At 40.5% G+C, this 125555-nt stretch overlaps 1 protein-coding gene across 2 annotated transcripts; it reads left to right on the forward strand.

Moving 5' to 3' along the window:
* The first annotated feature begins 27322 nt into the window (after positions 1 to 27322).
* Positions 27323 to 111863, forward strand: phf14 (PHD finger protein 14). 2 transcript variants are annotated; one of them, XM_061093211.1, is made up of 18 exons: positions 27323 to 27394; positions 28861 to 28971; positions 32100 to 32851; positions 33893 to 34025; positions 40340 to 40499; positions 41442 to 41553; positions 43336 to 43473; positions 44440 to 44586; positions 45274 to 45544; positions 46958 to 47064; positions 50462 to 50557; positions 60503 to 60609; positions 61122 to 61253; positions 64709 to 64859; positions 72007 to 72060; positions 72592 to 72713; positions 90333 to 90450; positions 110579 to 111863. In XM_061093211.1, coding segments are annotated over exons 1-18 (2790 nt in total). In that variant the 5' UTR covers positions 27323 to 27393; the 3' UTR covers positions 110657 to 111863. The 2 variants fall into 2 exon arrangements, with proteins under 2 accessions (XP_060949194.1, XP_060949195.1); XM_061093212.1 differs by lacking the exons at positions 90333 to 90450; positions 110579 to 111863 and adding an exon at positions 74690 to 76927.
* Positions 111864 to 125555: the final 13692 nt, after the last annotated feature.

Consider the following 125555-nt stretch of genomic DNA (forward strand, 5'->3'; position numbering starts at 1 on the left):
GGTCAGAAACGTCTACTACTGATGGGCATGGCGTCGACAGCTGAGTGATCCAATCTATGGTCCTCCTCTCAGAATCTACAGGTTCTAGTTCAGTCATTACACCCTGACTAACTACATCAGATGCAGGTAAGTCTTTGTTATTGTCAGCTTCAAGACTGTCACTGGTAATAATGGACACACCGTCACTCTCAAGCTGGGTCTCTCCGGCTCCTTCCACACTAACAGCTCCTGACACTGACGACCCCATAACAGACTCAGACAAGACAGGTTCAGAGGTTTCACTTGTGTCCCGCACGGGCAGGAAATTGACCGGCATCAGTAAGTTCCTATGGATAACCTTCTCTTGACCCTTGATTGTGTCACGGATCCTGTATGTGTGTGTTCCTTCATTCATGTCCACCACAGTATAAATGGTTGAGTCCCATCTATCAGCAAGCTTCTTTTTACCCCTGTCTCTCTTGTTGGCCATGAGCACTCTGTCACCAATGTTAATGTTGGAACCTTTCACTTTCCTGTTGTATAACTGTGCATGTCTGTACTGCTCTCTTCCAGCATGGTCTTGGGCGATCTCCATCGCTTCCTTCAGATCATTAGCGAGACATGTAACGTACTTTTCATAGCTTGTCACAGCAGAGTCATGGAGGACAGTACGAAAGAGAACGTCAACAGGCAGGCGGGGGACACGTCCAAACATGAGGTAAAAAGGTGCATAACCCGTTGTTTCGTGGGCAGTGCAGTTGTACATGAATGTCAGAGTCTGTAAGCGCCTTGGCCAGTCACTTTTCTCTTCAGGGGACAACGCACGGATCATGCCACCCAAGGTACGGTTGAAACGTTCCACACTCCCGTTCCCCATAGGATGGTAGGGGGTAGTGTGTGATTTTCTGATGCCTGAGACTCTGAGAAGCCCACTAATCAGGTGACTTTCGAAATTAGCACCCTGGTCACTGTGGATCCTCTCAGGAAAACCAAAGACACAGAAGTAACGATCCCAGAGAACTCTTGCAACCTGTTTTGCGGTCTGATCCCTACATGGAAATGCCTGAGCCAAAGGCCTCCGATGCCTTTCAACATAAAACAAGACACAGGAGAGGGCCTCATCCTCCAACTGTTTATCACGAAGTTCTTTCTCGGTGTAAGCAGGTAAGGCATCCAGCCCAGGCAGAATCAACTGAGGTAGGTGCTGCAACACTTCAGCTGCACGGGCCCTCGAACCTGTGTCCCACTCAATGTGTGACTGCAGCACGGCAGACACATCCTCCATCCCAATAGACTGAACTTGCATATGAACTGGAGTGCACGTGGACTGAATGTCATTGCTATCCAACTGGGATTTATGAAGACCACTGGAAGATTCAAAGGCTCTTTGAACCGAAGCACAAGACACATTTGAGACCTTGTTAAGGAGACCGTTGTAAGGCTCAGCAAGCAGTCTGTGACCAACACTCTCTCTGACAAATGGAACACGGCTCAGAGCATCAGCTACGATGTTCTGCCGACCCGGGACGTACTTAATATCAAACTCATAACTAGCCAGTTTTGCTACCCAGCGTTGCTCACAACAGTCTAGTTTAGGCTTAGTTAGGATGTGAGTCAGCGGGTTGTTGTCGGTCCAAACTGTGAATCTGTGGCCTTTTAGCCAGTGACTGAATTTGTCGCAAACTGATCATTTCAAAGCGAGAAACTCTAACCACTGGGCTGGATAGTTCTTTTGAGACTGAGACAACGACTTGCTGGCAAAAGCAATGGGTCTGGCACGCGTATCACCTTCCTGGATTTGGGACAACACAGCTCCCACGCCATCCAAGGATGCATCAGTCGACAGCATGAAGGGCCGGGTGAAGTCAGGGTGAGCCAAAGCGACACTTCCAACCAGCAAGTCCTTCAGGTTTTCAAAAGCTCGGTCCTGCTCTCTAGTCCAGTCAGTTTCATGCAGCTTTCTACTTGTTAACTTGATCTTGAGCTGTTTGCCTTTCCTTTTTCCACCTTTCAGCAGATCAAAAAGTGGCTTGGCGATGGCAGAGAATCTGGGCACAAAGTGTTGGTAATAATTCACCATCCCTAAAAAGGACCTAATTCTCTTCTGAGATGGTGTCTTGCCATCCGGCTCCATCAGGTCTTTGCTCGTCATGCTTGTGATGCTGTCAACTTTAGACGGGTCTGTTGAAACGCCATTCTCGTCTATTATGTGACAAAGAAATTTAACGGATCTCCTGAGGAAGAAGCATTTCTTGGGGGCCAACTTCAGGTTATGACCACTTAATCTACTGAACACCATCTCCAAGCGTTGCAAGGCAGTTTTCTCGTCGGGTGCAAACACCAGCAGATCATCCAAGTAGCACAGCAGACTCAGATAATTTTGGGTCACCGAAGATGCTGGTCATCATGCGCATGAAGCTCCCTGGGCTGTTACAGAGACCTTGTGGCAGACGGTTGTATTCGAACAGGCCCATGGGTGTGGTGAAGGCAGAATACTTCCTATCATCCTCGTGAAGGGGCATGTTGTAAAAGCCGGTGGTCAGATCCATCGTGCTGAACAGGCAGTTGCCTCCAAGCGCTGCCAAACAGTCCCCTTGATGAGGAAGAGGATGGGCGTGCTTCAGGGTTCTCCTATTCAACCACCGAAAGTCTGTACAGATGCGGAGATCTCCGTTCTTCTTCCACACAAGCACCAGAGGCGATGCATATTCACTGGATGACTTTCTGATGATTTCTTTCTCCTCCATCTCACTCAACACTTGGCGAAGTTTCTGATATTGACCAGGGGGCACTCTCCTGTATGGAAGTCTAAATGGTCTGTTGTCTGACAGGTGTATACGGTGAACAAAACCTTTTGCCTCACCACAGTCTAGGTGGTGTCGTGAAAATATATCCTCATACTGCAAGACAAGATCGGTGATTTTTCTCTTGCAATCCGCTGACACCTCACATGACGCAATGTCAACACTACTGAGTCTAACTGACATGAGCCGGTCTTGAACGGAATCTGCTTCAGCAGCAAGTGGCACAGACGACTGAGTGTAACTGGGGAGAGCGACCTCAGGATTATTAGCAACATCCATATCCTCAAGTGCTACACAGGAGAAGATGTCAGCCAGTTTTGCATTGCGCCTCAGCACTATAGGCTTGCTTGTTGTGTTGACTAGCTTGAGTGGGACCCATCTGTCCCCCCAGAGTGTTGTTACAAGTCTCGCAACCATAATGCCTCTAGGAATCGAGCACTGCCAGGTGAAACAACAGTGTCTTTCTGCAATTTTCCCCAGATGAGATATTCTCGACCAGGCTCGAGACAGGTGGCTGAGTTACACCTCACCGTTCCAACTTTGTCAGGAACTGCCTCTCCTTTCCAAGGATTCACACCAGAGAGCATAGACAGGAAATTTACCGTTTCTGAGTCAACGGTTGGGCAGGGACCAGACACTGTCTCCCAATATAATTCACGCTGCTTAGACTGATGCATTATGTGTTTTATGACATTAGTCCCTATGATCAACTCATCATGCTGTCCCGGAACCACTAGTGTGGGAACCAACATCTTACAGCCATACACTTCCATCTCCACATCAAAAGCATATTTGGGTTTAACACGAAGCCCGCCACAACCAACAAGAACCACATTCACATCCACACACGTCTGATCTGTAATTGACCCAGCATTTCTCAGTTTCATCTCAGCCTTTTCATTAATACTGCAGGCCATAGAACCACTGTCCAACATACCACCTATCACTAGTCCATTCACCACTGCAGGTGTGTAGAAAAGACTGTCGCTATTTCCAATTCTGTGGATATTTTGATAAACAACTGTAGAGTTATTGCATAAGTTTTTCACAGACATGTAAACTGTCTCAGCATCAGACATATCTTCAGTTTGGAAGTTTTTGGTGAAACCTGTACTGCCTCCCTCCAAATACAGGTCAGTTAGTTTCCCTCAGCCTGAGGATGGGAGGAGCTCTTGGCAGGACAATCTGGCCGGGTGTGGCCAGGGGCGCAACAGCCAAAACACAGTCTCTCGGCCATGCAGTGCGAAGTGGTGGTGTGGCTAGAGTCGTTACACACTCTGCAAAACGCCTCCCTGGAACGTCTGTCGCGAGGGTTATTTTGAAACCTTCCTCCTCGAGTCGGGCGGTTAAAACTACGCTGCTGCATTTTCTCTATCATCTCCTGAAACATGTCCGCTACGCGAATGAGGAGCCTCTCTTCTGACTGTTGGAGGTTTTGTGCCACAGCTGGCACAGGGGCATAATTCTGAGCTGGACGGGATTCACCTTGAATTGTTGCAGACGCTGGAGAGGAGCAAAGAGTGTGATGCTGCTCGGACGCTGCTGGTGTGGATCGCTCAGCTGCTACAGAGGCAGTGTGGCTTTTTAGCTGACTACAAGCTCTCAACTCCCTCTGATAGTCATCTCTCCTCAGCTGTACATCACGTGAGTTCCACTCGTGGACTGGTTTACACTTCAGGATGCAGGTGAGCTCTGGGTCAGGACAATGTTTGACGAACATCAGGGCCACTTCATCAGCCATGTCCTCCGTATGCTTCCCTTGCCTGCGCAGGCCCTCATTGGCTTGATCTGCTGCCTTGTTCAGTCTTATCCAGTAATCGACTGGGTTCTCTTTGTGCTTTGGCAGAGTGGCGTAAAAGTCTGCCAGGGGAAGGCATGAGGAAGCATCACTAAAATACTGGCGAAGAATGTCATACACCAGCTCTGGTTTCTGTCGTACATCAAGAGCTGGGTTACTGCGTAGGGCGATTTTCACAACATCCCTGGCCTTGCCCATTAAATGGCTTATAATTTCCTCTGCCTGGTCATGTATGGGAACATCTTGCTTTCTAAGGTAAGTCTTAGTCATGTCAATCCAGTCCTGGACTGAGTTTTTGTCAGTGCTGTCACCTCTGAAAATCTGTGGTTCTCTGTCAGGCTTAACACGTACAGTCACATGTGAAACATCACGTCTAGTAGTGTCACTAGGTGTGTTCTCAGTCATAGAAGCAGTATGATTACCACTGTTTAAGTTTACAACACCAGCCGACATCAGCTTTGCTACAATAGATTCACCAATCTGAGCTCCTAACTGTCCTACCATGTCTGTGAGATGGTGGATGGCTTCAACATCACTGCCAGGAGTGGAAGTATGTGGACCCCCCCCCCATAGGCACACTAGTGGGAGTATAACTCGGGCTCTGACCTAAACCAGTGTCTGCAAGACCACCCGGCGTTGCTTTTGAGCTTCCCCAATCCCTAATGTTATTGATAGCACTGATCAATGCACCTCTACCTTTTGGTAGAATAGGACTAGAAAATCATCCATTGTTAATCAAACAACAACTTTAGACCATGAAATGTACTTGCGTTGTGTATTAAAAAAAAACAGATATTTAAAAATGAAAACAGTTGCCAACTCACTGGAGAGAAATAAAAAAAAAATTTAAATGCTATATATACATATATTTACATTACTATTCCCCAATCAATAGTCCTTTATAGGTCTGACCGCACTATAATCTTGAGACGTGGATCAGGATGGCAGCACAGCATCCACGGCGACGAGCATCAAGCTGGTCTGATGATCCGGGTCACGGCACCAGTGTAACCGACTTGAAACACGCAACTCAGGACTTGGTATTTGTTGCTTTATTCACCTGCAGAGATGGAGTAAATGTCACTGTGAGTCCTTCAGCTCCATATAACAGTCCTCTGTGATGAAAAAGTTGAACTGACAGGAAGTGACACACTCGGGGAGCACAAAAAGTGGTACACAGTGACATCACTTCCGCAGGAAGGGTTAACAAAATAAAATAACATAATAAAATTCACACAACTACAAATTATAAACAAAAATAAATACAGTCCATTCTTATCTCTGTTACACCAGAAAAGTAGGTGGCGCAAAGTTTTTTTGGCGAAGACGAGCTTAGAGAAGCCTCCCTCATGACGTCTTTGTATGTAGAGGTCGTCGATTGTTTATTTAGCTCCTCCCGGCTTTCCTCACACAAAGTGAACGATGGCAACTAACAGACAAGGCTGTTGATGGACCTGGAGCTGCTTGACTTGGAAGAGGACTTGCTTGTAACGTATTTTATGAGACGAGAACAACAACAGAAGAGGAGACGGAGGCGGAGGTGGTCTGTACTTCTACTACATCAATCGAGGCCAAGTACAGGAGAATATGCATCTCTTGTTTGACCTCTGAGTGATGTTGACGAAGAAATGCACTCGTATTTCCGTATGTCAGCAGGCAGATTTGACTACCTTCCTCGTCGTGTGGAACCACACATACGGCATCAGGGCACACACAGCATGCCGGTTGATTCTGTCCAGAGACTCGCTGTGGCGCTACGACTTTTAGCCTCTGGTGGAAAGCAACAGGCTGTAGCGGCGAGCTACAAACTGGCATCCTCCACGGTGCCCGGCATTGTGTCCGAGGTGTGCAAGGCGTTGTGGACAGCTCTACAGCCAGACTACCTACCCTGTCACTCAACCAGCCAGTGGAAAGCGATAGCAGCGGACTTTTGGCGGCTCTGGAACTTCCCAAACTGGTAGCCTCGACAGGAAGCATGTCAGCATCAAGGCACCACCTCATGCCGGGAGTGACTTCCTTAATTATAAAGGTGCTCACTCCATTGACCTAATGGCAACAAGCGTTGCCAGGTACCGCTTCACGATGGTGGACATCGGAGGGTATGGACGGGAGAGTCCAACGGGCGGTATGTATTTGATTTATATTGAAGTGATTTTCTATTAGTTTAAACATGTCTCTTGCCCCTGCGATTTCACGAACCTCTGCTGTTGCTACATACTGTTGTTGTCCATACTACAATCGTAGTTGTGTTTGGGTTTTAAAGTGGCGGTATTGTGATATAGGGAATGAAACAGGAAGAGTGAGGTCCGTAAATGTGATTTACTGGAAATGATGTCGTTCGGAAATGATGTCGTTAGCGGACCAATCACCGCAAAGGCAGGGGTTAATTTGTGCCGGATCATGCCGGAACAGGATCCGGCACCTCTTGGTTTTGGCCTGCCCGTGTTCCGGGACTTATTTGTGCTGATCCGGTACCTCTCGTATACAAAAAAATATGAATACAGAGCTGACAACTCTCACGCTTTCGGCGTGTGACACACATCCAATTTGTCACGCCAAAAAAAAACGTGATTTCTTACAAGTGGCCAATACGTCGATCGCGAATGCTGTGTGGGCCGGCGCCGCCACGCCCCCCCCCCCCTGACAAGAGGTCCGCCGCGGACGAGGTTCGCTACATCGTCCAGGGCGGGGGGTGGCGGCGGCGGCGGCTAAAGACACACCGCAGCTGATGTGACGTTTTGTAATAAATCTCTCATTTGATTTTTGTGTTTGCAACTTGTGCAACAAGTTAATTGAGGAGCTGAAGGTGCTTTACGCACAGTACTGGCCCGAGGACGCAGGTGCGCTGTATAGTGAGACTGAGGTTGAGTCGCTGTCCCAGCGCTTTAACATTACCAACCCGCGCGCAGTCATACGGGCCTACAGAAAACACAGAGACTCGGAGGAAAAGACATCCCCGATGAACTGATGGAGTTACTTGTTGCTGTCAACAGCATTCCTATTGCGAGTGCTGAATGTGAGCGCGGATTTTCGCAAATTAACTTAATTTGCACTCCCAACCGTACCTCTCTGCTCACATCCACCATATCATCTTTACTCTTCCTAAATCTTGTTGGACCCCCCCTGGCTAAATTCAAGCCAGTCCCGTACGTGAGGTCGTGGGTGGCCAAAGGACACAGAACTGCCACAGACACACGCAGTAAAACCTCCGGGAGGAGGAGGAGAATCCGGACATGGTCGTGATGTGGGGTGTTTTGGACTAAATATGATGAGCATACTGTCTATTAATAGGCCGCCGTGCCAATCTTTAAATAATAATAATGGAAGATTTATGTGATTTATTGTAAGCTTTGAACTTTTATTTTTTATGTTGTACAAGTTAGATCTATGTTGAGAAATGAATTGCTGACTGTAAGTCCCACCTGTGTTGATGTGGGCATTTGCCTGTGCTGTATAGCCTAAAATAATTGTAAATTATTTTCATAAAATGTATTCCATGGATATTTATTGAAATTAAGGCTTGTAGGTCCCACAGCATTGTCAGTGGGCATTTGCATGTTTTTTTCAGCACCGTTTTCTGTATGCGTTCCGGGACCTGTGCCCGTCTCGTCACCCCTGCGCTGTTATATGTACTTTGCGATCCGGCACCTTGTGATTTACAAATTAAGCACTGCGCAAAGGAGTATCCCTAGGCTCTCCGACATGCCGAAGGATAGTTCAGAGGTATACGTAGAGCTCTCCGAGGTGCTTGGAGAGGGCGTTCCCCGTTGGCGAAGGCGTAGCATATATCGGCCTTTACACTCTCTTACAGGATTAGCAAACAATCAGCTGAAGGCAACTTTCAGCCTCAGTCACTCTCACTAAATCCTTCTTTTTGCCACATTTTCAACATGTTGTGTTGAAGCGTGTGGTGTTCCTGCCAACTGATGGGCCTTGAGCAGGCGGTGTTTAGCAGGATCATTCTCCAGTGTGCTTTATTAGAGATATTCTCACAACTAAAAGCCCATGAACACTTCAGAGTAAACCATTTCTTTTTCTTTTTCTCAGACAGACGTGATAATTTTACTCTGCAGTCATCTAGAGGTCATTTCCTATTGCTTCTGTGTAGAAGTAGTTTAACACGTACAGTCTGGAATTCACTACCGAGACTATCTGTTCCCACAAGAAAAAGCTCAGAACATTTACACAATGTGAATATTAAAAGCTATTGTCTTTATTTCTATTGGGGACTAATAGTGTTTATTTTCTTGAGATATCACATTATTAGAAATTATTATTCGATGTTGAGGAACCTCTCTGACGATCAGCCAGGATAAGAAAAAAGATGAGATAAAGAGTCATAATTATGATGCAAAAAGTAATATTTATTCAATACAAGATCATAACCATCACATGACATTCATTAACTCATCTATTAAGAGATAGTAAGTCACAATTGTCACATAAAAAGTCATAATTATAATATAGTTAGTCATTCATAAGACAGTCATATTTTGCCTCAAAAAAAGATATTAAGTAATATCTGTAAAATAAAAGGTCATAATTATGACATAAAAAGTCATACATATGATAAAGTAAGTCATATTGATGAGATAATAACCATAAGATAGTATAACAAATATTTGGTCGTAATGATGACATAATGACATGTGTTTCATCCAATGTCAGGAGGACATGTTTATCTACTACTTCATGGTATTATCTTTTCTTGTTTTTTTTGTATTTATGATTTTCTTAGTTTGTCTTATTATCTTGGTTCCGAGGTTGCGTGGAGGATGGAGGTTATTCTAACTGTTTGGTACTTGATCACGTCCCTGACAAGGACCCTTAGAGTGATTAATTAAGCAACTATAGGAAGAGTCTTCATGGTTTCAATCTCCCTTCATTCACTGTTGTCCTGGGAACAATCAAAGCTTGAGAAATGTTTTACCTTTGGTCTGATCATTGCCTCACCACAGTTTTATCGCAGTCATCTATACAGACTTCTTTTGACTTTGTAGCCTGGTTTTTGTCCTGCAGGTTAATTGTGGGACCTTGTATATTGGTCTGCTTTTCTAAATTATTCTCAATTCACTTCGGTACAGTTAGCCTTTGGTTCATAGGTTAACAGCCAAGGGTATGAATATGAGATTTCAGTATTTATCATTAATAAAAATAAAAATCACTTAATTATATTTCATATCATCTTGAGTGCTGAATGGGAGGGAAACATTTTATCCAATTAAAAACCCAAGGCTTTACAAAACACAATTCCTGCATGTTAAATATTCATATGCTTAAAACAGTCCATTTAAATTTGAAAAGATTTCCATAATTGAATGTTCGGTAGATCATTCTGAGCAGATGGAGCATGTCCGCACAATGTGACTTTTTACAAAACCTGTCAAACATAAATCTCAGTTTGAAACTTTAGATGAATCGTAAATATCTAGGAGTGAACGTATTTGAAGGAGGATATAATTAACTGATTCATATCTGAATGGTCTGCTGGCTCAAGCTCAATATTTATCATTATTTTTATCCAACTCTTTCCAATAAACTACTTTCTAACATGTTGTATTTCTCTTATAAATAGTCTTGTCCTTAAAATGAACTATATGAGTAACATAGTGGTAGTTTCAGTGGTTGCAATAAGGATCAGTTCATAAAATATCTTTGACCAGCAACTCAAAAAAACAATTGTTCCAAATTAGTCCTCACTACATGTTCGTCTAAAAGCAGTTTCCAAGACAAGTCTCTCATAGTCACAGTAGTTTCATGTATTGTAGCAATATTTGCCAGGAACCATGTGGGTCCACCCCATGTGGGCCCCCTCACACAACCAAAGCAGTGGTACTCTGCAGCCGCTGTGCGACGTGAAAAACCAAAACCAGCCCCTGCCAAGACGGTGAATTACAAGAGCTAATCCCACAGACGGAGGCTGCGGATCTTACAACAGGGAACAAAAGCTCTATTTCCTTTCTGACGGAGGCACAGACACAGCAGAGGTTTAGCAGCGTCCTCAGGGTGCTGCCCAGGAGGGTTTAAGACAGGACAGAGGTAAAGACACAATGTTTTTAAGAGAGATGATAAGAAAAAGCTGTGGACTAAAGGAAAGTAAAAGAAATCAAGACAGGTTTATTTGTTGTAACCCTTTAAGGCGCCAAATTATGATACCATGAATCCTCCTGAATTATTAGTCACAAAACTAAAAGCACAGATACTGATTATGGTCAGTATAGAGAATATATATTTAGTCGAGCTTGGACCAGAGACGGGAGTCAGAAGAAAGCCGGCTTTTCTGTTAAAAGTGTTTTTTTCCCCACAAGTCAGCTGGTTCCTCAATCCACATAATCTGTTTGTAACAATTGGTAAATATATCAGACTTATAGTTATGGAATATTGTTCTAAATTATTTTTTGAAGGAATGCCAGAACTTTTTGCACTATTTGCATTATCTTTTAGGTATCATGGCCTACTAGAGGCGAGGTTATTTCAGAATGCTCTTTTAAATTTCAAATTAAAAGTCAATATGCCTTTATATGTGTGTGTGTTTGTTTTTTGTGGCAAGATAATACATACAAAAATGTATTAAAGCTAAACTAAAGCGGCTCCAACATGTTTCTGCGTTACCTGCTACTGCAGCTTTTAAAAGGTTCTATTCTCACATGAATATAAATCTACATCTCAGCTTCACAAACAGAATCCATAACCGAAATGTAGTTTTTTCTGAATTATATTATTATGATCATACTATTATTATTATTATTATTATTATTATTATTATTATTATTATTATTATTATTATTATTATTATTATTATCGTGGTAATTAGTGAACTTTAGTTATTGGTATAGCCATATTATTCACTTTTACTTTGCAGAGTGGAGCAGACATACAGTGTATTGACCTGGTTGTCCTTTCCCATTCCAATGCTCCAGTCCAGCTCATTTCAATGCTTGTCTTCACAAAGGTCTCAGAATCGCATAACAGAAAAGCACTGTGTTGCTAAGTAGATATCCGAAAACATTCACTGTAACCCAACATAACATCTTTCTATTAAATCATGTGTTGCAATGTGCAGCGTTGCCAGAAGTTAATTTACCATGCACCGCTCTACCTGTTTTGATATCGATGTAAATGGCTGCGTTTGAGGGCTTGAGGAAACATGATTTCACCATACAATCTGTGAGCGCAACAGATGGATTTTCCCCTCCAGGAGCTGAATGAAGAAAAAGAACATTCAATATGTAATTACCTTCCATAGACATCGTCACGGTCTTGTCAGGAATTCAATGTGCACCCATGACACTTAATGCAAAAGAAATAAATGTTTGTGTGGCGGATGGCAAGAACCACCTCAGCTGTTCATCATGAGAAGCAGGTCCAACCTCCATCTGATACTGGGAGACGTCTCACCATTCCAATGACTGTCGAAAGCATGCACACCCGCACACAAACACTCTCTTCCTCTCTCCCTCCCTCCCTCCTTCCCTCTCGCTCCCTCTCCCCTCCCAGCTACAGATATGTGGTATTTGTAATGGTTGTGTAAGACTCGGCCGCAATATATTTTTTATTCTTATTAACTGCAAGGGTGCAATTTATTTTCCTCTCAGGCGATGAAGGTGGTTAGTAGCGAGAGTAACTCTGGTCGGAGCTGATAAGCTCCTGCTCAGACGCAGGCCTGCTGGAGGGACCAGATTTACCAGGAAGACAATGTCCACCAGGTCAGACGCACACATGCACAAAACCACAGGCACGTGTGCACACTCATTTGTATAAACTATACTTGAGAGGACATCAGATCCATTTCTATAACAAACTCCAACCATTACGTTCAAGAAAAAAATCCCTGTGGTTTTCAAACTGGATCTGGTATGAAAAAAACAATGACATTGATTTACTAAAACCTATTGTCAACTAACATGAGGGTCAGTTGCATCTTTATAGCAGCACCAACCTAAACCTGGTGTCAGAAGTGGACTTTCCATTTGGCAGTTTAGTATCTATGTGTAAAACGAGCTGTCTGGTGAGTTTTGCAAGTTTTTTCATTTGCTAACGTTATAATGCAGAAGCAGCAGTGAATAGCCATGGCGGTGATCATACCCGACCAGCTTGGATGACGGTGAGCAGCAATCTAAGTGCAAAATGGGAAATCTTCTGCGATTATGTCCTCACAACACGGCTGGTGGACACACCAGGGAAGGTCCAGGCAGCGACTCTGAGCAGTGACGTGGGAGCAGAGAGTTGACACGTCGACAAATACTTCTTGCACCCGAGAGATGAAGAGCGGTCATACTAGACTCATTTGAACAACTTCAAACCACCTAAATGTAGGATATATGAGCGCTTCATTTTTGGCTGCTTCAAACCGAAGGAAGGTTACACGAATTTTGGGACTAGACTGGAGACAAAACAATTACATCTGATTATGGAGCCTCAAGAGATGTAGGGATATCACCAGCAGAACCGTGTCAAGGTCACCAAGGTTCTGAGAAAAATTTGGTCATTAGCTTCAACCAAGAGACCATAGCTGTTTTTGTTATTGAAGAGAACTCAGAACAGATCATAATAATTGCAGGAGATTTACATCAACAATCGTTGATTTGCATACAACTGGAAAAGGTTACACAGTCATCTCAGTTTTTTCATCAGTTCATAGTTAGACAACTTGTCTTGTCTGTAGTTACCAAAAGCCTAATGCTTAATGTGGTTGTGAAAAGAAAGCCAAGGAAAGACATTTGAAGGATAATTGGTAAAATGTATACATAGGTCTTTTGTCATCTACCACCTTACACCACTTAAAGAGGAGTTTTTTTCAGTACATTTGTTTTGCCATTCACCCATTCACACACGCATTCATACATTGCACCTATGTGCAGCCACAGCTTTTCAGGGGCAATTTTGGGGTTCGGTAGGACCCTACAGCATGTGCAAAGGGGCGACTGGGATCAAACAAACGATCGTCTACCCGCTGAGCAACAGCCACCGCTCATCTCGGTTGAGTCAACCATATGCAATGCAAATGGCACTTAGTGTCCATGGCAGAACACCACAGAGGAAGCTGCACCACTGCGTGTCTGTCCGAGCCCAGACCCCAACACAATAGAGAGGCTGTGAATCTAGCTCAGAGAATTGTTCAAAGGAAGAATAGAAGAATTGTCCTGAAGGAATTGTTCTTCCATTAAAAACCCTTGTGTTGTGTTCGGGTCTGTGGGACCCGTTTTCAATGTTTGCTAAAAGAAACATGATGCAAATCATAATTTTTTTCAACCTCAGACTCATTGGCCTTGGCTCATTTTCTGTGATGAATATATAAAAGAACATATTTTCGATGGCTGCACACTGTACACCTCCCCTTCACATGTATATTACATATGGGGTTCAGGTCCATTGGACCCAGGGGTAAGAAAGTTTGTAAATTGTACATTTTAGGCACCTATGCTCCCACATTCCTTGACATTTTACCCTCTGTCTTGCGGGAAACATTCTAGAGTTTCTCTCACACTATCTCAGCTACAAATTGGGGGCGGGATACAACAAACACATAGCTTTGAACATTAAGATTAAGATACATTTTTATTTGTCCCACACACATGCACAAACATGCAATTGAGGGAAATTTGTCCTCTGCTTTTATCCCATCTGGTGCAAGACACACAGAGCAGTGGGCAGCCATGTACGGCGCCCGGGGAGCAGATGTTGGGGGAGTAAGGTGCCTTGCTCAGGGGCACTAGACAGGGTAGGGAGAATAGTCTTTTGATTTTTTGGACAGATCCAGGTTCGTTTTTTGTTGTTATTCCATCCAGGTAAGTTTTTGTTGAAACTCCGTGGAGTAGAACCGTGGAGTCGAACCAGCATCGAACCAGAGACCTTTTTCTGCCAGTAGTCTAAGTTTCTGCCACTAGTCCACCGCCTCTCCACATGTGGCTCCTTATCACAATCAATAAAGTTGGCGAAAAGATTCTCTGCTCAGAGGGCCATTTTTTAAGGGAGAGAAAAGCTTTGGAAGACAATCAAGAGGAAGAGCTTTCAGAATATGAAGATCATAGTTCTGTCAATTCAGATTGTGACAGTGAGTTTGAAGAAGAGGATGAGATTGACCATCAGCCAGCGCCGAGAAAAGTCGTCATCAGCCAGCAAGTGAAGAAATATGGATGTCAAAAAATTATCAAATTGAATGGTGTTTTTGCCCAAGGAATGAGCCACCCCGCATGGCTACCAATGTAAGGATGCGGCCAGGGCCAACACGGACAGAGGTCACTCTTCGAACTTTTCATCCCAAATTCCATCCAAAAAATCATTCTGGATTCCACTAATTTGGAGGGACAGCGTGTTTTTGGAGAGAGGTGGAATGAGATGGACCGAACCCATTTATTTGCATACTTTGGGGTTCTTATCCTTGCTGGATTTTTTCAAATCCAAAAGGGAATCCACAGAATCCCTGTGGGATGCAGAAAATGGCAGAGAATTTTTACGAGCAACAATGTCGCTGGAAAACTTCCAGATTATTTCCAGGATTATCTGCTTTGATAACAGAGACGACAGACCAGCTTGGCGGCAGAAAGACAAGCTAGCTGCCATCAGGACAGTATGGGACAAGTGGGTGCCCCACCTCAACCTATTTTACAACCCTGGGCCTAATGTCACTGTTGATCAGCAGCTGATGCCATTTAGGGGCCGCTGCCCCTTCAGGCAGTACATACCGGCTAAACCCGCAAAATACCTGTGATGCTGCTTCATGGTATGCATGCATGTAATCTTCTGACCAGAAGGTCGGTGGTTCAATCCCAGTCTTTTCAATTTGCATGGCGAAGTGTCCTTTGGCAAGATACTGAACCCCATATTGCCCGTCATGGAAAATGTGCTGCCCATAGATGCACTGTATGGATGTGTGTGTGAAAGGCAACAATCTGTACTGCAAAGCACATTGAGTGTTCATCGAGACTAGAAAGGGGATATATTATACAATCCATTTTTACTAAATCATGTTTGGCGTCCAAGCATCTGAGCCAAACACCCTCAATAATCAAATATAACATTATAAGCAGCGACTGGATTGTTCAGGTATTTACAAACTATCCTTTCACTTTCAACATCAATTGTCACTCACCTCCGTTGCGGTTTTGTTTGCGTTTTTTCAGATGGGTTCTGGCTCTTTCTTTTCTGTTTTTCATTAATGCAGTTGTGTGAGACATCTCAAGTCCAATGGTTCACTTACTTGTTAACTAGCACTGGTGTGTTCAGTAAAGACACAAAACGACTATACTTGTTTGTGTATCAATGTTAATGGAGAAAACTAAGTAATTCCAAAGAGTTCAAATGCTTTATTTGCAATTATGAGTATATTTTTACTGCTGTGGATCGTGCTATGAAGGTAACTCTTTAGAGCCATTACTCACAGTTAGGTCATTCTATCACCTAATTTACTTCTTATTACTGTATAAGTAAAACAACACACGCTTGCACACTAACATAAAGCTTATGTATATCACTTTGACATCATGATGACGGATGTAATTAACGTTCCTGACGAGGTAGAAAGTGATGATGATTACCTTACATGGTTTATGAGCACCACCAGACTTAAACCCTCCCAAAGTCATGATTATTCAATTGTGCTGACTGTTTGTTTATACAAAGAGGCAAGAAACCGCAGCGTAATTATACGGGAGAAAAACTACAGTTTGCAGTGCACAGTCAGGAGCACAGAGACGTCCATAAAGTGAAAGAAGCACTGCGCTGTCGGGATATGACAGCCAATCCATCAGAGAAATGGAGGCTGTGTCTAAAGTGCCAAGGAGACTGTGTCTGGAAGTTTTATAAATAGTTGCACCTTTTAAAGGAAATTGGAAGTTGTCAGACACATGCCATCTCCATTTTTCTCGGGAATATCTCCAGTCGAGGCAGTCTTTGAACATGACTGAAACATCGTAACATGCAAAGTGGCAGAGCTGAAAGCCTATCTTGAAACGATTGGATCACCCGCTGCACTGAGAGGAGTATATTCACGACCCGGTAACACAGTGTCAAGATGCCAGGGATAATGAATAGACTTTCCATGACATCTATTAACCTTGCTTATACTTGTTCTGTATATGTGTTAATGTGGGTGGGTCCTAAAGTTTGTTGTGAACATTTACACTGATGAGGACAACTGAGAAAACTCCTCTTAAGGGACTCATCCTTGATGTACAAAGGGGGGCAGTTAAGAGTAGGGACATTAGGACATTTTTTAATTAAATTTTATGATAGAGTCGAAATAGGGAATTGAGCAAAGAGCTGGAGTAAATGTGTTTGAGTAAACTGAGCAATCGAACAGTGTATACGTTTTTGAGACGTTGAGAAACTGAGAAGCAACGAAAATCTGGAGCCCATTTGGGGCCTGTAGTACGAAGCAGGACTTGTAGTTATCGAGGGGACAGGTCCAACAAAGGCTCACCATCTTCATCAAGAGGAGAATCCAAGTTAAATCTAAAGGGTTTTCCATTATTGTCAGAACTTTACCTAAACACCAACAAGTCTGCTATTATTATTATTATTATTATTATTATTATTATTATTATTATTATTATTATTATTATTATTATTATTATTATTATTATTATTATTATTATTATTATTATTATTATTATTATCCCTCAAAAGGTCTACAATGACTAATTCAATTCATACATTAATTTGATTTGGATTATATCACCTTATATAGAAAGTTGTTACCCTTTTAACATCATAAAATAAGATATTTATCTTTTAAGCCTTGTTCATGTGTTTCTCTTTAAAACAATAAAATCTAGAAAAATATAACAAAACATTTAGAACATAGGACAAGATGTTGAATATCCCTCATAACTTAAGTCAACATATTTTATAGCCCTTTTATACACAACATAAATAGTATTGGCCGTAGTGCCACTTGTTATAACCCTCACAGTAGTACAACAGCTGCCAATCCAAGCACCATCATGCGGCATCAATGTAAAAACATCATCACTTTTTCTCAACCTCTTAGGTCAAGGACAGATGTGAAGGAGAATTTCTGAGCGGTTAGAGAATCAGAATAATGAGAGAATTCAACACATTCCAACTTTTTTTATTAGACATGGAAGATAATGTCTAAAACAGATTTTTTGACAGTTTTTAATAGACTACATTCAACCATGAATGAGGTAGAAATAACAAATTGATGTTGCTAATTAAAACAAAGCTAACAGGATTGAAATGATTGAATATTAAGACATAAAAGGTCAGAAAGTGCATGTGTCGGGCATGTGTCTTTCTACTCAAACTTACACACAGTTGAAGGAGAAGAGTCAGATTTATATGATGAAATATTATGACTGTGTTCCTCCTCTTTGACAAGGAAGTTTGTCCAGTTAGAGAGTATGCTGAATCTGATGTGAACCTTAATTGAAGCCTCCTGGAAAGTAACCAATCATATATAGACAATTCCTGAGATCTGACGACCACAGTATTAAAAAGTAGAACATCTTATTCTGTGTAAATCAGATTGCCTTATCAGACTGAATTTGTACCTGTGCTGAAGCTTTAGTGTTGTTCCTCAGTTGTGAGTTGCTTTTGATGAACGTGTCTGACAAATTAGTACATTTAAATGTTAGTTTTGGTGAGAGCAGAAAATGACACTTACATATAATTTGTTTGGCGTGCCTCAGAAGTAATAGGTAACGTACCAGTGAATATATTATTGCATTAAGACATCATCAGGCACTGCTAGTGGAGTAGTGATACAATTCACTGTCTAGAATGAAATGTTAAAGCGCTTTCACGAAAGATACAGTATATGCAAAACATGGTGTCACATGATTTACATCATATGAATGGATAAATATTCCAATTTAAATGCGAACTCTTGGGCTGGAGGGGGCTGTACATCAACACAGACATTTGGTACATTTTACCACAGGGTGCATAAATAATGTCCAATGCAATTACTCCTCTTCAAATGAGGTTTTAAACCTTACCTGTCATGGTGCGTCCTTATAGTAATGTTTTTATTTCCCAAACCCTGTGTTATTCTTGCTCTCAGTGTAATTGCTTCTGTCCTCTGGTTCATCAAGCTGACTGATATCTGTGGTAGGACACTTTCTCAAGATCTTTGCTCTCTGCATCAGGCCTGCACAGTTTTCTCTACTGCTCCCCTTAAATCCAACTTCACTCACGGCAAAACTATCCGCTTCTGCCGCATTTCCTTTTATCCGTAGGGGCCATATATGGTTGAGCTTAATTGTCAGTATGTGTACACTATCTCTCTGCACCTTATTTGTTCATTCAAATAATAATATATCATTTAATCATAATTTATATATCTTTCAAGAGACCCAAGGTACTTTACATGTTACGCTAGGGACCAAAAGAATAAAGAAAAAGAAAAGAAAAGAATCCATTCAAAACAGTAGAGAAATAAACAGCACTAATAGCAGGGAGGAGCGACAAAGGCCTTGGTGAACAGGTGGAGTTTGAGGAGTATGTTAAAGACATCCAGGAGATGCAGCATTGCAGATTTCAGCGCGGCGAGAGTTCCAGAGGGTGGGGGCTGCGACACAGAGGGCTCAGTCTCATAAGGTTCATTGTTTCAAATGAAATAGAGAATGATTTATATCCACGTATTGCAGATTAAAATATTATCACTGTCAAGCCTGGCATTCAAGAACAATTTGACAAGCCCGGCATCACTAGATCCTGTATTTTATTTTATTTTATACTCTTTTATGATGTTTACCGTCATTTTTACTTGATTAGCCATATCTGGTTTCTTCATAGGATTGCTAGCTATGTATATTTGGGTCTTGTCCAATAACATAAAGTCAAAGCCCAGCAGTGCAGGCAGGGGGTATATGTTCCGGTTAGTAGGGTGGAAGTAGGGAAGTCGGGATGAACCGATTTTACGATAACTACGGTTTCATAACGTCTCGGTTTCATAACCATAAGAATTGTAAAAATGACGATATCCAACTATGGTGTCCTGCCTCTATGCTGTGTGTGAGCAGTGCGCTTGTTTGTGTGTGCGAGCCATTTGGCTGAAACCTTCATTTAGAAGAGGGAATTGCAGTAATTTTATTTCTACCATCACTGGACCAAAAACGCTGAGGAGTTCACAGCAAGAGGAGAAATCCTTGTTTACTTTTGGTTTCTGAGCAGAAGGAGCGGCTGACACTATACATTAACGATAATAGTGAAAACTGTGAAACCGTTTCTGCCAATTATCGTCAAAAAAAAAATCATATCCAGACATTCCTGGGTGGAAGTAATGGTCAAATACTATTTTCTGAATATAATGGTTCCAACCTTTTATAAATAATATTGATGTTGTATTTTAATCTTATTAATGTTATTTTATGTTTATATTTTGTTTTGTTCACCTGTTTCTAAATGTGCCTTAAACATGTTATAACCACAAAGGTACACATTCTCTATTTCTATTCTATTGACCTTGTTTTTTCTGTTTTTGGAATACTTGTGAGAACTAGTAGTAGTAGTATATTGGTAAGGACATCATCATTATATCAATATCATAATTTTGAAGTACAGGTGCTTGTGATGAATGAGCAAACATGGTCTGATGTTCTGCTAACGAAGGTCATGTGATATCATCGAAAGCTTTACGTCATCTTGAGGTGAGATATTCCTCCACCCTCAGTCTGGATGCATGATCATTTCCATTTGGACCTGAAAGAAATATAGTACACATTCACACCTCCTTTGAGTGAGTTCAATGCCAAAGGTTGAAGGAGAACAATATAAAACTTTGTACAAACAGAAAGCAAAGCAAGTTTTAGCATTCTGCCTTTTGTGTGACTTTGACTAAAAATACCCAATGTATCAACTGTACAAAAGTTAGATGAGATTGTGTGGAGTGTGTGTGTTTGTGTGCAGCCCAGCCTCTGACTGAACTCTGGTACTTTATGAAGCCTCAGTGCTCAAGTTGAAAATGTTCAACTTGCATCTCTTTCCTCAGCACCCAGGCAGACTCAGCATCTTTCCATTCCACTTTGTCTTCGTTGATGATGCCTCCAAAATCCGCCTCACATTCTCAACGTTTGGTATTAACCCCCGACCTTGAACTGAGTGTTCACTTGCTGTTGTTGAGGAGACTGTTTGGATTTCACTCTCGGGTTTTGTTCCATGAATTTCTGTGGGAAAGGAATAAAATGAAACCTTTACCACTCCAACACTCAAATGTTATTTGAATTTTCATGCCATGAGACCAATAAAGTGGGAAAAAGTAAAAAAAACGTTTGCTCAGCTCGACCCCTGTTCACAATCTGCATCATCATGAGGCCCAGTCATTGCCATAAACACACTGTGTGGAATTAAATGTCCCATCTCAACCCCCTCTCTCTCTTTTCTCTTCCCTCTTTCGCACCATCATCTCCTCTCTCCATCATATTTCTCTGCTCATTTCAACCGGTCGAGGCTGGTTTTGCGAGAGATTTTTGCCAATTCATAAGGTTTCTCTATTATCTTGTATGGTCTCGTTCTTACTATAAAGTGCCTTGAGATAATGTATGTTGTGATGTGGTGCTATACTAATAACATTGACTTGAATTTAACCTAATGTTAAGAAGCTAGCTTTCACTGCACTAACTACTACTCAGGAATTTAATAAACTCCTATTTTCATGGAAAAACGTGACCGTACAGGGAATGTAATTCTATTAAATTCCCACCTGGACTCACAAACAATAATACATTGGTTCCACTTTCAGACCAAGTGCTTGTCATATCCCTATAAAAACGATCGCACTTCATCACAGGCTCGATGTTGATCAGAGCAACAGCGGGAGAGAAAACGATGAAAACACTGATAGTGACGAAGACATTGATGGTTACCACGATATCCCAAAAGTGTTTTGATGCAAGCTGATTGAAGAAAAAACCTTCCCCTCTCCAGCACAATACAGGGCCATTTGTCATCAAACAACGACAGGTGTAATCATCCTTTTTGTTTGCCTGGCCCATCAGTCTTCCCCTTACCATGGATCAGGATCAATCTAGGCTCATTTATTTTAATCGTTTCTTATTTGCTAAATTGGCAAAGTCAAAGGAGGACAACAGAAACAAAGCACATTTTCAACATGAGCCCAAGTATAAGTTTATGTGACTGCATCATTTAAGGAACTTTCCCATTTCTTCCGTTTGGGGGATTATATCATTGATTATATCATATATATATGTGAAAAGACACATCTCAACCAAAAAATGTCCCCCGACATTTTAGATATATAGCAGCATAACTAAGAGCAGGTCTAAGACAAGCCTGGACCGGCTCTAACTATAAGTTTCATCATAAAGGAAGGTTTTAAGGCTACTCTTAAACATAAGTCCAGCACACCACTGTCACCAATACTTAGATTCTCTGTTGCTTCTTAGTTTTGTATCCATGCAAACACACACACACACACACACACTCACACACACACACACACACACACACACACACACACACACACACACACACACACACACACACACACACACACACACACACACACACACAGTATACAGTGTTGTGAAAAAGTATTTGCCCCCCTACCTGGTTTGTTATGTTTTTGCATATTTGTCACACTTAAATGTTTCAGATCATTAAACAATTTTTTATATTAGACAAAGATATCCCGAGTAAATATAAAATGCGATTTTTAAATGATGATTTCATTTATTAAGGGGAAGCTATCCAAACCTACCTGGCTCTATGTGAAAAAGTAATTGCCCCCCCATGTTAAACCATGAATGAATTGTGATTAACAACATTTATTGGAAAGCTGAATTAAATTTCACTAGCGACACCCAGGCCTGATTACTGCCAGACCTGTTGAATAAAGAAATCACTAAAATAGAACCTGTCTGACAAAGTGAAGCAGGCTAAACGATCTCAATAAGCAACACATAATGCCGCGATCTAAAGAAATTCAAAAACAGATGAGAAAGTAATTGACATGTATGAGTCTGGAAAGGGTTACAAAGTCATTTCTAAGGCTTTGGGACTTCAGTGAACCATGGTGAGAGCCATTATCCACATATGGAGAAGACTTGGAACAGTGGTGAACCATCCCAGGAGTGGCCTTCCTACCTAAATAACTCCAAGAGCACATCGACGATTCATCCAGGAGGTCATAAAAGACCCCAGAACAACATCTAAGGAACTGCAGGCCTCACTTGCCTCAGATACGGTCAGTGGGACCATGGGAGAGTTCCAAGGCTAAAGCTACTGTTGACCAACACAGCATTTCATAAAAACAACATCATAACAACTGTCAAACATGTTGGTGGTAGTGTGATGGTCTGGGGCTGCTGTGCAGCTTCAGGACCTGGACGACTTGCCATAATTGATGGAACAAGGAATTCTGCTCTCTACCAGAAAATCCTGAAGGGGAATGTCTGGTCATCAGTTTGTGACCTCAAGCTCAAGCGCACTTGTGTTATGCAGCAGGACAATGATCCGAAACACACCACCTCTGAATGACTAAAAAAGAACAAAATTAAGGTTTTGGAGTGGCCTAGTCAAAGTCCGGACTTATATCCGATTGAGATAATGTGGCATGACCTTAAACAAGCCGTTTATACTAAAAAACCCTACAATGTGGCTGAATTAAAACTATTCTGCAAAGAAGAGTGGGCCAAATTCCTCCACAGCGATGTGAAAGACTCATTGCCAGTTATCGCAAATGCTTGATTGCAGTTGTTGCCGCCAAGGGTGGAACAACCAGTTTTTAGGTTTAGGGGGCAATTACTTTTTCACAAAGGACCAGGTAGGTTTGGATAGCTTTTTTCCCTTAATAAATTAAATCATCATTTAAAAACTGCATTTTGTATTTACTTGTGTTATCTTTGTCTAATATTAAAATTAGTTTAATGATCTGAATCATTTAAGTGTGACAAAAAAATAAAAAATCGTGAGGGGGGAAATACTTATTCACAGCACTATATATACAGTGTGTGTGTGTGTGTGTGTGTGTGTGTGTGTGTGTGTGTGTGTGTGTGTGTGTGTGTGTGTGTGTGTGTGTGTGTGTGTGTGTGTGTGTGTGTGTGTGTGTGTTTGTGTGTGTGTGTGTGTGAGAGTGTGTGTGTGTGTTTGCATGGATACAAAACTAAGTTGTTTGCTGGACTCATGTTTAAGAGTAGCCTTAAAACCTTCCTTTATGAAGAAGCTAATAGTTAGAGCCGGTCCAGGCTTGTCTTAGACCTGCTCTTAGTTATGCTGCTATATATCTAGAATGTCGGGGGACATTTTTTGGTTGAGATGTGTCTTTTTAGCATCACCTTCCTCTTCTCCCTCTTTATCACATCAAATAAATGAATGTCTCATCAATACATGTTACTGACTTGACTTCTTCCCGGAGTCCCTTTGCCTTATCGCCCGCAGATCCAGGGCACCACATCATGGAGCATCACGATCCTAATGGCAGATCATGTATCTTGCTGGCTGATTGTACTTGATATACAATATTTCTCCTCAGATACTCGACCATTACTGACAGCATTCCATCAATTCATTGACCCTTTATTATGCTACAAACTGTTTGCTTTAAATAACCTTATTTTGATGATGTTATCCTTTACACTTGGCATCTATTGCACTCTCCCTGAGGTTTCTGTGTTCTTTTTCCCCTTTTAAAGTTTTTTTTTGTAGTTTTTCCTTACTCTTGTTGAGGGTTAAGGGCAGGGGATGTTACACCTTGTTAAAAGGCTATACAAATACAAATTTGATTGATTGATTGTTGATTGATGATTGATTGATTGATTGATTGATTGATTGATTGATTGATTGATTGATTGATTGATTGATTGGACTTCATGTTTTGCATTTGTTAGTGAGCTAACAGAATTATATAAAAACTATGCAACCGATTTGCCTGACATTTTGTGAAGCACTGTGGAAAGACCCATGGTATAACCCTTTGAATTTGTGTGAGGAACCAGGTGAGGGGGTGGATGCAGGAATCTTCCTAGTGAATTTAAATGTGGTTTCATGAAGGTACTGTATGCATTATGTGCAAAGGGCTATTGTAGTTGTTTGATGTATTGGGATGAATTACATTGTTTAATTGTTACCCAGGAAACAGATGAAGTCAGATATCACAGTGTATAAATGTTTATCATTGTTAAAAATATATATATTATTGGATATGTTGTGACACATGTTCATTTAAAAGCAACTTATAGACCTGGGGGTGGTTTGAGATACTCATGTAATGATTTGTCATATAGTTCTTGTAATGTTTGTCTATATGGAGTTCGATTTTGTCTTTTTTCCTTCTTTTCTGTTGCCCTGCTTTTCTTGTTGCTTCTTTTCCCTCTTTTGTAAGGTTCGACATGGACTGATAAGCCTGAGTTATGCAATGCAGTTGATATCAGGGTACTGGATTTTGTTGTGCCAACAGCCAATGTTGAGTGCTGAAATATAAACTTTCTTCTGCAAATGCAACTATACAGGTTTATCAACCTCTTTGCAGTGTTTTACAGTTATCCTTCATTTCTAACACACATTTTGAAATTCTTCAAGTTGTCAACAGTGATAACACTCTTGTGAAGGGGGGCTCGGAGCTGAAGACCCTGCAGCACCGGTGCGTCAGGCAGAAATGCCAAGCAGGCGGATCCACCTGTGCTTAGACCTCCAAACTGATTGCTTATATTTTTGCAAACAAGCCACAGCTGAACACACACGAACCAATGTTACATGGCTGTATATTCATTAATTCAACACAATTTAGAAACCATCTTACAACATAGCACTCAACAGTTTAACCCTTACATAATGTTTGAGTTAAATTTGACCCTTTTTTGACATCTGGCAACAGTAAAAATACACAAAATTTCATTCTATCAGCCTGAAATTTGATGACATTTCCTATAATGATCCAAAATACACATACATTTTATACTAATACAAGACATAGAGGTGCTACAAATGTTTGTACAGTGAGGCTGGATTTTAGAGCCACCAGCGTCAAATCAAGGAAAATGGTGGTTTAAGGGAATCTTGAAAGGGTGGACTGTACGTGTCATGTCTGTGTTTGTTTTTTAAGGAACAGCGATGACAGAGTTCAAGGGGGACAGTGACACTCTCACAAGAAATGTCTTTGTTCCCACCACATCTGCCCAGGTTCCTTCAGAGACAGGCACCTGCTGGTCTTTGAAGGGTCATGGGGGAATCTCAGACAGTGAAAGAGTAAAACAGCATAGGAGTGATCATATAGTCATACAGAGGCCAGAGGATGCCTTGCCCCTAACACGAGATCTGCACCTGCAAGCACAAGCCATCTATCTAAAAATAAAGAATTAGAATCCATTTATTCTGAGCTAACTGAGATCACAGAGGTGTTGGGTGGTCATGAGATTATAAAGGTACGTGAGCTGCCATTTCAGTGACTGAGGTTATGGCAGCAAGTCATACTGTGCAATAGGCCCTTTATTCGATCTTCCAAGACGAGGAAGCAGATAGTGATTTAGAGTAGGATGTGTCAGAGCAGGAAGACAACATGGAGGAAAACTGTGAGGGAGTGGAGCAGGCAGCAAGGGAGACATTTATGTCGAAAAACGATATTGGTTCTCACTTCAGTTCCACACTTCACTTCCACATCAACTTGCAGGCAGGATGGCAGCAGAAAATGTCATTCGAGTGACTCAGTTTTAACAATTATTATGGTTATACATGGTTATATAATAAATCCCAACAGTTCCAGAATATACTTGCCATTTTCACCTTAAATAAAATGTATTAAAATCATTATGGCTGGTATGTTTTCATGTCTTAAGTAAGGACATGATAGTAGCTGTTTGTCTCTGAAAACGGGTGGTGTCAAGGCATGGATTATGAACAGTATGTAAGGGTTAAAAGAATAGCAGCTGTAGTGAAAAAGTCATTAACATTCCTCCACTGCTGCAGTGGATGAAGTAGAAAATATTATATATAATACCACATAAAGAGTAAATGAAAAGACAGGGAAGTGGCACTCAATAAAATGCTATTTGTTGGTCTATCAATCGTTAACCTATGTTAGTGTATGTCTTTGTGATAATATCCAAATTTGGATTCATATTCAATCCCCGCTTCAATGCTACAGTCACAGGGTACATGTTAACAAGCATACTAGTTTCTTTATTCTCACGTCAATTGATTCATTCTCAGCAATGATAACATATTTGGGGCTGATGTGTCAGATAGCATTCTCTACCACCATCAGAAAAATAACACATGAGGGAACATCTTTTGAGAGAATGTTGTTCATCTCCCTCAGTCAAGGGTCTGAAGATGATTTGGGGACTCTGTATTTATGGTTTGTTTTCTTGGTAATCATATTGAGACATTGTATTTGACTCTAAAGTATTCCAATACAAAATTCAAGTACATTAGAGAGACGATTTATAAGCTCTCCTCTGTTATTGGTTGTAGAATCAGGTGGTGAAACCGTTCAGTCTCAAGCTTTCAATCACATCACATATATAATATAGGTTTATAAATAAACTATATTTTATGTTTTTGAATACATATATCAAAGTGTCTTTCTATACAGAGTATACACTGGTGTTGTGTTGTTGCAATAATATATATATATGGAGTCTTACATGTAAAAACTGTTTAAACTAAAATATTAAACAATACATAATATATGTATTTTTAATTTATTTCTAGGCCTATACTGCTTGTCTGTTTTTTTTTCTGTAATCATCCTGTAGCTTCATCCTTCATCCTAATGTCCCCATGGTAACAACATCCAGTCGTGTCTACGTCACTGCCGTGTGTTCCATTGTCCACATAACATGCTGCTAACAGGAGACCTGCCTCGTTCCTTGTAGTAAAAACGAACCACAAAGTGAGTGCTGCTTTCCACGCTGCAATTTTCCTCTTAGATTCTGTACGATTGTGTGGATTTAGATTTGTCGTTAGCCGAACAATAACATAATTTCCAGGCTCGAACTGCTGCTAAGTAGCAGCTAGCCGGCTATGCTAGACCAGCTATGCTTTGTGACGAGCAAGTGGGGTTGCTATTAATGGTAACACTGATGTGTTATACGTGTCGTGTGTAAATCCTACCCTGTACGTTATGTGCATCATCATAAATACGTGAAACTGCCTCAATGGTTTACATAACAACGTAATGTAATCTGAATGCTACTGTTACAGCTAATGCTAGCTCAAAGTAGCTAGCTCCCCATGTTGACGAGGTGATGTAACAACGCAGCTTTAAGCAGACAGAATAAGTATGTACGCTGTAGCTTTTGGGGTCGACATGATTAACTTGTGTTTGAAGGAGCAGGACTTTGCTATCCGCAGTTTATAGTACAGTGTTGTGCAGTTGCTTGATAGCTGCGGAGCTACAGTGGTGCGCTCTGTTTGCTAACACTATGCTATCGCTAAACGTAGTGTTCATGTGAGGAGCGTTCATGAATCTCACCAGGCTGTTCGGCGAAATCCGATCAAACTTGTTACCTTTATATTAAATTAAGCACAGTGATTCAGCCTCACGTTAGCAATGTTTGAACAAACATCGGTCGCGGGGCTGGTTGTACAGGAAGGAGAGCGATCAACACCCACAACTCACAAAGCACTGATGGAGAAGGAGCTGGCCAGGGTCTGACTCAGGACATCGATGCTCAATAATAGAATTAAGAACAGGCAGAACAACTTTAAATGACAATTAGAAAGACAATCTGACACAAAACACCATATTCCACAAGCCACAGAGAAGTTTAGTGTTGCTCAGATTGTACCATGCACCATTGGGGCTACAGTAGATATAAAGTGAAGTTTAGGCTGCAGATTTACCCAACTTTGGGAGATGCATGGAGCACAACATGGCTGATGCTCTCAACATGTGGTATTGTGTGTTGTATCTACTGTAGTTTAACCCAATGTGAATCTGCTGGCACACACAAACAATACTAATATCCAACTCATGTTCACTGGCAAACATATTCCTTTCCACTAAACCTCAATGTTTATGTTGTATGGTTTGTCATTGCTGTGGGTCTCTTAGCTTATCATTATTATCATCACAACAGATTCTGCCCTCCACTACTGATATTATATCATTCTTGTTTTAATGTCATATGATCATCATTACTAGTATGCCAATTTGACACGTGTGCTTCTGCTCTTCACCTACAAACTGAAGCAAGAGGGTGCAATTTGTGTTTCAATGACAGTCACTACTTAAACCAACAAATATTGTTTAAAACTGGTATCTGATGCCATAATGTTACACTGGATGATATGTGTTATGTACTGCTTGGACATACGTTTACTCAGACCTTGTTTTCTGCGATTCTCCTCTGCCAGTGGACCGCAGTTTGAAGCGCCGGCAGGTGAAGCCACTCGCTGCCTCCCTCCTAGATGCCTTGGATTATGACAGCTCAGATGACAGTGACTTTGAAGTGGGAGATGCCTCAGGTAAGCATGGACTGTTAAACATCCTGTCGCCTTTTAAGTTGTACAGAATGTAATTTCATATTCTTAGGAAACATTGCAATACATAGCTATTGTGTACACAAAAACAGCTTGTGACAACAGTCCGTATCCTGCGACCTAATGTTGCAAGTGATGACAAAAAAATGTCACCATCTTACTGGCACTAGTTTTAATGAAGAACACATTTCCCACAATTTTGCCCGTGATTTATTTACTGATCTTTGTCTAATGTAGTTTCCATTACACCACGTTTATCAGGGCCAGTTTGAACTTCTTTTCGTGAGTTGTGGGTTCACACAAGCATCGGTGGTGAAGCTTAGTGATTAGCGATCTGGAAAACTGCTTACCTTGCACTTTGTCCAAAAAGAACAAATGCAGACTCACCAATAGTTACCGGATTAATGGAAAATGGTATTGTGGCAGTTTTTCTGTACAGTATGTTTACCTAGGTTTTGGGATTAAAGTTGATTTATGGAAGAGTTCCCCTCATTTCATAATCAAAAAGATAAACTGTAATTAGGTGGATGACATGACGCATGATTTTTCTGTAATTAAGTGTTAATGTTTATTTAGATGCATTTAACCACTTAAACAACACATGGATGTGATGCATATTATGGTACTTTGTTTTAAACTTATGATTTTGTATGAAATATCAGTTATGTTTTGATTATATTTTAAGGTGAATACGCAAAATGTCCTGCGGTGTGACCGGGACATAGGTGAAGCATTAAACTTACATATTAACAAAATAAACCAGAATTATCTGGAGCAGGTAAAAACTGCCTTGGCATTATATTGTATATAATGACTTTATTAATATAAGGTTTTAATATGCACAAAACTAGTATATTAGTATTTACAGCAAAATAACTTTCGTAACACAAATGCTGTCCTGTGGCGTGACATGGAAAATCAGATTTTTGAAACGGCAGTTACATGGACAACTTTAGGGGCCCTTAGTTTATCCCACCACCAGGAAGCCCCCCAGATGTTGGAATGTACTGTGTATGTTGAAAGGTGACTGTTAACCTCTGATTAATTTCATAAATTTCACTCTTTCTGTGTGACGGCTGTAGTTAAAAATTTGTTTAAAAAAGATTGTAAAATTTATTTTTAAGTTGTTTTTTTTTTAAATTTAATTAAACATATTAAGGTTAAACTGTGTTGTTATTCAGTCAGCATAATAGCTAAGGTCAGTCTTGTATAGCAATGACTCAAAATGATGAAAATGTCCTGTGGTGTGACGGCCGGTCACACCACAATGAAATTATACAAAAAATCCACGGAACACTAGCAGTTTAAAAAATTCAGCATTTGAACATTATAATTTCATACAACTGTAATCCTTATTAGAACTTTATTAAAAAAATACTGTTTCACCCTTATTTGTCAACTACCCAATTATAGTACAGCTACTAAGCTATCGTTCCATTTTTTAAAGGACGATAAACTGTCTGGGACCTGTTTGAGGAGACAGTATTTACATATATATATATATATATACTGTATATATAGACACAATTCATTTTTCTGTCTGTCGCGTGTTAAAAGCATGTAGACTACGGAGTGTCTCACTACGACATTTGCGATAACACATGCACCTCCTCTGGAGAAAATTATGGGAATGATAAGGCAATGATCTCCCATTTTTGGATTTGTTGTGTGGACAGTCGGCATCCCCTCAGACCTTAGCAGCTGACTTAACCCTTTTGACCATAAAGATGCAGAAAAAATGAATTGGCTGAAAGCCCTTAACCTACGAATGGGCGTTTTTAGGGCTGCCCCCAAATAAAGATTTTCCGAGTCAGCATCTGAAACCAAAGTATCAGACTGGATTATCTTCTTTGTATTAATTTGTCACGTGCTTGTGGTTTATTGGTTAATTTTTTGAACTCCTATTTTATTCTTTTTTGAAGACTCGGCTTTATAACTGTGCTTTAACACACAAATATAAGAAATGTGTTGTTCACTGCCCTGCCAGTGTCAGTTCAGCTCACCTTCACTGCAGCCGCCCCTCACTAAACTCTCATATCAGCCGACATTTGTCTGTTGTTTTATTGCATTTGTGCATCAGCTGTGATGTGAAAACAGCACAGTCAGAGAAAGGAGGAGTGTTAGTGCTGTTCTTAGCTCCATCATAAAATCCCAGTGCGTTGTGCAGCATTTGTCCTGCCTGGCTGCTGACCACGCTGTCGGCCCAACACTCAGTCATACTGGATGGAAGTAAGGCAGGGCGTACCCGCGTCTGGTACAGAAGTGGTTTTGCTGACTTCATCGAAAGTCAGCACCAGAGCGGAGATGGTTGGAGAGGCCAATGGAACAAACTGACCTGCCCGTCAGTGTCCAGCGTCATGCTGACTTCCTTTTCCATCACGTACTTACAGTGGCAAGAAAATGTCAGGGAATCTGTTTTTCTGCATTAATTGGTGATAAAATGTGCTCTGGTCTGCATCTTTGTCGCAAGTATCGACACATACAATGTGCTTGAACTGAACATTTCATTATTGAACGCACTCACTGACACTGGCCACACTGACATTGTTCTGTATGACACACTGGTGTTGACTTGTCACATCTTATAACCAATATTGCAGAATAAACAGGTCATTCTTAATGCGTCACTATTTTTTCTTGCCGCTGTATATCAGTTAGCTGAGGTTTGTTTAGTAAGTTTAACACCCTGCTGTGTTGTTGCTCGTTAATGCCCGAGAGGGTATCATTACATGAGACACAAATATTCATACAGGATAACCTGAATAGAATTTGGTGGTCAAGGTCACTGTGATCTCACAAATAAATGTTTTTCTTGTGAATGCAATATCTCCAGAACGCCTTGAGGAAATGCTTTCACATTTGCCACAAACATTCGCTCGAAGTTGGATAAAAATTTTTTAGACAAAGGTCAAAGGTCAAGGTCCTGGTTGCCCCACAAAGTATGTTAATGGCGGGACTGTCTTAAAATTTGTTCCTTTGTAATTATAGTTTTTATTTTGAGTTAAATTTAAACACACCTGCCTACACATTTCCTTAGAAATGCTACCAACCAAGCCTTTGAAAATGACCCTATTCCTACTCTTCTAATCTGTTTTGATTAATTTTTCTGACAGGATCAGACGGCACAGGCAATGGCAGTGATGAAGAAGGGTCTAAAGCGAGTGCTGCAGGTACAGGAAGCGAATCGGACAATGCTGCCTCTGCAGACGATGGTATAGACGAGGAGGAGGCCAAAGACCTGGCTGCTGATGAAAACTTAACAGGAGAAGAAGAAAAGACCAAACAGCGGCCTTCGTCAGACAGCCCAACCAAAGACGCACCTACTGTCACCCTGCCTAAAGGCAGACGCAAGAGCAGGAAAACATCAGAGCCTGAGACTGAGCCCGAGCCCGCTGCAGCTGCTGATACCGCTTCCACTTCTGGCTCTGGCAGTGTGAACACTGACGAGAATCAGGCAGAGCCCAAGAAATGGAATTTCCGCAGGAACCGCCCCTTGCTGGACTTCACCACAATGGAAGAGCTAAATGAGATGGACGACTATGACAGCGAGGATGATAATGACTGGAGACCCACAGCAGGGAAGAAAAAAGGCAAAGCAGCCACCCAGAAAGGGGGCACTGATGAAGAGGGGGGTGGCAGCGCAAGTGACGATGACGACGACGATGACGACGATGATAATGATGATGACGATGACGATGACGATGACGACGACGACGACGATGACAAGGAAGATGGTGATGACAACAACAACAGCAGCAGTGATACTGACAAAGAAGTGAAGAAGCCCATGAAGAAGGCGAAGAACACCAGTACCTTCGATGAAGAGCTTACGAATGACAGCATGTCCCAGGGAAAGGGCAATGAGGTAAAACTCCAGTCTCACAATGGCACAGTAATGGAATGATAGATGTTTGGTCGAGTGTAGAGAGAATTTACTCCAAAGCAGATTTAAGGCTGCACTATTCCCTGTTTTCACACCAACAGTGGGTCAAATTGACTGTGCAATTTGGCAGGTATCACTTGTGGAGACAAACCCAGAGAAACACATTTTTGAGCCTGTTTTAGCTCATCGTTTTGATTTTCATAGGCTGCAAGCTCCCTCTCATCAGCCTTGTTGCCAGCAAGAATAAAACGGTGCTTTCATAAACAAACTGTCCTCTACCTGCCGAGCAATAAAGAGCAGATAGACACATTTAGCAATATATATATTTTTCTTAGGAAGTGCAGGACACCAAACCAGGGCTCAAAGCATAGTGGCTGCAGAAGAGGGCCTCACTTTTTACAACCATTTGGCACAGAGCTTCTTCTCCTTCAAGATCCACAGCTGTAGTTCCCTTGAGCAAAACAGCTCTCACCGAAATGCTCCCAGCTGTTCAGGGCTCAGAGTAAATTTGTGACCGCGCTCATCACTCCTATTGTACGTGTTTGTGTGTATATCTGTGTGTGTTTGTTCATTGCTAATGGATGAGTTTAATACAACTCAATAAATGAGTTTAATACAACTCATCCATTAGTTATAAAAAAGGGGTTGTTTTTATAATAAAAGTGTTTCAGAGGCTGGGAAATTGTTTCCTGCCACAATACTAGAGCAGCAAACAAAATACTTGTCAGACATGTGAGAACTGTGGCTTTGAGAAGTTAAAAGTATCCTAGAAAGATTTACATACAAACCAGAAAACATGGAACTGCAGCCGAGTCCCAAATTCACATCTGAATGATAAATATAAAGAGCTCAAATTAGCATTGAAACCATGGTGAGACCCCTAGTCTTGCTTGCTTGTTCCCATTGCAAATACTGTATTTACCTGAGAATTATATCTGACCTTTTAAAATTAATAATAATATCAAGAAACTGCATCTTTTATTTGATACTTCTTACATGTGTCTTTCGTTTTGGATTCCCCAGGATGCCATGCTGGACAGGTCCCAGACCTGGAGCACTCAGCACATCCTCATCTGTTGTGTGTGTCTGGGGGACAACAGCGAGGACGCAGACGAGATCATTCAGTGTGACAACTGTGGGGTCACCGTGCACGAAGGTACGCTACATATTTGGTTCAAAGCATCGGTATGTTGACATATGGAGGGTGCGCCTTAGACCATAAATATATGTCAGGCAACAGTCTGGTTAAAGATACCAGGTCCCTTAAACTAGAAAAGCTACTAAAATTGAACTCTGTGAGTACATTAATGATTCAGAGACCTGTATCTGGAGTTGGCTTGTTAGGCAGTCTATATTCCCAGGCTGTCTATCAGGACTATGAAATAATAAATGATAAATGTAATTTATTACTTCATAAACTTTGACTGTATTGCGACTACATGTGTCTTCACATATAGGGCCTTGCTTAGCCACCGTCTGTCACAACACTGTCCAATAGTGGAAAGCAAATGCATGCTTCCGTTTTTTTTAAGTTTCCAATTCATACAAAGAGACAGTGATACACATTTTACTTCTCAGTCGCCCTCTCCGAGATATCACTTTTAGGATTTTCTTTTTATGATTTGATTGTTTATAAATCTAAAAATTAAATATTGAAAATTAAAAATTATATTTTGGCTATTGTTCTATTGTATTGTAAGAATTGGTCAAAAAAAGGTTTTTGCACATTATGTCTATAAGAAGGCAAACCAATTTGATAGTCATACGAATTTGCCATTTACTGACAGTTTTTTAATGTTCAGAGGGCAATTATCTCTCTTTAGATGAGGTTGTGAACTTTCTGCTATAGTTACTAAAAGTTTGTTGTTGAATTATCTGCTTATTTCAGCTCGCCCCTTCTTTATATTTACAATCCACCAAAGGGATGTGCATCTCCTCTCAGTCTTGCAGATCATTCATTCCCATGTCAACATGAGAACTCACTTTTTCACAATCAGAAGTTATTTTTATTTTTTTTGACAAATGTTAATACAATCAAATTTGAAATATATATTGCCAGCCCTACTTGACCCTTATTTCCTCCAATACATTCCTGTGTCCATTGAAGGGACATTTAATTTGCCACAAAAAACAACCAATCAAACAACAACAAAAATAAAAATATGTTATAACCACTTTTGTAGTGGTATACATGTAGAGGGTTATGATTCAGTATATTCAGGTTTTGAGAACTAAGTCCTGACGGCAGAATGAAAAACCTCCAGTCACATCCAGCTGCCTTCTAGACTCTCAGTTACATGTTATTCAGCAGTTGTGTAAGCAATTCAGAGATCTCAGACAAAAGAAACAAAAACTATGGCAAGAATATTCCTGACTGTAGAAACTAACTTGTATTATTGCATACTTGGCGTCTGACTCATACATGTATTCCTCTCTGTTCTCATATTTTGTAGTTTTAAGTATTGCACTCTGATCTAAGGTGTTGCTAGCAGTAAGGAATTCAGGCCATTCCATGCATTTATTTTGAGGAGAGCTGAGCTGGAAGTTTGCCACCCTGAGATCGAGCTATTTGATTATGAAGAACTGCTGCTGAGGCAGGGTCGTTTCACCTTGGCAGTGGAAGTGTGTTCTTTTCTCCAGTAACAGCAGTTGTTGATGTGGCCAGGTTTTATAAGAAATTTATTTTAGTTTAGAATTTCTGGTGCAGGAACCCCTACCCCATGAACTGAATAAAAAATGCTTGGGTAAACAGAGTAAAAAGTGGGTCCGCTGACATTTGGCATACTAGTTAGTGTAGTTACAGGTTTACCACACTCAATGAATATAGAGTGAATAAATTATAGTTTTCCCCTACTTTCATTTAGCATATGATGCTCTAGGATCAGGGCAAACACATTATGAATTGGGTATCCTTGTACCATACTGTATTACCCTGATGCATGTCCTCCCTCCTCACCCTGCTGACCTGCGCTCACTTTACCCATTAACAATAAACACCATCACTTACCAGAAGTTATTAGGATCTGAACATCATTGAAGTTTACTTTGTGTCACGATACGTGATGTGCAGAGCCAGGACATCAGGGTTTAAGTGACTGAAACAATCCGGATTCATGATCCGACACTGACGGTTAGTAACAAAATTAGGGCTGCCGCGATTAGTCGACATCAATATTTTAAACCGATGTGTCGGACCCACACAAATGATGAATTTACCTTTTCGATTTCTATAACGTTTAATTTCAATTCATTTTACAAATGTTCTTCTTCAGTATCATTAGGTAACGCCGGGTTTACACCGGACGCCGAAGCGCTGCACTGCGCAGCACTATTCTCAAGCGTGAGCAGGCGCCCAGCGCCACGCACATTTCTCAGCGCCGGTCAGCCAACCATTCAGCTTTTTCCGCTTGTTGTTGTATGTAACCCGTTCAATGTACTAGTTTGGGGGTAAATGATGATGGTCTTCATAGCCCCCCCCTCCCCCCTCTCTTTCTCTCTTCCTCTCTCTGTCTATCTGCTGCTTGTGTGCTTTAGTGGATGGGCAGAGGGGTAATTTAATTATGTGTTTGGGAAAATTGGGGAAATTAAAACTCCAGGACAACATAAGGAGAATACAAAGTATGGGATGCATATTTGATTATTTATATCATATAAAATATGAACATTGATATCGTTTAAAATCATTTTCCAGTGTGTTTCCTGGCACGATACGCTTGCGGCGAGCGGACAAAATAGACCGAGGTATCATCAATGTTATTCACAACAGTTGATTGACATGTAGGTTTACCTAATAGGAAGCCCCTATGTTGGTATGTTGTGGACCAATAAGAGGAGGCACATTATTAAGCGAACTCGACAGACTCAACGCCGAAACCCTCGGTGATTAATCGCGAATCTGTAAAATAGTCGACAGATTAATCGACAGAAAAATAGACGTTAGTGGCAGCCCTAATCAAAATAAATAATTGTTTTGTTTGTGCGAAGAGCGACAGACAAGCAGAGATGCACCTCTGCTAAAAAGGTGGACTTAACATGTGAACTAGGTCTATCAGACACAGTTGCTTGTTTAAAATGAGGTCAAGAAGGACTTTGAGGTAGGGAAGAAGGCTGAGCTGTCGGTATATGGAGTCAGTCTTGACCCTCGACTCCAGTGCTTCACTTTGTTCTTGTGTACACACCAGTTTCCTTAGACATCACTCCTTCTCTGAAGAGAAGAGAGACTGACATGAAAGGTAGGCACTCAGGACATGGGTGAGAGATCAAAAGATGGAGTGAGCAGGTCTCCTCAAAGCCAGCATGTACATGGAGCACATGGAGAAGTTCTGTTCTTACTGACCTTTCTAACAATAATCAAATGCTTGCCAGTACAGATGCAATACTAGTGCACAAGGTCTAGTTTTGCCTTCATTTGTCTTTGACTCTAAATGCCAAAGAAGGCTCTTTTTGCTCAAATATTAAATGGAATGTAAATCCAGGTTGCCAATTTTGTCACTTAAGGGACAAAAGTTTTTGTTTATCAGTAATTGGTTGCTGTATACAATGTAAATGTTAATATCCAATCACCAACTTTCTTTTCTGATGTGAAAATTTGGCTGACTTTTATACCCAATTATGAGTAAAATATTATCAAATGCACCTTCAATGTATTTAGTTCCCCAAATGTTATAAACTTAATATTCATTATTACTTCTTACTCATATTGATCCAAACCTTTTCTTTTTACTTTTCATCATATCATAAAAGAGCCCTACCTTTTTGTTTTGTGTCATTGCTTCATAGTAGTTGGAAATTATTATCTTGAACAGTATTATTCTTTACCTCTGGGTTAAATGGTAAATGGTAAATGGTTTTGTATTTATATAGTGCTTTTCTAGTCTTGATGACCACTCAAAGCGCTTTACAGTACAGTTTTACATTCACACACACATTCATACAGTGCATCTATTAGCAGCACTTTGTTATTCTATGGGGGTCATTCAGGGTTCAGCATCTTGCCCAAGGACACTTCGGCATACAGATGGGTCAGACTGGGGATCGAACCGCCGACCTGCAGGTTGGAGGACGACCACTCTACCCCTCAGCCACAGCCGCCCCGTGTTGGGAAGAAGAAAAAGATCTTAATACATCAGAATCATTTAAAGTACACCATGTCTTTTAAAATTTCAAAAGGTCATATTTACAGAGATATTGATGATATTTTGTAGGTACAATAATATGAGTTTTTTGTATCCCTAATATCACCCATGTTTGGGAATTTCCCCTTTTTTTTCCATAGATCTGAGTATTACATTTTGTATAAAGTATGAAAATTTAGATATACGACACAAACTAGCTTGTCAAGGTGTTGTGTCCACACAAGCAGCCTGAGTTCTCCTTGTCATAGATTCTCCCAAGTTTGATATTCCCTCTTGTTTGGCATTTTCATGTGGAAGAGCGTGATGTCCAATATGGGTATTCAATAGGGTGGAAATCTGATAACTGAAAGCCTCAACACCATTATGTAATTTTCTCTCATAAAACTATGAATGGCTCTTGAGTCTGTATTGAACCATCTGCATTTATTTTTGTCTTTTTACCAATTTATTCATACAATGTATGCTTGCTCATCACATGGACAATCAGCCCCCTCCATTACATTTATTTAATGTCTTTATGCAAACATGCTTTTATATTTCTATTTCTGAATACATCCACACCTGCTTTGTTGACGGCAAGCAAGCATTTTTTTTTAATTAAATCTCAATGCGGTTAAAAGTACTTCTCCTGGTTTAGTCGACTGTACCTTACCCCTTCTTTTTTCTGCCAAGCTCGTCATTTCTGACAAGGATAATCTTTCCTTGAGGGATTATGAAGCTATCCTGTAGTCATCACTTTTTGTCAGCTTAGCTCATATTAGCCAGAAACCCGTAGCTTAACGGTCTGAGCTTTGTATCTCAGTTCAAAAGGAACATCGAAGATTTGTGCCACGGTTCAGCCCTAAGACGGTTAAGCCAGTGTGGTGGTCATTCATAACCCCCAGTTCCACAGTTCAAAGTCCAATCAGTGAAGATGAAGCACCCAACTGTTGCCAAAGGTATTCCAGTCGTACCTGCTTACTATATTGGACCAGCACCCTGCTCTTGCCACACACTGTTGAGGAAAATTGAAGTAGAAATAGGCAGTAGTTACACCCACATCTCGGGTAATTCGATTCTAAGTAGGTCTTCTGTTTTGAAGGTCAAGATGGAATCCAGCTGTGACATAATTTGCACTGTGGAGTAATCAGTGGCTTGATTGGTTTATCTCTTTGAGTTGACCTTAAGGAACGGACCAGAACCTGAGAAAAAACTGAAAATACCCCCAGTCCCAAAGAGGCCAAAATTAGTGATTCACCATGACACACAGCAAGAGGTCTCTTAATCAGAAAAGGACATGACCCACCAAACAAAGTTAGAGCGAAATAAATAAATCCGCCTGCCCCAGTGTTTGCTTTTGATTGGCTGCCCAGCTCCCCAGTGTGGCATATAGTGCACGAGCACGCAGAACATTGAGCTTTTGATTTGTGAGTCTTTCCTATTTCTTAAAAAAGCCTGAAGGCTGGATGACTGAATTAGGAGTTAGAATGTTATCTCCCCTATGGAGGCAGAGTACAGATTGCTGCACTCATTGGTAGGGAAGAGCACGTTTGTCTGGTGTAATAGCTGCCATAGAAACCACATCAGCCTCGTAATTGTTAAGGCAGCCTCAGAAAATTAAGAGGACAACATTGAAATGCTTTCACTTTGCATCTTCTTGCTTCTCTAAGGCTACATTTTGTATTAAATGTTCATTTTTTGGTGCTGCAGTGTCACAGGAGATTGACAGCTCTGGACAGAAAGCTGTTGGATCTGTTTCCAATTGAGAGAGAGAGAGACATACTTCCCTAAGAATAAAAAAAGCTAAGCTTTTGGTTATATGTTCTGTGGAGTACAGTAATCTATAAAAAAGGGTGCAAATTTGTGTCAATTGAATACAAATTATAAAGCAATGCCAGTATTTAACTATAGTGATTGGTTTTTAAATTGTAGCATCTTCAAGACCAGCTCTCAAAACACTAAACCAGATCAAAAATCATTTTGCACTGCAAAGACTGTCTAATGAAGGTACATTTTTGTTTTTTATTGAAATGGAAGAGAGAAAGAGTAACAGAGGGGGCAAGCTTAGCTGGAACCCCTCTACTCTTAAAAGAGACAATAAAGTTTTGAGTTTTCGCTGTATTTTGTATACTATTGTCATGGTTTTGTGCTTTCAAATGAGCTTCTCTGTCCAATGAAACACTTAACTCACTGGCCAATGTTTCTTTTGCTTCTTGAGTAGTAGTGACAAATTGTGATGTTCACATTACTGCTCTATATTTGAGGCGATCAAATAGGAAATCAGATGACTGATGTTACCTTTAATGAACAATTTAATTGAAGTTGCCATACCGGCAAACCCTTTCTGTGTTTCCAGGGTGTTATGGTGTTGATGGCGAAAGTGACTCGATCATGAGCTCAGCCTCTGAGAATTCGACTGAGCCTTGGTTCTGTGACGCCTGTAAAAACGGAGTGACTCCGAGCTGTGAGCTGTGCCCCAACCAGGATGGCATCTTCAAAGAGACGGATGCTGGGAGGTGAGATACAGCAACACACTGACCAGCTGGTCAGTGGCCAATTACGAGGCCAACTAGTGGATCTCGTTCAGAAACAAATATCACCTAATGACCTTCACTGGTCAAAATGCTGTAGGCAGCTAAACGCTATCTAAATTGTGTATATATATATATTCAGTGCATGGGAGAAAAGGAAGTTAGAGAGAGAAAGAACTGGTAGAGGAATGAGAAAAGGGGATGGAGGGAAGAGAAGAGATAGAGGAAGAAAAGGAGTGAGAGAAAAGAGTGTGTTATGTGAAGCGTGGAGACTTCAGCCACGTTATCGCTGATAGTGCTCCTCAGCCAGGCTGCACCCGAATTTACTACTTCACTAGAGCATGAAAAACACAGCAAATTAAACTGTGAAGCGGTTGCTTGCCAGAGATGGATATCTTTATATTGGACTTCGGATTCTCTTCCCTAAAGTCCGCATTTGAAATTGTGTCACAGCAAACTGTAGTCAAGAGTCTGGGGCTACATAAATCTATGAATCCATTTCTTTTTGAAGTGTCTGGGCAAGTCATTGCAGCCAATTTCATGATATTAAATTTATTTTGTTTGCAGTAATCCCTACAATGAATACAAAAGTATCCAGTATCATAGATTTTGATCATTTTAAATGACATTCCTTTAAGTCAGCATGCATTATTTGATTTATTTAAATGACACCTTTTATGACTATATTTATTTATCTTTATCCTTAAAATAGCATTGAGGGATGGATCTCATTTACAGTGTTTTTGGGTAGAAAATTACTTAAAAGATATACAATAATAAAAGATGCAAAGTAAAAGAAAGATGTATAAGTACAATACATACAAAACTCTTAACGTCAATATGTTTTTTACTAATATGTATTTTGTACTGTTTCTCTTGACCAAACCTGTTTATCAGTCAATTTGATTTTCTTTATCTTCGTTTCAGATGGGTGCACGTGGTTTGTGCACTTTATGTTCCTGGAGTAGCATTTGGAGACATTGATAAACTACGACCAGTGACGCTCACAGAAATGAATTATTCAAAATACGGGGCCAAGGCAAGTACTCTTTTTACATACTGATGCAGCTTATTGATGCATAGCTTCTGTTAAGTTTTACTGACAACTTTAACATGCTGCAGGACCCAGTTTCAGATGTCCTTTTGGATTACTTTATCCTGACTTTTATATCCTAATGCACTCACCAAGCAATTTATCGGGAACACGACTCTAGTATTAGACAGAGCCTCCCTTTACTCTCAACTACAGTTGCTGCCAATCATCTGTTCTACCACATCCTAAAGTGTTCATGAAAGAGAGTATTTTGCTTTGTGAAATTGAACATTAGGCCTCTGGAAATAGCCATTAGAAGATGGTAAACTGTGGCCATGAAGGAATGAATATGATCAGCAACAATACCCCGATAGGCTGCGACATTCAAACCATTAAAGATTGGAATTAAAGTGTCCCCAAAAGGCTGCAGAAATGGGTTAGTGTTCCTCAATAGCATTTCCAGCAGATGAGTGTGAGATGTGAATCAAACAAAAAGGGATATTTGTTAATCAGATCAACCAATACGCTATGCCTGAATGTAGGCAAATACCTACTAACGCATCCAAAGAGATTTTTAAACTGACCACACACAACAGGATCATCAACTTCCTGCACGTCCCCTCCACGATGTTTTCCTTATTTAGATAAGCAGTGTGCCTACCTTTCTGAGCCTCCAACTGCAGCAAAGGCAACTAATTTTGCTGCTCAACAACAAAGGAATTGAGGAAAATACAGCAAGAATATGGGCATATGAAAAGAGGCAAACATTATATACCAAACACAATGTACATTAGTAAGCGTCCCACATGGCAAAACCAACCACTGATTTTCCTACAAACTGCGTAATCAAATGTAATAGACCAAATCTAATCAGCCTTGTGGTAGATTTTTTGGCACTGAAAACAAAAAGGTTTAAGAGACGACATGCAAACAAGCAACTGCACAATTCCCAGGGTCGTTCTCCAGAGACATTTGTCAAGGGGTGGCAACATTCACTTATTCTTCAGCCCCAAACAAATGCAACCTCCCAAGAAGAGCACAATTGCCTCCACACACTTAAGCTGCCAAATCTGGTGTGCCTCCCATCTAAGCATCTACCAAAACTAAACTAAACCCAGCCCAACCTGGCCAAGGAATCCAGTGGAATCGATAGTGTAACGTATGCATGAGAAAGGAATGTGTGTAGTAAAGAGCTGAAAAGGAACCAAAGCACCATAATAATTAATTTGATTGATAACCAGGCAACTACTCACAGGCAGAAAGAGAGCAAAATAGACCCTCGAACCAGCAGCTTAAGCTTTATAGATTGGGAACACACAAACAGATCAGTACACGTAGCAGCCATCACAAGGTAGCAGCAAGGTAATGTTAGTTGAAGAGAGAAATCTGTTTGCATATGGTGGGAAAGCAGGTGAAATGTAAGTAATATTATGAACAGCAGTCTACAGTTACATAGTTGAATTGGGGCATGCTTGATATGCTCCTCTTCTTGCTGCATACACGACAATGTTGCTGAAAGTGTGTTTGGACATTTTGAATGTCAATTAAAGAGACTTTTTCCAGATACTAGTTCCAGGAAGAACAGAATTTTTTTATATAATCCACCCAGATTTCATACTCCTATGGTGTTTAGTGACTGTTGATATACTGCATTGTTTTGGAGGATTCATGAACTCAATGGCATATATTAGGATAAATTAGCAATCCGTGTGACAATGGGAGAAATATTAAATGTTTCCTTGTCGCAGATGGCACTTGAAGTTTCTCTCTGAACTATATTACCTGTAGGAATGCAGTTTCTGTGAGGATGCCCGTTTTGCCAGGACTGGTGTGTGCATCAGCTGTGATGCAGGGATGTGTCGGTCCTACTTCCATGTGACCTGTGCACAGAGGGAGGGGCTCCTGTCTGAGGCTGCAGCAGAGGAGGTAAGCGGAGTAACCTGGATATTCAATACATGATAGCATATCACTTTGTGAGGTGTTAAAGAGTTTCAATGTCGTTCAACTGTCTGAATGACACACTAAAGTGAAGAAATGTCCTATCTGTGTTCTCTTAACGTAAAATATTTCAGGTGCAGTACCACTCAATACCTTTTTTAGCTAAACGTCTGTCACACCTACGAATCTCATCTTTGTAAGATTTACACCTAGGATAAGAAATCACAAGATATGTCCTACCTGAATATAATTACTCTACCGCTAACAGACACTTTGGACATTCTGATTTAACTGTGAATGACTCATCATTTGGCGTATTGGTTTATCAGAGTTAACAGAAACGTGTTAAGTTCCAGCAGCTCTGAAAAACGTACACGATAATGCGATCATGCTCATTTTGTCTGTTAGGTCACTGCTGCCTCAGTCCTCCGAAACCTGTGAGCAACAGGCAGCTTGGTTAAAACATTGACCACTGTGTCCTATATGACACTTTGCAGGGATTCTTGAAGCAGAACATCACAGGAAATACATGTGATGTATAGTTTTCTGAGGACGGAACTTGATCTGGTGGAGTTTGAGTTTGCGCTAACTGCTAACAAGCTAATCTCAGAGTAAGATTTCAGCAACTATGATACCTCACCAAGTTAGCCGAAATGCTGCTGTTTTTTTCCAGAATAGCCATTTGCTTGCTGGAACTTTTAATAAGTGGACACAAAGGTTCAGGTTATCAACAAGTCAAACTGTTGAATCCATCCCCTGCAGCTTGTCCATCTTAAATGGTTTCCAGGAAGCCAACAGCTGGAACAACTACTTCTGCGTTTGTCCTTGTGTCACAGTGAGAAATTGAGGCAGCTTGGATGTGAAAGTCCGATGTAATAAAAGCCGTCCCTGTTTTCTTAATTAATTAGTCTTTCAGTTTTATTACGTTAATGTATATTATTTCTTCTTCCTCAGGATATTGCAGACCCATTTTTTGCGTACTGCAAACAGCATGCAGACCGCTTTGACAGGAAGTGGAAAAGGAAGAATTATCTGGCCTTGCAATCCTACTGTAAGGTCTCTCTGCAGGAGAGAGAAAGACAGCTTACTCCTGAATCTCAGGTAAGGTTCATTCACTCATATCGGCTGCAACAGCCAAAGCCCACAACAACTTTTCAAATGTGCATACGTGTTTGTGCCTCAAGCCATTTGCCCAAAGCTTGGCCATTTTGCTACTGGGTAAGTGTTCAGTGGAGGAGTGGAGATTATACCCAGGTTTGGGTTTGCAATTTATGTTTCATCATAAGTCCCAGTTATATTTATGTAAAACTGTGAGTACATGGTGGAAATTGTGACACTCAAATGGTATAATGAGGGGCGGGGGAGTAAACATCCCTATTTCATAACAATCAATAACAGGGGAATAGTCATCGGTGGACAAGCAAGAGAGAACAATTAAATAATACAAATCATGCTTAGGATTAAGTATTGGAAACAAGTCTCCTTAATTATCCTTGGTTTATCTTGGTTATTGTTTATGAAATACGGATCGTATGAAATCACGAGAAAATGCGAATAGATTTGATTTTTGAAGTTTGGTTTAAAGTGTGGGTCTGAAAAATCGCAGTTTTCGTGGGTTCTACAGCCTTAAACACTTAGCCCCCCCCCCCCCCCCCCTCCCAACAAGAATCGGGACAACCTACCCCTACACGAGAACACACAAAAACGGAGGGGAAGGGCTAAGGGGTAGGGAGAAGCGGTGAAATGGGATTGGGCCTTAGTCTATGTAATTGTCTGTCACACCTGCAGGCCCGAATCACCACCCGCCTGCAGCAGTACAGGGCAAAAGCAGAGTTGTCAAGGAACACTCGGCCTCAGGCGTGGGTGCCCCGGGAAAAGCTGCCACGCCCTCTCACTTCTAGTGCCTCAGCCATCAGGAAGCTGATGAGGAAGGCAGAGCTGATGGGCATCAGCACCGACATCTTCCCAGTGGACACGTCTGACACCAGCGCCAGCATGGACGGACGCAGGAAACACAAGCAGCCTGCCCTCACAGCAGACTTTGTCAACTACTACCTTGGTAAGGACTCATTTATTTGCCAGTGTTCTTTTGTCAGTTATTCTTGCATGACGTTGGATAGAGATGTCTCTATATTACTGCTTTCAGACATGCACTGAACTCAGCAGTGCGTGTGTGGACGCAAATGTCCGAGTGAGACGTTCTGCAGTCTCTGCAGACTTTCTCAGCCTGGCCTCCTGGTATAATGTCTGAAAAAACCCAGGATAAGACACTGAAGTCAATAGAGTTTGTGGTGTTATGAGCTGACACCGGTGACTGTGAAAATCACATGATCTCCGCAGTGGAGTTAAAACGTCACTTCATGCCTAGTTCTGCTGCACCTGGCTGCTCCTATGCTCCTAATGCGGAGGATTTGTTGCTATTGTCAACGCGTCTGGGCAGAGAACCTCCCACTGTGTTGTGGATGTGTGAAAGGCAAATTCTGGATAAACTCTGTAGCCAATTCTCCAGATTTTACCCTGTTAGCTGTAGTAAACAGCTTACGTGAAAATTAAAATGGAAACCTCTGATCTCCACTTTTTAAAGTCTTGTAGTGAATTAAAATCCTAATTGATGCTGTAGATATCTACAACCAGAAAAGCGCATAAAGAACATGGCATGGAAATTGATTAGCTTGGATTGGTAAAAATGATTACTAATCAAGGAAAACTGAGCACACTGTTGCTGCCTTGTTTATAAGTGAAAGTCATAGTCCTTATAATGTTCAGACCCTATTTTCCAGACATTATCTGGTGTTCATGTCTGAAAACAGCTATAAAAAAATCAACTGACAACCAAACACAATCTTCTACAGTTTTGATTACTGAGGGCCATCCTGCTCTTTGAGTGGACGGATATTCCCCTTTTCTGACACTGGATGTTAATTCAGGCTTTGGGTTGGTATAGGTGGTAATTGAAAACACATTGCCAGGTTCCTGCATTTTTGAAAATACCCCATTTTGCCCAATATAAAGTGAATAGCTTAGTATAAAAAATAATTAAATCTGATGCATTGTTTTTTTTCCTCTTTTCCATCACCCTTCATTGTCTTACGGAGCTGCTTCAGGAAGAGCACTGAGCTTAAAACATGATTCTTTTTTCACTAAAGCATCCATACCTAATTATTATTTTAATATGAAGGTAAACTTTCTGATTTTGAGATTCAAAGAGCAGGAGTATTCTTTGGCGTCGTGATGGCAATTTTAAGAAAGCTAAACACATTTATCTAATACTCTATAATGTTAATAGGTTATTCATCATTTTCTCCCCCCAAAAGTGATTATTTTGCCAAACGTGGAGCAGACGCCATGACAGTAACCTTGAGAGCATACTCTGCAGCAGAGCGCCTATCTGCCATCAGTACACTCTCTCATGTGCTCTTTCTTGGCTATAGATTGCGATCTTGCTATTGATTTTTGTCCCATTGATATTCAGAGCGGAACATGCGAATGATCCAGATCCAGGACAACATCTCTGAACAGAAGAACTTAAAAGACAAGCTGGAGAGCGAGCAAGAAAAACTGCATGTGGAGTACAACAAGGTGAGCAGCAGAATCCATCCTTGCTTATCTGAAAATTTAAATGGACATTGATTGTGTTATTACTATTATTAAAGTAGATAATAATTTGTACACTCATAATTAAACATATAGCTATATAAACCGAGAGCTTTTGAGGACACCTGTGTCGTTATTAATTATTATTAGTTATTATTAAATTATGCTACAGACACCTGTGTCATACAGTAATTAAAATGCAGATGAAGTGACAAATTGATTAATTGTTGTTCATTGTGGCTTATTCATTTCATTTAACTACTTAAATATGGTAATTGATATTATTTATTCAAAATCTAATCAAAGCAATTATACAAAAACAATTCAGAAGACAATCTTATTCTAATAACTATGTCTATGACAGCAGCTCTACAACGCAAGGCTCAAGAGTGCTCTGAACTAATAGTCACTTTGCCTGCATGCTTTGTCTACTATGTTCGCCATCTTAGTTTAGCTTATTGGCATTTAAATGTTTGCTGAGTAGGACTAAACACAAGTTATGCTTGTGCAGGAAGTATTTAGAATCATGCACCAATATGCAGGAAATTCTGACCTGATGATGGTGCAAGATAAAAATTCAGAGAATCAGAGTTCATCTTGAGGGGATCACAGGTTATTGTACCCAGTTTCGTGCTTATTCATCTAGTAGTCAGAAGATCACATAGTCATAAGTAGGGCTGAACGATTAATTGCATTTGCGATTTAATCGCGATATGATAAAACGCGATTTCCTAATCGCAACGTGCGCGATTATCACGTGCGAACGAGAGTAGCGCACCGGGCTGCCGTCCGCACCCGCAGCCAGAATGCCGCGGGACAACACAACTCCGCTGATCCAGAAGATAGCAAAGCATGCCTGCGTCACCTACGTGGCACAAACATAGAGCGAGCTCATCTCGCTGGTGATCACGTTGCGGGCGGCGGACCTGAAAATTGCTCCCCGGAAAAGCAAGCCGAGCTCCGGGGCGGCGAGCCGAGCGCCGGGGCCGCGGGCTCCAGAGCCCCCCGGTCACCTACACGCACATCTGCGGGACGGAGGTGTTCAGCATGGTTGTCTTCCTGCTGAGGCCCGGCGCCTCCGTACCGCTGCACGACCACCCAGACATGAACGGGATGCTCAAGGCTTTACAGCGCCTCATGTCTGCTGTGTTGTGGCACCACACACACACAGACACACACACACACACTCTGTCTGTTACGTGACTTGTGTTCGAAAGAGTTAAAAATCACAGTCTAAGGAGTGGGACTATTTCATTAGCTTCAGGAAACTGTTCATACATGCAGTTGTGCTGTTTGACTTTGTGGCCGTTTTTTATTTATAACTTTATTTACTTTGATTTTACAAAATATTTTCAAAGTATAGTAGAGGCAAATTCTATGTTTCGGTTGTGTGAAATGTTTCTGACTTGGGAGCAGTAAGGCACCTATAATTTTAAATATTATTTAACACTAAATGTATCTAATATTGTGTTGGTTATATTTAAATCATTCATTACGTTTTGTTGGGGGAAAAAAATTGGATCAAATAAAAAAATCGCATATTAAATCGCAATCGCAATATTGGGGGAAAAAATCGCAATTAGATTATTTCCCCAAATCGTTCAGCCCTAGTCATAAGGGTCTTTAGCACAAGACTGCTTGAAATACAATATGATTACTCAGATACTCGACCATTACTGACAATAATCCATCAATTCATTGACGTTCCATTTTGCTACAAACTGTAATGCTGCAAATACCCTTATCTTTCTGATGTTCTCCTTAACACGTGGCATCTGTTGCATCCTCTGCCCCTTAACCCTCAACAACAGTAAGGGAAAACTACCAAAAAAAAACTCAAACAGGGAGAAAATGTAGAGACCTCAGAGATAGCTGAGAGTTAGGGATCTCTCTCTGTCAGGACAGACAGAAGTGCAATAGCGAAACACATCGACATGATTACAATATTTACAACATTCATGAGAAAAGAGGTTTATCAGTGTTTAAAGTATTAATATTAAAGAAAGGGTCTGAGAGAAATTAATTATAATGCATGATAGGATACCACCAAGGAACACCATCTCGATCCACGATGTGGCCGCAGCCACGGTCCTGGGTCTGCAATGATAAAACACTAAACGACTCTGGGGAGAAGTCAAGTCAATAACAATTATTGATGAGACGTTAATGTTATAAAGAAGGAGGAAAGATAATTTACATGTGTCATATGTCTCCCGACAAAATTCAAGTCTATAGCAGCATAACTAAGAGAAGATCTAAGACAGACCTGAACCAACTCTATTAATAAGCTTTATCAAAAAGTAAGGTTTTAAGCCGACTGAAACGTACAGAAGGTGTCTGCCCTCGAACTGAAACTGGGAGATGTTTCCACACGAGAGGAGCTTGTAGCTGAAAGCTTTGGCTCCTACTCGACTTATTGAGACTAAAGGGATGACAAGTAAGCCTTAATTGTGGGAGCACAGTGCTCTATTGCTGTTCATTTAAAAGATCAAGGCAATCGATTTTGGGTGAAAATCTTTTTAAGACAAAGCAAAATCAATATGTTATTTGGTGAGGTGTTTTAATGGACAATGTTCAGCTCAGCTTTTAAAACTGCTTCACCATATTATTATGGCCTCACTCAGCTACATGATAAAACCCCTGTAAATCCTGGGCCCGTCTCTCCTCAAACATGACCTCTGCAGAGAGGCTGCCGCTCCACCAACCAACATGAGTAAGGGAATACGACAGCAGAGTAAAAGTCACAAGAGCTAATGTTGCGTTCAGTCTTCTGCCGTGCGTGTTAAGAGTTATTAATGGAGTGTGTGTTGCTAATTGCACTGCTTGAGTTGGTTTTACATGGCTTTGGCCTTGGAGAAATGCCAGTGATGGATTTCATTGCAAGTCTAGCTTTAACTGATATATAGTCATGGAGCCCAGCACAAGGTTTACTCGTGACACAAGGCCCAACTCCTGCACATCATATGTAATGTTGACATTTAACAGTTACACTGACTGCAACATTGGTTCAAAGGTTCACCTGCTCCACTGTATAACATTTATATGACTTATAAGGTTATTTAATTTATAGTCACTTATGTTTATACCCAGCTGTGACCCTTCCCATTACTGCTGTACCCGGGTGACAGTGAGCCAATTAAATCCAAGCCAGGGGGGCAGCATTTTTATTAATCTTATACAAATCCAGGAGGGCTTATATTTATGTTGCTCCTCTGCCTGGACGGTTAACTATATATCTATTGCAGTGTAAAATCTGTTTGAGTAGGAAAAGAACATAATGTGTATGTTTTACAATATCTAAATGTCTGTGTGTGTGTTTGCACTAAAATGGGCTGAGACATTGGTGTTCTTGTCTCATGTTGTCCCCTCTCTTCCACTGCAGCTCTGTGAGTCTCTGGAGGAGCTGCTGAATGTGAATGGAGAGCTGCGGGGTGAAGGCCAGGCCATGTGGACTCTGCTGGGGGACATCCTGGGCCAGGTACTACCACAGTCTGTCTCTCCACTTACCATGCCCTCTACTCCTTTCACCTCCAACCACTCTGCTCAACATTCATACACTCATTGTTGCGAGCATTTGCAGAACACTCTTCAACACTGTTGGTAGATTTCCTTTTTTGCTGGTTGCAAGTAGCAACAGGCTTGGCCAACAGTGGTGTGATACTGAGATCTGTTATGTAAAATAAAGGCAGGCTGCAGAGTCCTGCACAGATCCAACCTATTACTTGAACTTATTTCTAAACACTAAACCAAATTGGTTTTGAAGTTTATCCAGTCATGGCTGGTCTGAAGGTATCTGCAGTTTTGCATGAAGTTCTCTCCCACTTTTTTTCAAGTAACACATGGAGTTTCAGTGGGGGTCTTGAAAAGTCTGAAAGCCTTAAAGTCGTAAATGTGTGAAAATAATAATAATAAACTTGAATCTACTCACATAGACACTGTGAGGATTTTTCTTGATTTTTAATTGACATATAATTTCAAAGCTCCCGCTCACAGCTGATACCTATAGGGCCGGTTTCGGAGACAAGGCTTAAGCCTAGTCCCAGACTAAAATGCTGTTTGAGCTGGCTTAACTGAAATTCACTTGCACAGACATAGCTTAAAATAGTCGTGGATTAAGCCTGTTCTGGATTAAACAAAGCCGATTGCAAAATTGAGCATTAAAGCTACTCCAGGACTAAATTGGACTGAATTGAAGCTTAAACTAATCTGCCAAGGAGGCAGGTTTAACTCCCGCTTAGTAGGCTAGGCTACTGTTTGTGAAACTGAGCTTGGATTGTTTGGGAGCATGGACTATTTGGAATATCTAAATGAGGACCAACATGCACGACAGAGGCCAGCCAGACCAATACTGCTGGATAGGAGTGATCCATTGAATCAATGAAATAACTTTTCGAGACCGCTTTCGTATGCACAAGGAAAATGCATTGGAGATAATTACTTTGCTTGAGCCTAGACTTTCCTCTCTGTCTCAAAGAGGAAGGCCTGTGTCCAATCAACTGCAAGTTCGGATCACTTTGAGGTTCTTGGCATGTGGAATCTTTCATCGTGAAACTAGTGATTTGTGTGGTGTCAGTGAACCAACTGTATGTAGAATAGTTCACAAAGTCTGCAGTGCCATTTGTGAACTGAGGAGTCTTTACATCAAGTTCCCTGATGCTGCTGGGCAAGCCAACTATAAAGTGCAATTCTATGAATATGGGCACTTCCCAGGAGTGATTGGCTGTATAGACGGATGTCATGTTCCCATCAAGTGTCCATCAACTCCTGATGCAGAGGAATACAGGAATCGTAAGAACTGTTTTTCAATCAATGTTCAGGGTGTATGCACTCCTAATTTGGATTTCAAACATTGTTGCCCGTTGGAAAGGTGCAACCCATGATTCAAGGATTTTTCTCAACTCTTCATTGTGTGCACAATTTGAGAGAGGACAACATAGTGGACTACTACTTGGTGATAGTGGATATGGTCAGGGTAACTATTTATTCACACCACATCTAAATCCCACAACAGCTGAGCAGCAAAGGTACAACAGAGCTCATATCCGTACTAGAGGGATGATCGAGCGTAGGTTTGGAGTATGGAAAACTCGATTCCAGTGCTTACGAAATACGCTTTGTTTCAAGCCAAGAAGATGCTGCAAAGTGATCATTGCTACAGCTGTGCTGCACAACTACCTGAAGCAGCATGGCTGTCCTGATCTGCCAATGGAAGATCAGGATGATGCAGATGTGCCCATGGTGGCAGAGGCAGCCAATGACCAGCGAGGACTTGCACACGGAGCTGCTTTCACAGTGCAGCACTTCAGCATTTAAATATGGAATGTATTCATTATGGTATAGTTTTGCTTGCATACTGTTTCTGTACAAAATTACAATAATGTAGCAAAATCAAACGAGTGAACCAAGGCTGGTTAAAATGTAGTTTGTGATGATTAATACTCACTCACACTCACATGCCAAATGACAATACATTTATTTTTATTTTTCACAATTCCTCATATTCACCATGGCTACTGGTATGCAGAATTCTTTTTGGAGCATAGCCCTCTCTCCCAATTTCATATCCAGTTCAACCTCTAGGATTCTCATTTTCATTTCATGTTCTTCTTTTGCATATTCAATTTTACGCTCATGAAATTCTCTGGCTAACTTTTCATGCATAGTTATCTTTTTTGGTCTCTGTTGGATGGTAGCAGCTTCATCTCCCAAGGGTGCCATAGCAGATGTGGAGGGTTCAGGCTCGTTGTGAACTGGCTCTTGATTGGTTTCCTCTGGAAAAAAAGACCACTCTTCCAAACTCAAATCAACTAATATGGTCCTGTAACCAATTTACTTCCTAAGGTATATTTACCATTTGTGCTCAGTTCTCCATGTTCACTGTCCAAATGGTCATTGTCTGGTATACCATCCAGAGGTTGCTGGTGCTCTATTATACCAGACAGCAAGTCACCCAATTCATCACATGTGTCCTTTATTGGTGGTCCACCACCTGTAATAAATCGCTCTCTTCAGCTTGCTGCATTCTCTTTTTTTAATCCCAGTTTAATGTTCTTCCATAGAACCTATGAAGGCAGATATCATTCATTAGTTTTCTTTTTGATATCACAAAAATAGTAATATGGGAAATCTGAAATACTGGTACTGATAAGGCATAATAAAAATAAGTTTGTCTCCTGATAATTTAGGTCATGGTGGAGAAATGATTTTATTTTATATTTCTTTCCCCCTCACATATAGGTATGGATTTTCCTTTGTGCAACATATCTTACTCTACCACCATGTTTAACATGCATATGCCCCTTTAAAATAGGTTACTATCCTTTTAAACAGGATATTCATTCAATGTGAATGCTACAAGCAGCAGGAGTATTATATTTGGGTAGGCCATAAATAAGCAGGGTATAGGCAACAGGAAACAAACACATATTTTTGTGCCTAATAATGAAGATTAACTTACCTGCAGTTGTTGTACTGTTCTTGTGGTGACATCTTCATTTGCATTGAATTCATTGCCAATTGCAGTCCAAGCACTTATTTTCTTCTGTTCAATAGCAGCAGTATGGATTTTGCTTTCAATGACTGGATGGTTCGATACAATTAGTTTTAGTAGTGTTTTTTCATGCTCACTATAATTTTTGGAGCGAATTCTCTTTGCCTCTGCCATTGTGTTGTCTCAAAATTCACTGCAACAATGGTGTTTCATACTCCATTTCAGGTTTTCATGAGCACAATTGGACCAACAGCCTGTGCTTCCACTTAGTCTAATGAGGCTTGAACCAGGTGTTCTCATTAAGCTTACTCCAGGACTCCATAGTCTCAGACTAACTAAGCCAAATTTATGCCATGTTCATGCAAGCCACTTAAATAGCCAGGATTATCTAATCTGATTTAGGCCTACTCCAGTCTTGATTTAAGCCCTGTCTCCGAAACCGGCCCATAATGTATTGAGCTCAGTCTAACCAATGAGTTGCACATTTACAATCTGTAGGTTTTCATAATTAGTTATTGTTTAACATTGTTATTTTTACAGTATTGAATTACAGAATTTATATTACAGTACAACAGTCAACTGAAAACATATAAGAGGGACATTTTACAATCTACAAACACAAGGCGGCTGTGGCTCAGGGGTTAGAGCGGTCGTCCTCTAACCAGAAGGTCGGCGGTTCTGCAACTTTTATTTATTAGGGCCCGAGCACCGGAAGGTGAGAGGCCCTATTGAAATTGTAAGGATTTTTATTATTATTTTTATTTCCCTTTCGGGGGCTTTTTGAGGGTCTAGACATGCTCAAAAAGTTATGAAACTTGGCAGGAAATTCAAGGTCTGCGGATATTTTAGTATTCTGGAGTAATTTGAAATGGGCGTGGCAAAATGGCTCAACAGCGCCAGCCCCTAGGTTTCCACATAACCGATTTTCACCAAAATCGGGCAAGAGGTGTATCGTGACTAATCATGAAAAAAAGTCTCAAGGGGCATTATGAAAAACGCAACAGGAAGCCCGCCATTTTGGATTTAGTGGCCATTTTGGTGATTTTTACTTGAATGTACTTGTCCCAGGGCTTTCATCAGATCAACTTCAAATTCAGATGAGTGTCATCACAACAAGATGGAGAAAAAAACTGACTTAAAAAATCAACTTTTCGTCACACCGTGTGACCGTGGCGTGGCTTCAAAGTTTGATTAAACGCCATCAAAACACGAGGTTCTGTATCTCAGACATATTTGGACCAATCGATTCCAAACTATACACATAAGACCATGGTCGCGGCCTGATGATATCTACACTGAAATCATGACTTAATATCACAGCGCCCCCTGGTGGCAACAGGAAATGTCTTTTTTTTTGCATGTCTTACACTTGGATGTATTTCTCCTCATCCACTGACCTCAACCATGTCAAACTCTATCAAATGGGTCTCAAGACATTGATAATGAAGATATAAGATTACTGTGACTTTTCGTCAAACACAGTATTATTGGCGTGGCATCAAAGTTCATCAGCTCGCCGTGAAACACGAAATTGCTGTAACTTCCGTGTTCATGTTTCCATCTCACTCAAACTACATGTGTGTGTTAACATCCCCCCCCTGAAGATATTCATATGGTTTTAAGAAATGGGCGTGGCAAAAAAACTGACTAGCGCCCCCTAAAGGTCGGCCCCGGCACTACGATTGGCCGACATGTACAAAAATTGAGTATGGCATGTGTCTTTTCATAACAAACAAATAAGTCTCTTGGATCGATATGTTAGACCAAACAGGAAGTCCGCCATTTTGGATTTAGTGGCCATTTTGACCATATTCCACATACTTGTCCCAGGGCTTTCATCAGTTCATCTTTAAATTCAGATGAGTGTCATCACAACAAGATGGAGATAAAAAATGATTTAGGGATTGTTTTTTCGTCACACCGTGTGACCGTGGCGTTGCGTCAAAGTTCATCAACTCGCCGTGAAACACGAAATGCTGTAACTTCAGTGTTCATGGTTCTACCTCACTCAAACTACATGTGTGTATTAACAGCCCCCCCCCTGAAGATATTCATATGGTTTTAAGGCCGTGTGACCGTGGCGTCGAAGTTTGATTAAACGCCATCAAAACACGAGGTTCTGTATCTCTGACATATATTGTCCAATCAAGTCCAAACTAGACATGTAAGACAAGAGCCCCGGCGTGATGACATGTACACAGAAATCATGACTTTAAATCATAGCGCCCCCTGGTGGCTACAGGAAGTGAAGCGTTTATTGTCCAATTGAGTCCAAACTAGACATGTAAGACTAGAGTCCCAGCCTGATGACATCTACACAGAAATCATGACTTTAAATCACAGCGCCCCCTGGTGGCTACAGGAAGTGAAGCGTTTATTGTCCAATTGAGTCCAAACTAGACATGTAAGACTAGAGTCCCAGCCTGATGACATCTACACAGAAATCATGACTTTAAATCACAGCGCCCCCTGGTGGCTACAGGAAGTGAATTTTTTATCCTTGCCACAGAGAGGAAAATGCATCCAACGCGGAGACGTGCGCTTGGTCATCGACCGCTCTCTCCCCCGACTGCAACAGGCTTCAACGTGCAGGTGCTCGGGCCCGCAAGTGCTACAACGTAGCCCTAGTTTATATTGTTTTTCCTCATTTTGATTATTTCCCTTTCTTTTTATTTTATATGAATGTGGAGTTTTTATTAATTTAGCAAGGATTGAAAGGTCATTGGTAAAAATAGTTTGTTTTTTAGGTTTAGTAGAGAGCTTTACCCGGAGGATATGCTGTTTGAGTAGGTGGACAGTTCATTATTCTTTTGTAGAGTTTAATGTGACTGCTCCCCGTCTGATCTACAAGGAGAGAGCTGCTCTTCCACAGCAGTCATAAGCAGCATTGATCATTAACCATGCAGGGCAGTATGACAGGTACCAGGGAGTCAGGGAGAGGTGAGGGAAAGATGAGTTACTCGACTTTGGACTGTGTAAAGTCAGAATTTATGTAGTTTATTTCTGTCAACTGTTTAAGCAGCTCTGAGATGAGAGAACAACCTGTGCAGCTCCCAGGTAATTTCAGACTGCGTTCACTTTAAGTATTTTGAATAAGTTTTAAAAAATCTCTGTCCGTTCTAACAAGCCTGAAATAGTAATACAAATAACAGTAATAATAGCTTTATTTGTATAGCACAAAGTGCTAGTCTGATGTCTTGGCACATTGTTCCTAAGGTACCATCACTGCAAACATTCTATCTTCTTTGGTTTTCAGCCTTGATTTTGGAATGGCTAGCAATGCTTTACCAGAGGATCTCAGGCTGTGTCCTTTCTCGTAGCGAGATAAAAGGTCTGAGATGGGGCGTTAATATCTCATCTGGTACAGCTGCCGCCCCATCACCCGTAGCAACCCGTAAGATTTAACTTTGTGCAACTGCTCCGTGTCATCACTGGGTGAAATGCTCATCTTGAGCGTTGCTTATCATTATATTTATGTATTAGTAAGGGATAACCTATAGTTAAAAATAAAACATAAGTAGCTTTTGGTGCAATGGTTGTAGCGAATGGTGGCAGCATGCATGATCAATAAAAACAAGGATCAGAACATAGTTTTAACATATTAATCAAAGGGTCTACATTATAGCTTTTCCAGATTTTTCAAAAGCATCTCACAGTCACCCTATAAATATATTATATTGTATTTCACAGCTAAATCCCTAAAAAGCCTAATTAAAAGTAGAATCGTTGAGAGTATGAGCCGTGTAGATAAATGGTGAGATGATCTTAATATGGTGGCGAGGCAGCAAAATGGACAGGAACGAGAAAGAGACTGGCAGTGAATCTGCAATGACCACCATAAATCACCTAATTATGAACATGCATGGTTTAAGTAGCAACATCAGTCACAGCACGGCCTGCCTTTGTGCCATCTATCTGCCACATTTTCATCTTCTATTTGTCATCCTGCCTGTGCATTTGCAGAAATTATTGATGTCCCCAACTGGGACTCTCATCCCTCTTCCAGTACACAGTCAGTGTTTTTGTTCCTTATGCTCTTCGAAGTTTAGCACTGCTGGCAACTTCACAAAAAAAAATAAACGCACACATCCTCCTTTTCCACCAACCTAGATATAACGCTTCGAGGCTCAAACAGCTAGAGTAGGATACAACAGTCATATGTGTTACAATGTACTCTACTTCTGTATTGATCAGTAGAAGAAATAAACGCTTAATAGACCTTCAAGCAGATATGCAGGGGTTTAAGGATCTCTTGCGAGTCGGAACTCAAGGCACACTAAGTTAGAACAAGAGGCCAAGACCATCACAGATCGAGGTGGAAATATGTGATTTGTTTGTGTGGATGGATGGGCTGAGATGCCTTCCAAAACAATGCCAGGATTTACTCCAGGATTGAACTACAAGGGCCTGGGTGTCTTCAAGTGACTATTAGTACGTTCAATGCAAAACAATGAAAACAGGCATATATCTTTTTCATAAACAGGATAGTAGCCTAAGCAACAGAGGCAAGGAAATACAACATGGGGACTGCCTGGGCATTTCGCAAGACCTTTTCTGCAAATTTGCAAATGCAATAACACAACGCTTACCACCAGTAATCGTATAGAAGCTAACTTTCACTGCAGTAACATGAGAGCTGCCCTACATAGTGCACATTTTATTGTAACGGTTTTCTCTTAAATTCGTGTGTTGTGTATATTGTTGTCGGCAAAGTGAGAATAAGCATATTTGTGTGGTTGGTGATTGTTTCTCAGCCATGATGTTGGTAAAGCTCAGTCAGACGTTGTCGCTGACGGCTGGTTCAGAAATGGAAGCATTGGATTCATTCAAACTGCATTAAAATCTATAAGTGCAGCCAAGGGAGCAATATTTTTCTATTATCTGCCTCGTGAACTACTGTCAGATCAAAATGACAGTTTTAGCAAGTTTGACAACATTTTACTTCGTAAATGTTCCCTACTGCACCTTTGAGCTAATCATTGATCATAATAATATTACATTTTCTATGGATATCTATGGATTCTATGTCCACGTAACAACAAATAGCAACACTCAGACAGGCTTGCTTCAGTGTCTGTCAACCTTTTCTCAGGCAAAGGTGGAGGCTGCGCAAACAATACTCATTACGTTTCAGAAATGCCTCTTGAAAACAACATTACACTATAATCATAAAATTTTTATTCCATTGTTCATCCTTGTTAAAACAGTATTATCGAGAAATTTAGTTAAGACATGATTCAGGTTTTTACTGTCTACAGAGCTAACCACTTGGTCAAGACCAATATATAGTCCTGTGCATCTTCCAGTCCCACAATAACAATAAAAACTTAGTTTTAACCAAAAAATTTGTTAAAAAAAACACTTGAGTGTTTTACTCAGGAACGGATGTGTTGTAAATATTTACTTTACACATTTGATGACTTGACATTAAACCTGTGGGGAAAGATGATTTTCACTGTCACTATTTTACTGTGAACTGTATGAAACATGCGGCGACTCCAACGCTTTAGAATAGCAGCATGTCTCGAGCAGGCAGTGTGGCCACTGTAACGTGTAAACGCATGTAAAGCAAGACGTTCCCTGGCGCTTACATAGCCAGTGTGGCGCGGGCACTTGCATGTAAAGATGAAGGAGATCTGTCTTCAAGTATTTTTGAGTGTTACTCTGTTCAACCACTTCATATTTACAAGTTTACTCTATTGAATATGATAAAAATGCGGTCAGCCACAGAATGTGCCCAGTTGCTACTGCACTGTTGTGTTTTGATATGTTTTCCCTGAGACACTCAGCAGGGTGTCAGGAGGCCACACAGCTCAAAGCTTGTCAGTGTACCTGACTGCCTCCACTCACTGTTTGCTGTCTAAAATGAACCTTTAAACTTCTTCATCTGTCCGATAAAGCATGTTAACAACGTTGAAGCTGCTCCATATCAGCAGCAGAGAGACTTTCTTGTGGTTGGATGCAGGCAGACTTGCAGTCCTGGTCGGGGAGATAACCCCAGTAGCCCCTTGTGCTTTGGTCACTGTGTCCCCACATCTATCAGGTCTCCCTGCGGTGACGCTCCCTCTGTGCTACAGGCAGAGGGAGCATGCTCAGATTAGAGCTTCCTCGGGGGAAAACTTTGTCTGTTTAGTGTCACACTTGGTCCCTATGAGATAAGTTTTCTAATTAACCCGCATGGCAGCAATGCACCTGAGATGCAGTGAGAATAAACAGACTATCTGCTGCTGCTTTTCACCTGCCACATACAGCAGGTTCCCCTCTCCACACAACTCTGCTGTAAGGGAACTTTACAGACTCTTTATTTTGACTGTACAAACTGTGCTAACAGTCAATAAGTGTCACTTGATTCTTGTTGAATCTTTATATATCAGTAACTTCTACACTTACCTGAGCAACACCAGCTTATAATTTCACTTTTCTTCCTCGGGTGTAATTAATGATGAAGGATAAAGTTTGTTCTTTCAGCCGCACAAACTCTTCCTATTTCTGATCGAATGAGCAAACTACTTGCTGAGCTGTCATTGGTTCATACTTTTCAAAAATGGATAAACAGTGGTAGCTATTTCTGAATTGTTTCTCCCAAGCTATCCATGGAAATCCGGCTAGTGACCATTGATTTTCATTGTGGGATAAAATGATTCCACTACATGGGGATTGATAATTCTTAAAAGCATTAGGACTGCTCCACAAAATAGTAAAATCAATGTACATAGTCAGTAGTGAGTGAGTTTGGACAGAGCCCCAGACACATCTGAAGGATAATAAAGCAAACAGGATGCACTAGACCACAGGGAGTGTCAGAATAGGCTGCTGAATACTGAATTTTTAATACATTTCACGTAATTTATCACTGATATTGCTGTTCATATTGCTGTTCATGGCTGTTTAATGAAAATGTTAATGAAACTGTATTTTTGTTTGTTTTGTTAGAAACTAAACACTCCAGCTGTTCTGAAAGCCCCAAAAGAGAGGAAACCCAGCAAGAAGGAGGGAGGAACCCCAGGGAAGTCATCCAGCATGCCAGCAATACTCTACAGGTGAACATACAGCGTCTAGAGAGACATGCCAGGGCATAGGCAGATTTAACAATGATGATTAAATGATAAAGTAATGACAGTGAAAACCAGGGTGTACTTGTTTAATGTGCTGGCTTTGTAGAATATCATGAAATGCCCTGGGCAGAAACAACATGCTTCATTGCACATGTCCGTTGTTGGGCCTAATCCTCAAAACATTCTTCAATTCAAAAATTTCCTAAAAACCCACCAATGCAGTTCACATGAAGGGCCTGACCTCCACCAACACAAAACTTACACACATCTGAGTGAGAAATATTTGTGAAAAAATAACTGGTATTGTGTAATATAGGATTTTAATAATAATATAATATAATATAGAGTGAGCAAATCTGCGGTTTAAGAATGTGTGAGTTTGAAATTACCGCTTGTGTTTTTGTATATAGTAAGACAAAAACATGCTTTCTCAGATGCACATTTTATTATTAAATGATGGATTGTACCTCAGCATCTGACCTCATGTGCTCCTGCAGCTGTGGCATCTGTAAGAAGAACCAGGACCAACATCTGCTGGTGCTATGTGACACCTGTAAGCTTTACTACCACCTGGGCTGCCTGGAGCCACCACTTACACGCATGCCCAAGAAGACCAAGAACAGCTACTGGTGAGACATTAAAATACACTTTGCACAGATTTTAATCAAGGAATCCACAGGAAATAACATGGTCTTTACATTATGTGAGCTTAAAACTCGCCATTGAAAATGTTGTAGTGTAAATTGTCATTAGCTGAGAAGTTTCAACGTATTAAAGTGTTCTTCGCTCTGTACAGACCAGAAAAAACACTCTAAGCTTGAGGTAACTGCGGCATAAACCAGTCTGCTCTAGGAAGCCATTTGTGAAGGTTACGATTCCACAGAAGCAACATTTGCATATTAATGTGGTGCTCCGGGAGGCAGAGGATGTCATGATTGAACATGACAGTGAAAACGTCACAGTGAATATCAGAGGGACAGGGCAGGTAGGGGCAGGGCCACTGTATGTAAGCTGTGGTTGTGTTTTTTTTTACACAAAAGCTTTAACACAACATACTAATTGAAGAACATAAAGCAATAGATATACGGTTCACAACATATACATTTTAGACAGTTAAACACTTTGTTCTTCAGCCCTAGTTTCACTCAATTCAGTTTGAAATGAAATAATAGATAATACATTAAAGTGACAAGTCTCAGCTTTCATTTGAGAAAGTTTACATCAATATGGAAATACCTTGGTTCAAAGGTAGTGTCACACATAATGGCGATCATTCATATTTCATACTTGGTGTAAATTCCTCTGGGTTCAGTAAGGTCTTGTCCATATTCACTCCTCAGCCCTACCAATTGGCCCTCCCCCTTAGTTTTGTGCGTGGCCGTGAAGGGTTAGAGTTGTCCCGTTTCTCCATGTGATGTAGGGGTGGTGGCCATCTCGCCGTTCAAACAACCCTTAAACCGGTGTGTATTCAGAACCCCCCCTAGAAATGAAGAGATAGAAAGAAATACCTTGTAAACCTTACCTTGTAAATGTAAGTATGAAATCTTTCGAAATAACCACACATTTTTTTTGAAACCCTGAAGAATATCTTATTTTAATCCAGTAGCAATGGAAATGTCATTGAATCTCTCTGACAAAGGTTACAGAAAAAACGCAATTCACGCTGTCAAAACGAGCATGCAAACAGTCTGAGTTAGAGCAACGTGTGTAACTCCCGTGTCCCGTATATATGAATTAAAAAGAAAAAATACTCCTTTAATCATGTTATAACGTTTTTAATACTGGGCAGAAATTTCTATGGACAGGAAAACTTTTCAGTGAAATAACTGATGTAAATACGCTGACTGACTGTGTATTGATCAATAGATCAATCGTTGTCACATGTTTCAGTATAATAATGTTGGTTGATATTGGTTGTTACTATAATAACGTTGGTTGATATTGTTTGTCACTGTCATAATGTTGGTTGGCTGCTGATTATGTAGCGAGCGATGGCCTTATTATTGGGGGAAGATTAACTCGCCCTGTCCCCTGTGGGTTTGTGTGGACACTCCTAGCGAAGGGCAATTCATATCTAAGGGTAGGGCCAAGGCAGAGGAATTGGGACAGGGCCTAACTGTCTAAAGACATCGGTCGTCAGCAGACACATACCTGGTGATTGTCTCAGTTTCACTGCAGCCTTCTTCAGCTCTAGCGGTCTATTGTTTTGATGTGAAAATAAAAAAAGAATTCTTCTGACAGTTCGAGTCACAGAGCACTTTCATTATGTGAGTGTGAACAGGGTTTGATTCTCATTCTCCGTCAGATTGGAGCCGTAATTTATCATGACGTTAGAGTTTGTTTATTCATATTAATCCTGACATTTGAGGCCAGGCAGTGGCAGTAGGATTATCAGGTGATGGATGCGGAGATGGGAGAAATGTTAGAGGCTCTACTCTCGATTACAGTTCCTTATCTTGAGAGGATATTTGGTGATGAAAAAGGAAGAAGCATTTCCTCTTACTCTTGTAAATTGAAGAAATGCAGAGATCACTCTGCAGTTACATGTCAGGATGTGGTTGTGAGTGTGTAGCATAGTTTGTTTGTGCATGGACTAAGTCACTTGCTTTCAGAAGAAAATGAGCACAAAGCTCTTTTCATTTATTAGAAACAATTGTAAATATTTGATGCGTGGATGCCAGAATAATAAGTAATTATAGAATTGAGACTGTGCCGTTATGGCACACAAACAGAGGAGGCAGAATCTTATTGTAAGGCAATGCTCATTCCCGGGTCTCACTTTGACTCAATGCAGTAAATATCAGTATTATCTGGTTGTGTGGTTTGTGTATGGGCAAGGACCTCCGATAAGGTTTGTTTATAGTTTCCAAAGGGTAAAACAAATCCAGGAGGTGAGGATGTTTATCTCCATTTCTCTTCACCTTGTGGATGAAATGTGATGGGATGTGTGATCCATCGTTGGCACTAAATCACAATGACGACTCCCATCTCCTCTCAAAATATACTACAGTTTCCAAAAAGGTTTCAGGATTTGACCTTCGGATTTAAACTAGAACTTTAACTTCAAGTACCCTTACAATGCAGTGTACTCCAACTCTCCTCCAATAAATTCTACCTGGATGAATTTTATAAACTTTTTTAGAAAGATTCCACTTTACTTTATGATTTATGAGAATTAATCTGTTGATCTTAATTATATACACTTTGTATTAAGGCTATTACAAATGGACTTAAAGGCCTTCACAGTTAACCCAGGATTAGTTCCTGGTACTGTTCGTCAACCAGAAATCATTATTCTTCACTGACAGCAACAACATCACTGTTCCTCCTCCTCATCAGTTGGTCATTAAGAAGAGAAATCCCTGCTCCTACATTTCACTATTGCTGCTCCTCATTCTTAGTATTTTCTGTAACAAAGCAACCTTCTGTAGAGTAGACAATCTGCTTCCCCTTTACAATGGCATGCACATGACAGTGTATGTGTAACTGTATGTTTCTGAATGGACAGCGCTTATTCCTGATAGGTGGCCTAAGGGGATAGTTCATCGAAAAATTTAAATTCACTCATTATCTACTTACCACTATGCTGATGGAGACTGCATAGCTGTTTACCCCTGACACTCCACACGTTTGTTGTGGACTCAAACTCTTCACCCTCCATTGGCATAGTGATGAGTAGATAATGAATGAATTTTCATTTTTGGGTGAACTATACCTTCAAGCGCTTGTCTGGATGAAGATTGCTTTCATTTTAATTATCCCAGGTTTACTGAAGTGTTTCCCCTAAATAATCTAGACTGTAGAAGCCTACCATATTTAAATTTGTCCCGCCAGAGTTTCAAAACATTTATACACTTCTCATAATAACAGATAATAATAATAACAATGTGTGCAGAAGGTGTAGTAAGTGTGCAGCACTATTTGCTGTTATGCCACTGCATGCTCACGATACCAGATACTTGTGTTATGGTCCATAACGTTTTTAATGTCCAAGCAGTCAGTCAGACCTTATATTTTCAGAGGACAGTGTTAAGTATTTACAAGAACATTTTACGACATTAGCTGCTCTCTTCCTTCTCCTCAGGCAATGCTCCGAGTGTGACCAGGCCAGCAGTGATGAGGCCGATATTGCCATGGAGACGCTACCTGATGGCACCAAGAGGTCCAGGAGACAGATCAAAGGACCAATCAAATTCATCCCACAGGAGATGTCGCCAGAGCCCAAGAAACAACAAGTGAGAAATGTTAAATGTTATCAGCAGAAACAAATTTCTTAAAGAAAACCTGTTGTTTTTTTAACTAAAAAGTTATGCATGCAAGTTAGCATCCTCTAATCCAGTGGTTCTCAAATGGGGGTACGTGTACCCCTGGGGGTACTTGAAGGTACTCCAGGGGGTACGTGAGATTTTTTTGAAATATATTTAAAATAAGCATCCATTCAAAAATCTTTTAAAAATTGTTATTTATTAAATATTCAATGAAATATAAGTGTAAGTTCATGAATTTAATTTTATATTCAGTAGGCTATTCAAATTTCATTATCCTAAAAACCCAGAGTACCCCCATACCGATGGTTTGACCCAACCTGGCACACGCCACCTGTCATCACGTGTCATTACTGCCGCCTTGAAAACTCGAGTCGGGGTTGAAGCGCAGCAGCAGTGCCGCTGAAACACGGAGGGACAAGTGCCAAAGAAGGCGAAACCGGAGCCGGCAAAATTCCTTCAGTATTCACAAGAAGGTTGAAACTCTAACTGATGTTTTCAGGTTTATTTGAAACTTCCCTAAACAGCACTGTGAGAGCGTGTGTCTCTTCGGAGCGTCGCTAAAACATCACACTGTTCTGTTGTGAAGTTACAGATTCATAACAGGAAGTCTGCGTCTCCACCGGAACACTTTCAAAATAAAAGCATGTATTACAAAACCGGAAATGAAATTGTCTGACCTTAAAGCGAGCAAATATTTCACAATAAAAGAACAGAAAGACACTTCAACAATATTAACAATGACATAGATTTGGTTATTAACACTTTGTGTTCTTTCTGTGGGGTGAGATTAGCCAACAGTGGCATGAAGCCAGCAAATCTTCAGTGGTATCTCCAGACAAAACATGAAAGTCATGTTGGTGAGCCACCTGAGTTTTTCAAGAGGAAACTTTCTGAATTCAGGTCATCTCAAGACACGATGCGAAAAGCCTCTCCAAAGCAAATGGAAACAAGCTACCTGTCACTTATCAGGAAAAACTCCTGGAAGTGTGATCTGACCGTGGCCTCCAGGTGAAGTTTGCCACATCCACACTCACACAGTTCTGGGTGTGTGAAGCAGGAGCACCCTGACCTGGGACAGAAAGATTTGGAGCAACTGCTACCCTTTTCCTTCACATATTTATGTGAGGCCTCCTTCTCTGCAATGACTGTGATCAAAACAAAGCAAAGAAACAGACTGTGCCTGGAGAAGAGCTTGATCACAGCAGTTGCTTCCCTGCCACCAAGGCTGACAAAGATCCTCAGTGAAGCATAAGCACAAGTTTCTCACTAAAATGTAAATGGAAAAGCACTCACTCAGTTCAATGGAACAATGTGATCACCAGTGTTGACAGTTTGTAAATTTAAGATCAGTATTTTTTTCGATCCTTAAAGAAGACATTTTTACTTTTATTTAAAATTAAGTTAATGATTTTCTTGTTTCTGAAGAAGTGTTTATCTATAGTTAAGTTCATGAGTTCAGTTTGAGAACATATCTTTATTATGATCCCAAAAGAGGTCACTTTCAGTTGATAATAATTTGTATGTGCACAAATCTATATTTATAATTGAGATAATTATTTAGTTATATAAGTCTAGTTATTTTTATAACATTTTATTTCCAAATAGTTCAAGAGAGACCACTACAAATGAGCAATGTTATGGACATTGATGGAGTTTTAAATTTGAAAGTGTCTAGTTACAAGGTTTATTAAAATCAGACACTAATGGCACAGCACTGTGTATTACACCTTTCTTTCAACCAAAAATGCTTTGCGCTGGTAAGGGGGTACTCGGCAGAATTTTTTCAAAGGGGGTACATCACTGAAAAAAGGTTGAGAACCACTGCTCTAATCTAATCAGAGTTTTACTGATGAAACTATTTTCTAACTTATCGATATTTATTGATTTCCAATAATTAACTTGAGTTCTCATTAGTCTCAGTCTTTTCTTAAGGTTATCACAAATATACACAAGGTGGTAGTTGTTCCCCAGAGCTCAAAATCAACATTTGTAAGCTTTTGTTGCAGAAGGCAGTTTGGAGGCATATACAAGTCAGTAACACACAATCTCTAAAACTAAACAAAATCTAGAAAACTTTTGTATTACCTTTTGAGGGAGGGTCGGCGGTCAGACGATTTTATATAACCAATCTTTAGGAGATGGAGACATTTACTCTCAGTCTGCCCCAAAAATGTGGACCCACACTTCATTCACACAGCAAATACTAGATCTGTTGTTCCCTGACGGAGGAAGCTGTTACAAAAATCAAATCAATCAAATTAAATTCAGAAATGGCATATTTCCGCCAAATTTGTTTTAAGCTAAAGAGATAAAATATATAGTTACATTTGAAATAAAATATGAATAATGTAATCAGCCTATCAATTTTCTTGATCCCACTCATATCACGACTTGAGATTGGCAAACTGGACTAGATCTATTTGGATCTGCATATTTTTTACAAACCTCAGTCAGAACTCAGCGCAACATGCTCAGATTGAACCAATATTCTAAGTATAATGAGATGACAGATGAATGTTTAACTGTTCAAATTTCTAATTGTTGGTTAATGGTCAAATGGTCACTGATTGACATCCCTAATGCACATCAATCTTAAGCAGGCTTTTGGGGTTTCTACCAAATAATCAAAACTGAATCCTTTTAATTTATCTGTCCATCTTCAAGATTGAGCAAAACCACAAAATCTGACTCAATATAGAATAATGACAAGCCAACAGATAAACAATAGGTATGTTCATAATTTTATTTCCACCAAAAAGAATGTTGAGTTTTTCAGCATCAGTGACAGATAATCACGTGATTTTGAAAGTCATACAGACTACGACTGTGTCCATGTGGCCATAAATCCTCTGTTAGTTTCCATCTGACTTTTTCCATTGTCCATAAAAGAGAGACAGCGTGAGGACTTTGTCGGCTGGTGGTGTAATGTTTGGTGTCAGCTGTGAGAGGGAACAGAACCCTCTTTCCACCCCTCACTGGCTCTCACTTATCTCTACCGACCATACTCTGATCTTGTGATACTGAGCTGCCTCCTCGTTCCCTCAAGAAAAACCCTCCAGATTGATATCCGACAGCCTGCTGGTGAGGAGGGGCCTGGTACGAGGGGGGCTGGGGTTGTCTGTCACTTCTTCTTTGTTTTTCCACTGTCAGTGTGTGACCCCTTGCCACTCACCTGGGATTTGAGGGAACTTTTCTATTGTAACTGAATGCTCACAGTGGCGTGAGAGCCACTGAAGCTGCTCCAGTCTACAGTCTCTTGTTACAAATAGAGAAATTAACAAAGAGAAGGAGGAGTGTCCCAGACATTTCTCCACACTCTGCACTCTATCTGTCTCAGAGGGTAATATAGTGTAGTGTTGGAGCACAGTGGCAGGCTGGGTTAATTTGTTTTTCTGTTCAGGTTTAGAAACCTGCGTCCAGACATGTGCTGAGGACTGCTGGAGCTCTCAGGGATTAGGAGGCTTTTTTTTTTTTTTTTATGGAGCCACAGCCACTCGGGCGAAGTACTTCAGTGCAGCATTTATCTTCAAATGCAAGGCGTGCAATGGCAGCCGCTAAAAGGGCCCTGCTTTGCATGTTTAATGCTTTTACCAGGGCACCCAAGCGCTGGCACTTCTCTAAAGCCATGTTTCAATTTATCAGGACTGGCTAATCGACCTCCTGCTGGCCTCCGCGTCTGCCGTGTGTCTGTGCGTGTGTGCGTGTGTGCGTGTGTGCGTGTGTGCGTGTGTGCGTGTGTGCGTGTGTGTGTGTGTGTGTGTGAGTCGGGCAGTTCATATGGCCGATAGGACTGTGTGCGTGTATGCGTGTGAACACACATGCATATCCTGGCTAAAAAGGCTAATATGGCCCTCAGTTAACAAGTCTGACTGTTACTCATTGCCTGTAGTGAGTATTGCCTACTGGAGTAAAACCTGTAAAGTCAACCTGCGAGCTGGATTTTATTTTGCATGTTGTGTGCGTACTGTCGCAGCTGTAAAATTAATGCTCCATGAGGCAGTCAGATTTTACACTGCCCTGCTGAGCGTAGCCAGTCTGAGCTTCATTCAAGCACAGTTCATTAACACATTTGTTCTCTGTGTGGAAGATTTAAGTGAAAAATGACCTGTGCTTTGGGAACTTTATCTTGGATTAGTTTTTGAGGGTGAGGGAGTGGGTGGGTTGATGACGTTTTTAACATGCGACAGTTCAAGAAACGAAAAAAAAACGGTGCACACATTGACGATACCGTAGAAGATGTTAAAAAAGCTTTTGGTGATGAGAGCCGATGTCGCTATCAATGTGCAGTAATCGAAAAATACGTAATCTCACGTGATAGTTAGATCCTGCCTCCGCTTGCTGCACCACCCCTTGACTGACCGATCCCTGGATTTCTATGTTGTGAATGCGTGCGAGCCTAGAATCTCTCGCTGCGTTGTTCATGTGTGAGGGACAACCGCCAAAGAAAGTCTAGACCCAATAATGCGGACATCATCCGGAGGTCATGTCTGAAAACAGCAATTGCGACTTTTCCATACACTTGTAAATAAAGATAAAAAATAGGTGTAGAGGGTTCAAGGTTTACATTGACATCAGTCCTGAGTGATCCAATCACAAGAGGTCAGCTGTGTTCAGTTTTAAACACACCCATGATCCATTGAGGAAACATATGAGATCTGATCATTTAGACCACATTCAGAGGTGTCTGAGATGCATGTTGCCCCATTCTTTTTGCTACGTGAACGCATATGCGTCCTGTGGGCAATCTTTCACATTTATTGCCCATTTATCGACTCAGCCCTCTGTCTCTCTCACACACAACGCACACACACACACACACACACACACACACACACACACACACACACACACACACACACACACACACACACACACACACACATCTTTGCTTCTTTATATATTCAATATTAGTGTCCATGACTTGATCCAGGTCAGAATTGGTGGCAGGATTTAAAAAATTTGGTCTAAACATGAGTGTAACAATTATTTAAAAATCATAAATACAATGTAAATGCTACCATAACTGCCTTCTGTAAACAAAAGGGGGAGTTGTGTCACAGCTTTTTTATTCACCTCATCATTTAGAATTTTTTTAATTGCCGAATAATTATAATGATTCCAGCTGCAGTGAAATGGTTCTTAAAAAGAATAATATGCAGAAATATAGAAATGAGTGAATCCTCTTCAAGCCTGTATTTGTGCGAGGAAAGGAAATGAAATGCTCATGCTAATGGGACCTGTTTTGCTGCTGCATCAGCCCACAACAGTGCTTGCATCAAAACCTCCCATATGAACATATGCCATTAATCATTTAGAAATTAGGAGAATTAAGTTAATATATCTAGTTACTGCCGCTTCCTATGCTCTGTTCATTTCTCTAATCCTGTGTGAAATGATTCATGCTTGTTAAAGATGCACTGATGTACTTAATTAAAAGATTGATTTTGCCGGGTACTCATAAACTGCCTGCAGTTTTAATTTCCTCACCTGAGCAGAGCCTGAGATTAGCTGTGCAGTGTGGCTGAGCGTCATTCAGCTGAGCCAGCTCTCACTGGCCTTATAGATTACCTTCACAGACGCCACTTTAAAGCCGAATTTATTAAATAATGTTGTGCCTTTTGTCTGGTGCTGCTTTTGCATGAGATACGGTGAAGGTCTGCGGCCGCCAACTGGCAGCATTCTTACAGTTAGCATTCTTAATGATAAGTGCTCCATCTGGCGAGCAGTGGCGAGCCAAAGGCAACAGATGGAATTGTTTTCACAATCTGTTTAAATATGTTGTAGATTTTTCTAGCCCTTTTAAACCCTCCTTAGCAGCTCCAACACTTGCTTGCTCGCTGAAAGGAGGAGATGTTTGATTTCTTTTTCCTTTCATGCTCGGTTCTTTGTCCCTCAGACCTGTGCAGTAGATGGAGGCATTGCTAGATGTTCATCCAGTACTGTTTAGTTTTCAGAGAAAAAATCACATTCTGTGCCACAGCATGAGCAGCAATGCAAGTGATTTGCTGTTAATGCTGCTGAGTCTGGCTGCTTTCATGTGTTCAAATCAAGGGATTAGTGGTTAAAACACAGAGGGGTGCTGAATCGATCAGCTCAGCTCCTCACAATCAAAACCACAACATCTTCACAAATGTTAAAATATAAAATCGCATTTCATATGAACACATATATTTACTCCCACTGACTGAGTGGAATGTGGCCCTCCCAATATAAAGGCTTCAGAAGTGGGGGGGCAGGGAAGTCACGCAAGCGAAGAACAAGACCCTAACATCAGACATTTCATGTCCACGAAATAACCTCGAATGTAATCATGTTACTCATAGTAAGAAGATGATTGTACAAATATGTTTACGATGAAGGTTTACATTCACTGCATTACTACGTTTATCAGTGCTTTACCACCCAACTGCTAGGTGCATAATGTGAACTGTGCCACCCACATGTTTCTCCCTGTGTATGCATTATAAAAAAACAAAGCAAGGATCCACTTTATTTCAAAACCCTACCAGAACTCAAACGGAGAAACAACAGCTGTTAAAGGTCATATTTTCAACACGAAAGATGGGGGAAACTAATTGCAGAAAAAACATGAACTCTCTAACTATTATACAAAACAGTTCACTCACACAACAGTCACCTTTTAGGTCTGCTCATTATCAGGTAGGTTTTGCCCCTAGACAACTCTGGCTTCATGTTTTACGGAGACAGATAAGTATCCATCACAGAAGTACTTGTTTAAGCCCTGAGCTGTGTCTGCAGAGCTCCATCTCAACTTATTGTCACATAAATCATATAGAATGGGGTTGTTGGCGGAGAAAAAAAATCCTGGGCAAAAAAGTTTAAAGAGAAGTCGGTGCAACTTGCAAAGCTTATCACTGTGAGTGCATTTTAATAACCAAAGGCAGCCTAGATCATTATTTTTATCAGCTCAGACCTTTGTCAGCCGCACACTGTTAACAGAGATTGTAGAGAGTAAATTAAAACTGAAATCACAAAGATGAAAATATTACACCTATGCTCTGATCCTAAGAAGTTGTTTAGCCACAAAGCTGAATGAAAATGTAACGATGCAGTGCATTGTGTTTCTGAACTCTGCTTTGTTTGTGTTTCACAGAGAACCAGAGGACAGAAGAGGAAGAGAGTTCCCATCTGTGAAGACAAAACAGAGGTTTATCTCTTTATGCTGCTATTCAAAGACACTGCTGTTGTTGTAGTTTACATGCTACTGACATATTCTGTTCCTCATAAACTAGTTCAGCTCTGATCAGAAACATCAACCGTGTTTAACCCCCTTTACTTTCTTGAGTTATCAAGGTTTATTTGTCTAAGGCCAATTTATTTTCCCATCATGTTTTTTCTTACTAAAACTAAGATATCGGTTGATGCATTTCATCAACCCCTGTCAGCTCAGTAAGTTTTTAGTATTTGTCAATATCAAGTCAGAGAAATCACCATAGTGTAACTGAAAAGCAAAAACTCCATTAATTTGATCTCCAGTCTTAGAGATTACACCTTAAAACTGCAAAGCTTCAAATCAAAGTCCAGAAATGTCAGTTAACCCTCATGGTCACTTTGAGGAATTGCATTCAGGAAATGTAGTTTCTGTAATTCCCCAGTTCAACATATAATTTCTGTTTACATCCCATTCTCCAACAAGTGCCCATCCAGCTCTCGATTCTAATCAGCCGTGTTTCCATAGGAACCACTGCCACGGGAACGCCGTCGGCGGCAGTCTGCACTGCAGAAAAAACCTAAAGCCGAAGACATGAGAACCGAGTGTACAACCTGCAAAGGACCGGGCGACAACGAAAACCTAGTGAGGTGAGAGAATGTTTGTGTGCGCGTGTGCATGCTTCTGTGTGAGCAGGGAGGTGGGGTTATTTTACATGATGTGTGGGTGCGGTGATGTGTGTGTGTATGTGTATCTCATGAGGCAGCCATATCCTCCTGGTGATTAAAGTTCAGTCTTCATTAGGCTCTGGCCGCCTGTGCTGTGCAGAAGGAGGGGACTGAGGGTATCTTCTCCATAGGCCTCCTATATTGACCTGCCACACACATTTGCACAGTTCATTAAGGCCTAATGAATAGCTCAGTTTATTCTGCTCCTGCCTTGGGATTTCAGGTGTCAGGCATCTAATAAACAGGATTCTTTTCTGATATTGGAATTCTGTGGAGGGACAACAAAATCTAGATTACAACAGGCACCCTGTCAGCCCATAGTCATGCGATGAATCTCTTACACAAAGATTCCGTCCATTCTCACCAGACCTCTGACTGAACAGAATTCACAACCACTTTAACGACTTCTGGAATTACTGGGTTGAAACAACTCACCATTTGAGTGCGATACTCTTTTCCCATTTTTTCCATTCTACAGATTGTTAAGTGGCAGTCAGAACAACAGTTAAACATTTATTTTACTACGTCATCTGCCACCTTTCTAACCTCTGTTGATGCAAACCCATCACTTCCGGCATCTTTACGTGATGTTTTTATAAATCCAGAGTGTTGTACATTCTGCAGAGCTGATTGCATTACTTCAACAGTCCTGTCATGCTAACACCACTGCTATCACTTAAATCACAAATTCAGTCCAACTGCATCGACTTATTTCAGTCAAAACAACTCCCTTTGTTCAAATCTTTAACAGTCGAGCAACAGAAATAACATAATTCCAATTTAGTGAGTCAACAGAAAATTAAATTGCCTTCTCTTTTAACAATTGTAGAATCATCTAAGTTGCTTTTTTAAGCAAAAGTCAGATATTCTCATTATTTTGTGATGTTTTTTCATGCAAGTGATGAACCAGTTTATCAGAAAACAATCAAGGGATTAATCATATTAATCCTAATTAATTGCAGCACTAAATCCCCTCATTTACAGGCACACTTAGTGGCATATATTTGCAGGAATTGTTAATTAACTTTGCTGTGTTTAATTTATCCTTTCACAATAATGCAAAGGCAACGACACACTCGAGGCACTTTAAATCATTCTGTGAACATGTTTGTCTAAAATGGAGAAACTTCAGACCAGCATCATCAATTAATCAATCCAATTTATTTGTAAAGCCCATATTCACAAATCACAGTTTGTCTCCCCTTACAAGATTAAAAAAAAAAACTTTTAACAGGAAAAAAAAAACCCGTGGAAACATCAGAGAGCCACATGTGAGGGATCCCTCTCCTAGTACAAACAGAAGTGCAATAGATGCCACGTGTAATGAATATGTAGTGTAATGTAATATCATATGACCCCGATGACGTACTAAATTAAATAAACGCTGTCAAACTGTACAATATGCTGAATTTAAGATGTAACGTAGGTCATTTCACATAACCTTCCTGATGTTATCAGCAATACTTTATTTTTTATCTGGGCTTTTTATTAAAGATAATTCATTATTATAATTTTTTTTTTAATACTGGTTTGTATCCAAGATTTCAGATATGAAGTCCTCTGTAAGCCTGCTTTTTGAGTTGTACCTTTTTATTTGTATTCTTTTTTTTTATTCAATTGACATAGCTTTAAATTAAGGCCCCTTAAAGATAAAGGCAATGGTCAAATCTAATCTACACAAGTATATAAATACCTATTGTAAACTTAATTTCTATCCTTACAGTGACAGCTTGTTCAGACTTTTTAAATGAATCCTTGTCCATTGAAAGACCAAGAAAACACTTGAATACCAAAGTGTTTGTGTTGTACTTGTCGTGCTGTTGAGGCAGCGTTTAAGTTGTGAGGTGTCGTGGTGTGAGGTGTGCTGCCCTGACTCTTTCTATCTTTGCATTGCACAGGTTGTGAGAGCCGGGGCAGCCACCTCACCTCCCATACAAACTTGGGACAGATGACCGTTGGCTTAGAGACAGAGAGAGACAAATTGAGGCGTTTGAAGAAAGGCGCTCGGGTCAGGCTGAAGAACGAGACCGTCACGCCACCCTACAACCAACTCTGATCCAAACTGGACCAACAACTGTCCAACGAAAATTCAGCGGAACTGTCTAAATCTAGATTATGGAATCCAAACCTCGAAAGGTTGCTTTAAGCCAATTATGTTTGGTTTATGTTGAATTTCCATCTGCTTTTATCCACCACAAGTATGTTTTTTTGTTTTGTTTTTAACAGTTGTGGCTTCAGTTGCATCTATGCAAACGTCTGCATCTACAAAGTTCTGACTAGTTTTCTGTTTCTACAGTTCATATGTTGAAACATTTTGGTGACTAAACATAAAACTGTTCTGCTTGTCCAGTGAAGTTAGAACCAACAGATTGATGCAATATTTCATATATATCATTTATTAGACACTGAGCCCTGTAATCTTTAAAAATTCCGTCATTGCTTCCTTAATGTTTTTATTTTGAAATAGGATGTTGGGGTATTAGTCAGTGTCAGTGAGCCATCAGTCTTAAGTATAAACCAATGCTCTGTCATCTATGGTCAGATTGCTATGGAGTACATGTTATACAGGCAGAGGTTTTACAGATTAAGGAATAACACCTACACACAATGCAACATAAAGTCACCACTGAAGATCAACTGGTTTCCAGGAAGGTCATGATTTTTTTTAAGATATTAAGATATTTTAGAATGTTTTGAAATCTGGTTGTGCATAAATTGTGTATGGCAGCTAAGTTCCATTCTTTACCCCGTGGCAAACAGAGTGGCTTGTTTGTGGTATTGCATTGTGGAAGCACAGCAGAAAGTATAAAAGTCACTGCTTGACTCTTGACAGCAACTGACTTCCGACTCCTGAATCAATCCTCTCTATGCCTCTAGGCACTCACCTGCTTCTCCCACACATGTTGAAATACCTGAGATCAACAGATTTCTTTTTGTCATTGCTCTCAGTCTGCTGCTCTGCACTTGTGACCTCTCCGTACGACTTCTCATCAGTGCCAATCAGTAGTATTGATTCAAGTCTTTTCCACCCAAACACTCGAAGAATTTCAGTGTGAATTTGGTTAATTGCAGACACACTTGAACCTAGTCTTTCTAAGATGTGAGTTTTGTGTTGTGTTTTTTAAGTAAGTGAGGGACCAGGAGTATTTATAAAAGTAATTGTTTATTGAAAAGCCAACTCATTCTCGTCTTAGCAGTAAAGTAATGCTACCATAAAGCATCTGTAGTAGATACAAACTAGTATAGTTAGTGGTAATAGCACCTAAATATTAGTCCAAATGTCTTAAGTGTCTTGAGGCATTTAGAAGTCTTCCTCTGTCTCCATATCTTAAACTGACAGTAAAACTGACACGTCCTCAGACAGAAACCAAACTTTGTCTCCACGTCCCTGGTGGCCCATAGTCAGTGCTGTCAAAACAGCTACTTGCTGCTCTGTCAGGGCTCATGACAAGTGTCACATTCTGCCCTCATGTGTCACTCTCTTGCCTATACAGGGCCCAATATGCATGCTTTTGGGAGCAGTCAGACTCGTGCGGTTCTGCTGCCTTTTGCTTCTCCGGTATGTGTCCATGAACACCACCACAGTGGGTTTGTCCTCAGAGATGAGATGCAGAATGACTTGCTGACTCCTGACCAGTTCTCTCCCATCACTCATATTCAGTCTGTCTCAAAGACCATGTGCCACTTCTACAATGCATGGCTTTGTATGTTTACCCAGGTCTGTATAATAACTAAAAATAAGTGGCGTGGTCTTATAGAAGCTGAATGCCAGGTAGTTACGTAGAGCGAGGATGTGTACAGTATTTATTGAAGAGGCCAAACGTGTTCTTTTCTTTTTGTACCTTCATACTTGATCAACATATTATCATACGCTTGTGTTGTGAACAAAGGTGAACTCTGATTTGTGGTGGAGCCTTGAAGCGACTACCATATTTTCATTTAAATTGTTAAACATTTGTTTACAGACATGCTTTGGAGGGAATTTTTCAGACTAATGTATACTGTGTTACTGTGATACTGTGTGAAGTAAGAATATGAATGTTGCTGCTGTTGTGTATGTGAAGTGTCTCAGCCTCTGGCCTATAGCTCTTGAAAATTAAGCAGAGCTTTAATAAACTCTTGACTTTTTCACCTTATTGCTGCAGTGATAAATGAGTGTCAGCCAGCTAATTAATCGTTCCAAAGGTGCAGCGGCGGCGGTCCGTTTGTGCGTGTAATGCCCTCTGTCATCTGTGATTTATCACCTGGGAAGTGGCCTTCTTGTTGGGAAACGTTGCCTCTCAGCCCACATAGAGTACGGTCTAATTCTCTAATTCGAGTCCTGAAAAAACACATCTGAAAATGAGACTTAAGACATAGGATACAAAAGCTGACAGTCCAAAGATGAATAATACGATTTTATCAGTTCTAAGATATTTATCAAGTCATATAATTATGGAAAATGACAACACGGATAATGCAAAGATGAAGGCACCTGTGTGTGAATTGAAAGTAATAGAAATAATAAATTGAGGCATACCTGTGAAGTCATTCAAATAGTAAGTTATCCTCATTTTGGAAGATATAGAAGAAAAGCTTGAAGATGCTTTTTTCGTACTCAGCCAAGAATCTGTCTAATTTAGATTTAGAAATAATAATAAACAACAGCCTCCCTACACACACACAATATGTTTCGATTCTACCCACAGATTCTCAAAGGTTTTTGAAAGTGGTTCATGGTGATTTTGAAGTTCTCATTGAAATATTGTCCTGTTGTAAAAGTCAGCCTGTTCTCACTTTCATTTGCTTGACTGACTCAAGGGAATTTGCATCTTTTACTATGCACCGTGTGAAAAATACCATCTGTAGCATGGTTGGCCGTTGGATAAACAATGAAATTAAAGTGAACCAATATGATCCAATAATCTAATTATTTTAAGATGGGCTCTAAGCTTAAATGTGCTTGGTAATTGTGTCAGAGGGAAGTTAGAAATGATCCACAACAAAAATTAAAGCATAGGATCAGCTTGAATGTTCATTACTGCTCATGGAAATTTTCCCCCATATTCTCAGCACCAGCTCTTTTTCTGGAACAGAATATTTTCAAGTTTTACCAGTTGATAGAGGCCAAAAGAATTGGCTGTTGGACCTAATGCATATCTTTTTTGGGGCTCTTGAGATATTTTGCTGCTGTCTACAGTCGAGTATAAAGCCAGCATCCACTTGCAACGTTGTTTTTCAAGTGGATGGGCACTTTGCTCTTTAAACAGCTCTGGGAGAAGGCGGAAAGAGATGTATTTGGGTTTTCAGCAAGGTGTCAGCATCATTTGGTGGCATCGCCACAAGATGGGACCAACTGACCGTGGCAAACTGTAGATGCCCCAATCCCTCATCCTCAACCCCAGGGTCTCCGGGGACGGAACAGCAGCTGACAAACCATGAGATGAGCTCAGCTACAGCTGGTTCCTGGTTAGGGGATGAGACTGAGGCCACGAGGTGCAGGAGGAGGAGGGGCCCAGGGATAAAGAGAGAGAAAAGCTAACAGGGAGGTTCTGGAAAGCAGTAACCTTTCCGATGATGAGTGCGTTTCCCATTACTGCTCTGACACCGGATCCGGGGAGATGATTTAATGGCGGCATTTTGTTTTTGTTGACTTCACACTTTTTCCTCCCCTATTAAAACAGAAAACACAAGAGCTGGTACTGTGGCTGTGTGGGAAGTGTGGCCAAGCAGCTAAAATCTATTACTCCCCTGCTTCTTCCCCCTTCTCTTTATCCCACTGATTCTGCCAGAGTGTAGCTCTGCTCAAATACTTCCTGGGGTACATGCTCTTCCCTCCTCCTCCTCTAATGGTTTCTGTCTCATCCTCTCTTAACTGCACTATTTCCTCATACCCCAATTTTTAATCATTACACACAGAACATGAACCACAAAAGCCGATGGGTGCTTTATATATCTTAATTGAGTGTCTCATCATAGACCTGTTTTAAAGTTGCAGTGTGCTTCAAGCTGCGTGTATTTCTCTTTTAATTTCTTTAGTGATGCTCTGGTAGAGTAGACCAAGCTTTTGGGTGAGGTCAGAGTTTCAGTGTATCCCACGGAGGTGAGGACAGTAGGCGCTGCTGAAAGACAGTCTTCTCAAGCCTTGTACTCAGTTCACTGAGGCCCCCTGCTGGAAAACATGACAAACTTGAGCCAGACACAAAGCCGCAGGAAAAAACTGTAGAGATCCCGCTCTTTTCCTTCCATCCCAGCTGTGAATGAGTTGTGTCCAGATGATCTAATAGAGGCAGTCGCTCTGCCTGGGCTGTCTCCATAGGTCCTTCTTCAGCAGTCAATGCGTTACTTCCCCGTCTTGTAAAACAATGGCTCTTTTATAACGTTGCAATGACCCAACAGTAAATCAAAAAGTAGGGGCCTCACAGAGTCCATAATGCACTCCTTTCTACGGAAAGACACCAGCGCACTTTGTCATGGATGAGAGTCAATGGGTAAGCGCTTTGTGTCATATTGATTCCTGTCACGTTAGCAGCCCCAAGGTAATTGCATTGCCCACTTGTGATAAATTTACTGCCTTGATTCAGCCACTTTGTTGCAGACACAAGGCTGCAGGAGACAAAAGAAGTTCTTGAAGCCACAAACCTGCTATCGATACATGGACGCAAAAGTGCGGGTACAAAGCGTTGGGGAAGCAACAAGCATCAGTACCTCCATAGGTTTTATATCTCATTAATTTGTATTTCAGCGATGTTGATTTTTGTCATTTTTTTGGAAACTGATTTGATTTAGAAAATAAATTGAAAACCGAAGTATAATATACAAACTAAATATCTCCTACTTAATAGGTTCAGGCACAAATAAGCTTATCAGAATAGTTAAGAAAGAATTGAAGAATGATTAATTCCTTGACAAATACACATTTCACTGATATGTTAACATGAAGTGACAAAAGTTATGTTTTTTACAGTCTAGAATAACAAAATCTTCTCTTACAAATCATGTTTTTTAAATCCAAATGAATAACTTAAACAAACTAACTTGCAGTTCGGTACACAAAGGCTTTGTTCAGGCATTTTCGGATTTAGCATCATCACATAATTGTTACATCTGTCCACATGTAAATCACATGTGACAATTTAGAGCGTAGCTATTGATTACAGTGTAGAGCAACCAGCACATCTGTTGACATGTGGACGTGTTCGTGTCTGACAACAAAAGGGAAGCAGGTGTTCTGAACCTCTGCTCTCAGAGGCGGTGACAAAAGGCCTTCCGTCGTAGGGTTGAGATGTGATCATCTTTCAAACGGGAGTGCATGTGTTGGAGCAGTCTCAGGAAACCATTCATGGACTGTACACAACAAATGACAGGAGACGTCATATTTTCCTCTACATTTGAAATCAATATCATGTAGATCATTTGTTTGAACACAAAAAATGTTTGCTGGAAGCACTTCCTATCCTTAACCTATTATAATGCCACAAAGTATTAGTACAATTTGTTGCTTTCTCCTGCTTCAGCATTTGTGTTGTCCCTAGTTGAATTATCGTGTCATACTCAACATACTCAACCTAATGTAGTTTTATCTTTGTGCTAGTCAGTGTGATTTAGTTGTAGTGATACATCAGTGAATATTTCTGCAGGCTATACGAATGAATGGATGCTCTGTGCATTTGCTAGAGTGATGACTCTTTACTCGTCATGAGACCTAGACAGAAATGTGACATCGATGTTGAAGAGGTGGATGAGATCGAACAAAGTCGGCTCCGATTTGCAGGCCATGAGACCCATTCAGCGAGGAACGGGTCCCAGGGGTGATGCTGTGGGGGCGGTGGGTCTGCGAACTTTACTCAGAGATTAAACACCAGATGAAAGTGGAAACGAATCGTCAACTGAGAGCAACACGTGTAGCAGACAAAAGCGATCAATCATGTCCCCTCCACCACCTCACCTCCAATAAGATTACATCAATCAATAACCTCTCTTATGAGTGATTGGATTTGTCAGCTTCAAAAGTACAAGGTGTGGTGTGAGGAGGGGTTGGGGGGTTGCTCAATTCTCCCAATGATTAAAGCAGGGCCCAATTGCTTTGATAACATCAAGGACCTTGCCGTGGCTGGGTGTGTAAGGGCAGTAAACCAGATAGAGGCTTCTGGTAAGGCTGTGTGACTCAGACACTGTCTGAGAGACTGAGAACATGCTACGGTGAACAGCCAAAGAGGCTTCAAATTCGCCACCCTCCAAAGGAGCAATGCTGAGACAGAAAGGTGTCTTTTATGAATCAAACACTGGCCAGATGCATGTTTTCTCACTACCTGCATTGTTCAACGGCCTAATGCTGAGTGAAACCACAGACTGTAGGAGAACGTGGACAATGGCTAGGTTCAAAATCACTCACTAATCACTTCAAATTTGCCATTTTTCTAGTGCTGTCCTCGTGTTTAGTGACATATTTCATAGTAATCTACCCAGTGGGGATTCTCGAGTCTATTGGGGACCAATTCAAACATTCCCAGGTGGGTCCCTCAACAGCATTCGTCAACATCAAGTTATAAATAATATTACACGAAGGGTAGAAAGTGTTAACCATTTTTTGATTTCAAATATTTCACCCACATAAGTTAATTTTCCAAAAAACAAGCAATATTTAAACCTATTTTTCATAATATAAATATAAAAAACAATAATAACCCACATTATAAAGCAAGTGCTCATCAACACTGGCATTATATAGTGTTGATGAGCACTGATGCTTAAGGGTGTTGATTCAACACTAACATGCTAGCTAACAGACCACAAGTTGTAGCCTGTTAGCTAGAAGCCTAAAGAGATATTGACCTGAACTGAGTGATCTTCTTTTGGGACAAAACATCCCTCTGCCAGCTTCCAGCGAGATAGGATTGTGCCTTTGGCCCAGATCTCACACAACCTATTCTATAGCCTCCTGAGAAATGTGAGGCCTTTTTTGTAAACCTTATACGGTATACCGCTTGGGCCTGGGCCAGTTGAAGCTTTGGCTTTCCGGATGATGGCTTGAATTTCCTGTAATGTCCGCTCCTTCACATTGAGCACAGTTGATGGTTCTCCAGGTCTGCGATGGTCTGATTGGCACAGAGTTCTCTGCACCTGCCTGAATCATTGTGAGCTTCTCATAGGAACTCCTCTACCTCTGGTCTTGAACTGGTTAGTATGCCAGACTTGGGCTGGCTGAGAAGAGTCCTTGTAAAGCAATATCTTTTTTTAACAAACTCTGCTCGCCTTTTTCTTTTTTCTTCTTGCTTATTAAGTTCTTAACACCTCCTCTTTCAGCCGGCGAGCTGGTTTTAAACAGCTTGTTGAGCGCTTTAATCTCGCTTCTCAGGTGGTTCATCTCCCCTTTTCTCCTGTTGGTTGCGGTGGTGGTTGGGGCTGCCCTCTCCGCTTGAATGGGCCAAATTGCTCTTTGGCAAGGTTGTATGCTATTGTTGTGAGTTCAGATTTTCTGTGGGCCGGACCTGTTAGGACGGTTTCCAGGATATCGCCCAGGTCTTCATCGAACTGTGTCCACATTGGGTCCTCTGCTGATCTAGGCCATTTGATCATGTCTTCCCTTGACAAATGGATTGGGGGAACCGTAGGGGAGCTCACTTGGTCTAATCCCTGCTGTCCCTCTCAGGACTCTCAGGTGCGACTCAGGTGCAAAGAGCTTCAGCTCTGTGCAGTGCTTCCTGGCTGGAGACACTGCTGTTCCACACATAGACTTGCTCTGGTGTATCTTGAGCACGCTGATGTTGTGCAAACTTTTCCACAATGATATCTTGCTGTGAATTCCCCCCCGGTCAGTGTTGTTTGCTACAGCTTTTATGAAAAGTAATGCACAAACAACAGTCACTTACCTAGCAATATATAACTTCATTCATTGTGCTCTATGTCATAAGAGCAAGGCAGCGCATCACAGTACAAACTGTAGTACATTTTTATATTTAAACATGGTCATTTAATGCGCTTTTTGAAATATTAACATTAAGTGTGAAATAAATATTTAAAATGTATTATTCCATTTTTCTCCGGCCAACATTGTTGTTGTTGTACGTCATTATCATGCGACAATGACATAATTAGCAGTTCAGAGAAAATGAGCCGAGTAGTTTCATCAAGTGTTTTCTTTTGCAGATGAGCTCACCATGTTGTCCTTTACATAGAAGTCTGATTCTGATTCGGATTCGGATAGTGAGAAGGGGCAGGTGAATGAGTTGGTCATTTCAGACACAGCTAATGTGTCCTTGATGTAATATTTAAGTAAGATAGGCATTAGATGGCTCGTAGTTGCAACAAGCAAGCAGTAACCATGATTCCTGTGAGGGTTGGGCTAAGACACTTTGTATTCAAGCAAAAATGCCTCAAAAAGTCTCTTGTACTTGTGCTAACTGCCCAGCTGTAAACATCAGTTTTGCAGAAAAAGAGGTTTGAGCCCACCCACGTGGATAAATGGAGATTAAAAACCACATTATCTTGCACGTAGAGAGACGAAAGCCTGTCTGCATCAGTGAGCAGTAGGTGCTTTAACTCAAACATCTTCCCCATGATACACAACAGCCATTACAAAGGCTTCATTAAGGTACAGTAATCAAGGCAGCATGTGGGCAGTCATGACAGTTTTGCGTAAATGAAAAGAGCACTCCTGTGAAGTTTTGAAGGTCTTCGACAGTCTCCAGCAGCGAAACTGAACAGTTTGTCCCTTTCCGTTTTGCCTTAGTTGGAGATTCATGTGAAATCAATTGCCAGTTTGTGTGCAACAATGGGAGTGTGCTCATTAGTGGAGCGCTCGCTCTTTGGTGATATTTCTTCTATTTGCTAGGTGGCCAGAGGGCACTTTAAATTCCCATCGTTCCAGGGCAGATATGCATGCTCAGCCCATCCAAGATTCTTTCTATGTGTGTGTGTGCGTGTGTGTGGGGCTTGCAGTAAATGTGTAAGAGAGATCCACCTGCCTCGGCATATTTGTGCTTATGTGCAGCAGCTGTTTGTTTATGCGCCTACAACTCATTAGATGCCAATTATCTATGCCAATTAAATTTCTAGTCTGATTTGAGTAAATCTACCATGCTTAATGTGTAAACACTTTAGGTATAATATTATACCTGCTTTGCAACTTTTTTTAGTCCAGTGCCAGAGGGCTGCATTCCATGACTTAATGTGAATTAGAGTTTAACTATTCTCAGTCTAAATGGTGGTTAAGTGCCCACTGTTGGTGGATCATTCTGGTTTATTACAACACAGGTGTGATTTTTGTGTTGTGGCCATCGTCCTTAGTGTTAACAAGATGTGCGATCATTGTGTCTACTGTTGCAAGAAACATCAACAGTCAAAAACGCACATCCAGTTAATTGTTTAGAAGAAAACAATCGTGATTGGTAAAAAAACGATTGCCTTGCCTGTTGTAAATTTTCTCAGTTTACAGACCAATTCTCCAGTTCAACGTACACCTCCTGTACAGATTATAGTTGTACATCCACTAGGATTCTCTGGTTTACTGTAAAAATGTTTGATTTGCTCACTTTCAGTTTTATCTTCAGAAAAATCTGACACTTACAATATACAAGGCTTTCAATTAATATTCATCATCTAATGATGTTATCAAACCTTGTTCAGTTGAAAATTAAAATATGATATTGAAAAATAAAATAACTACTGCTACAGCTGCCTGCCTCTGGAGGTCTCATGTGGACCTGGGCCGCTGCACTGAATGATTTCACAGCAATGACTTAAGCATGTCTGAATCAAAATGCAGGACCAGATGGAAATTGAAAACAGTTGTAAAGTTTTTCACACCATGTAAACATTTTTAATAGAGATACAGTCACACAAACGCACAAAGTTATGTTTTGGAACTTGTCTGTGACGAAAACATTGCACATGGAGCAAAATAAGTCTTCTAATGCAGAAAATCTGTGAATTGCCTCACATAGTCTTTAGAAGTAATTCTGATCTGTCAATGAACAACATAAGTGTTAGACATGCTGGGATTTCCACAACCACAAGCAAGGAAGTGAGATTGCTGACTTGAATTGGAAATGGACATTTTTTATACAGAACTCTTCTAGTCCTATTGCCCACTCAAAGCACTTTTCAGTAAAATGTGACATTCACTCATTCGCACACACACAACACACGCATTCATAAACTGTTTGCACAGCCATCAGGGACAACTTGGGGTTCAGTAATCTTGCCAAAGGACAATTTCGAATGCGGACAGGAAAAACACTGAAGAACACTGAAGAACCCCAGACCTTCTGGTTAATGGACGACCTTCTCTATGTAATGACTAAGTATTTTGCAAGACGGACTGCTGTGATTGGTGAATCTTGCATGAAACCTCAGTGATTGGTCAATTATGTAGAAAAGTTGCTGTGATTGGAAAAAATTGCAGAATGAATTTGCTTTGATTATTCCGATTGTGACATTGAATCATCCTGGAGTTCCTCTATATTTTATTATTTTAGACATCTTTCACTAAGTCTGTTTTTGCTGTTATTGAGGAAATCAGGTCTATCACCGTCTCATAGTTTATAAACAATAAGGTTAAAATGGTTGTTAGTCTTAGTTCCCTAAAAAATTTAATTATCAAATATTTAGTATGTGTGGTGGTACTGGCTCTGCATGATTCAAAGTGAATGACTTAATAATAACCCTCAACTGGCAGATAATTTCCTCTTTGTTTAGACTGAAGGTGAGTGTCAGCCTTTTTGTCAAAGCATGAGACACCACTGCCATCCACTATAATGCATTGGTCTTTAGATCCATTAGATCTGGTACTGTCAAACTATCTAATTCCTTTCTGAACACACGTCCAACACAAAGCTGGCTACACTGGTAGCTGATATCCAAATGCTATCTGCCATAAATCATTCACAGACAACTTCTTGGACAAACTGTACAACGTGATTTCACAATATTCATCCTGAAACCACGGCATGAAAAGCCTAAACAATCCCAACAAAATGAAACAGAATCAAAGTGAAGGAGCAGTGATCCCCTGCTGATTCTTCATTTTATTAACTGAGGTGAGGAGGGGGGGCTCAGCAGCTTCCTAAATGATGTTACTCTACAGGGGTGTCTGTTAAAAAGAAAACATAATTTAAAGGTACAGTTAACCCAATTGTGTACACCGTTCAATTGAATTGCTTAAATATACTATATTTCTCACCATAGGTCCATAAAGTAAAACCCATGGTAACCATAGCAACTATACTCACATCAGTTAATAGTCGCAGTAAAAAGTGTACCTGTAGCTATTATCTTCATTTAATGATGGAGTGCTTCTCATTCAATATATTTTTCTCTTATGGATATGTAATAGCTATTCTTGACAAGACTGAGCTACTTTTCCTTCCAGGAAATGGCTCTCCCACCCATGACCTTACTGACAACTCTGTGGTAGCCCCCACCCAGAACACAAGGAGCCTGGGTGTGACACTCATTCTACCCTGAGACTACTGCAACTACCTCCTGGTTGGTCTACCTGCTAGTGCCATCCGACCTCTGCAGCTCATCCAGAATGCAGCAGCTCAACTGGTCTTTCATTTACCTAAATTCACTCAGACTACATTGCTCCTCCACTTCATTCACTGGTCACCAGAAGCTGCCTGTATCCGCTTCAAAACATTAGTATTAGCGTACCGTGCTGCGAACGGATTGGCTCCAGTCTTCATCCAGGACATGGTTAAACTTTACACCCCAGCTCGTCCATTCCGCTCTGGATCGGCCAATCAGCTTGCTGCTCCCTCACTGCGAGGGACAGCTAGCCACTCAACAAAATAATGGCTGTTTGCTGTCCTGGCTCCTAAATGGTGGAATGAGCTTCGCATTGACATCAGGAAAGCAGTGGTTTTTAGTTGCACTTATAATTTGCACTTTGATGTAGCACTTGTAGTTTGGCGATATTAAGATTATAAAGATGTTCAGCACATACAATGTTTATCATTTTCTAGATTTCAGTTTAGCATCCTAGCATGCTAACTTTACCCTACAGACGATGTATGACTCAGGACTGCTTTATTTATGAAGTTGTATTGTGGGCAAGTGCTGAAAAAGTTGACTAATGGATTGGATGGTTTTGAAAGCAATTTAATTTAAGACTACTTAAATAACTGCTTAATTATAACAACAACAACATAATAACACTAGCAATATTATTATTGATGATAAAAGCAATTTATTCACAATGTGCTGCTCAATGTGCTTCACAAGAATAGAGTAGGTAGGATACAACATATGCTTGAAAACAGAACATATTAAGACAATGAAGGGCATTCAAACAAGAACATTTAAAAAAGCTGATAAAGGGCTAATAAAGGGCTAAGTGAATTTATCATCAAAAGTTGATCATCTTTGTTTTTCAATTTGTTTGGTCAGAACAACACAATGTCATTCAGGCTCGTGAAACAGCCAACAACAGGATGATTTGTTTAAAAAACAAACAGCATTGAAACACAATAAAATACATTAAAGGCATGGGTCTGAGAGAAAAAAGAGGAAATTGACCTGTGGGAGAGCAGATTTTTTCTTTTAATCACTTATGAGGCTGACCGCCCTTCAACAAGCTCCCCCAGCCCGGTAAACACACACACTCCACAATTAGAGCCAGTTATGTCCTAATCGATGAAGCAGATTCACATTCTTCAGTGGAAATCTGATAACAGCGATAACAGCCAGGAGGTCAGCCTGAACCCTCTCTATTCATCTCCATTACTGAGGGGCTGGAAGACAGTAATGACAAGTGTATCTCTCTGGCTCAAAGATACTTTTTAAGGCCATAATAATCTAACCAGGACAGAGTTTGAAATCAATTACAAATGACAAATTATTAATGAGCACCACATGTGAATGAAATATCAATGTCAGACTTTCAGTGCTTGGAAACCCTCCATTCCACAGTGGAAGACATTCTCATGAGTGAATTTACTTTTAAGACCCTGTGGGGTTATAGTATAGCTTTTATCAGATTTATTTAAAGATTTATTCAATTGAATAACTGAATGAAATATCTCAAAAGCTATTGGATAGATTGATTGAAATGTGGTATTGATTCTGTATTAACATCTCCTTATCACTTTGGTACAGGTCTGGAGTTGACGTCCTCATGACTTTCCATTTGTTTCAGCTGTACATTGTGTTTTAAGACAGCTACTGCTTCTTCTAAAGCCGGCCGAACACTGGGCATATTTCTTAATCTTCTAAATCGTGTAAGCTCACATGGGCGCCCGTGGCTCAGGGGTAGAGCGGGTAATCTCCCCCATCCAGCTTGTCGAAGTGGCCTTGGGCAAGTGACTGAACCCCAAATTGCCCCTGACGACTGTGCCGGCAGTGTATGATTGATGTATGATGGACAAATGCTGCACATAGATGCACTGTACGAGTGGGAGTGTGAATGGGTGGGTGGTAAAACTGTGGAGGGGAAGTGCTGTATAAATACAGGCCATTCACCATATGTTTTTAAGTTTATTCAACCACACAACTACCAATGTTGAGCAAAGGGTAAAATAAGAGACAATATTGTGTTTTTATTCTGCAGCGGAGCTCAGATTTATATCACAGCAGAGTCTCAGTCAAGATTGGACTTTTACTTGCATCTAAACTGATTTAAGTTGTCAAGGCAAGGGGGAGGTTGCCTAGGATCTCACAAGCTATCCTGCTATTGGTGTAATGATTTCCTTTGGGGTGAGATGCCCTAACTCGAGGACAATACGATTTTGTTAAAGGTATGTGTCTGAAACAGTGGCATGTGGTCCTATTAAAAACATACAGGAATTTTCCAAGCTATTTGTAGTTTTCTTTAATGTTAAGTATTTGATTTGCAAGATGATTTTGTATTTAGATTATTTGAGTAAAGGTACATATTAGTTCGGTAAATGATAATGATGCAGACATGTTTGATTGGGGAGAGCAGGAGCTGCTGAGGAGATCATTTCTTTCAAGATGATTGTTCAGTTGGTTTGAGAGAATCTCGTCCAATAATCGTATTACCAGGAGAATGGTCTGGAATGGCCTGTATTTCCAAACACGAGTTGGATCCTCAGATAATCCGAGCATTTTTTTTGAGACGACAGAAAAGATAGAAAGACTGATAGAGATATTAATAAGATGGTGGGAAAGAGGAATAGAGCTGTCAGCATGAGTTTTAAAGAATTTCATATGTAAACCATAAATGTCACACACATGAGAATTTTTGATGAGAGTTTAATGTATCAGACTACTCATTCTGTGCAACCTCAGAGAAGAAGAACAAGAGGGAAGTTAAATAAGAAACCACTTCAGCAGGTAAAATTATACAAGTTAGATGCTGATTTTTAACAGATGTAACAAAATAATTATCAAAAGCACATATTTTTAGCTTCAATGATTAGATAGACAATAGGTATCCACCTTTATGTTTTAGGAAATAATTTTGTCTTTTGTTTTTGGTTGTTCTTTTTTTATCAAGACAGCCGTAGTTGCGTAATTCAGCAGTGCATTGGTTTCTGATCTCTGAGAGGACATGTTTTACTCTGGGCATTTTGAGAGTGAGCCCTCTATTTGAGTAGCTGCAGAATTTCTGAATGTATCCCTAGTAAATTAGTTTGCTGAGATTGTACCTGCAGGCAGTGGGAGGTTAAGTGTGGAGTGGAGATTGATGGACAAAATGGCAAATGTATCCATTTAAAATTAAATCTACAACACAATTAGCTACTCTAGCAGTGACAAGCTGCAATTGGGTTATGCCATTGTCTGCAGAAATAACAGTAATTTGGTCTGCTCTTTTTCCATCAACAAAAAGCTGAAACTTTTCTTTTAAAATAATTTTATTCCCTTTTTTCCCCTCAATAGTATTGTAGGAAACTTTGTCACAGTCATTGTTTAATAATCATCAGAGTAGTAGGGGGAAACGTTTTTTGTTTACAACACAGTGGGACAGAATGGAAGGAGACATGTAGAAAAGGTTTGTTGAAATGAAGTTGTTTTTACTGTGTCAGTCGAATTGTGATTGGCTGCTTGCAGGGTTGCTGCAGCCTCTTATTGGTTACACACTTCCACACGCATACTGTAAAATTGGCAGTTTAGGATACAATAAGCTGCCTTTTCGTTAATTTCTACACATATTAAACCTGCACTGTTGATTTTCAAAGTGTCTGTTAATACTTGAAAAATTATTCAGTATTTCATCATTCTGTGCAACCTCTAGATATTAGCATGGTAATCATCTTCTGCAGGCATGTTGTCTGTCAGTGTGTGTCCTCTGTGTGGTCTGACCCATGTTGAATCATCTGAAGACAGAGGCTGTCCAGTGTTAGGAGACCTGACAGGCACTAACAAGGCCTGTATTTATCTGGTCACTGGAATGAACCATTGCACATTCAATGGCCGTGTAAGGTCAAGGGAGCGGAGGCATTAGAGGGACTTTGCAATGCATTAACAAAGTCTGACCGACAGACAACTGGCTGATTTGTCATCATCCATCAGTGCTCTGGAGCTGGCCTCCTCACTGAAGGAAGACCCTGGCTTTATTTATGTGACATGTAACATGTGCCCTTCCTGTCTGTACCTCAGGTGTGACCAGTGCCGGCTCTGCTATCACTTTGGGTGCCTGGACCCCCCACTGAAGAAATCCCCTAAGCAGACAGGATATGGCTGGATCTGCCAGGAGTGTGACACTTCCTCCTCCAAGGTGAGTGTGTGCATATATATCTTTCAGAATGCAACAGATGAGTCAGCTTGTGGTTTAGCTTGCCTGCTTCGACAGAAATTAAAACCTGCATCTTTCCTTTTTTGGCTTGTGTACTTGAAAATGAAAATTGTTATGCCACATCACAACATACTAGTTGTGATTCTTTATTGTTGTTTTGTTTTTGGTTTAATGGTACCGACTGAAATCACTTGTCTGTGTGGAAATAATAGTTTGTTACATCACCTCCAAAAGTCTAACAGGCCTCACTTATAACTGCAGTACTGCTTACCTTGTTAGCTTAAATTAGTAATTCTGAAATAGATACATACAAATTAATAATTACTCAAAAAAGCTCATTTTGGGACTTGAGATTTGACTTAGTACTCGCCTGACTTGACTTGTGACTTTTTCCAATGCTTAAATGGAAAGATTTGAGAATTCCATGTGACATATAAAACAATGACTTCACACCTCTGCTCTACACTTGAGCCCACATACTGGAACACGGTGTCAACACATACTTATACTTCACATACTAATACTTGGTTCGATATGTCTCTTTAATTGTCCAAAGAGAATGCAGAATGCACTCACCACATTATCAATACCAGTGCGGCCGAGGTTCCCACCATGATGTTTCCTTATTAACTTTTCAAAGTTGCAGCTCAGACTGAAGCTATAGCAGGCATGAGACATCTGCTGACCACAAACTCCAAGTAGGGTTACCTGGTCCTCTCTGTGTAATGAGGACAAATGTTTTGTTCTCAGTCACTCTCATAAATTAGCAATCTACACACTACCGATGATGAAAACAGCTAATAAGCACATAAACACAGCACAGTACTTGTTCATATTTGAAAGCAGAATACATTTTTTCTTTCTTACTAGTTTGCTTGTTTTTATTGAATTATTTTGCAATAAAGGGCAACATTTGGCCGCCTCTCAACCTAAGTGATAAATGTATCCCAATTTCCATCTCACTAGAAACTAAAAGTCTTTCCTGCTCGGCTAAATCTATGTGGGAAATGGGGGCTGATTGATGCTGGCAAAGAGGAGGGAAATTATAAAAGCCATAGTGGAAATGATAGATATTCTTTTCTGAAAAAAACTAAAGGTTAAAGCTCTCTTTCACTGTGAAGTACTCATCATATAAATCGATGTGTCTCAATATGTACTACTAGGGTTTTTACCTGAATGTAGGCAACAACTCATTTAGGTTTCTGTTTGACATTCAGTAGTGTATACACACAACACATATTTGCTGATATATTAAATTACATATTGAACTGATTAAGAGAAAAAAATTGCGGCCCAGAGATGCACTGTTTAAATGTGTGTGTGAATGTGTGGATGTAAAAACTGTACTGTAAAGCGCTTTGAGTGACAGACCATTTACAGACCACTTACCATTAAGTTATTCCAATTGTAGCTATGCTGAAAGTCTTATCTGTGCTCTTTGGTATAATTGACCTGTACTTATACCAATGAATAACACATGAAGAAAAGATGAATGTCGTCTGATTGTGGTTCTACTCAGTTGCAACCTGTAGCGAACCCAAGAGAAAACGAAGTTCGAAATAGAATAGCAGCTGGGCCTCGTGGAAAGGGGTTCAAAGTAAGCCTCAAACCACACAACCAATGACTGGAAGAGAACCCACGTTAAATTTTAATTTTTTTATAGTATGTTTATTGAGCATCGACGATACAAAATGAGGACATAAAAGAGATACTGTACAATGCTCACATTTTTCCAAATTTTACAGTTTACAGTGACCCCACTGGCCACAAAATGGTAAGCAATTTGAAGGGTATCAAATATTTTGGACCAGAAGTCTGTAAGCTTTGGACATGACCAAAACATGTGTATGAGATCGGCAGGGGACTGGTTGCATCTATTACAAGTGTCAGCCACATTGGGATAGAATTTAGACAGTCTATGATTGGTGTAGTAAGTCCTGTGTATGAGTTTACATTGAATCAGCCGATGTCGGGCACAGACAGAAGAGTTGTGGACTAACTAAAGGATATTGTCCCACTGATCTTCTTCAAAATTGAGCCCTAGATCCTGTTCCCACAGATGTTTTGTGTGTTGTGGGAAAACTGAAGTGATGGCGTCCATTGCATTAAAATCCACGTGTGAATTTAACAAAGTAAGGACAACCAGTTCTAGTTTTAGCCTGACACAAGCTAATTCCAGAGCCACAGATTAAATACCGTCAAGTATAGATCTTAACACACACATACTGGCAAAAATCTGCCATTGGCAGATGGCGAGGTGCAGCTCCTTGGTCCTTATGTACTCTGCTGTGAGCCGATAGGTAGCAGGTCCTCAGAGGCACCAATAACACAAGCAGGGAGGATCCAGAGCAGAGGCCCTCAGCCTGAGTAGCACGTTACACCATCTATTGCATTCACGTGGGGGGATGCGACACAACAGTAGTTCAGGTAATTGTGTCCTCTAAAAAGTAAATTGGTATAAGTACAAACTTCAGTAAATGTTATAAATCTTTAATAAGTGGGAGGTTAAGTGTGGAGTGGAGATTGATGGACAAAATGGCAAATGTATCCATTTAAAATTAAATCTACATCAAAATTAGCTACTCTAGTAAATGTTATAAATCTTTAATATGTCCTGCTAAGACAATTTTACACTCACTCCAGTCTGGGCAGACATCCAGATTTCTAAAACCTAAATGATAAAATGCACATAACCTGCATTGTGAGTTTTAATTTCTAAAATAAGAGTTTGACAGCATGCAAGTAGCAGCAGTTTGATCACAAGTATGTGTGAATTCATAAAAGGCTGTACTGATTGGGCATGTCTAACATCTGACTGGCTGCATTTATTAACAATAACAAAACAAAATGACCCCAGCTCCCAAACAGAAATTGTGTCAGTCTGATTGAAAAAAGTTAAACAAAACTGCTGTTAATTGTAATATTAGGTGATTTCAAAGATACTGTGTGAAGAAGTCTTTTCACTTTGGTGCTCCTACTGGTAGTATCAAACAAGACACTTAAGTTGACAAAGCACGCCGCTACCCCCCCCCCTCTTCACTTTTAGATGACTCTATAGTGTTATGGATCTAGTTTTAAATGAATATATTTGCTCTTCTTGCCCGTCAGTTTTTAACATTTTTTATAGTTGTTTTTCTCAAACTTATTAAAACTGAAATCATTCATATAAAAAAGCATTAAGACCCTTTGTAACTCCAAACTGTGGTCTGGTGCATCCTGTTTGCTCAATTTACTTTTGAGATTTGTGTAACTGTCCGTGTGGGCCATTGCAATTTACATTAAACATCATGTCTGCGGTGTTGTCGTAGGTTTATATGAGACAAAACAAAAAAGGAAGTGCTTTATTTTGGTCACTTGCTGGTACGTGCGAGCACGTACCAGACGTGGCAGAACGAGAGCTAGAACAGAGGCAACAGCGTTTAGCAGCAGGAGTTGAAGAAGGAGGAGGACACTAGGATTAAACAAGACTGTTTGGAGATGTGCTTACTGGCAGCTTGAAGAGACAGTCGAGCCTCCCGTAGGAGCCTCAGGTCCAGGCCTATTTAATCAGACCTTGCCAGAACATTCTAATACTTTGATATGATTGCATTTTTAAACAGAACTTTAATATTTGATGACACAAAGTGCAGTGAACACTTCAGAATCCCCACAGTTGTCAGGGTTACATATCCACTTAGATCAAAGAAAACACATTGTTATCTGAAGTTAATTTCATGGATTTTTATGCTGATTGTCTAAAGCATTAAATGATGACCTGTGATGGGAATTAAGGAGGGCAATCAAAAGTAGTACGATTTGTTATCTGCTCATGAACACAAAAAGTCACGGCAGTCATTTCAATGTGTCACAATGTAGAAAAATATGATTTAAAAGCAGTGCAAGAGTAAACCTTAAAAAAACGAATTGTACATCTGTTATGTCAGGCTGGTAGATTTGAAGATACCATATGGTTCAAAGTTTCCTGGTACACCAGGTTTTTTTCAACCTGACGTATGGATCGGACTGTTGAACAATTGTCTTACTACCACCACACCATCTCACACTCGACCACTTTACTTGAGGCCAACATAATTGACCAATTGCCAGAATTCAAGAATGTCGCCAATTATGGTTTGAGCTTCACTCTGATGCTTGACATTTGTTCATATCAGTGCTGTGCCTGTCAGGTTCTATAACATCACATAGAACATGACAGTTGGGATGGTTAAGAACCCTCCGTCAGTTGCATCATTGCAATGTGATGATAGGTCATTACTACAACATTGACTTTTGGTTGGTAATGGGAAGGGCACTTGTTTTTCTGTGTCAAAGGTTTCATGTCATTACATATATATTTATATATATAGCTATTTTAGTGGTTAATAAGACACTATATAAACACAGAGCATTAACAATTTATTCAGAATTTATTCTATAGATCTTAAACAGTTAAAACGAATAGTGAGATTTAAACAAGTCTCTGCTACTTCCGCCCCCTCCTACCATAGACTTAGTTTTCATTCCTTCTGGACTTTCTTGTCCCTGTGAAGTTGCTCCCATCCTCCTCCCCCTCCTCCCACTTGTTTACATCAAATGAAAGTACTTCAGGGCTTCGGCTCTCTCCGCCCCAGAGCAGGTCGACATTTCACTGGTGACAAGAGACGAGGTTTTCTGTGTTGATGTGACAAATTAGTGTGAACGTTTTCTCCATTTCTTTAGCAAGCAAAGATCATTCCTGTACATTAACTATAAGCCCCTTAGTCTTTACCAATCAGTTCATGTTTTACTTTAGAAAGTATCTTATATGTATACATAAAGGGGTAAATGATTTCTGATTCAAGAGAACTTTTGGTATTCAGCACATTGAAGAGACATGTTTAAGCAACAAATGGATGTAAGAAGCCAACACGTGTACAACATCTCTAACATTTCAAGGGCTCCAGTTTGAGAGACAGTTAAGAATGTGACATTTTTGAGAAAGCGTGGTGTACAAAGTGTCTCTGTAATAGCAAGTGTGTGGAGATAATTGACTCTACTAAGGGCATCTAAAAAGCACTCTGAAGATGAGAGCAGTATTTAAGGAAAGTTTTATTATCTTCTTTTAAATGCCAAGCCGTGCACCGATTTTGCCTGTGGGGGGAGAATGTTTCATAAATGTCAACATTAAGTGCAGAATATTACCTGATCATCGCGACTGAGATTCAGCTGCTGGCAGAGATAGTGGGCGGTGAGCCCCTCTTCCTGACAGGCTGCTACAAAGAACGGTACAGGAAGTGATTTGTCAGAGCACCCTGCAGCCCTGCTCTTATCTGAGAGGAAGATGCATGATATCTGACGGAAGAGGTGCAGGAAGGAGCAGCGAGTATCTTACAGGATGTGATGCTGACCACAGCTCTGGTTTAGGTCTCTTGTTTGAAAGCCAGCCAGCTTATGTTTTCCACTGAAGATTCTAAAGGTTTGCTTGAAATATTGGCAACATAATTTGAACAGATTTTCAAACAATACAATCAAAATTATTTTCTTTGTCATCCATCAAATTCTAAGTCGTAAACCGTGGCAAAATGCAATGAATCATAGAAATGGAAATAGTTGTGGTAGATATGGAAAATAAACTCAATCACAATATAAATAGAAAATATAAATGAACAAAATGAGGTCTTGAGGTGTTTTTTTGTTTAATCTAGCAAATGAAATACCTGACAAATCAAAGCACTTTGATAGATACAAAACTTGCACAACAAGACTTAAGGGTCCATAGCCAGAATATTTATTTAAAGCATGGCCTGTTGCTACTCAGAACTGATATGATGATTCATATATGGTTGTTACATTACTTCATTGTGTCATAATGGGTTGCTGAATAAATTTGCTAAATTTCCAATTTCTGCTAATCATGTATAATTAAATCTAAAACACAAAATGTAAAGTGATTTCTGAAGCCAGTGTTCCGGTATGTGAGAGGGTAACATCCTCATTATTCTACAAAAGTGCAATCGATTGATCGTTCCTCCAACTGAACACCATTATTGAGCACGCTACCACATCTTTTTCATTAAAAAAAAAAGTTTTTTGCCAATTGTTCAGAGGTATAAACAAAGGCTTTGAGTATCTGAAAATCTCTGGCATATGGAAAACACATTGTAGAAAATACTCTCATCACGTGTTGAGCTCTTGGCTTAACTTTAAGGTATTGGGGGGGTCAACAAAACTTTGCATCTTTATTGCGATCCTTAGTTCATATACTAACCCATATACAAATACACCAGAATGTCATTACTGTGGTTCTGCCAAAGAAAACAAACACTAAGACACAAGTCTTTTGCTACCGTGGGTGTTCTCTTATTGTCTCTCGCTTAAAGGTCACAGTAAATGGGATTCTGTCTGTGAGGTTGTGATTAATAACAAAATATCTTTTTGATGAGGCTTTGTGACTCTGATTTGTGTTGTTGTGCTGTTTGTCCAACAGTAGAAATTACAGAGGAGCCGCTGGTTTACAGTGTTGCGGGAAAAAGCAGGAGCTGAGCGTTGGTGCTGTTGCACACATTGTAGTTGTGCAAAGGGGCAATAAAAGGTTTATTAGACAGGCTTGAGTTCATTATAGACGCTGTGGTTCTCTCAGCCTGCTCGACTTAGATAAACCTCGCTCTGACCAAGGCCACATCCCTCCCGCTGTCGCCCCCAGCCCTCACAGAATTGATTTCAGTACTAAAGTGACAGTCTTGCCATAATATACGGATGGCCTTTAATTCAAGCCTGTTACGTGCCAAGGGGTGCTTGTTTAAGGCTTTATTTACACCCTTGCAGCGCTGCCTGGCATGCTGGGCTCCACGGTGAATCACACCAGAAGATTTGGATAAAAGGTTTGAAATGCCAAAAGCTCTTAAAGTTGCTCAGGCAGTGTTTAGAGTACTCAACTGTGAACTTGTGTGGGATGCACTACTTTAGCTGCACTCAGACTTGTTGTCATCAAAAGGATTGGAACTGTGGAAATTACTGTCCGTAAAAGTTTAATTTTCTCCACTTCCTCCACAGACGTAGGCTTACTCCTCCTCAGCTAACAGTTTGTAAGTTCTGTCATGACCTCAGAGAATGCAGCTCTGTTTGTGCATATAATGACAGTTATGTGCTTAAGGTTAGTTTTTGCCTTTTCACACAACAAGGACCCGTGTACTTTAAGATTCTGTAATTATTCGATATTTTGTAGCCGCTAATGTACATTTTAATGTCAAACCCAATTCAGTGAAAGATTACCTTTACAAGCTGTGCCATCAATCAGAGGCTTCATCACTTGACCTGTGAAAGAATGTAATTAAGTTAGCCTAATTGAGTTAATGAAGTGTCACACTTGGCTGACTTTACTATGTGGAGTAAATTGAAATAAAAACAGGCATCATTACTCATCACAATGTCTGGTATTTAGAGTGCAGGGCAGGGAATGCTTTCTTTACCAGCTCCTTGTGTTGTGAGTGTCTATCTTAGAGGAAGACTCTGACCTTTAACCTATTTTTATTTTCTCAATGAGGCATTATTCCTGCCCCGTCTGATTGGTTTAATCAGGATCATTTGTGCATTCATAGAAGGAATATAAATCCCTGTGTGTGATTTGGATTAGTTTCTCTCTACATTCTCTTATCTGTATTCACATTTAATCTTAATGCCATAAGGGATACGCAATCGATAAGCCCCGCAGTCGAGTTTGCTCGTTTACTCAAGCGAATGAGGTACTTATAACATGATGACCTCGTCAATGATGGTTGTCTTTTAGACGTGGCCAAAGTTTAACTACAGTTTAATATGATTTAAAGGCGAGCAGGGGCTGCTAAATTAGCCTGCAGGGAGCGCGCGACATGGTCAGTGGTGGCCAGGCAGGATGCCAAAGACGAAGGGAAAAATCAATGGCTGGGAGTCACCTCAATCACTTTAACTAGGCGCTACAGACGCCCACGCCCCTCTCAGGGGCCAATTTGTGGAGTAAACAGGAGTGTGTGATTGCTGCTGGGGTGCCTGGTGGCCCCGACAATCCATTTCTCTGGACCATTCTAATAACCCTCTTAGCGGAGAGTGTACATGAAGCCACTTTTTGGACCCCCTTGGTATTTTATGGCCATAAACAGTGTAGCAGGCGCTGAGCAGCCACACCAGCAGCCTTCGTTAAGATAACAGGCCTCCTGCTGCGTGGGTAGAAAGCATCTATATTCTAGGGGTATTCTGCATCCAACAACACTTCTATAGAAATACATAAAAAAGTTTACTTTAACATTTCTTTTTTCCGAACCCACCGCAGTTGAATATGGTGTTAATAGATACATTAAACATGTATCTATTAACGAGCCTTAACCTTTGTTCAGAACAGCTCCAACTTTGAGTCTCACATTTGAACTTAAATTGAAGTATTTAATGATTCCTCAAAACGTTTACAACAGTGATATTTATCTCCTAGTTGGAAGTGTGTTCGTACAGAGAGGAAGAAAAGCACATTTGTAAAAGTATAAAACAAACAGCCTTAATAGTAAATTCAGCATGCACTGAGTACAACTTAGCTATTTTAGTAACTATTTTAGTTTAGTTTGTTTATCAGACATATCAACTCTCACACATAACGTGGTCGTGTCCGAGCCTCGGTCTTCACTGATGATCACAGGTAGTGAGTGCATCTTTTGTCCTGCATATGTATAAGTAAATATGAGCTAATAATGAACCCTATAAATAGACAGGTCATTAATTATTGAAGCATAGTCATGTATGAATGAGTTTATGACATTTTTAGGGAACTGGTCTAATGAGGACTAATGGATGTGGGACCTGTACATGAGACATGAATGATAAGTATGTTGGCCCATGATCCTCCAGTTTTTTATATTTTTAGCTCTAAGTAGGACATGTTCGAAACCACAACGGTGCCTCATTCACTCCAATGAGACAACACAAACAGACACGGACACAGGGAGCACATTACACAGACACCAGCCAAATGTTCCATTAGGCTAGTTCTCAAATTATGATTATGATTAGATGTTTGTCCTTAAAGTTTCCACAGCTATAGCTGAAACATGAGAAGCCTGCTAATGTGGCCTGAAAAATGAGTGCACCGCTCTTTGTAGATGAAAAAGAACAAGGAGAGATGAAAGGTTTCAATAGGGTTTTTATTCAAATCCTGGAAAACAGATAAAAAATGGAGCCAGCTATTGGAACCCAACTTGCTCCAGAGGGCTACACAGTCCAACTTCATCAAGTAATGACTTCCTTCAACCAGCCAAAGTAGAAAACCAAATAGAATACAAGTAGGCATAAATCTCATAGCATTGTTCTAATAAAGCTATTTATCTAAGCCTTGAGACAGACGGAGAATATAATTGTATAATATAATTTGTAAAATACACACAATTACTGGCTTGATGTTAAATTCAGTATGCATTTGTTTGATTTTTATAAATCAAATTAAAATGTTCTCTCTTGATTCTTTATAAGAGACACACTTCATAATGATGTGGGATAGGTAAGACTGAACTGATTTGCTCATACAAACATGTGTCGAGCCACACACTTACTGTGCAGACACAGATACATTTAACAAAATGCTGGTTTGCAGGACTGCGTCTCATCGGTGCTATAAATCACACTAATGGGGATGAGCAGAAAGCCTCTTGATCATAACAGAAAGGTTTCATAAACTGCAGCATGCTGAAGTCTTCATTCCTCTGCTCCCAGCTTGGCTTTTCTTATTGCTTCTGTACATGTGCTGTATGTCAATGCTGCCTGCTGTAGACCTCCCTTCACCACACTGGCTCATTACTGGAACGCTATTTGGAGAATTTGCCATCACTGAGAATGTGGACGCTTCAATCTAGGAAAAGCTCGTCAAAGCGGCAATCTTGAAGATTTTCATTTAAATGAATGTCTATTAAGTCTCTGTCGCTGAAAGAAGTAACACAGTGGTGACTGGGGTTATGGCCAACAGATGAAAGTATTCTCTATATCTATCTTTATATTTGCAGTTTTATGAACTGGATGACTGTGGCTACATTCCCAGATGAACAAGCTGTATACATTTGCCACAGATGCTGCTTCCCATTAAAATAATTTAACTGTTTAAAACAGGCTGACATTTATTATGAAGTGGTTTCAGGAAATGTAATGTGTTTCTCAATGAGCTCAGCACTTATTGCTATCATTCATCAAAAACCCCAAAACACAACGGCCATTGCAGATCAGTTTGAAGCAGTGAGGAGGAGCTGCAGTGAGCTGCTGGATGAAGAGCAGTAAACCTCCAACTTCAGCAGCATCAGCATGATAAGCAGCTCCTCTCCCTGTGCCCTGCTGTTCACACACTGCTGCCATGTGCAATTTTTCCATCACAGAGTGATGGAAAAATGATTAACCATTAAAACCACAAGTATTTTTTACTGCCCCCAGAACCCTGGGAGCTGTAGTTTTAAACCACGGTTGCTGTTACAACCAGGAACTACAGGGGTCACCTAATCAATCAAGAATGACATCTGCCAGACTGCCACTTTATTTCATTTGTTTTGCTTTTTGACTTGAAGCTGCAGTTTAAACGAAAGAAGTTATGTTCAAAATGTTGTGGAGGCTCAGTTTGAAAACCTTTTTTTGTATCAAACCCCAGGAGACTGAAATACTGGTTGTTGCACATGTATGAGGGTAATCTGTGGGGATGGAGTTCTTTAAAATAAATGAGTTAATACTTACTCAATAAATTATTAAAAAAAAATATACAGCATTTTTAATGAATAAATGTCTAAAAGCAACTTTTTCTTCACATGCCAAGAAAGGAGAAGAGGAGCCAACGAATTTATGAACATTCCACGACAGCTCTCTGGAAGGGGAACACTGCAGGACTTTGCCTCTATAGTGTTGATGAGGAATCTGTGTTTCCTGTGCCTCGTCATTTGTGCACTTATAGAGTGGGGGAATCTGCGTATTTAACTTAATATACAATACAAACAATTCCACCACCCGCTGTATTCATCATAGGAGAAGTAGATTTTGAGAGTTGTCAGCACTGCTTCACATATAACATAGAGATACACAGCCAGTTTCCCCACAGTGCCTGAACACAGAGAGCTGTTTATGAGTCTCTGCTCTAGTCTAAATGCTTCAAATTGGAAACAGAGTAAGTCGCTTTCCCCTCCCTGACTCTATATCCTCTGCTTGGATGCATCTGTAGTTATTGAGGCAATAAAAAGGAAAACCTGCTTGTGCATTTTACCTCTGATTAAATTAGCCGTTGCCTGGTAAGTTCACCTCGGTATCAGTCATGCCTCACTAAAATGGAAATACGTTTTGTGAAAAAAATTGGACATTAAAGAATGCCCTTTGTAATAAATGAAATGGGAATTGCAAATATGCACCGTCATGAAATTTAATTGTGCTCTCTGGTGACTGGTTTGTGGGTGCTAAAGCAGGAGTGCAGGAGAAACGCTGGGTGCAGAGGTGGTTAAATGTAGCGAGTAACGTACTGCCAGAGCAGGCTAATGAAGCCACTGTTTATGACCCACTGCAACTGTGTCATCTCTTGAATGGCAAAAAGATGCCAGTGCACACTTAGAGGCACTCAAACACACATGCACACGTTTAGTACAGCCACCAAACCAACAGGGATAATACAGTTTAAAGACAATGGTCATATAGAGTGTCCCTATAGTGAGATGCAAGATTTACGATTTGCTGCTGTGGCATTTTAACCGATAAAATCATTAGCAAGCTTATATACACACCAAGTGCCCAAAATTGTATACATAAATTAGGCATCTTGCAATTGTTCAGAGACAGATTTCTTGAAGGAAATGTGTACGACTGCTCAGAGTGTTAATTTGCCAACTAATTTATTAACATGTGGAAATTAACTGATGAGTTATAGATGCAGTAAACACTTCATTTCACTTACAGTTAATGCATTACTCTACCTAACTAACATACAGAATGTACATGTCAGCATAGTAAGCTCTTTCAAAGTTGATGTACAGTCCAATCTGATGCAGGAGTTTAATTTGTTGTGTACACAGCATTTGAAATGAAAAATAATACTCAAAGATAAATCAATAAGACAAATCCTCATTCAAAGAAGTTGTATTAAATATAATCAAATCCAATGTATTTGGCATGCCAATCATTTCAATCAATTCAGGAATATGTCATCAAAAGTATGAAATGAATATGTAACTGCTTGACATAAATACAGGGAATCACAGTGTCTTTTTAAAATGAAAATATACATCTGTAATGAGCTACAGCTACAGTCCTGCTCACCATTATTGGCACCCAAGAAACGTAAGTACATAATGTGGAATATCTCCTGAAAAAAATGAATCAAGTTTAACAACTTTTTGCTATAGAGAATTTGTGTTTGATAAAAAAGAGCAAATGATAAACAGCAATTTAAAACAGTAAACAATGGGGGGGGGGGGGGGGGGGGAATTGAAAAAGTTGAAGCTTGCTGTGTCACTGATGTTGGCACCCTTTGCTGTAAATCAGTATGGAAACACATTATGACTCACCTGTGGTAAATCACATATGAGAATCACCTGTTATACATTTTCTGTGCCCATGAGACATGAATTAGCCAATTAATGATGACTTCCATGTTTTAAAAAGCCAACTGTTATTCCCTGTTCCTTTGTCACCAAAAAATTGACTGTTTTAAAATGGCCAGCAATGAGTCCTGATCGCAATCCGATTGAAAATCTTTGGCGTGAGCTGAAATCTGCTGTTGGGGAAAATAACCCTGCAAACGTTCAAGAGCTTGAACAAATTGCAAAGGAAGAGTGGGAGAAAATACCAGCTGAGAAGTGCAAGAAGCTTATAGATGGCTACAAGAAACGTATGGAGGATGTCATCACTGCCAAAGGGTTTGCAACCAAATATTAAAAAGGGGTGCCGTTATTGCTGCACATGATGTTTTTTCTGTTTCTTCTTTTAAATTACAATATGCAAGTTGAAAAATCAATTTAATTTGTTAAATTACTTTGGAGCTCCAATTAAATGATCCTGATTATATAAATTTGGAAAATTTCCATTTATTTCTGAAGATATTGTACAGGTTATGCAAAAAATGAAGGGGTGCCAATAATGGTGAGCAGGACTAGGTCTGTACATTAATTATTGATGACTGGTGTATATCTGAATGTGTTTTCATTTAAACTGGTATTTAAATAATTACACTCACCCTTAAACCAAGATAAGCCAAATCTGGTTTTATTGTTAAACCCAAATTAAAACTGGAATTACCTCTCACCTCACAATAATGCGTGTTGGTTCCACTCAGCCTCATTTGGTAGCATTGCACTGTCTGCTATCATGTGTACAGCTGAATATTCAGCTTTGAGTGCAGTGAATCCATCATAGGTGAGAGGATACAACAAAGCACAAGCGCGTTGGGCTAGCCCATAAATAAATACAGCGAAAGCAAAAAAAACATGATAAGAAAATCAGTCACACTAATTAACTGCTAATTCTTTTGAGGACTGTAAAGGCTTGATAAAGGACAGCAAAGCTTATTAAAGTACACTCAGTGTTGCACATTATTCCTTTACAGTGGAATTTTAATCCCAGCCTGTGAGGTTGATTGGATAGGATGTGCAGTTAGCAGATCTCTCTCTCTCTCTCTCTCTCTCTCTCTCTCGCTCTCTCTCTCGCTCTCGCTCTCGCTCTCGCTCTCGCTCTCGCTCTCGCTCTCTCTCTCTCTCTCTCTCTCTCTCTCTCTCTCTCTCTCGCCCGCCCTTGCTCTCTCTCTCTCACTCTTTGTGTGTGTAAGTGTGTGCACATCTTCACATTCAGGAGTAGCAATTAATGTTGTAGGCAACAGGGACCTGAGGCTGAGCAGCGGTAGAGCAGGATTGGTAGTTGTTGCCATCTAGAGCTCAGCCCGAGCTCTTCTCTCTCTGCGTCACATGACAGAGACGACGCTCTGCTCCTGCCCTTTAAAATGGCGACCTCAGCTCCAAAGAAAAATGTGACATTTCCTTATCATATTTGTATATGCTGGTGCCAGAGGGCCTGCCAGCCTATAGAAAGTAAGTGGGGGAAACAAAGCCACCCTCCTCCCGTCTCCTCTCCCTCGTTTCCCCAGAGGGAGTCAATGGAGATATCCCACAATGCCAGAGCCCATCAGCTCCTGCAGGCCTGACGGTGGGAGAGCGTCTGACTCTCCGCTCTCCACAAAGCAAATGTCTCTAGCAGTGGCAAGTGATGCAAAACACAGTTCCTCACTGCAACTTGAGCAGTCCACAGTGAGAGAACGGGAAAAGGCTCAACATCACTGCTATGTGTGTCTGTGGATCAGACACTGTAACATATTTTAACCTGCTACATATTTTAACACTATCCTCAAACAACACACACAGGAAATATCAATGTGCAACTTTGTTACTACACTGGAATAAGGACATGCATTTGCAATAAAATGGCATAACAATCCAAAGAGTAGAATCAATAGCACCATTAAGACTGTATTTGAATCTACAAATTATGGGATACAAGCGTAAATGTGAAAACTGTCATTATAAACTCATAAATCAGTAATTCAAAACTAAAATATCTGTAATGAGCTACAGCAATTCATTCATGAGCATTTATCAGCATCTGGTTAAGTACTACTGTTAAATAGATAAATGGACTGTATTTATATAGCACTACTGAAGTCTGTACTCAAAGCACTTGGCAGTATAAGTCACATTTATACAATGCTTCTATTATCTAACATCATGTATAACTTGGTGGAAAAATGCTCTATGAGTCAGGAAAGAATTCTTTACATTTTGGTCTGTATCCGGATCAGTATGTGGATCCAGGATTTTTTTCAACTGGCGTTTTTCAACATTTTTGTGGATTTCTCAGGCAATAATTCACTAATCATTATGGGGAAAAAACAGACATCAGGAAACTCACACTATAGTGTTTGCAATTTGGGGCACATGCAAATATAAATCTGGTACAACAGTGACCAGCTGATCACACTCAATATGGGCAGCATGGCAACCAGAGCAACAGAAATCAAGATGAGGACACAGAGGATTCAGATCCGTGGCCCAGCAGTCCCCTGATGAAACCACAGATCACTAGATTCACTAGATCAAGATTTTTAGTTGTATCTGCACTCACTCGTAAATAGCAGTCCCCTAAACATCATTAGTATTTATAGTAGATTTGACTTGTTTACCCTGCAATTCGTATAAAGCACCTTCCCTGCAGGGATCAATAAAGTTGTCTGGTTCAGATTTGTTGTCTGAGTCTGGTTAGTTAATTAAGAGAAACAGACTTGACTTTAGCTTGAATTGCTAATTCACACCTGATAGTTCCCACAAAAGGCGCTCATGTGTGTTATTTGAAATGTTGAACGGTGAGAAGTGAAAAAAGATGGGAACCATTCAATGCAGAGATGTCAGAAATCTAAGTTGATTTGCAGAAATGTAGACACAGAGAAGCATCAAGAGGTTAAAACGATCAGCTCCATTTGCTTTGGAGAGGAGAGGAGATCATTAATGTCCTTATTAAAGCTCCTAAATGCTGAGACTGAAGGAATCTAACCTAACAATATAACAGCAGTGAGCTATTTATTAGTGAAGACAACAGGAAGTGCTGCGTGTTAGCAAAATGTAATTTGAATGCAGTTTATTACCATAAAATGTGTAATCATAGACAACTATAGCTCATGTTGTTGAGGATACATACATTAAAATATGTTGCATTCCCACTTTGTGGGGAAGTGACCATGAAGTGGCTGGGTGCAGTTGTTATTGATAGGATCATTCTCAAAGAGGTTTAGATCATCTTCAAATTGTACTTTAGTTTACTTCAGTGCAGCGAAATGATACTATGAAACGTGGGGGAGCTGTTTTGAAGAATTAAAACCTCGGCTGACTGATAAAGGCTTTCCACAAGCAATTACACCCCTATCCCAATAACTCGTCCGACACTCCCCAGGTGACATGAACATTTCAAATATGATTAACAGCAGTCTGCTCCATCTGTCGGAGGCTTTAAATTGCCTGCTGCACAGGCGATATCTGTAGACTCACTCCATAAGCCTGACTATAAGAGCAGATAAATGAGGATAGGCTCCAACGCAAGGCAATCTTCAGATGTACTATCACTTCCCGCACTGCACTTCATTGGCATTCAAGGAAACATGAAAACAGATGAAGATTGGGCCGTGTCTGTCTCCGCTGCTGGCTTCCCACCCAGACTGGAGGAGGCTGCTCTGCAACCAGATAGACAGCAGGTTAATACCAGCAACAGTGAAGCTGCGCAGCACTTAGACCTGTCTGCTTTCCCTCCAGCTGAGACGCCACTGATACGTGGCTGAGGGGTTAGAGCGAGGCGGATAAAGTGCACGTGACAGATCCAGAGAAGGCCCTGAGAGGCCAGGAGGACTGTGTCACCCCTCTCCCCAGGGACACGCGCTAAATCAGTGGAGGGGGCTCAGGAGGCACATCTCTGGCTTTATGAGATAGTTAGCATGCGCTGGCCCCTCCTCCCCTCTTGTTTCCCATTTAAGAGCTGACTGGTGCTCCGATAACGGATGGTGCCACAGGTAATTGGAAAATTGGCAGGCCTGTCAGGGAGATTTGGTGGCTGGCGTGAGTGTATACGATGGCGGAGTTCATGAGGTGTCACCCCACAGCTAGATTTATATATCAGCCCTATGGACCATCACCACTAAGTATCCAGAGTTCAGGAAAAAGTGGCACATTTTTCTCTGGGGGAGACTGCATATCAAGACGGCTTCAGAAGCTGCGGCAAGGTTCCTGTTAGTAAAGAGATGATATATGAGCCGCCCTTTACATTACCCTGGACCTTAATTCACTGTCTACACACACCTCAACAGCTGCTGCAAATAGCTCTGTACAGCCACCACTCTAAATTATTTACATTAGATTCCAGGAAATAGACCAGTTCAGCTCATCTTCATCCCAGTCTCTGACAGTTTAATTCTCCATCTGCGATACAGAGGTTTACACGACAGAGACACTGACAGGGTGAGTTTGGGTTTAGATAACTTCAGATATACTTAGTGTACCAGTGTTCCACATATTGGGGCAGCTGTGCCTCAGGAGGTAGAGCTCCTGGGTCCTCTAACCAGGAAGTCAGCATTTTAAATGGTTATCAAGATAAGAGTGTGTGTAGGTGTTTGTGTGTATACCTTCATTAGGCATCATATATTCTACGTAATGCATCAGAAAAGTTTTTATAAAAGTCTTTGTGATGACTTAAGATTTAAAATTGCTCATTGTACCATCCATAGAGTTCTAAGTTGTTATTGACCTTGTGATACCCTGTGTAGAGTGTGGCCGGGACTTGTCATGATGACAGTGTATCTGCATATAGCTAAAATCAAGACATCAAAGCAATCAGTGAACTTTTTGAACTTTGAATTTATATGCTAGATATTCATTGTCCTCCAAAAAGTTGTTGTTTCTTAAAGAAAAAAAGAGTTTGAGTTGAATCTTTTGTTATTTCAACGACATAACACATGAAGGAAACATTTGACCATTGAAATCCTGTTTAATCACATTAAATTAAATTAAATTAAACAAGTTGTGACTCCACCAGGTATATATTATATATAAATACAAAAACATATGATAACTCTGCTCGAGTATGGAGGATGAATTTGTCACTCATTGCTTCTTTGGTATTTCCCTTCAGAGCTGCTTGAAGACTCCACAGACATTAATGCCGAATGGGCACTAACATTACAAGCGCTGTGTTTCACTGATACTCTATTAGTGGGGCCAGTTGCTCACGTTCTAGTCTCCATAATTATGTATCTGTTCTACACAAGTTAATTGCAGCAATGATCTTTAACAAGCTCCTGCATCAGGTTCACGTTTCCATTTGTCCATTGCTTTGGTTTTTGACCAAATATCTGCAGAACTAAAATAATATTCCCATCAACATCAGATTTACATTATGTTTAGTGCTGCTTAGAAATGCTAGCATGCTAACAACCAACACATCAGAGCATTATACCTGCTCAGTTATATTGCACTCACTGAGGGAAGCTGCATTGTCCCAGAGCTCCAGCCACAATCATGGGAGGTGTCATCACAATATTGAAATAACTGTACAACCCTCTAACAAACCGAATTTCGTTTGGTGTCGGGAAACCAAACACAATTTGGTCTGGAAAAAGGCAAAGACATTTAGTTTCAAATGTTGTTATTTATTTGATTTGAAAATAAAAAATAAAAGCTAAAACATTTCAACGACATTGCAATGCAACTGTTATACACAGCTGTAGAGTTTTGTAGAGTACAATGTGTGTTTACCCCCACACCTGGTCCCCTCAGCATCATGTCTTCTGAACGTTTTCAAAGTCTAGTTAACCTGACCACATTCATAAGTCTGTTTTTTAAGCTGTTTCAAATTTTACGTTGGCATATGGATCACAATGTGCTCAGATTTCGAATTTAGCAATATTTAAAGAACAATATGTGTATAATTGAGTGAGTAAATGCATATCGGCGTAAAAGCAGGCTTAACTGGCTGGAAATTACAATCTGCCCTGTGTGGGCTCTGCGCTGGAGGAATGTGGATTCATGAGGTGTTGTGGTCCTCAGATCGTAACCTGGTAATCACACATTCTGGAGTGTAGATGTGTTTATTAACCTTTGGAGAGGGGATAATTGTATCTGTCAGTGTCGTTTTAATCACTGCTGCAGCTCTCATCACTGTCACTTTCACTTAGTCTGCTTTACCAATTCTGCTGGCTCCTGGGCTGGCCCACCGTGATTTCTGCTCTGTGCTGGGGCATTGGCTGGACTGTTAACCATCAGAGGCTGAGTCCTGCACATTCCTCTCCATCAAAACACAAATACTCTTCTTCATGAACTGTTTCCATGAATTTTCTTTACATGTTATGGTGGCTAAACGTTGTTTAAGAAAATGTGAAAAGTGGAGATGGAGGGAGATAAATCATCTGTATTCCTTTTCTTGTCCTGATCACCACTCAAAGCACACACACACATTATGCCGTGCATATGTGTGCAGCATTCTCTATATCACACATCACTCATACACTGCTGGCACAGCAGTCAAGGCCCAGGGATCAGTGTCCTACCCAAGGAATGCAGACCTGCTATTGAACCAACAACCTTCTGGTTAGATAACCTGCTCTACCTCCTGAGCCAGCTACTATTGTGTCAACTAGCCAGTTGACACAATAGCCACATTTAATTAAAAAAGAAAAAAAAAAAAGTATTTTGTACCTTGAACTACTTGCCCGATGGTCTTCGTAAGCTACTGCTCAGGATTTATAAGCTGCAGCTGCAAGAAAACAACATTTATTTGCACTCCCTCATTTAAAGAAATACTGCAAGTGTCAAAACAGCAAATTTATATATCACACTCTTGGAGAATATGTGTTCTTGAGTACGATGAGCTCATCAGAATCAGACATGAGTTTTCCCTGCTCCAGCCATAAAACCAAATATTTTATACCAGACTCTTCACACATGTATACATCCATAGATATATATAAAGACTAGATGTCTCGTTCGACGGAGCCAGACGTCCGCACATGGCGGCCATCTTGCCAGAGGTTGCTCGCTCACCCATAACATTGTGTTGTAGTGGTACTTACTTTTTAAATAACCATAACTTGCTCAATTTTCAACCAATTTTTAAACAATCTGGTGTGTTATAAACATCAGAGATGTAGTTATGACACTGCATAAATTATTAATTTTTTTAGAAAATAACATAATTATTCATAAGTATGCAGTGTCATATCTACAGCTCTGACGTTTATAACAAACCAAACCGTTTAAAAATCGGTTGAAAATTGAGCAAGTTATGGTTATTTACCACTACCAACACAATGTTATGGGTGAGCGAGCAACCTCTGGCAAGTCGGCCGCCATGTGCGGACGTTCGACTCCATTGGCCGGCAACGCAGACGAGACATCTAGTCTTTATATATATATCTATGTATACATCCATCGGTGTGCCTACATCCCTGCAGTTGCTGGAACAGACATTGATCAGACAGCATTACACTTTTACTTCTAAGTTGCTTCTCACCCACCTCAGTTGTTCTCTTTGAATGAAAAAGGCTGATGTAGTTCAGACTGCCTGTGTGATATATAAAGTGTGATGTGTCCTGTGTTTTCAGGAGGAAGAGGAGGAGCAGCACCAAGAGACAGATGATTCTGTCAAAGTGGAAACGGCCGAGCAGGAGATTCCAAACTGAACCCCATAGTGGGACGTAAACGCTCTGTGGCTTCACCCTCAGTCTATAGCACATGCAACTTTCTACTAGCCTCCCAAAGTTTGTAGACAGCCAGCAGTAAGTTTCCAATTCAGAGAGCTCAGCAACCAGAGGTGTCTTTTAGAAAACACTATTTCAGAGGTGATATCTTTGGATTCAAGGGCAGAGTTTGTACTTTTTATGGACAGGGCTCAACACACTGACATCTTCACGAAGCCGCACATTAAAGCATTCAGCCGCAGGTGCACACACACACACCACAGTGCTTCTTCTGCAGCAGAGATATGTGTCTGACTGCTACCGCCCAGCCACTTGATGTACTAATGACACTTTCCATGCAATCTATTTTCATACACTAATGTTCATCAGGCAGTGTGTTCACACAGAGTGTCCTGTTTACAAGGTGAAGCTGGCCGAGCGGGGCTGAGCCCGCAGCGCACGCTCACATCGGTTTGACGGCAGCAGTGACGTGTGATGTGTCTTTGAATGCATCTCACTTGACAGTCGACTGGAGGATTTTATTTTTATATTTTATGTATATCTTCTTGCTCCCCTCATTTAAAATATATACTTATTTTCGCACTTATTACTTACGCTCATGTGAAATATTGAGTTTGTTTTCCAGCATGAGTATATCAGTGCTATACCCAATATGCTGTCATTGGATTTGAAATAAAATCCTCCATGTTTATGAAATGTGTCCACTCAGAGATTATATTTATGTTCTTTGTAAAGTCAAATTAGTTTTGGGCACTTTTTCTTTCCCAGATGGTTCTTTGACCTGACTGTGGTCTGTGGTCCGTGGCCTCTGCACTCTCTGAGTCTCATCACTCACTCGTCAGCAAAGTGTAGCAGAGGAAGTGAAGCCACAGCAGAGAGAGCAGAAGTCTAAATAATCTAATTATCAAATCAACCACTACAAACAGTCTGATGCTACATCAGGAGGACTTGCCTCAAATAAGAGGCAATGTAAAGTTGATTTTAAGTAACCACATCTTTGAGTTTATCAGAGAGCCAACGAATGATTGGATGTCTCCATCGCTGGAGAATTCGACTGCTGTCAGGCCAAAGCACTGTCATATTGTCAGACTAAATCTGACCCTTAAAGTGCCAATAAATCTGAACTGCAAAAAAGTATTTCTTCGATTTCATTGCTATTTGATGCACAATAAATGTAAAAATTATCTCAGTCGCTGTGGTTTTCTGTATTTGTGCTGTCTGACTGTAGTGACTCAACATTGGCAGGTAGTTTCATTCATTTCATGTGTATACACATGTATACGCTCCATCAGTTTTTTCTTACACTGAGTAAAATATGAAAGTACATTTCAGGCTGCTGTCAGCATATATACAGATGCCAATGCATACACAGCTGGGAAATACAACTGTATAGCCACAATATATTTTTCAATCTGTGTAAGATTCAAGTCTTGTCTATATGTGTAAAGGCTGCATAGATACTTGAGAACATTTTGTTTTTTAACCATGCGAAATTTCATTTCCTTACACTTCTTCATGACATCAACAGATATCTTGCACCCTGGTCAGACTTGTTATTCACATTCGTCCTGAGTGATCTAATCACAGGTACGACTCAAGTACAGGTCTTAATTCACCCAGTTGATTCCTCAATCCCGACCACTCAGAAGACATTCAGAGGTGAGAGGCCTGCGACGCATGGAGCCTCATTCTCTTCACTGTGTGAACATGAATGCATCCTGGGCCACATATAAAACATCGGCTACTCAGCTGACGTCTTCTGATCCGCTGCAGGTTCACAATGAATCTATAAGTGTCTTTAGTCTTCTCAGAGTTCCTATGTTGATTTGTTTGTGGCCATGGCCACAATAACATCAATGACCAGCACCTATTTGTTTCAATTTGCTAAAATCTGTCATCATAGAGAGCTGCAAGCAGTGCATGTATTCATTCAGCCCCTCCTGACTCTCTCTCTCTCTTGCACTCACACTAGCAGACAAGTTGACAACAGACAAATCTGTAAAGTCAGACTTGGTAAAAAAAAGAAATATATACATAATGATCACAATTACATACATGTGTATTGCAAGAAAACATATGCGTGTGTTGAGTTATTTTGTACACACACACACACACACAGGGGTGAAAATATACCCTCCTTCCACGTGTGTGGGGTAATAAGTAGCCCAGTCATTAAACTTTCATCTATGTACATCGAAAAAAATGGTGAGATATATTTGACTGGGTCCCTTCCTCCACTACCCTCAGCTGTCAGAACTATAAGGTGCAGGGTCATGTGGGTTTGGATTTTGCCTCCTTGAGTTGATCCAGGGAATTTCATGGAAATCAACTGTTATGGTTGTGTAATGACCATCGTTGAAGAATGACGGATTTGCAATGTATTCTGGGTAGACTCACATGAACACAGCTACAAGAGAATGAGTGTGAGAACATCTGAAAAACATGTCATTCTGAAATAAAAACTTGTGACCACTGTGGGATAAATATAAATCCTGTAATTCAGAGGAATCTTACACATCAGATCTTTAAAACATATTACTGAAAGTAAAACATCTTGAACAAATAAAAGCTTTGCAGACACCGCCACCTTTTTCCTTAAACTTTGCTCTGTTGCCCATAACCAGCTCGATTGAAACTGATCAGAATCACACAGTATGGATAATGTGCCATGAGCTTCCACAGCGTTTCACAGGGTTGGTTTCCCTCTTCAGGATTAAAACTCTTCCTTCAGTCTTCACTCACACAGACCACAGAGCACAGTATAGGTCCATGCTGAGTAGGGGGGGGGAGGAATATGTGAGCGAGGGGGCTCCTACATATCTTTACACCCCCTCCCCACACCGCGCTCCTCTGCAGTGTGTTTCTCAGATCTTCATATTCCATCAGCAGTCAGACCCGGGACATCAACGCTCTTGCATTCTGACATTAAGGCATCGAGGGGTGTAATTCCAATTTGTTTCAAAGGAACTATTAATTTGCCCATTTCAAGGCCAGACAGGAGGGAAGCCCTGTAAGACTGCTGAACCGTGAAAGACATTATCTGGAGAATTGATGATGGGAGGCGCCGGCGCCTGCAGACATTTGAGCCGGGCTCCCCGCGGTCGAGCTCCCAGCATGCCGTCTGAGAGCGATGTCATTAGGCGTGTGATAACAGCGATGGGCACACTGATGATAGAGTGGCCGCTCTGCCACCCAGTGCCCCGCCAATCTCCCATTTACACCCGGAGCATACTAAACAGCTCCTGATGGCGAGAATAACGCACGGTGCTTAACAGGCAGCTTCTCGCAGCAACAAAGAAAGAACAACACTGCACGCTTTGTTGTGTTTCCACATCCACCAGGCATCCTCACCATCACAGGACACACGCCTCAGGATGCTGAAGCTGCTGCTCCAGTGCAAACACATCTGTCTGTAACAGTCACACAGTCCTATACGCCTTTACCGCTTTGAAGGGATTGCTTTGTGTTCCTCTTAATGTCTTAGATCTGTATTGTGCAATGTCATTATCGTATTCCTTTTACTATTACATCAGTGACATGCTCATGACCAAGATCCCCATTTATCAGTTGCAGTACTGGTAATAAAGACATTTTCAACTACATTAAAATGATCAGTGTCATTTCATGGTAAGCATTCATAATAGAGAGACGTCTTTTGAATGTAATTCACCCATGCATTTGGGAATATGAGTGTCATGTTTTGTTATTGTGTAACTGCTCAACTTGTCTTAGTCTGTTCAGTCAGAAAGAAGCAGCTTTATTCAGTAAGTCCTTCTCATTGTAAATGTATTTTCCTAGAAGCCAGTAAAGTAAAAAACACTATCGTTTCTATTATATTTTGTTTGAATAAGGGGTTTTCTGTTGGTTTGTTTGATAAGTTTCATATTAGTGTCATTGCCACACATGTGCTTAACAAACAAGGAAAGAGAGAACATGGAAAATAAATAGAGATGAATTTAAATTATATTTTGTACAAATATTCATGGTGCCCAGAAGAATCATCATGACATTGGTGACCCTCTGGCTTTTCCTCTGGCACCATTAGCAGGTAATGTGTTATTAAGGGCCACAGAGTCACACGCAGAGAATCATGTCTTGAAAGCAGGGCTATACAGAGAATGGGAGACGGCATTCAGATTTGTTTTATACTTGTTAAACCCAAAACACGTAAACCTTTTGGACCATGTGTTTTTCCACCATTAATCTTGCACCTACCTAATTTAAATGTACTTAAGTACTTTAAGTATGTTCTTGGTCTGTGTTTCTCTGTTTTAATTGCTGAGGATACTTCCTTAGATAACATCTCCTCCAAGTGGAGAAAGTGTGGGAAAGTGACCTTTTCCACATTTTATGATATCATGCTCTGAGAAGAGTAAAAAACACTTAAGATTCACTGTGAAGCTGTAGCAGGTCAGCTGAGTAGGTGGTTCTACATATGTGGCCCCGGATGCATTTGGGTTCACACAGCAAAGAGAAATAGGTTACATGCATCCCAAGCCTCAGATCTCTGAATGTCGTCTCAGTGGTCGCAATTGAGGTCTCACAATCTCTGTTGTTTTATTGCTCCAGCTGCTGTGTGTACTGATGTTTGTGAACGTCAGTGTGTTCTGTGTGGTACCGTTGAACAGTTATGATCAGTGTGTATTTTCTTATGTATAGTGAGACTTCTGACTTCATACCAACACATTAATGATCAGATCGAGTGCGTTCATCTTCTGTAACACAAGGAGCTTAGTGTGACGTAAGCTGCTGACACACACTGCAAATCACCACAGAGCAGAGTGAGGAGGAAATCACTATGTTAAAACACAACACGCACAATGTCACAATTACACTTAGTGTTCACGTAATCGGTGAGGTATTGGTATTGATATGTGATCAATACCAGCTCACAAAGATACAGTAAATAATACTCCTTTTTTTGTTTAGCTTAGTTCATGTTGATGCTATTGACAAACTGGATTACCAGGAGGGTGGAAAGGTGTTTTATGATACTCAAAGGCAGAATTGGTCTGTAACCACTGTTTACCCTCTTTTCTAACGAATGAACAGGCAGACATGAACCCAATCGTTCCATTTTACTTACATTCTAATTTAGGTTAACATATCGAGTGGGTCCCTTTCCCACCTTCTGGGTTCAGCATTCATCAGGAACTCTCATCCCACATAGCAAACTAGTTTTATCTCAGATTTGACCCACATCAGGTCCATATACTGTGTGGAATGATGGCACATGGCGGTCTGCTCCTGTTTGCCAGCTCTGGGCCACAGGTGAGCTATAGCAATACCGCATGTCAACCACAGGTGCTAAAGGCATCCTAAATTGTGCTATAAAACCATATTTACCATTTATCACAAGGCCCACTTTAGGTTCACAACCAGATTAAAAGTTGCTGAGAGCATTGCATGTTTGCCAGAAATAACGCACATTTGTTTTTAGATATTTGGGCCACGTTTGCTATTTTACAAGTCGACAACTTTAGGCTCAAATCCATTTTGTTTGGATCACAAGAAGACCAGGAGTGATGCATCATTGCCCGAAGTTGCTACATGTGTATGGTGTCTGAGATTCTCTTCATTTTGTTCCAATATGAGGCAACTTTGCAGGGACAGACTGTTGCTAATTGACGTTCTGAAACTAAAGAGTAGTGCTCTAAACATGTCATATAACCCTCATGTGTTCAGATCCCGTCCCCTTCAACAAAATTAGGCAGGACATGATCCCTCACCTACAGCTTGTAATTACTAATAAAGTAATAATTGTCCATTTTACCACTGGCGGATCCTTTGTCACATTGGCATCGGATGGCGGTGGACCAGGACCGAGGCGGCAGCCCATGATGGATCCTAATAAGCGGCAGTGGTCAATGACTGTGGACTAAAGGCCGAATTATAGTCGTTTTTTACGCACGCACGCACGCAGCTTCTACGGACTCGTTTTGGTTTATAGTTCCCCCAGAGTTACGCGTGTTGCAACGCAATTCACCGCCAGACCGCTAGGCGGAGTAATGTTTGTTGTTGAAGTCGGCTCTTCTTCGTGTGTGGCACACGTTTATTGACATCGCCACGGCGGCTCCTCAGAGCCTATTTCTGGCGGACAAATCCGCCGGTTAGTGACGGGTTATACTAGTGGACATGGTTTCGGATCTTTTCTGCCAAGTGCTCTTCTATTTGGTCCATATTCGTTCTTCTAAATCTTCCGTGGCTTCCGCAGTTTCCGGGATTGAAACTGGAAATGCGACTCCGGACGGGATGTAGTAAGCAGACCAATCACAAGCCTTTCGGGCTGCGTGAGGCTCGCGTCGCTTTGTCGTATAGTCAGAAAAATTGGCTGACGCACGCAAGCCGCAACACGCCCCCCGCAAGTACGCGAGGGGCGTGTTGCGTCGCTCGCGTGCGTGCGTGCGTCCGTAAAAAGCCGAGTATAAATCGGCTTTAAAGTAGCCTCTGACCGGATGGTGGATCATGATCTTGCTGGTTGCTGACCATAGACTTGCAGCAGGACTGCTTGACATACCGTATTGAAGTTATCCTTAAAAATGTTTACCCTATCAATGCTGCTAAAAAACTTTAATCTTGATGATGTTTTCGTACACTTGACATCTATTGCACTTCTGTCCGTCCTGGGAGAGTGATCCCTCAAGGCCGATTTATACTCGTTTTTTTACGGACGCACGCACGCGAGCGACGCAACACGCCCCTCGCGAACTTGCGGGGGGCTTGTTGCGGCTTGCGTGCGTCAGCCAATTTTTCTGACTATACGACAAAGCGACGCGAGCCTCACGCAGCCCGCAAGGCTTGTGATTGGTCTGCTTACTACATCCCGTCCGGAGTCGCATTTCCGGTTTCAATCCCGGAAACTGCGGAAACCACAGAAGATTTAGAAGAACGAATATGGACCAAATAGAAGAGCACTTGGCAGAAAAGATCCGAAACCATGTCCACTAGTATAACCCGTCACTAACCGGCGGATTTGTCCGCCAGAAAAAGGCTCTGAGGAGCCGCCGTGGCGATGTCAATAAACGTGTGCCACACACGAAGAAGAGCCGACTTCAACAACAAACATTACTCCGCCTAGTGGTCTGGCGGTGAATTGCGTTGCAACACGCGTAACTCTGGGGGAACTATAAACCAAAACGAGTCCGTAGAAGCTGCGTGCGTGCGTGCGTGCGTAAAAAACGACTATAATTCGGCCTTCACATGTGGCTCTCTCTGAGGTTTCTACGATTTTTACCCTGTTAACAGCGTTTTTTTGTAGTTTTTCCTTACTCTTGTTGAGAGTTTAGGACAGAGGATGTCACACCATGTTAAAGCCCTATGAGAAGAATTGTGATTTGTGAATATGGGCTATACAAATAAAATTTAATTGATTGATTGATTGACCACTGTAAAGTACCACTTCTTGACATTGTTTTTGTATAGCCCATATTTGCATATTACAATTTGAATAGGGCTTAACAAAGTTCAACATCCTCTGCTTTGAAAGAATGCTGATTGTAAAAAAATGTTGAAACTGAGATTCAGATGACAATAAAAATATGTCATCTGTTCTGAAATATAAGATGAACAGAAATGGACAAAGAACTACCTGAAAATTGGGAAAATAGCACATACCAAAATTATCCATGACATGCTTTGAAAGTGCATGTGATTCAAGACATGTTGGTAGGTGAAACTTAAGATAACTGATATTTCTTGAGGGCAGTGTATGGAACACTGCATCCTACAGGTTCGTGGTTCGTGGAAGAACATAAAAATAAGCTCAAGGTAACAAGGTTTAATTCCACCTGTACAGTAAGTGTTCACCACATGTGGGATAAGACCCTGACATTTTCACTCACCTCTGTTCTTTTCCTGATTAGACCAACAACCCATAATTCAGTCAGTTCCTGTACCTGCAGCTGTTCTGACAGATCCAACAAGCAGCAATCACAGCTCTTAGGCAGCTTTATCATTTTTTTTACATTTATGTAGCTATGTTTCTTCACAGTCCATTTGAACGGAGGAGGCTCATTAGTTTAATTATATATTATTTGTATGTGTAAAAATATCGTGCCATTTTTATGTTAGTTACTGATTGCTTTTCGCTTGTGTGGTGATTTTATGTTCATGTTAGGATTTGACAATTTGTGTCATAATTTCCACTTCAAATGTGATCTTAAAATACTTGGATTTCACACTTTTATTTTGTTTTTGCCTCTGAAGCATTTAGATAATAGTTATAATATAGTTATATAGTCATAAAGGACCGTGACTGGCCCAGGTCTTTGTTTTTCTGGGGTGTTTTTCTACTAAATGTGGCCCTCAGAGCCAATACAAATAGGACAGACATCTGGTAAGAGCCTTGTCCTTGGCACATGTCAAATTTACACCCACATAAAAAGGTAAATACCCCACAAGGCTGCACAGATACAAGCTGCCGATCGCCTTCCTATTACAGCTTTATGGAAGGTGTAACTCATACAGCCATCACCCACCAGTGAGCCTTAACCGAAAATGGTCTCCTTTCTGAAAATGATCAGCCCATATACCTCCAAAATACCTCAGCCCTATAGAGCACTGGATAAGATGATGGAGAATTATATGCCCACTCGTGTTATCTGTTGCTGCAAGTGAAGGTTTCTTCTATAACTGATTCTCTTTCATGGGGGAAAACACTGTGGTAAGTCTGATCTGTTCTGCCTCATTCGTATACTCTCAATGAAAGTGTTTAATCAAACCTGTAAATTCACCGTCAGATGAGCACATATCAGCAGTAAACGGTATCACAGACACACATGCTCTCACGGTGTCTGACTGATGAATGCATTGTTGAATTGGAGTGTGTGTGTGTGTGTGTTTGTTTGTGGTAGGACAGTAGCGCTTGGTTGGGGGTCAGCTACACAGTTTCACCCGTATCATAAAACACCTCAGAGGACACTGCTGCTGCTGAGCACTGCAGACCACCTCCTGCCTCTCAATCCTTTCACGGACAAACTCATCAATTGTGTCCCTTCTCCCATTCCGTATGCTGCCAAAACAAGAAAGGGATGGGTTAATATCATGTAGATATCTGCACATGTGCAAACGTGGTCTGCTGCTGATATGACTGAGGTGGAACAACAGCTTTGGCAGTGTTGAGGTCTGTAATGAAAGCTGCTGTGAACAACTGTTGGACAGAGAGATTTAAACCTAATTGACTGTGCTACACCAGAGACTGTGAAGACTCGAATACTTGAATAACTGGCAAGTTCAGTTTAGCTAACCCAGGTGGCTAGCATACTTAGCATAGCTTAGTTTCATTGACCAATGGGCATTGTCTCTGTAAAAGTAAATAATAATATCAATAACTGTAAAAGTGATAAATAATACTTGGAGTTGCTACAACATCTACCCACAAATTAAAATCATCCCCCAATAATTTGGATAATTTAGTTTTTTTCACAGACATTACAGGGTGTCATGGGTGCTGATCTCTGTCATGCCTACATACATCATTCTTTAGCAATTTGTCTTCAAATTGCGAAAGAGTAAATGCTTTATAAATGATTTTTGATCAAGCTGAGAAACAGAGCTTTTACTTTGAAATATTGTGAACTTGCGTCTTAACATTGCACATAGCTTAACAGACCTCTAAAATTGCAGACATGTAATGTATAAAAGATAACAGCATTTCAGTAAATTATTCAAACTTATATATAAACCACTCACATGAACAGTAATAAACAAATTCAGTTCCATTTTATGAAATCGTTGACTAAAAACCTTCATTGCAGATAAACCAGGTAGGATGTTCTCACTTCGCTCTTCAACATAGATTGTTTATCAAAAGCTCTGCCCACAACATCCAGCACATAAACAATACAAAATTGTCTGTGTATTGCAGAACTATTTCAGGAGGACTCACTAATGACCAGAAATAATTGTGAAATTACTCCAGAGCTTTAACACAGGTCAAGCAAACGGCCCATTCCGGACAGGCAGGTGAAGAACGGCTGCTGCACTAATAGCGCAAATGTTCTCATGATGCATTTCTGTGAAACTATACATTACACGGTCTTTTAAAATGATTTTTAAAATCAGTATGGTGGTTTATAACTAAAACATACAGATAGACAGTGACCCATGTAGTAGAATTGCAATTGTTTATACTTTGACTAATATACAGTGCAAAATGTAACATCCTGGTACTTGACTGTATCCTCCAGGATTAAATCATTTTCAGGCCTTTCTGTGCCTTCTGTTTTAATGTTATTCATTATTATGAAATTAAGAATATAATTTAATTAAATGTCTTTACTTCACAAACATGTAACACGATTTCTATTACTATGCCAACCAAGGTACAACAAGGTTGAACACAATTAATGTTTCACCTCGCAGACAAGCGCGTTATTATGTTCACTTATGCACTAACACATGGATTTGGATAGTTATTGCTTTTATTCCAAGCAAATAACTGTCCAGTCCTTAAATTTCTTGTTTTTACAGAACATTACACCCAGTCATCCAGAATGCATGAAAATTGCTTTGTCTGTGTTTGCTCTTTAAAATATGACAGGTTGTAGTTTTTCAATCCACCTTGAGCATCGATAGATAGAAAATGTGCGAGAGTAAACATGTCAGTATATAGCTTCAGGGCTTGTGTCAGAGTCATGCTGAGGTTGCTCTCATTGATTTTAGTCTTGTCCTGTCTCAGTTTGTTTGAGCACGCTTATTAAATTGGCATACCGTTGTAGCTCTCTCCATGACCTGCCACGGATAAAAAATCTGTTTACTGTAAATTGCGCCCCACTCCCTCTAAAATACCATCTGCTGCCCAAACAGTGCTGCGCTTCCAACCTCTAAAAATAGCCCTCCTGATTGGCTCATGAGGAGACGGGGGGTCCACATCAGCCTGAAACCCCTAAACACTTTTGTTCATGAGTCTGTTTTTGACTTAGGGCTGTTTTCTTCTCCTGCAGTTCACCCACAAGTTCACTGATCTGAGACAATTTACAAGGAGGAATGCCATGTGGTCATTGAAATCAAAAGATCTTCTACATACCTCTGCAGGGTTTACCTGTGGTAATATGTTTAGTGTAATGTTTCCACCAAAGGGTGGCACTAGAGGACAGTAGGTGACGTGTTTCAAATAGAAAGGGTTCATCCTATGGGGAGCAGGAGTGTGGTCAGTAAATTTAACTTTCATTCCGCCCATCAGATGTAAATAGTCTGTATTTAGAATGACTTTCTAGACTTGATCACCACTCAAAGCACATTTGATGATTTTATATTCAGTATTTTTGTAATAATTCGAAGAAAGTCACACACTTTTGATTCTTCAGAAATGCTACTTTACTTAAAGCTGATTATTTGGAATTGTAGAACGGACCAGTACAGACAGAACTTTTAAAAATATCCCAACAAACATTTCAATCCTGAAAATGTGTTGGTCAGGAGTTGAAACATATCTTTGAAATGGAACCAACGACCTCAACATCGTCTCAACATGCATTGAATTTTTGCCCACTCACTTATTACACAAACATCATTTTTTTGATTATACTTATATATAAAAGTTATCTGTAACACAGGGAGGATATTAAATAATACTTTAGAAGTACTATATAATACTGCAGTAAGACTTGGTTAACAAGTTGGGTTGTTTTGTGGTTTATGTGTAACCTGTCGTACATCATTTAAAACAGCCTCACACAATAGACCTGTCACCCGGGTTGATAAAATGTTTGCTGGGAAAGAGTTAAACTGTGACTTTCAGGATTTGTAACTGCTGTTTGCACCACACTGTGCGTTTTAAGTTCTATTCTTAGACTGTGTGCATACACAATGCTTGTGTATGTTGGATGTGATGATCAATGCACACAAAGAAGGCGAGGGAATGATGAATCCAAAACAGATAATATAAGTTCATCTGTTATGGGACCTGATGTTTCCTCAGAAGAGGACACTGGTGATAAATGAAAATATAAGCTGATATTTAAATTATTAGAATGTTTCCAAGAAAGACTTGTGGTTGGTGCTAATTACAGTAGAATGGTTTATACATGTATGTAGAGTCACTGCCAGTATAATAAAACACAGTAGTGAAAAAATCTCTAGGATTATGTTATATTCCGTTTCTGCCAATAAATCCCTTTCACATTTATCTTGCATACGAACCAAGACTCTATCTGTTGAACTACTGTTTGTTAGTACATTGCCCGTTCTAAATCTGTCTGTTGGAATTGATGTTTCAATTGTCCTGTGTTGATGCTCTGAATTATTCGTTGTCATTACTGACTCCTCAAACTGTTCAACAATATACTGTAACTTTTTATTGTTTGTTTGCTGGACCTTGTTTTCAAAACTTTTTATAAACAGTCTACGGTGAAGAGTGAAGTAAGAAAACCTTATGTTCATCCTACCTGGTTTATCTGCAATTAAGGTTTGATATAATCAAATTAAACTGACGCAATGTTCAGACCCAAGTTCACAGCTTTTTTAAATAAAAGCTCTATAACTCGGTATAAATCATAAGAGCAACAAATCAAGTGCTTTTACTTTTAGACTAATTGCAAAACAGGAGGTTATTCTACAAATGTTGAAGGCATGAAAGAGACAGCACTTCTGCTGTGTATCTGCATCTCAGACCAATATGGTGAAATTAAAATAATAGAATTATCAAAATTATCTGGTTGCGATTCTGATCTGATTTGACCCAGCTGCCAACATTTGCAGTTGTTATCAGAAGACATAGAAGAAGTTTATTACCATTTGTATTAATAATGAACACATCACCTGTCCAAATCCCACCAAACCCAGCACTGCACTTCCTCGGCCAATTCACATGAGACTTCCCAAATGTGAGGTAGATAAGATGAATGGTTGGCAAGATAGTGTTCCACATACTGACAGACAGACAGGATGACAGATAGATAGACAGAAAGACATCATATCTTACTAGTTCACAGCTACTTTGAGGAGAGTAAATAAGGAAGGATTCCAGGAAATTGGCGGGTCAAAATTAGAACCCATAAAATTAAGCTATATGTATACTACAGTAAAAAGGAAATAACTTCAGCTGGATTAACAATAATAGTGGTGCTAAAGGAAGATACTTAAATTAAGTATCGATGCTAATATGATGCCACACCTGTCTTTATTTGAACAAAATGGGGATGCAGAGGTCACGCTAACACAACTGTGTCTTACAGGTTTTGTTTATGTTGCTGTCAAAGTTCATTTCATCCTCAGATTGTAGGGATTTCAGAAACCTGCGTCATTTTTAGTATGTGACTTCTTAGAAGTTTTTAATGTCCTCATGAAATTTAAGATGGTTTCCAACAACCTCTCCCTCAGCTCAGAGAGTGGGGCGCAATGACACATGCTAGAAAATGCCCCTGTGAAGTGCAGAACTTTTCCAGCACTGCAGATAAAACAGGAAAAAAAGTCAAGGAATCTATAAAAATCTTCAAGAGGCAGAGCCTGTATCTCCTACTCTGCACTTATTTAAAGGTCACCGGTGGTTTTACAAGTGGAGCTAATGGCATTCAAACAATTCCACGAATTGGCTGATCTGTCACTGAAGGCTTGTTTATGAGCCGTTTGCTCCTCCCTGCGCGCCTCTCCAACCAAACTGCTCATTTCGGCCGCCATTAAATACACAATTGCTCCGATTCATCACTGAATTAGAGAGACCCTGACAGTTCCCGGCAAACTGCTGCTTGACTGCTGATCCAGGTGCAGCCAAAAGCTATTATTGTATTAACTGATTAGCAAAGATGATAGAGGTCTTACACCGTCCCACTGCCTGGAGCTGCAGCACAGCTTAGCCACAAAGTCTGATGATGAGAAAACTCTGCAGACAAAAATGTATCAAAACGTCTTCTTTCAGACCCGAGGACTAAAAACATCCCAGAGACACATTCAGGTGTTTATTTGATTTCACTTTGTTTCTTTGGGTCAATGGATTTTCAATTCGTGTTTGCCTGATATGCATATTAAACAGGGTTAGGGTTAGGTTAGTTTCAGGAAACTCGTAATACAAATATGGTTTTGCTGTAAGAAATACTTGCTCACAGTTGACAACATGTTGCACCACTGTGATCAAAGGTCACATGAGCTCAGAGTCTGTGATGGAAGATGCCACATGTGCTGTGCTGTGAATGCCCATGATGGTGTATCATGAATGGTGGTGCCAGCTGATCGTGGCTTATGATTACAACTACATTGCTTAGATATACAAATTTGTGATTGATTGATTGATTGAGTAAGAAATTAGCCAGACAAATCAACGATAAATAAAACTACATACTACCATAATGAATGGTAAATATAATAGAGGATATAAGCCTAAATTCTATGTTTTACAGGTTTCCTTTTTTCATATTTCTATAGGTTGTGCTTTTTTTTCAAGAATATTTCTGGTTGTGATTTTTATGGAATTATTAAAGTCACGGTCTCCTCTCCTCTCTCTTGGGCGTAGTGCAGCTGGTTGTCGTGTTTCGGGAAGTGCGAGAGCTTGACAAAGGTCAAAGGCTTCACTCCCTAGACACCACAGATATGAGAATGGGTAAGCAGGTAATACTGTGTCCAGAACTAGAAGATACATTTGATTGTTTAGGAACTAGCTGAGCCATAGATTAAATGATCTGTAGAGTTTTAAAGTGTGACTGCAGGAAAGCAGACTTCAGAATATGAGCGGACTTCATGCACAGTTGTTGTATTGATGAATTCTAATTTTCTCCCCCTGGCCAAGCTTCAATAAATATTTCAGCCCAAGACGTCAAAGGGTCCTGAAGACTTTCTTCACTGATGAGTTGACCATTGATCTGCAGATTTTCCACAACAGTGATGTTTTGCACTTATTCCTGCCAACTGATCTGCTTCTTCAACATTATGCAATAAGCCCTGTGTACAC

The sequence above is a fragment of the Limanda limanda genome, chromosome 19 (genome assembly GCF_963576545.1).
Source record: "Limanda limanda chromosome 19, fLimLim1.1, whole genome shotgun sequence".
Classification (NCBI taxonomy): domain Eukaryota; kingdom Metazoa; phylum Chordata; class Actinopteri; order Pleuronectiformes; family Pleuronectidae; genus Limanda; species Limanda limanda.

What these genes read in the sequence shown, in the direction of transcription:
- phf14 (XM_061093211.1), top strand. An exon ending in AGCTTACTCCTGAATCTCAG is followed by an intron (nt 44,587 to 45,273) that starts GTAAGGTTCATT and finishes TCACACCTGCAG; the next exon opens with GCCCGAATCACCACCCGCCT. An exon ending in TCTGTGAAGACAAAACAGAG is followed by an intron (nt 72,061 to 72,591) that starts GTTTATCTCTTT and finishes GTGTTTCCATAG; the next exon opens with GAACCACTGCCACGGGAACG.